The sequence below is a fragment of the Oncorhynchus clarkii genome, chromosome 13 (assembly GCF_045791955.1).
Source record: "Oncorhynchus clarkii lewisi isolate Uvic-CL-2024 chromosome 13, UVic_Ocla_1.0, whole genome shotgun sequence".
NCBI lineage: Eukaryota > Metazoa > Chordata > Actinopteri > Salmoniformes > Salmonidae > Oncorhynchus > Oncorhynchus clarkii.
Genome location: NC_092159.1, coordinates 37,175,113 through 37,319,291, shown reverse-complemented (window position 1 = coordinate 37,319,291; position 144,179 = coordinate 37,175,113). Strand labels below are relative to the sequence as shown.

General features: G+C 42.5%; 2 protein-coding genes across 3 annotated transcripts; one reads left to right on the top strand and one right to left on the bottom strand.

The window, feature by feature from the left end:
- Window positions 1–54,161: 54,161 nt before the first annotated feature.
- LOC139423926 (G protein-activated inward rectifier potassium channel 1-like) lies at window positions 54,162–97,099 on the bottom strand. The gene is made up of 3 exons (XM_071175572.1): window positions 96,094–97,099; window positions 63,267–63,483; window positions 54,162–55,288 (listed from the first exon to the last, which is right to left on the bottom strand). The coding sequence occupies exons 1-3, from the start codon at window positions 96,760–96,762 to the stop codon at window positions 54,642–54,644; spliced, it is 1,533 nt and encodes a 510-aa protein (XP_071031673.1). The 5' UTR covers window positions 96,763–97,099; the 3' UTR covers window positions 54,162–54,641.
- A 14,519-nt stretch (window positions 97,100–111,618) lies between these two features.
- On the top strand, window positions 111,619–124,232 carry LOC139364622 (zinc finger protein 281-like). 2 transcript variants are annotated; one of them, XM_071101512.1, is made up of 7 exons: window positions 111,619–111,734; window positions 113,921–114,380; window positions 118,364–118,459; window positions 118,674–118,800; window positions 119,239–119,322; window positions 119,494–119,612; window positions 119,884–124,232. In XM_071101512.1, exons 2-7 carry the CDS (start codon window positions 113,973–113,975, stop codon window positions 121,483–121,485), a joined length of 2,436 nt encoding a protein of 811 aa, XP_070957613.1. In that variant the 5' UTR covers window positions 111,619–111,734; window positions 113,921–113,972; the 3' UTR covers window positions 121,486–124,232. The 2 variants fall into 2 exon arrangements, with proteins under 2 accessions (XP_070957613.1, XP_070957614.1); XM_071101513.1 differs by having other exon boundaries at window positions 111,620–111,691.
- Window positions 124,233–144,179: the final 19,947 nt, after the last annotated feature.

Sequence of the window (144,179 nt, the reverse complement as noted above, 5' to 3'; positions counted from 1 at the left end):
ACTTACACTGCCATAAATGCAAGGACATAAAAGTTATGTTTCATGTCACACGATTTTGGACAAATCCGTCAAAACACCAACCATGATAAAGGGTTAAACATAGGCTTTAAATAAACTTGTGGATTTTATTGCATATAGCTATGACCCCCCCCCCTTATATCTTAATGTAATGATGTGAAAAACTTGGCAGGTTATTATCAATGACTTACCAACAGCTATAACAAGTTGTCGAGTGTGGGAAATTCTCACTGATACCCTAGTTCATAGAAAGACCCTTATACTTTGGTTGAAGTTTTCAAATCGTCACACTATTTGTGAAGCAAGTTCAAAATCATCTGGACGTCATATACTGTAGGATATCAGAGATTTCTCTCCCTCTCTCTCGCTCTCTCTCTCTCGCTCTCTCTCGGCCCAGTGAAGCACAGAGGCATTTGTTTGAGCCGTACAGTAATTGAACATGGCAGATAGTGGAGTTTCACACTTCAAAAGCTCTGTGTGGAGATTGGCTGTCGTACGGTCGGGTGGCCAGCAGTTTCCAGATAAACAGCATTGGGACTCGTACATGACAGACTCCCCAGGCTCTGCCCCAAATGGCACCCTATTCCCTATCTAGTGCACTACATTTGACAAGGGCCCTGGTCAAAAGTAGTACACTACATAGGCAATAGAGTGCCATTTGGATCACATCCTGAGGAACAGATTCTAAAGCTCAGCTTGGATTTCACACAAATTATCCAAAACATGCAGAGTCAAAGCAGAGCACTATGTTATTCGCTTACACACAATCTATTCTACAGAATGCATTTGCCAGCAAAAAAAACCTGTTGAGTTCTGATGTTGAAACAGGTACAGTTGAAGTGACAGGTTGGAGTCATTAAAACTCGTTTTTCAACCACTCCACAAATTTCTTGTTGACTAACTATAGTTTTGGCAAGTCAGTTAGGACATCTACTTTGTGTAAGACACAAGTCATTTTCCCAACAATTGTTAAAATTCCATAAAATGATGTCATGCCTATAGAAGCTTCTAATTTACGTAATTTGAGTCAATTGGAGGTGTACCTGTGGATTTATTTCAAGGCCTACCTTCAAACATAGTGCCTCTTTGCTTGACATCATGGGAAAATCAAAAGAAATCAGCCAAGACCTTCAAGTCTGGTTCATCCTTGGGAGAAATTTCCAAAACGCCTGAAGGTACCACATTCATCTGTACAAACAATAGTACGCAAGTATAAACACCATGGGACCATGCAGCCGTCATACCACTCAGGAAGGAGACGCGTTCTGTCTCCTAGAACGTACTTTGGTGCGAAAAGTTTAAATCAATCCCAGAACAACATCAAAGGACCTTGTGAAGATGCTGGAGGAAACAAGTACAAAAGTATCTATATACACAGTAAAACAAGTCCTATATCGACATAACCTGAAAGGCAGCTCAGCAAGGAAGAATTCACTGCTCCAAAACTGTCATAAAAAAGCCAGACTACGGTTTGGAACTGCACTTGGGGACAAAGATTGTACTTTTTGGAGAAATGTCCTCTGGTCTGATGAATCAAAAATAGAACGGTTTGGCCATAATGACCATCGTTATGTTTGGAGGAAAAAGGGGGGGCTTGCAAGCCGAAGAACACCATCCCAACCGTGAAGCACAGGGGTGGCAGCATCATGTTGTGGGGGTGCTTTGCTGCAGGAAGGACTGGTGCACTTCACAAAATAGATGGCATCATGAGGTAAGAGAATTATGTGGATATATTGAAGCAACTTCTTGCCTCTATTTTGGTTTGGTCAGGGCGTGAGTTGGGGTGGGCATTCTATGTTTTGTGTTTCTATGATTTTCTATTTCTATGTTTTGGCCAGGTATGGTTCTCAATCAGGGACAGCTGTCTATCGTTGTCTCTGTTTGGGAACCATACGTAGGTACCCTTTTCGTCACCTGTGGTTATGGGAAGTTAACTTTGTTTGATGGCACATAGCCTTAAGCTTCACGGTTTGTATTGTTTATTGTTTTGTCGGCGTGATTTCTTAAATAAAGTAAAATGTTCACTCACCACACTGCACCTTGGGCCTCATCCTTCAATAGCCGTGACAGTACTTGGCTAAGGTGTATGTTAACTTCCGACTTCAACAGTATATGTGGAAGTTGACTACAGTGGTGGTTTGAAAGTATTTCATACAAGAGCTTAATTTATTTTCCAATCGGTTGCAAATGCTGAGGTATTCAGAAAATTGTGTTGCATGTAATTGTTAGGCTACAGTGATATAAAAACAATCTCTGGCCTGTATTGTGTTACGTGTTCAAAAATCACAAAAGTAGGGTTATTGTTCACCCGATAATCAAGCTGATCTAATAATCTTGACAGGGTTCTGTGTAATTATAACAGGGTTCTATGTAATCTAGTTAATTACTACGGTATTCTCCTCTGTTCACCAGCTTCCCACACACATAAAGAGGGCTAGGGGTCACACACCCACTCACAGAGGCAGCAGCACACATGCTTCTATAGAGCCCTGTGACTAAACATTCATTGGTGGTTTTTAAATTAAACGGAACACTAATACCTTTCTCCACTCCTGTATTATTTACTCTTATCATATACTACGTGACCAAAAGTATGTGGACATAGTGTATATAGAGTGTATTTATTATCATATGTATTATAACTACTTCTTTCTAATTGGCATGATCATATTTATTACACTGTATGTATTTATATTTTAATATGATACTGTGCATGCTTCCCCCCTCACTCACAGATGGAGAGGGATACAGAGGTGCATTACGGTTCACTAAGCAGAAAAACTATTGGAATGTTTGTGGCTTTCAAATTCCCAGGATGTTGCCTGCCTCATTATCCATAGATTTTGGAGACATACAAGCTACACTGTAAAACATTGTGTTGAATCTACTTTTAAAAAAAATGAAAGCAACAAGAAGACACTTAATATTATTAGTAGATTCACTTCCTATGTTTTAGTAAAACATTTTGAGTAAATAGTTTGGATTTACACAAATGAAGAATGCCCAGGGAATTACTAATAGCCATAGAAAAAAATGGGATTCACTGATAATATGATTAAATATGAATTGATGTCACACAAATATTCAGTACCCAACATATTAGGGTATTTGATCTTTTGCCAATTTAACCCGCTTTGGCAGGAATTGTTTCGAACAGTGCTCCACCAGCAGTAGCCTACCTGGAGATAGAACTGCAAGCAACGCATAATGATGAATTAGCCTCTGTCGTTAAGAATGGTGACGGTGGTTGGTAAGAATGATCATTGAAAGTGCATTTGCCGGACAATTTTGATATCCGTTCATCATGATCCATTACACCTCATGGCACAGCAAGCTGCTTAATAGTAATAAAGAAATATAGTTTTCTTTCTTCAAACATAAAAGTCAAAAAAATGTTGAGTTGTCCACAATCCTTGCAAGAACTTAAATGGATTAATTTGAAGAAATATTATTATTATTGTTATTAATATTATCACCTCATAAAATATATATTTTTTGAAATTAATAAATCATTGAAACAACTTAAACTGATTGTTATTAAGTATAGTTTTTTTTTGTTGTCAATTTCAATTCATCCCAGAATAATGTTTTACAGTGTATGATTTGTTATGTATGTGGATAACAGGTTATTAGCCTGATCTCCTCCTCTCAATTCAAATAAATTCAATTCAATGGGATTTATTGTCATGGGAAACATGTTTACATGACCAAAGCAAGTGAAATAGATAAACAAATTGAAATAAACAATAAGAAATGTACAGTTTAACGTTACACTCACAAAAGTTCCAACGTAATATAGACATTACAACTTTTATATTATGGTTGTGTACAGTGTTATAACAATGTTCAAATAGTTCAAGTAGAAAAGGGAAAATAAATAAAAATATGGGTTGTATTTACATTGGTGTTTGTTCTTCACTGGTCGCCCTTTTCCTGTGGCAACAGGTTACACATATTGCTGCTCTGATGGCACACTGCTATTTCACCCAATAGATATGGGAGTCTATCAAAATTGAATTTGTTTTCAATTGTTTTGTGGATCTATGTAATCTGAGAGAAATATGAGTCTCTAATATGGTCATACATTTGGCAGGAGGTTAGGAAGTGCAGCTCAATTTCCTCCTAATTTTGTGGGCAGTGTGCTGCACATAGCCTGTCTTCTCTTGAAAGCCTAGTCTGCCATCTCTCAATAGTAAGGCCATGCTCACTGAGTCTGTATATAGTCAAAGCTTTCCCCCCTCTCTCTCTTTCTCTCTCTCCAATGCTCTCTCTCTGTCCCTCACTAGGTTTCTGAATTGGATTATAATTTACAGCTGGACTGGGAGACTGTAGATGCGGTAGACTCCATCAGATAGTGAGACAATGGTCCTTTATGATGGCTCCTGAGGTAATGAAATGCCAGTGTCTGTAATAAGATCAGTGAAAAGTGATCTTTTGACCCTCAGAAAGGCTGGCTTCATGTGGATAATTTCTAGTGAGTGTAGTAGTTCTGAAACCAAGTGCAGAGTAGTTCTGAAACCAAGTACATAGTAGTTCTGAATCAAAGTGCAGAGTGTGGCTTCTCACTGTTCTGTTCTGAATTATTGGTGATTATTCCTGTGATGTTGGGTTAGTGAATAGTAACAAAATACCACACAATCACTGCAACACTAATGCACATGATGCCACAGTATGCACACATTGTGACGCACACAGGAACACAAAGGCACAAACTGTTGAAATGCCAAAATGCTAATGGCAACATTTACCAATGGCTGGGAGGCAGGGCTGTTCAAACAAGAAGAGATGTTGTAAGGTCGAGGAGGGGATTACACATTCACACAGCAGCAGCGCCTGCCCGCCTTCCTTCCAGGCAGCTCTGCCCAGATCCCAAACACAGAACCACTGTAGGAAATACCCAACTACTGGCCCCATCCTTGTATAGCCACATATATGTTTGTGTGGAATCTTCACATGTTGGCATTTTGGAAGTCCTGAAAAACAGTCATATATATATACATTTCAAAAAAGCTTATACTCTAGGTAAGCTATACATTTGAGCTCATTTTAAATGGTAAATTATAACTACATCACCAAAACACAACTCAGTTAGCCACCTGACGAATCATCAAGCTAATTTGTTAGACATTACATTGTGGCTGGTAATTGCTGTGTACATATTATTCAGGTGAACCTCTAATAGCATGATCAAAGAGATGAATTATGCCGTTCCCTCCACACAGCAAATTGTTTTCTCTAAGATGTATTAGTAGCTACGGTACAGTACAAGGCGGTGGCAAAGCTGTTCAAGGTTTATATCTTACGCAAATGTAGTTGTATGCATATATGGATGTAGATTCCAGAGGAAAAAAATGATTGGTAGTGAGGGAGGATGGATTTCTTCTGAAATATCGTCCTGTTCCACTTTTTCCCTCTTGGTCAAATGAAATCTAATTGTATTTGTTACAGGCGTGGTAAACAACAGGTGTAGACTAACAGTGAAATGCTTACTTACGGGCCCTTCCCAACAATGCAGAGAGAAAAATAATAGATCAAATAAATAATGGCTTTAGATGTCACGCCCCCGACCTTAGAGAGCTTTTTATGTCTCTACTTTGGTTTGGTCAGGGTGTGATTTGGGGTGGGCATTCTATGTTCTTTTTTCTATGTTTTGTTTTTCTTTGTTTTGGTCGGGTATGGTTCTCAATCAGGGACAGCTGACGATCGTTGTCTCTGATTGGGAACCATACTTAGGTAGCTTTTTCCCACCTGTGTTTTGTGGGTAGTTGTTTTCTGTTTAGTGTTCTGCACCTGACAGGGCTGTTTCGGTTTCGTTTTGCACTTTGATATTTTGTTTCAGTGTTCAGTTTAATAAAAGTCATGAACACTTACCACGCTGCGCTTTGGTCCGATTCTTCCTCATCAGACGACGACGACCGTTACATTAGGAATACATACACAATGAGTAAGTATGACTTGGCTATATATTATCATATGTATTATAACTACTTCTTTCTAATTGACATGATCATATTTATTACACTGTATGTATTTATATTTTAATATGATACTGTGCATGCTTCCCCCCTCACTCACAGATGGAGGGGGTGATACTGAGGTGCATTACGGTTCACTAAGCAGAAAAACTATTGGAATGTTTGAGGCTTTCAAATTCCCAGGATGTTGCCCTGGGCTACACTGTAAAACATTAAGTGTTGAATCTACTTTTTTTTTATGAAAGCAAGAAGACACTTAATATTATTAGTAGATTCACTTCCTATGTTTTAGTAAAACATTTTGAATAAATACTTTGGATTTACACAAATGAAGTATGTCCAGGGAATTACTAATAGCCATAAACACATGTAATACCGGTGCAGAGTCGATGTGCAGGGGTAGATAGGTAGATATGTACATATAGGTAGGGGTAAAGTGACTAGGCTACAGAATAGATAATAAAAAAGTAGCAGCAGCGTATGTGATGAGTTAGAGCAAAAAGGGTCAATGCAGATAGTCTTGATAGCTATTATTTGGTTGACTATTTTGACTCTGTAGTGGGGGAATCCATTCTGGACAGTGACAATGAACTGAACCACAGACCTTTCCTCCTGTTCCTCCACATAGTCAACCTCCATGGGCTCCTCCTCATCTAGAGGTCGACGTAGAATTATAGATTGAGGGATGTTAAAGGGACATTCTTTCATTTGTTTCGATGGAGCTATGGATGTAAGATCTTACATTTTCATCAGGAAATGAAAAGCTTTTAGCTCATTTGAGGTTTAAAAATTTTCTGAAGTTTGTACTTTCCGCTTTGACATTTCAGACATTATTATTTAAAAAAATCTATGGGCATTGAACAGCTGAAAAAATAGCAGATTATACTTTGCAGGATCTTGGGCCCTTCAGTCTACTACTCCATAAAATCGTCTTCATCGTGACAGTCTGGGCTGGCATTTACAACCTTGAACTGCCCAGTGCCACTTGTAGAGTGTATCAATGGTCCTGGTTGACTTTGTCCCTGTAGTTCAAGTCCTTCACAGAGATTCACATGCTGTGGGGTGTTTGGTGGAAGTAGCAGGCTGAATAGGTTATAACCATGACTAATGGTGGCCTCAATTTGTAGGGAAGCAAGTTCAGGGAGTGAGCGTTTTAATAAATATGAGAAACAATGAACATGAAACACAAACAACGCCCTGACATGAAAACAGTGTCATTAACACCTGAGGAAAGAACCAAGGGGAGTGACAGATATAGGGAAGATAATCAAGGAGGTGATGGAGCCCTGGTGAGTGTCATGAAGAGCAGGTGCGCCAGACGATGGCGACAGGTGTGCGGAATAATCAGCAGCCTGATGACCTAGTGGCCGGAGAGGGAGTATGCGTGACAATAAGGCACATGCTGGGATAATAATGACCTAAGAAACGTCTCTACTAATAGGCTACTATAGCGCTCTCTCTCTCCCCCTTCAAACTTTCCTTGTTAATTAATTTCATATGCTACATTATTTATGATACATTAGTTTAGCATTATACTATAGGCCTAATACAGTGGTGGTCAGTGCCTTTTAAAGATGAGGGAGGATGATTATTTTTTCATGAGCATGGCCTTGTTTGTATTACAGCATGTCATTCATATTCCATTCACCCAGCTCAATGTAACAAACTCAATGTTAACAAACTATAGTTTCGGCGAGTCGGTTAGGACATCTACTTTGTCATTTTCCAAACAATTGTTTACAGACAGATTATTTCATTTACAATTCACTGTATCACAATTCCAGTGGGTCAGACGTTTACATACACTAAGTGTCACACCCTAACCTTAGATATCTCTGTTTTCTATATATTTTGGTTAGGTCAGGGTGTGACTAGGGTGGGTACTATAGTTTTTTGTATGTCTAGGGTTTTTTGGATGTTTAGGGTTTGTATGTCTAGGGGTTTTGTATGTCTATGTTGGCCTGATATGGTTCCCAATCAGAGACAGCTGTTTATCATTGTCTCTGATTGGGGATCATATTTAGGCAGCCCTTTTCCCACTTTCTGGTGTGGGATCTTGTCTACAGTTAGGTGCCTGTGTGCACACTAGTAGCTTCACGTTTTGTTTGTTTGGTTGTTTGTTGTTTTGTTTTAGTGAGTTTCAATTTATTAATAAATATGTGGAACTCTATTCACGCTGCACCTTGGTCTCACTCATACGACGATCGTGACAGAAGATCCCAACAAAAATGGACCAAGCAGCATGTTCAGGAAGATTGGACTTGGGAGGAGATCCTGGATGGAGCAGGACCCTGGACACAGGCTGGGGAGTATTGGCAGCGAAAGCGGAACGGCGACGTTACAAGGAGTTATACCAACGAGGTAGGCCACAGAAACCCCAATAATTATTTTGGGCGGGGCACATGGAGCAGTCGGCGGAGCCGAGGAGTAAACCAGAGCCAGTCTGGGAGACAAAGGGCGATTCGGAGGAGAGAGAAATGGGGGAGTTGTTGAGTTGATGGTGGAGGACGCACGAATTTGGAATAAAGGAACGTGTTGTCAGTTTGGTGCCACCTGAGTCAGCTCTCCGTACTCGTCCTGAAATGTGTGCTAAAGTTCCGGAACAATTGATGCCGGCTATACACACCAGGTCTCCAGTGTACCTTCAAAACCCAGTGTGTCCTGTGCCAGCTCCTCGCACTCTCCCTCAAGAGCATGTCCCCAGTCAGGTCCATCCTGTTCCTCTCCTCTGCACTCGCCCTGAGGTGCGTGTCATCATCATGCCACCTGTACCGGTCCCACGCATCAGGCCTCCAGTGTGCCTCCACAGTCCAGTACGTCCTGTTCCTGCTCCTCGCACTCGCACTGAGGTGTGTGTCATCAGCCAGGTACCACCAGTGCCGACACCATGCACCAGGCCTCCAGTGCGCCTCCACAGTCCAGAGCTTCTGGCGACAGTTCCCAGTCCAGAGCTTCCGGCGACGTTTCACAGTCCAGAACATCCAACGACAGTCCGGAACCTCCAGCGACGGTCCCCATTCCGGGGTATCCAGCGACGGTCCCCATTCCGGGGTCTCCAGCGACGGTCCCCATTCCGGGGTCTCCAGCGACGGTCCCCAGTCCGGGGTCTCCAGCGATGGTCCCCAGTCCGGGGCCTCCAGCGAAGAGCTGCAGTCCAGAGTCCTCAGCGACGAGCTGCAGTCCAGATCCTCCAGCAGTGGTTCCCAGTTCTGAGCCTCCGGCGATGATTCACAGTCCGGTTCCTCTGACAACGATCCATGGTCCAATTCCACAGAAGCGGAGGGATCAGTGTAGGGAGCGGGGACTGTGTCCAGAACCGGAGCCGCCACCGAGGGTAGATTCCCACCAGGACCCTCCCCTATAGGTTCAGGTTTGTCCGCGCCTTTGGGGTGGGGGTACTGTCACGCCCTGACCTTATATATCTCTGTTTTCTATATATTTTGGTTAGGTCAGGGTGTGACTAGGGTGTTTACTCTAGTTTTTTGTATGTCTAGGGTTTTTTCTATGACTAGGGGTTTTGTATGTCTATGTTGGCCTGATATTGTTCCCAATCAGAGACAGCTGATTGTCCTTGTTTGGTGGGTTATTCTGTCACGTTCATTGAATGGAGGAGACCAAGGCGCAGCGTGATGTGAATACATTCTTCTACTTATTAACGAAGAAACAGTAAACAAACTATATAAAACAACAAAAGGAACGTGACGCTATATATAAACTAGTGCAGACACAGGCAACTAACCATAGACAATAACCCACAAAATACCCAAGGAATATGGCTGCCTAAATATGGTTCCCAATCAGAGACAACGATAAACAGCTGCCTCTAATCTAGGCAACCATAGACATACATAACACCTAGACTAGTAAACACCCATAGACATACAAAACCCCTAGACAGGTGCAAAAACACATACATCACCCATGTCACACCCTGACCTAACCAAAATAATAAAGAAAACAAAGAATACTAAGGTCAGGGCGTGACAATTATTCTGATATTTCACATTCTTAAAATAAAATGGTGATCCTAACTGACCTAAGACAGGGGACTTTTACTAGGATTAAATGTCAGGAATTGTTAACTGAGTTTAAAGGTCTTTGGCTAAGTTGTAACTTCCGACTTCCACTGTATATTTAATATTATATGGTCAATGTGGGACTCAAACCCTCATCTGAACCAGTGAAGAAGAGTAGCTATTTAGTGAGAGGCTACTTTCACAGATGCACAATTCAGAAGAGAACCATCTTACAGAAATAAGTGGATACTCACTGTGCTTGATTGGTCGTATTTTGTGAGGTTTGATACTTCGGACCCCTCACACACCACCTTGCTGCTCGGAAGGTGCTCGGGCGAACAGAAAAAGGCCTATTGTGGAAAAACACAACTCCTTTCATCTGTTGTACATGCATAACAATGTAAAATAGATGCAGAAGAATGAAAGGTAACTTTTAATTATATTTTCACAAGCAGTTTTATAAAAATATATTTTCACATGATATACAGTAAGCCCAAAGTATTGGGACAGTGACATATTTTGGCTCTGTACTCCAGCACTTTGGATTTTAAATGATACAATTACTGTGAGGTTAAAGTACAGAGTGTCAGCTTTAATTTGATGGTATTTTCATCCGTATCGGGGGAACCGTTCAGAAATTACAGCACTTTTTGTACATAGTCCCCCCATTTTAGAAGGCCAAAAATATTGGGGCAAATTCACTTATGTGTATTAAAATATTAAAAAGTTCAGTATTTGGTCCCATATTTATAGCACGCAATGACTACATCAAGCTTGTGACTCTACACCTTTGTTGGATGCATTTGCTGAATGTTTTGTTTGTGTTTCAAAGTATTTTGTTCCCAATAAAAATGTATTCTAAATAATGTATTGTGACATTTTGGAGTCACTTTTATTGTAAATAGGAATATTATATGTTTCCTGCTAGTTGTGGCATATCAAAAAGTTGATAAAACAGCATGATCATTACACAGGTGCACCTTGTGCTGGGGACAATAAAAGGCCTCTCTAATATGTGATTTTGTTTTGCCACACAACACAATGTCACAGATGTCTCAAGTTTTGAGGGAGCGTACAATTAGCATGCTGACTGCAGGAATGTCCACCAGAGCTGTTGCCAAATAATGGTATGTTCATTTCTCTACCATAAGCTGCCTCCAATGTAGTTTTAGATAATTTGCCAGTACATCCAACTGGCCTCACAACCGCAGACCACGTGTAACCATTCCAGCCATGGACCTCCATATTCTACTTTTTCACCTGCGGGATCATCTGAGACCAGCCACCCAGACAGCTGATAAAACTGAGTATTTCTGTCTGCCCTTTTGTGGGGAAAAACTAATTCTGATTGTCTGGGCCTATGCCCTCCCAGGCCCACCCATCGCTGCCCTCCTGCTCAGTCATGTGAAATCCATAGATTAGGGCCTAATGAATTTATTTAATTCGACTGATTTCCTTATGTGAACTGTAACTCAGTAAAATCATTAGAATTGTTGCATGTTGCATTTATATTTTTGTTCAGTAATTGGTGTGTTGACTGTGATTAAAGCACTGGATTGTAAACTGGCTTGTTTGCTAAATTAACAAATTAAATAGGCAGGGGCATGGTGCATATCCATAGCACAGTGACGTAATTGCCTCAATGTTTAATAAATCTGTAATAAATACATTTAATACACCATGACAAAATGTTTTTGATAATTTATCTTAGGCAGGTCGAATGTTTTATTTATTTAAATTGAACAGAATAGCACATTTGGAGTTTACTCTTCTAAAGATGAGAATATGGAAGCCAATCAGATTTATTTGCTTTAGATTAGGCCTACATGCTCTTATACCAAATAAATGTAATGTAAATAATAACAGTAGGCTACAATGTACACTACAGTAAAGCAGTAAAATATACAGTTCAGTGAAAGCAAAAGGAAAACAATAATATAGACCCACCATTGTTGTCAGACTCACAGCACAAGACAACAGTGTTGAACATTTGAAAAGATATCATCATAATCCAATGACTCGGTCAGTTCTCTTTCAAAGGGGAGCAGGGAAGAAATTGTTCAGGCGGCCTGTGAGCTTGAATGATTGACAGTAGAAAATAGACCTTTTCCGGTGCAGCTGGTGATAGGCAGAGTGGTGATGGCTCGAAGGAGCCTGTTCATGTTCTGAAAAAATGTATTTGGGACAGGTGTCAAGCACCTCGATGAGTGATGGATTGGACCCGACCCTCTTGTACCTTTTGTTTTAAACTGATTTACAAAAACAATTAGTTCTGCGTCCTCCACAGAAATGCCATAATGGATGCTGGGTGGATGTATTGCTGTCATTTGACCAAATTATTCTGATCAGGGCAGGCAGGCGGCTGCGGCCTTCGTTATCCTATATGAACCGTTCTGAAAACGACTGTTGCGTTCCATAAGTTGTCTGTCCCCGTATCTCTTTCCATTAACGTCTGTAAATCCGAGTTGCTCCTAAAGCGGGGCTGCTTTTTCCCACTGTAGATGAAACATGCGATTCCCCAAAACTTCCTGTCAGTTTTCTGTTTCGGGAACTGGTAGTTGATATCCGATTTGTAGATTTCCTTTTTGACCCATCAAATCATCTGTAACTAAGCTTAATGTTTTTTTTAATCAAAATTACCTTTAGAATTGTCTCTGAATGTACTAAGACTGTCTTTAACGCCTTTGATTAGATCAATGCAAAATATTAATATTCGGATATCCGAACGGACGTAGTTTTCAAACACTTGTGAGAGCATTCATTTCTGTATCTTTTTTTAGATTCAATTGAAAGTCCTTGTCCAAATGTAATTGTCCATGTCACATTGTTCCACACAAGGATACACACCATGACATTTGAAATGCTTCATTTACTAAAACAACTAACTTTAGAGTGGAGAGTGTTTATGTAGCCTATTGCTATATTGCCCTACTGCTAAAGATGTCACGTGGCTTTGACATTGTTTACAGTTGTACACTGTAAATGTAGCCTACAGTTCTTGACCGCGCACAAAGCGATTGTCTTATCTTCAAGCTCATGTTCTCTCTTATAGGTTTCAGGTTGTGTTTTACTATCATAGCGCATTCAGCCCTCAGGTCAGCACTGATAAAATAATTATATTTTCCCCACATAAAATAGTGATTAGCCTACAGGAGCACACCAACGGTGTGTCCACAAGACCTGACACAGATCAATATGAAACACTCACCAGAGAACTTTTTAAAAATGTATTCAGTTCTCTTTCACTGTTAGCCTAGTTTACTGTCAGCCAAAAGCTACTGGAAAAGCAACTTTAAAACAACTGCACACTGTCGGCTTCTCTGGTATTTTGCATCATTCTGATCGGCCAAGAGAGTAGAGCAATTTTTTTATATATATATATACAGTGCCTTGCGAAAGTATTCGGCCCCCTTGAACTTTGCGACCTTTTGCCACATTTCAGGCTACAAACATAAAGATATAAAACTGTATTTTTTTGTGAAGAATCAACAACAAGTGGGACACAATCATGAAGTGGAACGACATTTATTGGATATTTCAAACTTTTTTAACAAATCAAAAACTGAAAAATTGGGCGTGCAAAATTATTCAGCCCCTTTACTTTCAGTGCAGCAAACTCTCTCCAGAAGTTCAGTGAGGATCTCTGAATGATCCAATGTTGACCTAAATGACTAATGATGATAAATACAATCCACCTGTGTGTAATCAAGTCTCCGTATAAATGTACCTGCTCTGTGATAGTCTCAGAGGTCCGTTAAAAGCGCAGAGAGCATCATGAAGAACAAGGAACACACCAGGCAGGTCCGAGATACTGTTGTAAAGCCGGATTTGGATACAAAAAGATTTCCCAAGCTTTAAACATCCCATAGAACACTGTGCAAGCGATAATATTGAAATGGAAGGAGAAAATGACCACTGCAAATCTACCAAGACCTGGCCGTCCCTCTAAACTTTCAGCTCATACAAGGAGAAGACTGATCAGAGATGCAGCCAAGAGGCCCGTGATCACTCTGGATGAACTGCAGAGATCTACAGCTGAGGTGGGAGACTCTGTCCATAGGACAACAATCAGTCGTATATTGCACAAATCTGGCCTTTATGGAAGAGTGGCAAGAAGAAAGCCATTTCTTAAAGATATCCATAAAAAGTGTCGTTTAAAGTTTGCCACAGGCCACCTGGGAGACACACCAAACATGTGGAAGAAGGTGCTCTGGTCAGATGAAACCAAAATTGAACTTTTTGGCAACAATGCAAAACGTTATGTTTGGCGTAAAAGCAACACAGCTGAACACACCATCCCCACTGTCAAACATGGTGGTGGCAGCATCATGGTTTGGGCCTGCTTTTCTTCAGCAGGGACAGGGAAGATGGTTAAAATTGATGGGAAGATGGATGGAGCCAAATACAGGACCATTCTGGAAGAAAACCTGATGGAGTCTGCAAAAGACCTGAGACTGGGACGGAGATTTGTCTTCCAACAAGACAATGATCCAAAACATAAAGCAAAATCTACAATGGAATGGTTCAAAAATAAACATATCCAGGTGTTAGAATGGCCAAGTCAAAGTCCAGACCTGAATCCAATCGAGAATCTGTGGAAAGAACTGAAAACTGCTGTTCACAAACGCTCTCCATCCAACCTCACTGAGCTCGAGCTGTTTTGCAAGGAGGAATGGGAAAAAATGTCAGTCTCTCGATGTGCAAAACTGATAGAGACATACCCCAAGCGACTTACAGCTGTAATCGCAGCAAAAGGTGGCGCTACAAAGTATTAACTTAAGGGGGCTGAATAATTTTGCATGCCCAATTTTTCCGTTTTTGATTTGTTAAAAAAGTTTGAAATATCCAATAAATGTCGTTCCACTTCATGATTGTGTCCCACTTGTTGTTGATTCTTCACAAAAAAATACAGTTTTATATCTTTATGTTTGAAGCCTGAAATGTGGCAAAAGGTCGCAAAGTTCAAGGGGGCCGAATACTTTCACAAAGTATTCATATATATACAGAGCCTTGTGAAAGTATTCGGCCCCCTTGAACTTTGCGACCTTTTGCCACATTTCAGGCTTCAAACATAAAGATATAAAACTGTATTTTTTGTGAAGAATCAACAACAAGTGGGACACAATCATGAAGTGGAACGACATTTATTGGATATTTCAAACTTTTTTAACAAATCAAAAACTGAAGAAAAAAAAATATATATATATATATACACCTAATTGTTTTTGACTAATCGGGATATTATTCCAATAGTGAAATCATTTCAAATGTCCATCCCTAACAGTAATCAGCACAGATTTTCAAAATTATTCCTCCTTTCTTTCCCTCTACCCGTTCCCACCTGCCACTATCTCATTTCCCCCTCTTTCCTCATGTCCTCCTTACACCCCCCCCCCCCCCTTTTCACTCCCCTCGCCTTCATTTCAACCTTATTTTCCTCCTCTCCGTCTGCCAGTGAGTTGTGTGACAGTGTAATAGCTCAGAGGCTAACGTCTGTACTCTCTCATTACCTCTCACTGGGCTTTCTCTCACTGGTTCTCTGGGGAGGGGTCAGGGGTCACAGAGTAGTCTGGGGTATGCTGAGGAGATGGAGGAATCACAGGCCACTGACAGCCTTTCATTTGAACTTTTCTCTCTCTGCTCAGCTTTTCTATATTACTACTGTCTTCCCCAGAGGAAACTAGGGGCACAGTCTGATTTTCCTACTCCTCCGTCTTCTGAAATGGAAATTTTTCATCCTTGCAAATAAAGGGTTTAGAATTGTATAATTGTGTAATATTGTTGTTAAATACTTTGTCCCATGTTACATCTACATATGTTATAACAATTTAATAACAGTAAGTAACAGTACGTTTGGAGCACCACCTTTACATGGAGTATTGTGGTTAATTCATTGCACAGGATGGAGGATCACAGCAGCAACTACATCCATTGTACCTATCTGTCAAGAGCAGACAGCTGCCAGTCTGAGAGCAGGGCAAAAGGGGAAATGGTCAGCCTCTTTTTTTCTTGCGATTTTTAATACATTTCCATTATTCCTCAGAGAAAAGTCATTTCCGTGGCTAATCTCTTTTTGAAATGGATGGAAAAAATTCACAGAGCAATATACTTTGTGAGTCTTTTTTTAATTGAGGGGTCATGACTGGGGGAATTTAATTCATTTTGGTTCGGGGGAGTTCGGCACTAGGCAGTCAGGCAGTGGAGGAAATTGATTTTGCGGCCCTGATCCCCTCCTGCTTGGACTGTGACACGGTGCCCAGGGATTCTATGCCAGGCTAGGCCAGGCCAGGTTATGGTATTCTCCATGGCTTCATTTCTGATGTCTCCCTGAGAGTCAAAGATAGATAGTTCTGAAGGGAGACAGAGAGTGGGGAGAGAGGGGAAGGAAGAAAGAGTGCAGATTGAGAGAGAAATAGAAAGGGAGAGAGTGAACAGAGAGAGAGGGACCAAAGAGAGGGGAGAAAGGAGACAGGGGAAAGAAGAGAGAGGGGGACAGAGAGAGAAAGAAGGTGGAGGGTGGAAATGGATGTCACATTAATGGATTTATTAAAGTGTGGTGTTGTAGACTAATCCAGCGTGGCTGCCAGAGGTTGATCCCCTCTCACTCCATTCACTTTCAGAAATAAAGGTTTAGATTTGTTCTTAAAGGGGTACAAACGTTTGTCACTGTCGTGGTACCCTGTAAGCTACATTCTTTGTACCTTTAGTTATGGACACATAATTGTAGCCTTGCAGTTCATACCTTAAAAGAGAAAATAGTGTACCTTAGGGGACAAGATAGTACATGTACAAAGCATACCTTTGAAAAAGGTACAGATTTGTCTTTTTAGGGTGCCACCACGGTGACAAAGCCGTTTGTTCCTTTTCAGTTGCAAAAACATACCTCTGCATTTTTTGGGGAGTGTTGTTTTAACACTGCAGGGTGTAAAGCTTTATTTGCGTATTTCAAGTGAATTTTAGAGTTACCAATACCACCCATGACTGTGGTTGCTAGTGACAGAGACATGGTTGTCGCATTCAGTGTAGTGATGGGCATTAGGGCCCTTTTCAGTGAGCCGGCTCATTCGGCTCAGCTCACCAAAAAGAGCTCTTTTGGCTCCAAAAAATATGTGTTTGGTATTTTTTCAAGTCAAACAGTTTGTGATAGTTTGAGTATGATTGGTGTTAAAACAATTAAATGAAATCATACTCTACCTTAACCAGAATGTATTTAAAAGTGCATTGGTTTGTTATGAAAAAGAATGCTATTAAACATTTGCATTTAAATTATAACTTTTTAATGTATATAAACAAAGTGCATATAAATCTAACCATTCAAAACGAATACAATCTGAACAGCATAATAATAGAATATTGCACCATATCAAAGAAAAAATAAATAACAATGTGCAAAACTGCAGCATCCCACTTAAAACATTAAACTGGTCCATCTTTTCTCTCTCTTCTTTAATGCCATGTTATAACCAGCAGCACACAGCAATGCTGACCATATTTTGCTTTTATGAGAGATTTGCATTCAGAAATGCAAGCTGCCTCACCTTTGAGGGGCTGATGCGTTTTTTTCTCTCAGTAAGTATCTGTCCCATTTTCGAGAAGACCCTCTCAGAGGGAACGGATGTGGTCACTATGCAGAGTCTCCTTGTCATGACTTTAGTAAGCCGTGGGTAGACAGAGGCCTTGTTCTTCCACCAGCTCAGAGGATCTGCAGATCTTTGGAGGAGGGGCTCCTGGAGGGGCATCTGCTGAGGGATTCCTTCGTGCTGCATCCCCAGTTTCTCTCTTGTCAAACCGCATCCAAACAGCAGACGTTTGTGGCATTACTGCTGGTGCTTCTGCTCCATCTGATCCCTCTTCTTCCTGTTGCCCTGGTGCCTGAGCCAGCTGACTGCTGGGGCTGTCCCTCCCTGCTGCTGAGGTTATTCTTTGAAGAGCCTCATCAATCGCTCTGGCATCACTGAAGGCGAACTTCTTAAACCTGGGGTCAAGTGCAGCGGTTTCTGATAGCACGTGATTATATTCCATTCTGTGGAACTTTCTGTCCATTGATGAACATAGGGTGTCCATCAACTCTGTCACATGTCCTGTGGTTACATTTGCTTCTCTCTGGGTGCTGGCTGTGATTTGCTGCAGACCCTTACACAGGAGTATCATTTTTGAGGCTGTCACATAGCTGATAAGAGAGAACAGTAACTTATTAGTTCAGGTTCATGTTTTGTCTACTGATACTACATTCTCATCTACTGCTCATATACATATAATACAGCTGTGTACAGCTGCAGCGATCTGTAAGCTGCTGTGACAGCTGACGCTGAAAGTTAGAGAGGGAGATATGTCTCTAACTTCAGTGATTTTTTGCAATTCGTTCCAGTCATTGGCAGCAGAGAACTGAAAGGAAAGGCGGCCAAAGTAGGTGTTGGCTTTGGGGATGACCAGTGAAATATACCTGCTGGAGCGCGTGCTACGGGTTGGTGTTGCTATGGTGACCAGTGAGCTGAGATAAGGTGCAGCTATACCTAGCAAAGACTGGATGATCTGGAGCCAGTGCGTTTGGCGATGAATATGTAGCGAGGACCAGTCAACGAGAGCATAAAGGTCGCAGTGGTGGGTAGTATATGGGGCTTTGGTAACAAAACGGATGGCACTGTATCCAATTTGCTGAGTAGAGTGTTGGAGAATATTTTGTAAATGAGGCTATTTTGTAAATTCCACAGCTGCATTCACTTTGTCCACGGTGGGCTTCATCACCTTCAGAGCAACTTTTACAATCAGATTGATTGTGTGGGCAAGACATGGATGATGGGTCCATTTAAAAATGTTCATGGCTTTGGTTATGTTAGCTGCATTGCCGCTGACACAACAGACTACTTTTCCATCTACTTGCCATTCTCTGGCCACTCAACAGTTCCTCTGCCAAGTTCTCTGAGGTGTGTCTGTGGCTGAACTCAAAGCAGTCCAGAAGACAGCTACACATCGAATAATCTTCAATGAAGTGGCATGTATCCGACATGGTGGTTACCCTTGATGTCCAGCAGTCAGTGGTAAGGCAACCAGCAGTAGCTTTTTGGACTCTTTCCCTCATTGAAGCCTGTGTGATCTCGTACAGTTGTGGAATACGTGATTTTGAAAGAGTTTTCCTGCTTGGAATTGTGTACATTGGATTTAGACTATTGCTATAATTTCTAAAACTTCTGTCCTCCACGATTGAAAATGGCTGGAAATCCGTGGCAATCATTTTAGCCTATGCAATATCAATTTGGCCTTGTTTTGTTACAGACATAGACTTTGGCATAAACTGGTCCATAGAAGACTGCGTTGCTGTGGGTCGCGGAGTAGGCCTACTTGACTGAGTGGATACATCTCCACGTGTGGCAGTGCTGGCTCCACCACTATCACTAGCAGGCCTACTTGACTGAGTGGATACATCTCCACGTGTGGAGGTGCTGACTCCACCACTATCACTAGCAGGCCGCTAGTTTCTCGAAGCTCTGCTACAGCTAGCTTCACAGTTGGGTGCACAGTGCACATATGGTTGTGTGTAGAACCGCTTTATATGAGATTTTGTTTTGGCAAATTCTACACTGTGCTCTAACATTGTCTACATTATTAAAATGCATTAAAATGCTACTGTGCTTCCGACTCATTTTCCAGCTGTTGTTTTCATAGGTGTCCTTCCTCTCTCTCTCCTCGGCTGCTAAGTGTGTGACTGTGAGTGAGTTGGCTCGGCCCTCCCTCAAGCATCTTTGCTTAATTGGTTTGACACTGTGTGTCTGATTGACAGGAACAACAGTTGAGGCTGTTATTCTGAGCAGATAGTCAGAACGAATGTGTGTGTGCTTGAGCATTTAGGCCTATATATATTATTTTATTTATTTTTTCATTCTTTGAATTAGTTAATTCTATTCATTTAAATTTTTTGTTTATTCATATCTTTAAAAAATATGTATTTTTATAAATTGATTCGCCCCTCTGATATGCGAGCCAGCTCCCAACGTACACTTACAAGAGCCGGCTCTTAGAGACATCACTTATTCAGTGGCTTTCAGTCCTGTAGCCTTCACCAAGTGAGTGCCTAATTGAATATTTTATCGTTGAAATTAAACTCTTAATGACAATACATTGCATATATCATAAGGCCATACTTTGACAGTGTGGCTATACCCCCACACAGTGGTCTGAACAATGATGTGTATAAATCCTGGATGACTGAACGGGGGGGCACTGTTTTGTAGCCACCACAAAGCCATTTTGGATATCAGTACATTTATTACAGGGATACTTGGGGATTTGGGGAATTAAGCCTTTTGTCCTACTTACCCAGATGAACTCATGGATACCATTTTTATGTCTCTGCTTGCAGTTGAAAGGAAGTTGAAGGTAGCAAGCACATCGTTAGCTTAGTGCAGTTGCTAGCCAGCTCCTCTCAAAAGCAGGGGAAAAGACCTAACTACCCCAAAGCTAGGTGGTTGGTCATTTATGGTCTTACAAAGCTATACATAGTAATCAATATTTGATAAATTATTTAATTGAAACAAGATTCTATCCACTTCCTCATTCTTTCCTGTTGTTACATAGAGATTAATGGAGATCTCTATGTGACAAAACATTTTAGCGGCCTCCCCACCTACAGTTAATTTCCCTCTATTTTACACATTTGCCATGGGGCGCATAGAAAATGTTGCAGCTTTGAAAATTTTGCAGTTTAAAGCAAGTTTGCTGCAATTCTACACATTTTGCCATGGGGTGGACAGAAGACATTGCAATTATATAACACATTTCATGCAATTCTACACATTTTCCCATGGGGCGGAGAGAAATGTTTACAGTTTTTAATGTGATATCTGAGTGAGAGTGACTAACAAAATAAATGGGGGTCAACCGGAGAGTAATTAGACCATGATTACTTCAACTTTTGAGAGCTGGCCACAACACTAACTTACCAATCAAAACTATTTTAGCTGGCATGGGCTAATTGAGTGACTGTCAGTAACTGACATAGCAAAAACTGCTGATGCACAACCAAACTAACAGTAAGCCCAGACTCAGTTCCAAAATTATTATTAGGTGGGACTTGCGAAGTAAAAGTCCTGAATTTAAAACGATACAACTTTTACATCGTTTAAGCTAGAAACTCCATTCAAACTTTAAAATGTGCAGACTGGTCTGGAAAAGTGTGCTTGCATTCAACATTTTAATATTATTTATACTTTTAAACAATTAACATTCTAAAGCTCCCCATTGTGATGAGTCGGACGAGAGGGATTTACTCCAGACACCTGAACAGGCCTTCATCCCCGTCATCCGCCGTTGAAAGAGACGGAAAACCTATCGCCGAAAGAGATCGGGGTGCCTTGTGATAATCTGCCGACGAGTGGCTAATCTGCCCTTGCCATCCGTACTACTGGCCAATGTACAATCACTGTAAAAAAAAAAGTGGATGTGCTAACAGCACTTATATCCTACCAACGGAATATTAAAAACTGTAATATTTGATGTTGTTTCACCGAGTCGTGGCTGAATGACGGCATGAATAACATCAGCTGGCGGGTTATACACTGCATCTGGATATAACAGAAGCCTCTGGTAAGACAAAGGGTGGCAGTCTATGTATATTTGTAAACAACAGCTGGTGCACGATATCTAAGGAAGTCTCGAGATTTTGCTCACCTGAGGTAGAGTATCTCATGATAAGCTGTAGACCACACTATCTACTTAGAGTTTATCTGTATTTTTCGTAGCTGTCTACATACCATCACAGCCCGATGCTGGCACTGACACCGCACACAATGAACTGCATACCACCATAAGCAAACAGGAAAATGTTCATCCAGAGGCGGCGCTACTTGTGGCCAGGGACTTTAATGCAGGGAAACTTAAATCCGTTTTACCAAATTTTTATCAGCATCTTAAATGTGCAACCAGAGGGAAAAAACTCCAGACCACCTTTACTCCAAACACAGAGACGCATACAAATCTCTCCCTTGCCCTCCATTTGACAAATCTGACCATAATTCTATCCTCCTGCCTAGAAACAAAAATTAAAGCAGGAAGCACCAGGGACTCGGTCAATAAAAAAGTGGTCAGATGAAGCAAATGCTAAGCTGCAGGACTACGCCACATCAGTCACAACGATGACGTCGTCCCCACAGTGACTGTACGTACATACCCCAACCAGAAGCCATGGATTACAGGCAACATCCGCACTGAGCTAAAGGGTAGAGCTCCCACTTTCAAGGAGTGGGACTCTAACCCGGAAGCTAATAAGAAATCCCGCTATGCCCTCCGACGAACCATCAAACAGGTAAAGCACCAATACAGGACTAAGATCGAATCATACTGCACTGGCTCCGAAACTTGTTGGATGTGGCAGGGCTTGCAAACTGTTACAGACTCCAAAGGGAAGCACAGCCAAGAGCTGTCCAGTGACACAAGCCTACCAGATGAGCTAAATTAATTCTATACTCGCTTCGAGGTAAGTAACACTGAAACGTGCATGAGAGCACCAGCTGTTCTGGATGACTGTGTGATCACGCTCTCCGCAGCCGAGTAAGACCTTTAAACAAGTCAACATTCACAAGGCCGCAGGGCGAGACGGATTGCCAGAATGTGTACTATGAATATGCACTGACCAACTGGCAAGTGTCTTCACTGACATTTTCAACCTCTCCCTGTCTGAGTCTGTAATACCAACCTGTTTCAAGAAGACCACCATAGTCCCTGTGCCCAAGAACACTAAGGTAACCTGCCTAAATGACTACTGATCTGTAGCACTCATGTCTGTAGCCATGAAGTACTTTGAAAGGCTAGTCATGGCTCACATCAACACCATTATCCCAGAAACCCTAGACCCACTGAAATTTGCATACCCCCCAACAGATCCACAGATGAAGCAATCTCTATTGCACTCCACACTGCCCTTTTACACCTGGACAAAATGAACACCTATGAACACCTATGTGAGAATGCTATTCATTGACAAAATCTGTAACATACCTCCTTCACCCTCCTCAGAACTTTAAATGGCCCCACAAACCACGGACCCTGCCATGAATTCAAAATAAATCGCAAACAGTGTCACCATGCTTCACAGTGGGAACCACACATGCAGAGATCATGTGTTCACATACTCAGCGTCTCATAAAGACCAGGCGGTTGGAACCAACATTTTCTAATTTGGACTCATCAGACCAAAGGACAAATTTCCACTGGTCTAATGTCCATTGCTCGTGTTTCTTGGCCAAAGCAAGTCTCCTCTTCTTATTGGTGTCCTTTAGTAGTGGTTTCTTTGCAGCAATTCGACCACAAAAGCCTGATTCACGTAATCTCCTCTAAACAGTTGATGTTGAGCTGTGTCTGTTACTTGAACTCTGTGAAGCATTTATTTGTGCTGTAATTTCTGAGGCTGGTAACTCTAAGTAACTCTGGATCTTTATTTCCTGTGGCGGTCCTCATGAGAGACAGTTTCATCATAGTTCTTTATGGGTTTTGATACTGCACTTGAAGAAACTTTGAAAGTTCTTTAAATGTTCCGCATTGACTGACCTTCATGTCTTAAAGTAATGATGGACTGTTGTTTCTCTTTGCTTATTTGAATGAGTAGGTGTGTCCAAACATTTGACTGGAACTGTCATGAAATAGTACCCTAAAACACCAGTCTCAACGTCAACAGTGAAGTGGCGACATCGGGATGCAGACCTTCTAGGCAGAGTTGCAAAGAAAAAGCCATATCTCAGACTGGCCAATAAAAAGAAAAGATTAAGATGGGCAAAAGAAAACAGACACTGCACAGAGGAACTCTGCCTAGAAGGCCAGCATCCTGGAGTCACCTTTTCACTGTTGATGTTGTGACTGGTGTTTTGCGGGTACTATTTAATGAAGCTGTCAGTTGAGGACTCTGTTTCTTAAACTAGACACTCTAATGACTAGTCCTCATGCTCAGTTGTGCACCGGGGCTTCCCACTCCTCTTTCTATTCTGGTTAGTGCCAGTTTGCGCTGTTCTGTGAGAGGGAGTAGTACACAGCCTTGTACGAGATCTTCAGTTTCTTGGCAATTTCTCGCATGGAATAGCCTTCATTTCTCAGAACAAGAATAGACTGACGAGTTTCAGAAGAGATTTCTTTGTTTCTGCGCATTTTGAGTCTGTAATTGAATCCACAAATGCTGATGCTCCAGATACACAACTAGTCTAAAGAAGGCCAGTTTTATTGCTTCTTAACCAGGACAACAGTTTTCAGCTGTGCTAACATAATTGCAAAAGGGTTTTCTAATGATCAATTAGCCTTTTAAATGAAAAACTTTGATTGGATAACAGAACGTGCCATTGGAACACAGGAGTGATGGTTGCTGATAATGGGCTTCTGCCATTTCCAGCTACAATTTACAACATTAACAATGTCTACACTGTATTTCGGATCAATTTTATGTTATTTCATGGACCAAAAAATTTGGTTTTCTTTCAAAAACAGGGACATTTCTAAATGACCCCAAACCTCTGAACAGAAGTTTACACTTAGTATTACTTTCTTAGCTACAGTATACATATCTCCCTGGCATATTACATAATTTATGAAGCAAAGTACAATACATTTTTGGACTCACCTTGTCGTGCTGTGCTCACTTGAATAGGAAGGTGGCGTTGCAGTCCTTCGGGGCAAATTTTGTCATCAATGTCTGGCATTCTCTAGATTTATGGTGCTTTCAAAACAGCTGGGACACGGTTGAATCATGATGACGTCATTTATCTTCAGGCCGTAGCTCTAGAAAGAGGCCGTATTTACAATTCCGAGTTGGATGACCGTTCAAAACGTATTTTCCCAGTCGGAATTTGTTTATTCCCGATTTCCCAGTTGCCTTGAACTCACTGAAGTCAGGTTTTCACAGTTCCCGAGTTAACAGTTGTTTTGAGCACAGCACAAATCATGCTTCATTGACAGCATGGCCAATGTTGAATGTTTATCATTTTAAACTTGGAAAAGAGCTCCTTAATCCCAGATTTGGGACCACACAGCCACTCCACTTAATAGCAGTCCAGTGATTGCTTTGAATTTGTTGAATTTGCGATTTACAACTTGATGTGTAATGTTTATGTCCAATGGCTGATGAGCACCGATACGTTTTATCTATAATTTATCTTCATATGACAAGGATTAAAAAGGATTTGCCAGTAGATTGTCAACTTGATTCATGATGATGACTGCTAGCTAAGATTTTGAAAGTATGATGTTAACATGATCAGTTCAATCAAAGCTACTGTACATATAACGTGATATCACGTACTTTTATCTGTGGCCAATGACCTTGAAACACTCACGGTGCCCATCCAAGAAGCCAATCACGGTGCAATGCTCCGTATTTTCTGCTGGCTTGCCCCACCACCACAGAAAGCATGGAACTAGGCTGAAACACCTGCATTTTAGAGCTGCCTTACTCAAGAAAACAAAAAAGAGACCATGTTTGTATGCGGCTTTATTACACTCAATGATATATAGATTTTTTACATGGTTTGCAAACTGATATGTGACACGTATTAATGCCAAAATAACATGCAAAACAGGCAAGCCCCCCAAAAAAGAAAAAATAGCAGGAAGAAAACATGGTGACATTTTACACGCTTTGCATTATCTCTTCCCCATAATCCCTTGGAGATGTGGAGTTTTCCACTGGTCAGATGGGTTGAATATTGCCATGCATGGCTTTGAATATTAACTGTTATTGTTCTAATGAGCAGCTCCTTAGTGTTCCCAAGCCAACTTGGCACTGTCTTAATATCATGGACCATGGTCTCTCAGGGTGACCCACAGCTTGCCTGACTGAAATGTGCGAAAGTGACCTTTAACTGCTAATTAAGGACAGTGCAGACTTTGTAGCCAGCTGCAGCCAGACCATCCTTAACCAGCCTAAGTAGTCTAACCCGGGCCTTCCCAGCCCAGGCCAGCCTAGCCAGGCCCAATCCAGCCCAATCCAGCCCAACCCTGACCAGCCCAGGCCAGTCTAGCCCAAACCAGCCCAGCCCAGCTCAGTCCAATTCAGCCCGGTCCAGCCCAATCCGGCCCTAACCAGCCCAATCCAGCCCAGCCCAGGCCAGTCTAGCCCATCCAAACACAGCCCAGCTCAGCTGAGTCCAATGCATCCCAGTCCTGCTCAGCTCAGCCCAATCCAGCCTGTGGACTGAAAGCCCAAAACTGTGGCACCTCTGTAGCCAGGCACAATGACAGTGTCAGTTCCTCCGGCTCAGTGTCACCTCCTACAGAACAGTGTCACCTCCTTCACAGACGAGTGAAGCCCCTGAGGTTCCAGGGTGTGCTGGGCATGTTGGTGTTGCATTGGCGTGGACAAACACCTTGTGCGCTTCATCCTCCCAATGATGGCACCTTGGACACACACACACACAGGCACAGATGGACACACGAATGCACCCACACACCACACACCTGGGATTGTCATGTGGAGGTCTGCTGGCTTGTATTTCCATTAACTTTCTGTCTCACCAGTCTGAAGAGTGAATTGGAAAGCTAAAAGCCCTAACCTTAGCTGGGCTTAAATTTAACTCTTAGAATAGTTCTCTGTGGGTAAGATGGTCAGCTCAAAAGTACATTATCTTTCTAGTTATTTCTTTGCAATTGAACAATTTGTACAAGGTAATATACAAGCGTGGAGATTTGGAAGTCAATAGACTACCTTCAGTTTAATATGCTCATTATTTTCAGACAAATGTCCAAAACACTCATCAATATGAGACATAAAAAGATCATGGATTATATAAAGTAATTTATTCTGTGTTACAAATGACAACACTTAGTCCTTAGAACATTATGGAAATGTTCCTGTTGTGAAAAGTTAATTATCTGATATGGAAAGTATTTTTCTATGATTTTTCATATACACTGTCACATTTCCTGTGTCCTTTTTGTGGCCTTGAGATGTGTTGGCTGCCATGTTGTGTGTGTCTAGACTCTGGAGGACATTTTGTGTCCCTTTTAAGTAGGAATCGTACACCAATATTACATTTTAAAAGCCTGTTATATTAATACCCTTTAATGTAGACCACATGGAAAACTCGATAAATCTGATTTTGTTTTTTAATTATAAACTTGCTAAATTGCCCACAATCTGCATTTTGAAATGTCCCTCGTCATGTTTTTCTGACTCATAGGAAGATTTTAACCAACTTAACCCCAAGTTTTCACCATCAATGTAAAGCCCTAGTGACAGGTGAGAATTGTCTGTTATTTGAATGATTCAAATATTCCGCCCTGAAACATATAATTGTATGGAATTGATTAGAATGTATAAAATCATAATCAATAAATATGTAGTCCTAGTCAGAATTAGGGTAAAACAATGTCTTTATGGTATTTTAAACACAGACTGCCTGAGCTTGGTGCCGACCTGACGAGAGATTGGGAGAGAACAGGGAGTATGTGTCAAGAACAAGGTCACAAAGCTCTGGCGGCTGGGTAGCAGGACATGTGTGTGCGTCTGTTTTGTGTGTGTGTGTGTGTGTGTGTGTGTGTGTGTGTGTGTGTGTGTGTGTGTGTGTGTGTGTGTGTGTGTGTGTGTGTGTGTGCGTGTGCGTGCGTGTGGCTGTGTGAATGTGTGGGCGTGAGAAGTCAGTATAAAATTAATTGTTTTGTATTCTTGACTTTAGTACGTTCCGTGAATAAACCTTTTTGACTATTTAGCTGGGCCTCCGTCTGTTTCATTCGACCAGGATATTACACATTTTGGTTTGCAGACTGAGTAATATAATTAAATTGGGTGAGGTACCTGGAGAACATACTTCTCTTATCACCTCTTATGTTCTTGCTTTGACAAAGTCATATCTGATTATTATTATTTATTCCATGTGATTAGTGATTAACTCAATCTAACTAACCTTATATCGACGTTCTTTGCTGTTGGTTTGCCATGTGCTGATGGTCTCGAGTTTGTGAAGTTATTATGTTGGTAAGTCCTACACTTCTTACGATTTCAGCGATATGATTCGCTGACACGAGCTCTCAATACCTTTTCATTGGATCTGCAAACTGTCCATTTGTGTCCGCAAATCAAATAGTTGAAATTTCAAGGACAGTTTGGAGATCCAATGAAATGTTATTGAGAGCTCTTGTGCCAGCGAATCATACAGATGAAAACGGAAGAAGGATGGGATTAACATAAAATGGGAGAAGAGATATATCTTCTTTTTTTCCCCAGAGTTATAGAAGTTTCTGCTTGGCTACAGCTATAGGCCTATTGTCTTTGCAGGAGAGGAGACAACTGAGCGAAGGTGCTGAAAAAAACAGCATAGACCAGCCTAAATTTCAAGCTGGTCCATGCAGCATAGACCAGCATGGACCAGCATAGACCAGCATGGACCAGCTTGAAATTTAGGCTGGTCAATGCTGTTGTTTTTCTGCAGGGTATTAACCAGCATCAATGCTCAGCTGTCTCCTCTCGTGCAAGGTCTTGCTGGTTAGGCTGGCCAACCAGCTATTCAAGCTGGTGATGCTGGTGACAAGATAATGCTGGTATGCTGGTGATGCTGCTATACTATGCTGGTGACCAGTTTATGCTGGTATGCTGGTGATGCTGGTGAGCTGGTATGCTGGTGATCAGATTATGTTGGTACAGTATGTTGTTGATGATGGTATGATGGGGACCAAGCTGGTCCGTGCTAGTCTATTCTGGTCCAGCATGGTCTAGTTGGTCAAGCTGGTCTAGCAAAACCATGGCCTTCATTATATATAGAGTAAATATATATCAAATCAAATTGTATACATGCGCCTAATACAACAGGTGTAGACCTTACAGTGAAATGCGTACTTACCAACAATGCAGTCTAATGAAAATACAAAAAAAGTAAGAGATAAGAAAAACAAATAATAAATGGGCAGCAGTAAATCACAATACCAGGGCTATATACAGGGGGTACAGAGTCAATGTATATACAGAGTCAGGAAGTCTAGGATCCAGTTGCAGGGGGAGGAATTTAGTCCCAGGGTCCTTAGCTTAGTGATGAGCTTTGAGGGCACTATGGTGTTGAACGCTGAGCTGTAGTCAATGAATAACATTCTCACATAGGTGTTCCTTTTGTTCATGTGGAAAAGGGCAGTGTGGAGTGCAATAGAGATTGCATCATCAGTGGATCTGTTGGTGCGGGTTTGAAAATTTTAGTGGGTCTAGGGTTTCTGGGATAATGGTGTTGATGTGAGCCATGACCAGCCGTTCAAAGCCTTTCATGGCTACAGACGGGAGTGCTACGAGTCGGTAGTCATTTGGGCAGGTTAACTTAGTGTTCTTGGGCACAGGGACTATGGTGGTCTTCTTGAAACTTGTTGGTATTACAGGCAGACAGGGAGGGTTGAAAATGTCAGTGAAGACACTTGCCAGTTGGTCAGCGCATGCTCAAAATACACGTCCTTGTAATCCGTCTGGCCCTGCGGCCTTGTGAATGTTGACCTGTTTAAAGGTCTTACTCACATTGGATGTGGAGAGCATGATCACACCGTCATCCGGACCAGCTGGTGCTCTCATGCATGTTTCAGTGTTACTTGCCTCAAAGCGAGCATAGAAGTTATTTAGCTTGTCTTGTAGGCTCGTGTCACTGGGCAGCTCTCAGTTGTGCTTCCCTTTGGAGTCAGTAATAGTTTGCAAGCCCTGCCACATCCAACGATCATCAGAGCCGGTGTAGTTCGATTCCATCTTAGTCCTGTATTGACACTTTGCATGTTTGATGGTTCGTCAGAGAGCATAGCAGGATTTCTTATAAGTTTCCGGGTTAGAGTCCCACTCCTTAAAAGCGGCACCTTTACTCTTTAGCTTGGTGCGAAAGTTGCCTGTATTCCATGGCTTCTGGTTGGGGTATGTATGTACAGTCACTGTGGGGACGATGTCCTCGATGCACTTATTGATAAAGCGAGTGACTGATGTGGTGTACTCCTCTATATCATCGGAAGAATCCCGGAACATATTCCAGTCTGTGCTAGGAAAACAGTCATGTAGTTTAGCATGTGCTTCATCTGCTAATTTTTTTATAGACCGAGTCACTGGTGCTTCCTGCTTTATTTTTGCTTTTAAATGGGAATAAGGAGGATAGAGTTATGGTCATATTTGCCAAATGGAGAGCGACGGAGAGATTTGTATGCATCTCTGTGTGTGGAGTAAAAGTGGTCTAGAATTGTTTCTTCCCTGGTTGCTCATTTTACATGCTGATAGAAATTCGGTAAAACCGATTTAAGTTTCCCTGCATTAAAGGTCACCGGCCACCAGGGGTGCCGCCTCTGGGTGAGTGGTTTCCTGTTTGCTTATGGCGGAATACAGCTCATTGAGTGCAGTTTTAGTGCCAGCCTTGGTCTGTGGTGGTATGTAAGACAGCTAAAAAAAATACAGACGAAAACTAGTTTGTGTGATCTACAGCTTATCAAGAGATACTCTACCTCAGGCTAGCAAAACTTTGAGACTTCCATAGATACCGTGCACCAGCTGTTGTTTACATTAATGCATAGGCTGCTGTTCTGTCTTGCCGATAGAGTGTATAATCCGCCAACTGTGTGTTCTTAATGTCTTCATTCAGCCACGACTCTGTGAAACATAAGATATTACAGTTTTAATGTCCCGTTGGTAGGATATACTTGCATTCAGTTCGTCCCATTTATTTTCCAGCGATTGAACGATAGCTAGCAGAATGGAAGGCAAGGGCAGATTAGCCACTTGTCGCCTGATTCTCGCATCTTTTGCCTCGAAATCTCAGTTTCCTTCTCCAGCGAATCACGGGGATCGGGGCCTGGTCGTGTGTCTGCAATATATCCCTTGCGTCCGACTTATTGAAGAAGCACTCCTCGTCTAATTTGAGGTGAGTAATCCCAGTTCTGATGTCCAGAAAGTATTTTCGGTCATAAGAGACTGTAGCAGCAACATTATGAACGACGTGAAAAAACAAACAAAATAACATGATTGATGAGACGATAAGATGGCAGCCCTACCCTTCGGCGCCATCATGTTCCTTATATATATACACACATATATATTTCCCAGCATGCTCTGCTGCAGTTAGATTTTTTCAATTGTTTGTTTGATTTGTTGAGTGATTATTGCACATTCACTTAATGAAACCGTCTTTAACTTTATTTAGATCATCTATGGAGGATTACTGGAGTGTGAGTGAATGCGCTGAACATGCTCATCAGTTGATACATATTTGAATGTGAAGTACATAGCCTGTCAACTGTCCATCAAAGCTCAACTTGTGTTTCACTTTATTTGGTTAGTCCCAAAGCATATCTATAGATCGTTACTGGAATGACAACAAATATGCTGTTAAAGTGTTCCTAATATGCTGTTGAGATGCTGCTGATAGTCTACAGATCGTTTGTTGAACATATGTAGATGGACGACACACGTGTTCTTGTTAAAGTCAACAGACATGCAGTTGACATGTTACTGATAGCCTGTAGAGCATCTACAAATGGACTATCTAAATAAATAATATCTAAATAAAGTGTAACAATCTTTCCTACACACAAATAAATTACATATGTTTTTCTAAACAAATCCAATCTGTTAGTTAGACTTATTTCACCCATTGCTGAAGTGTTTGTTCCAGTTTAGAAGGTTACATTCATCTTGTTAATTCATCTTTCTTACTCTGGCAGCCATACAGAATGCAGATTGTGGGTGTATAAAATGTCCAATTGTTCGATATCCCCGCTCTGACTGGATTCCAATAGGAATTAAACATCACTTTTGCAAGCCAACATCATGTGACTTGCAGGCCTGATGTGGCCATTGTATTAGGGAAAAACTACGCCCTCAAAGTAAGGCCTCATAATATATGTAATGCCCTGTATGAAATAATCAAGCACTTTGATGGTGGTCACAAGCATACCAACAGCTGGTCACCCATATCCAGAACACAGCGAAGGCACCAATCTCACCCTAGAGCAGAACCTGCTCGCCATGTGCTCCGCTATCTCACTGCTCCTCAAAGAGCGAGAGGAAAGTGACTGCATGTATGTGCCCTGGCGTATATTTCCCTGCCATCACTAGGGGAGTGTTGACGCTTGATCAATCTGTGAGAGTGTGTGGTTCAGCCAAGCAGAGGATGGTGTGCTAGCTAGCACTTATCAAGGAGCTGAGTAGGTGTCCTGGAGAACTAACCGCACAATAAACTCACACATGCTGTACATGCACACTCAAGTTCACATGTTATCAGACACCCACAGCCCTGCAGATATCTACACACACAGGCACAGAGAGCCATGTGGCCATGGTGACTGTGGGGATCTGGAGTGCCTGGGGCTGTAGGCTATGACTCAGGGCACATTCTTCTGCAAGTCTGACTCACTGTGCTCACCCGCCCTCTCTCTTTGCCTTGTGATATGATCTCTCTATGCACTGGAAGGGAAGTTGGAGATGACAGAGGACAGAGGTGCCCTGCATGGCTGAGATTAGCACTGGGGTCAGTGTGTGCTCCAGGTTGTGTGTGTGTGTGTGTGTGTGTGTGTGTGTGTGTGTGTGTGTGTGTGTGTGTGTGTGTGTGTGTGTGTGTGTGTGTGTGTGTGTGTGTGTGTGTGTGTGTCTGTCTGTCTGTCTATCGGGTTGATTGGAGGATACGGACAGTAAATTAGCGGAGAGGAGAGAGAGTTCAGCATCACTGTCTGTCTGTCTGTCTCCCTCAAAGGGACATCAGAAGCAGACAGCACCAATGACCAGGTCTATTAGCATCCAGTCAGTTAGGAAATGACTGGTCATGATAGATGAACCAGCTGCTTTATTTACATCCACACTCTCATTGTTTAACGTAACTGGCTCCAGGCATAAGCGGTCACTTTTTTTTTTTTTTTACTCAGTCGGGGTCTCAACTTGCTTTTATTTTATTTTACTTAACCTTTAGCCATGTCAGTTAACAAGATTTTAGATTGGTAAGTTAGTCTAGCCGGTTATTTTGTGCCCAGGGGTCCTGATCTCCAGGGGGCCCCCATTGATTTTGTTAGTCACTTTCACTCAGATATCATTAGCATGGCATACGTCATTGCAAGTTATGTAGAATTGCAGGAAATTCGCTTTAAAACTGCAACGAATTCTCTCCACCCCATGGCAAAATGTGTAGAATTGCAGGAAATTAACTGTAAAATGTACATTTCTCCTCTCTGCCGTCAAGAGGGGGGGTCACTAACAAAATTTGCCACGTGGTGGGCAAATCGCTAAGGGCCCCCAAAAAGCTAGAACCGGCCCTTGACGCCATTTTGAAAGTATCTTTAAAAGTGGCGTTCAAATCAGTGGCAAACAGGGACTGAGACGGTTAGGTTGTGTGAATATGTATCTGTTGGGTGAAGTGTATTTGAATATGCCGCCCACTTTGAGAGCAGGCCAGTGGAGATGTACTAATTGGCAGATCCGTGAGACACACTCTGCTTTGTGTCCGAATCTTCCAGGCTGGTATTGCTCCATGTTGGGGTTTGTTAATGTCGCATTACTGGCCAGACATGGAAGGGCGTCTGATTTAATCATAAAGGGAGGGTGAGAGAGACACAGATCAGGCTTGACTTAGCACTGAGGCTGCTGGCCTTTAGCCCAAATAAGTCATATTCCACTGGCCTGCCACACTGTGGGATGTCCATCTTGTATATTTACATCATTTCCCATCAATCCCATTATTAAAGTGGCTGGAGTTGAGTCAGTGTCAGTGTGTTGGCAGCATAGCCGCATGTCACCTTGTTTGAGTTAGTTGCAGTGCTTCACTAATGCATGATACAATGGGTCAACAGAGAAATGGTGAATACTCTCGTCGTTGTTGGTAATCAAGCCTACCACTGTTGTGTCGTCCGCAAACTTGATGATTGAGTTGGAGGCGTGCGTGGCCACGCAGTCGTGGGTGAACAGGGAGTACAGGAGAGGGCTCAGAACGCACCCTTGTGGGGCCCCAGTGTTGAGGATCAGCGGGCAGGAGATGTTGTTGCCTACCCTCACCACCTGGGGGCGGCCCGTCAGGAAGTCCAGTACCCAGTTGCACAGGGCGGGGTCGAGACCCAGGGTCTCGAGCTTGATGACGAGCTTGGAGGGTACTATGGTGTTGAATGCTGTGCAGTGTGGTTGAGATTGCATCGTCTGTGGACCTTGGAGTGGGTCTAGGGTGTCAGGTACCAGTGGTGGTCGGTGTCGTTTTCGTTGCAGGCCGTGTCAGTGGCACTGTATTGTCCTCAATACACTTGGGAGGATGATTATTTTTCATGAGCATGGCCTTATTTCTATTACAGCATATTGGATGACTGTCGTTCATATTCCATTGACCTGGCTCAATGTAACATCGATAGGTTTAGGCTACTACATGATACTCAAATTTTCTCTACACCCATCATGAGGTTGCTACAACCTAGCCTATGATTGATTATTTACAACGTAAGTGCACACATGTCAAGAGAGAGATTTGAGGTGACAGACAGTGGCACATGGACAGTATAGCCTTGCACACTATTGTCTGCATCTAGTTGATCTATGGTGTAATCATTAGTCCAACAGTTTCAAACAAGGACACATTCGGGTATGTTTATCCTTGTTTTGATCCATTTGCTTCGGTTTAAGAAACATTTTTCAACAGAATTGGAGCAATCAATACACCCCTGGTCACACGCAAACAGTTCACCATTTCATGAAGCTCCCGACAAACAGTTTGTTGCATTCCTTCTCGCATCTACGCACTCTCCTCCTCTCACCTTCCTATTATAACCACTACCCACAGCCTACATCGTTGTCACCATATTAGCTAAAGTAACATCATAGTCAACATAGCTAATAAACCTAACGCATTGGGAAACCCGCTACAATCATGCAGTACAGTGTAATGTTACAGTCAATTAGCAGTTAACCAGTTACACTGGCGGCCCCGGGGGTAAAAAAATAGTGAAACCAAAAGTTTATTTTGACCTCTAAGATTTCCAGTGTTGGATAGTCATATCCAGCTAGCTAACATAGCATCCCTCTGTTTGAGCCGGGTGTTGGAGTAGGCCCAACTAGCTAGCTACATTTCCTAGGTAAGTAAGTGTAAAAAAAAAAATCTCTCTCTTTCTCTCTCACTCTCTTGCGCCTTCATTTTTGAAGAAATTAATTTGTTCAAAACTGTTCAGTTATTGTCTTTCTCTCTCTTTGAGTGAACTACTCACCACATTTTATGCACTGTAGTGCTAGCTACACTACATGACCAAAAGTATGTGGACACCTGCTAGTCGAACATCTCATTCCAAAATCATGGAAATTAATATGGAGTTGGTCCCCCCTTTGCTGCTATAACAGCCTCCACTCTTCTGGGAAGGCTTTCCACTAGATGTTGAAGCAATGCTGCAGGAATTTGCTTCCATTCAGCCACAAGAGCATTAGTGAGTTCGGGCACAGATGTTTGGCGATTATGCCTGGCTACTAGTCAGTGTTCCAATTCATCCCAAAGGTGTTCGATGGGGTTGAGGTCAGGGCTCTGTGCAAGCCAATCAAGTTCTTTCCACACCAATCTCCACAAACCATTTCTATATAGACCTTGCTTTGTGCACGGGGGAATTGTCATGCTGAAACAGGAAAGGGCCTTCCCCAAACTGTTGACACACAGTTGGAAGCACAGAATCGTCTAGAATGGAACTGGAACTAAGGAGCCCGAACCATGAAAAACAGCCCCAAACCATTATTCCTCCTCCACCAAACTTTACAGTTGGCACTATGCATTGGAGCAGGTAGCGTTCGCTTGGCATCCGCTAAACCCATATCCGTTGGACTGCCAGATGGTGAATCCAGAGAACACGTTTCCACTACTCCAGAGTCTAATGGCAGCGAGCTTTACACCACTCCAGCCAATGCTTGGCTTTGCGCATGGTGATCTTAGGCTTGTGTGCAGCTTCTCGGCCATGGAAACACATTTCATGAAGCTCCCGACAAACAGTTTTTGTGCTGACTTTGCTTCTCGAGGCAGATTGGAAATCAGTAGTGAGTGCTGCAACCGAGGACAGACGATTTTTACATGCTACGCACTTCAGCACTCGGCGGTCCCGTTCTGTGGGCTTCTGTGGCCTACCACTTCGCGGCTAAGCCACTGTTGCTCCGAGACGTTTCCACTTCACAATAACAGCACTTACAGTTGAGCTCTTCAGTAAGGTCATTCTACTGCCAATGCTTGTCTATGGAGATTGCATGTCTGTGTGTCAGCAACAGGTGTGTCTGAAATAGCCAAATCCACTAATTCAAAAGGGTGTCCACATACATTACCAAACAATGTGTTTTAATCAATTATAAGGTAACGTGAAAATATTTTGTATAGTTTTATCACAACTTTTTTTATGATGTTCACTGAGGATGATGGTCCTCCCCTTCCTCCGCTGAGGAGCCTCCACTGCTGTTGACATGTTGTCACGACTTCCACCGAAGTCGGTTCCTCTCCTTGTTCGGGCGGCGGTCAACGTCACCGGTCTTCTAGCCATCGCCGATCCACCTTTCATTTTCCATTTGTTTTGTCTTGTTTTCCCACACACCTGGTTTACATTCCCTCATCACTTGTCATGTATTTAACCCTCTGTTCAGCTCATGTCTGTGTGTGAAATTGTTTGTTGTAAAGTGTTTGTGCACTCTGACTGGTTCTCTGTGGGGTTATTTTGTACCCATATTTTGATGTTTCTGGGTGCCGTTGGTTTTTGCATATTAAACTGCTCCGGTTATTACCCAGTTCTGCTCTCCTGCGCCTGACTTCCCTGCAGCCAGTCACGCATCTCTTACACATGTCGTGTAAATGTGAGTTATTGACTATTTATGCTCAGGTATGACCTTAAAATACCATACCTAGGTTTGTTACCTAAAATATGACGATCCATACCGTAATTGTCCAACTCCTGCATAAACTTTTAATAACAATTCATGCTTGGGTCATCTCTAAACATCCCTAAACAGAGAGACTAGTAATACTTTTGGAACTTGATAGTATTTTACCCTTCACTGCACTCACTGCTGCAGTAGCAGCAAATATTCTGATTCCTGTCAGCCCTGATACAATGCTCCCTGGTTGGGAGACAAACTCAAAGACACCAGTGGGTGTATGCGTCTGTAGAGTCACCACAGAGTAGAGTTAGATTGTGTTTGACATCCCTAATGGTGCTGGGACTCTGTCTCTGTCTCTGTCTGCACAGACCTGCCACCACCATTTTACAAGAGCCTCTCTCTCTCAGTTGCCTCTGACGAGAGGTGCTGTCAGTAATACAGCAGCTACATTTGACTAATATCCCCAAAAGGAGGGCTTCGGGATCGCTAAATTGCATTCCTCTGTAAAAGAGATAAATAAATAAATGTTGTTTACCATAATCTGTTCCTTGCCAGTGTGGTGAATATCGAGTGTGTTTATGCATAGAGAGGGAGACAGAGCTTGTTATTGGAGTCGGTGTTGCCCTCACCGTGTTAAATGGATCTGACTAAACCTGTCCCCCCCTCTGCCGTGTCCCAGATGGCACCTTATTCCCTAAGGGCCCTCGTCAAAAGTAATGCACTACATAGAGAATAGGATGCCATTTGGGCACCCTCTAGGCACATAACGTACCTAAATGAATTCCTGTTTAACTCCCTTTCAGAATATGAATTAGCATCCAACAAATATGAAGCTGAATGAAAACAACAAATGCTTTATTTGCTAATGCATCTTCAATATTTAGAGCACTTACATGTATTTGACGTATAAGTGATGGGTCTATCACTGTAATAGCTGTTTTTTCTTTGTTCAGCAGGCGAGTGTAAAGGAAACAGTCTGTGGTTGAGTCGTGACAACCTGAGCTCTCAGTGCATTAGGACCCTGGCTGTGTCCTAAATGGCTCCCGATATCCTATGGGCCCTGGTCAGAAGTAGTGCACTATATGGGTTATAGGGTGTCATTTGGGATGCAACTCCTATCCCCTATTCCCGAAAGACCCATTTCCCCTGAAATCTCTGTACTGTAATATTGAAGTCTGACTGCCTGAAGGGACAATGAGCCCACAATCTTTTTTTCAAGCCTCTTCAAAAAGGAGAGAGTCTAGAAGAAATGAGTGTGGCACTGTGCTACCTCGGCATCCGAACAAAGCATCTTGTCAAGTTCTCTAGTTCAAAAAAAAGACACCGTGGTTCTCCCATATTCTGTTACAACACCTTTCCCTCGGAAGTTAAAAGTCTTGTTGGTAACCTTCGGTTTCAGATACAGCTTTTATCCTCCCTCAAGGAGAATTTCAACTGGCCCATTGCACGCTTGTTTGAAAGTCTGTTTATTGCAACAATCAAAGTCCAATTCTATTCTTTGGTGTTGTGCCATGTGGTGGGGAATAGATCAGTACATCTCAGCTCTTTTGCACATGTTCTAAAACATACTTTTTCCCCTTTTGGGATTAGGCAGACAAAACACTATTTGGCATTAGGGAGTGCTAGAATATACTTGACTCTGATGGAATAGAGTATGAGTATGAGAAATTCCAAACCTTTAGGAAAAAAAATTGTTACGAGGTAGAATAATCCTATTGCAGTATCACTTCCTGTCCGCTCAGAAGGGAAAAAGGACGTCACTGCAGTATGCAGAACAACTTGTACTAACTTCTATATGGCCTGAGAAGTGTCATTTTTCCTAGCTAAAATAATGAGATTTCTCTAGAGGAAACCTCACAGTGAACAGCTTGAGGGATGTGATGTGCTTTGATAAGGCTTTTTTTTTTCTTCAGTCTATGGGGTATTATAGACGTGAATGGCAGTCTAAACTGAGTTTATCTCAGTGCATCCTCTCTGGGCTCATTGTAACCCAGGACAGGTGTGTTTCTCTGTCCCCCCCCCCCCCCACCAGAGACTCTGGGTTCGCGCCCAGGCTCTGTCGCGACCGGGAGGTCCGTGGGGCAACGCACAATTGGCCTAGCGTCGTCCGGGTTAGGGAGGGTTTGGCCGGTAGGGATATACTTGTCTCATCGCGCACCAGCGAATCCTGTGGCGGGCCGGGCGCAGTGCGCGGTGCACGGTGTTTCCTCCGACACATTGGTGCGGCTGACTTCCGGGTTGGATGCGCGCTGTGTTAATAAGCAGTGCGGCTTGTTTGGGTTGTGTATCGGAGGACGCATGACTTTCAACCTTCATCTCTTCCGAGCCCGTACGGGAGTTGTAGCGATGAGACAAGATAGTAGCTACTAAAACAATTGGATACCACGAAATTGGGGAGAAAACAGGGTAAAATTCAAAACAAAAAACAAAACAAAAAAAAGTAAATAATAATAATTTTGCACGCCCAATTTTTCAGTTTTTGATTTGTTAAAAAAGTTTGAAATATCCAATAAATGTTGTTCCACTTCATGATTGTGTCCCACTTGTTGTTGATTCTTCACAAAAAATACAGTTTTATATCTTTATGTTTGAAGCCTGAAATGTGGCAAAAGGTCGCAAAGTTCAAGGGGGCCGAATACTTTCGCAATGCACTGTATTTCTCTCTTTCTTTCTCTCTCTATCGGGAGGACCTGAGCCCTAGGACCATGCCTCAGGACTACCTGACATGATGACTCCTTGCTGTCCCCAGTCCACCTGGCCATATAATTAATATAATGTCAGTGTAGTTTTCCAATTCCCAGTCTCATTCACAGCATCTTTCATGGTTTTCTGGTAATATGAGAAAACATATCAGGGTGATAGGGAGTGAGGGACACAGAAGACACATGGATAAAAAGTATGAGATGTAAAAGTGAGAATGTAAGACAAAAAGGGCACATACATAGAGGTTTGTTAATGACTGTTTTAGTTGTATCACCGTAGAGGTCACATAGATACATCTTAACTATTTAGTTACAAACATTGCTGCTCATTTAGTGGATTTCCTGTTGTTTATTATGAGAGAGAGAGAGAGAGAGAGAGAGAGAGAGAGAATATCCCAGTATTACCAGAGACAACTACAGCTTCTGTTTGTTCTGGGTGGGCAGATTTGTGTAGAAGAAAAGTTAAGACACGTTTCTCTCTCTTTCTCGCTCACTCTCTCGCTCTCTTTCTACTTGTGTGATCTGGCTGTAGGGATTCAAAGCCTGATCTACCAGTCTGGCACTACCATCTCAGATCACATAGACCCACATCACACAATGGGTCAGACCTGGTCTGCTGTATGTTTCATATCTTATCTGTTAGGAGTAAACACAGACCTAGCTGTGGTGTTTGAGCAGCAACACTCTCCTGTATGACTCAGCTATTGAACAGAAAGCCAATCAATACTGGTTGTTCAATGGCAAGCCAAGCTCTCCAATTGTTACCTGCTGAGACACACTACCCAGCTAGCACATAATGTTCTGAGAATGTGTTTCTTAGAGCTTGCTGAGAGTGTGGTTGTCCTATCTTTCTTTTACATAAAACCTTCCCCCAATGTTCTGGGAATGGTGCAAAGTATTGTTATCAAATTGTTCAGAGAACATTAAGGAAAATACATTCTATCTGTGGGAATTTCAGTACTTCAGCATAACGTTTCCTACAGGTTTCCTTGAGATTCTATTTAAAGTCATGTTCTCAGGCCATTAAGAGAACTTTCCATAAAAACCACAAGAAAACATTAGCAACGTTCAAAGAACTTTATAAGAATGTTATTTAAAAACACATATGTTTCGTTCTCAGCATAAACAAAACTCTCTATCCTCTATCTTGTTAAGTGTGTTCAGGTGAGTTACGCCCACTAACTGGCCACACCTGATATTAATGAAATGGGGTCTTTTTGAATAGACTATAATGAACAGCTTTGTATGAGTTTAAAAAACATGGCATGTTAGCTCCATCGTGGTGCCGCAGTGGACTAGTTCCATGGATAGAAAACAGTAGATTATAGGTTCAAATCTCACTGATTCCATGCCACAATAAAGCAAGTTATATGTTTGCATGATTAATGCCCAAGCAAATTAATTTGCATGTGTCCTATCTGTGCTTGGAGTTCAAAACAGTTAACCCAAACTATTGCAAGCAGTGTTAATAAAAGTTTTATTGAAACATGTTGTCCTCTATTTTACTACCTTCAAATAACCTATAATTTCTGTTCTCGGAACATTAAATAAACCTCCCAGGAAAACCTTCAGGGAACCATAGTAAAAGGTTTTCAGAACCACCCTGCAACTTAAAAATGTACTTTCCAAGGACAGGCTACATTTTCACTTCCATTATCAGAACGTTTAAAGTTAAGTTTTACCGATTAGGAAACTTATGGCTTTGTTCCCAGAACACTTTCAAGGACCACATGTGCGTGCTGGGTAGTATGTTTACCCAGCATCCCCTTTAGCAAACCCTGAAACCCACCTGCTAAGCAGTCCTTTTCACACGGCTCCATCCCAAATTACACCCTTGTCCATTTGTAGTGCACTACTTTTGACCAGTTTCAAAAGTAGTGCACTATATAGGGAATAGGGTACCATTTGGAATGCAACCGAGGTGTCTGTGATTTCATCCACTTTTGGTAAATGTCTGAATGGGATGGGGCTGTTTGAAGACGTGAGCTGGCAGCCAGACAGTATTGGCAGATGTTTAAACAGTCGACCAGAGACTGAGGCTCCTCTCCCCTGTGAGAGTGGCTGGAGTGTTTGGACGTTTTTAAAAACAAAAGCTGCGTTGGAGATTAGGAGCTGTGTGTGTGTGTGTGTTATACACACAGAGAACAGGTCTCTCTGCTCCTTGCTGCATGACAAGAGAGAGAGAACAGAAGGAAGAGGATGGGAACAGTTCTCCCTTAAGTAAGATGAATATTTGGGTAAAATGAAAGGGATGACATATGGCTCAAGCAGGGAGGAGAGTGAGATGACGGGGGATGTTTGAGGAGGACAGATTGATTGAGCGTTAGGAACAGAGTGGTGGTGAGAGTGAGAAGAGTGCTGTTATCAGCACCATGGCCTGCTGGCTGGTGTTAGTTATCACATCCTCTCATAAAGCCTTGCTATGCTGATTGATACAGGTTTATCTCTGTGTTACCAGTAGGGCTAAACAGAGAGACTGCTGTAGGGCTAACAGACAAGATGCTACTGTAACTGGGTGTGGTTGGTGTCAGTGGCAGTCAGTGTCGTGAGGTAGGACGATTATTATTTTTCATGAGCATGGCCTTATTTCAATTACAGGATATTGGATGACAGTTATTCATATTCCATTCACCCAGTGCAATGTAACAGTGATAGGTTTAGGCTACTACATGATACAAACATTTTCCCTATACCCATCATGAGGTTGCTACAACCTAGCCAATGATTGAAAGTTTACAATGTAGGTGCACACAGATCGAGAGACAAATTTGAGGTTACAGATAGACACATAGACAGACAGTGACACATTCAATACAGCATTGCACACTCTTGCTTGCATCTAGCTGATATAGGGTGTAATCATTAGTCCAACAGTTGCAAACAAAAGTTTATATTGGACAAATTCAGGTATGTTCATTCCTGTTTTGTTCCGCTTGCTTTCGTTTAAGAAACGTTTTTCAACAGAATCGACGGAATGAATACACCCCCGATCAAGCATAAACACAGTTCACTTTCATAGCAGCTACGTTGTATTCCTTCTCTCATCTAGGTGCTCTCCTCCTCTCACCTTTTCCCTTCACTTGTGTACTTCAATGCAAAACACATCAGCTGTATGTGACCAGGCAAAAAATGGACAACATGCTGCAAGTCTCTTATAGGTAGGAGGACGTCCTCTGGAAGTTGTCATAATTACTGTGAGAACCATGAGAACCATGAGGAGCCTCCACTGTTTGGTGTGGATTGGGCTGCATTTTGATGACTTTGTTATCCCACTCTTAAGATGTTACAAAATGAAGAAGGGAGAGCATGTCACCTTAATGGTGTCCATATCTACTGTATGTGAGGTAAAGTTGCATATCCCCTTATACACAATCTGTTTGGAGCACTGTGTGGTCTGAGGGGAAGAAGATTAACAGACATTGATTGTCAAAAACAATACAATAATACTCTTCCCCTCTGAGTAATACATTTATTTTATTTAACATTTATTTAGGCAAGTCAGTTAAGAACAAATTCTTATTTACAATGATGGCCTACCCCGGCCAAACCCTAACCCGGACGATGCTGGGCCAATTGTGCGCCGCCCTACGGGACTCCCAATCACGGCCGGTTGTGATACACCCTGGAATTGAACCAGGGTATGTGGTGACGCCTCTAGCACTGAGATGCAGTGACTTAGACCTTTGCGTCACTCGGGAGCCCCATATATCCTCATATCCTCTAGGAGAGAATACGATCCTGTTAATTGACCACACGTGAAATGAGCTCTCACCACAGCACACGACATCACATAAGCAAGTGGTAGAATAATACAGTACATACAGTAACTGAGCTGGCATGGCTATTAGTGTGTGACGTAAATAGTGATTAATTCCCATGATGCCCTTCATGTTAAACAGAGGAACCTGATTGAGCATTTGGATGGGCAGAGCAGGGCAGTGAAGGGGGGGGGAAGGATGTAGTTTACAGGTTCCCCTGGAAACCCAATTAAGCTTTTGAAGAGAAGACAGGATGATTAAAGGTCATTTTGTTCTGTTTGACCTTATGGCACTCTGCAATGAAGAGGGCCCTCCCTCCTTTTCCCTGTCTTGATCTCCTGAACACCCCTCATCCTTTGTTCTCCCTTTGTCTCTCTCTCTATGTATCTCTCACAGACTAACAAATACATTTGAGATAAAGCTTCAAAAAGTTTGCTGCTAAAGGCCAGTTGTGATGTGAAGGAGCGATGGTAATCCATACATTCTCACTCTATTAGATGTGTGTGTGCATGCATTTGTGTGTGTGTGTGTGTACTTTGCCTGCCACGTGTATGTGTTTGGGTGTGTGAAAAGTATAATTTCACCGAAGAGGTACTGTCAGACAAATGATGTGGCCGGGGAAAAAGCGCTTATCAGGCACAATATAGCACTGGAGCAGGAGGCCACAAAGCAAGGGAGGGCTATGAAACAGAAATAAATAAGGAGGAAGGAAGAGAGTGGGAGTAAATAGATAAATGGACCATGGAGAGTAGCCATTACTCATGTTTACAGGTTGGTGGCACCAGGGTTTTATTTATCTCTTAACCACAGGGAAGGGCTCAATGGTAATGGTGTGTTAGTGAATCGAATCAGACTTGGCTGGCACTGTAAGGCCTTTTAACACACACTTACACACAAATGCACACGCACATGTACAGTATACTTACACACACACCTACACATCATACAAATGTAACATTTCAGACACACACACACACACACACACACACACACACACACACACACACACACACACACACACACACACACACCAACACAAAGAACACACACACCAGTGCGTGCACACACATACATGCACACACACTAACATGAATCATTGTCTCACTCAGTCTAGTGGGGCAGGGTTAAACAAGATCAACGTTAAATTGTGTGTGTTTGCGTGTGCTTGCATGTCTCTTCTGAAAATGAATGTGCTTGCACCTGCATGTGTTAATGTGTGTAAATAAATGGGGGAGTTCTTAACTGCTCTGTTTTTGCTTTCATTGTGTTTAGCCTAATTGTGTTTCATGGCAGACTTATGCAGCTAGCGCCCGCAGCTTAATTTATTAGCATGGTTTCTCTAATCCTCTGGATATTCAAATTTGACACCCATAAATATAGACCTATAAATACAGATTTCTCCCTTTTAGTGGCTCCAAAGTCCATGACGAGGGCTTTGTTAGCCTGCACAGTATGTCTCACAGTGCCTTAACCACAATCCACTTGTAGTAGCCTGGGCAAATATATATATCTGCAGATTGTTATCATTGGTCATCAAACAGTATCTGCTAGTATCTGCTCAATTACTGTAACAGTATGGCCCTGACTTAACTCCATCTTCTCCAGTGGTGGAAAAAGTACCCATTTGTCATACTTGAGTAAAAGCAAAGATGCCTTAATAGAAATTGACTAAAGTAAAAGAGAGTCATCCAGTAAAATACTACTTGAGTAAAAGTCTAAAAGTATTTGGTTTCAAATATATTTAAGTATCAAAAGTGAATGTAATTGCTAAAATATACTTAAGTATCAAAAGTAAAAGGCATTTCAAATTCCTTATATAAAGCAAATCATTTTCTTGCTTGTTTTTTATTTTACGGATAGCCAGGGGCATGCTCCAACACTCAGACATAATTTAGGAACAAAGCATGTGTTTAGTGAGTCTGCCAGATCAGAGGCAGTAGGGATGACCAGGGAGGTTATCTTGATCTTGAGTGTATGAAGTAGGCAATTTTCCTGTCCTGCTAAGCAGCCAACACGTAAAGAGTACTGGGTGTCAGTGAAAATGTATGGAGTAAAAAAAATACATAGTTCTCTTAAAGGAATGTAGTGAAGTAAAAATAAAAGTTGTCAAAAATAGTAAAGTAAAGTGCAAAAAAACAACTTTCAAGTATTTTTACTGAAGTACTTTGCACCACTGATCTTCTCTCTAAAACAACATGGTTTCGGCGTTATTATGTTACCCTTATGGAGATGCTCCCAATCAAATCCTCTACCTTTCTCTTCTCTTCCCTAGCTTTAATCCTTTCACCTGTTCCAGAGACTGAATAGCAAAGCTCACATCAAATCAATGCGGTTGTCTCACTGTGCCTAATTACTGGGGCCTGGATAAGCCCATGTACGTGCAGAGGGTGCTTGTTGTTGTGTTGCATAGCTTATACCCAGGCAATATCCCAATGGCAGGAATAGTTAGAGGATTTTCAAATGGTATTCCCTTACAACAACAAAAAAACATGTAAGATTTGCAATTTCAAATGTGAAAATGATATTTTCACATGCAAAATTGCTTTTTTACATGAGAAATGGCTGTTTTCACATGTTAAGCTGAAATTTCACATTTGAAACTATATTTTCACATGTATTACATCTTAACACCACCTTTTCACCTGTGAGGAGAATAACATGTTTCCACCTCACATGTGAATTGCAGTTTCACATGTGAAATTTGCGGCTTCACATGTTAAAAAAAGGTTCATATGTGAGAATGGTATCACATATGAGTTCACATGTTAAGGGCTCTATTCAATGAGATCCGCTTTAGCCGACATCTACATAGCAGTTGTTTTGACGGTGTCTGAGGTGGAACTGCGTTATAGCTGTCAAATCCACGAGTGGCTCCCGGCATTACACCTGAAGCGGACATTGTCACTAACCGAAATTCTATGCAGCCTTGTCTACAAGTTCGAACCCTGGAATGTGAGACCTCGATTAGGATTATTATTTTGTTGAATGATTTTTCAATTTGAGCATAACTATTTCTACACAGCCCACACTTTCTCGTTCCGAACTTCTAACGCGAGGGCGGTGGATGTGGCTTCGTGACAACGATGGCAAGAGAAGCTGCTCACTGATATGAAGGCTCCAACACAGTTCCACGTCCAACACCTGCAAAACATCTGCTATGCTGCTTGATGCTATCGCCAGTTAACGCCTCATCTGATTGAATCTAGGCCTAAAACTAAATCACACCGGATTGTCATTTCGCCAGTCCCCACAAGGAAAAAGGCAATTTTATGCTTAAGGGTTATGTTTAGGGCAGTGAAGGCTCCTCAGAGCAGGAAGGTAGGACTATCCTCCTCAGTGAATTTCAAGCGTTAAAAATCTACTTTCTCTCCACCTCTGGGTACATTGACTTGAAAACCAAACCTAGGAGGCTTGTGGCTCTCATCTGCTTCCATAGACTTACACAGTAATTATGACAACTTGAATGGGAATTGTTTGGTCCCCACAAGGATAGTGTGTTTTTGGTTTTTACTATCATTGTTGGGACCAAACAATTCCCTTTCAAGTTGTCAAGGAAAATGTCACTGTTCCCACAAGGAAAAACACAATTTTAGGCTTAGGGGTTAGGTTTAGTTTTAGGGAGACAATTAGGGTTAGGTTAGAATTAGGGTTAAGGTTAAGGGTTAGGGGTTAGGGTTAGGAGGTAGGGTTAGGTTCAGGTATAGTTTTGGGGTTAGGTTAAGGGTTAGAGTTAGGCTTAGAGGTAAAGGTTACGGAAAATAGGATTTTGAATGGGAATCAATTGTTTGGTCCCAACAAGGATAGTAAAACAAATGTGTGTGTGCGCGTGCATGTGTGTGTGTGAGGCAGGAAGGATTGTGAGTGTGTGTGAGGCAGGAAGGATTGTGTGCGTGAGAGTGTGTGAGGCAGGAAGGATTGTGTGCGTGAGTGTGTGTGAGGCAGGAAGGATTGTGTGCGTGAGAGTGTGTGAGGCAGGAAGGATTGTGTGCGTGAGTGTGCGTGAGGCAGGAAGGATTGTGTGCGTGAGTGTGTGTGAGGCAGGAAGGATTGTGTGCGTGAGTGTGTGTGATGCAGGAAGAATTGTGTGAGTGTGAGTCATGTCATCTCTGTTCTATCCCTGGTGTTGTTTTCCTTTTCCTTAACACATCCCCAGTCAGCCATACGTCCGTGTGGAAATTTCAAGTGGGGCTACCTGCAGGCTTGTTGAATTTCCTGTCATTTCATTGGCCACAGAGTCCGTCCACAGCATTGGTCGAGGATGCTCTGCAGGATGTTATGTAACTCAGAAAAAGAAAAGAATATGCCCAGAGATCTCTCCAATAGATAACAGGTATAAAGCTGCTGTGTTTTGAGATAGTAGTTTTATTGGTTTGTAGGATTTTGAGACTGATTTGTACCGTAATGGGACTAGAGTTCATTTTGATGTCAAAAGTCAAATGTAACATTTGTCTTGCTGGGAGTCTGTAGTGATGTGTTTATGTGTTGTGTTTATCTGTGTGTGTGTGTGTGTGTGTGTGTGTGGTTGTGTGTGTGTGCATGCGTGTGCATGTGCATGTGCATGTGCGTGTGCTTATGCATGTGTAATAATCAAAGACAGTGTGTCCTGCAATCGATGTGAGGTGATCTGAGGCCATGGTCAACTCTACCTGACTCACATAAACATTTTGCCAGAATCACATACCCTTCTTCGGTGGTGTTTCGTGCCGGTCAGGGTTTGAGGTGCGTCAGTAAGACAGGTATTGATTGGCCAGTTCGATCTGTGGTCTGGTTACACTGAGTGGATCTGTACATCCCCGGAGACCTGTGTGATATACACAGATTGCATCCCAAATGGCACCCTATTCCCTATATAGTGCACTACTTTTGACCAGATATATCAGTCTGGACTCAGGAGTAAATCCGGGACACTCACGTTAGTGACATATATCATGTTTGGTATGGTATGTATTGTATTGTATAATTTGTGGATGTCCATCATACATTTCGTATGATATGTTACGAATTACAATTCACATGTTATGTTACTAATTGTAATAAGCACAATTTTGTTACGATTTTGCAATATGAATTATATGTTACGATCTACGATCTGTTGTGGCTAACGTTGGCTAGGTGGCAAACACTAACGTTAGCTAAGTGGGGTTAAGGTTAGGGTTAAGGTTAGGGTTAGAAGTCAGTTTAAAGGGTTAAAGTTAGGGTTAGGGGAAGGGATAGCTAACATGCTAAGTAGTTGCAAAGTAGCTAAAAGTAATATGTAGAGCAGTTGCAAAGTTGCTAATTAGCTAAAATGCCAAAGTTGTCCGTGGTAAGACTCAAACACGCAACCTTTGGGTTTCTAGACGTTAGCGTTAAACAGCTACCCATTCACCTCGATCAACCTCCCTCCTTTCATTTTTGCCTTAAGTAACCTTCTGTCTTATGTAATCATACCAAACGTAACATATCATACTAATTAGAGTCTCCCAGATTTTCATTGACTATGTTACGTCTAATCAATGAGACCAGTAATGCAGTACTACTTTCTCTGTAAGAGTAGATTTGCATTGATCTGCTTTATATGGGTTTTTTTACTGATCATTTCTTGGCTGTTTCCATTTTAGCTTTAGCTTTAGGTTCTTCATCTAGCACTAATCAGAGTATGGGAGGTTCAGTCAAGTTCAAGCTCCAATTTAGAGGAGCAAGGGAAAGAAAGTGTATCTTTACAATCATTCAGTCAATATGTTTGACCATGACAGTTTGCAATCGAAGGTAATACCAAGTAATTTAGTCACCTCAACTTGTTCAACAGCCACACATTCATTACCGGATTCAGCTGAGGTCTAGAACTTAAGGAATTATTTGTACCAAATATGATGCTCTTAGTTTTAGAGATGTTCAGGACAAGTTTATTACTGGCCACCCATTCTAAAACTGACTGCAAATTTAGGGATAAGCCTCCATCACTGCAGGGCAGACAGGCTCCCAGATTGCCTTGGTGACTGTCGTGTTGTTGGAGGGAAGCTGTCGTTTCGTTTGTGTCCGCTTGAGGAATGTTGCAGCTTGAATTGTTGCGGTGAAGGTTGACATAATTGGCCCTATGTGTGCCTGCGTTTGTGTGTGTGTGAGAGAGAGAGAGAGAGAGAGAGAGAGAGAGAGAGAGAGAGAGAGAGAGAGAGAGAGAGAGAGAGAGAGAGAGAGAGAGAGAGAGAGAGAGAGAGAGAGAGAGAGAGAGAGAGAGAGAGAGAGAGAGAGAGAGAGAGAGAGAGAGAGAGAGAGAGAGAGAGAGAGAGAGAGAGAGAGAGAGAGAGAGAGAGACTCAAAGAGAGAGCTCTTTTCCTTCCTCCCCCCATATGGTGTGTGTGAAGTACTGGAGGTCGGTGCCATTTATGTGGGAGGATGATACATCTTATTTCTATTACAGCATGTTGGATGACTGCCATTCATATTCCATTGACCCAGCTCAATGTAACGTTGATAGGTTTAGGCTACTACATGATACTCACATTTTTGTGTATCCATCATGAGGTTACTACAACCTAGCCTATGAATGAGAGTTTACAACGTATGTGAACGGGGCGAGAGAATTTTGAGTAATCAAGGTGACAGACTGACACATTCAATACCGCCTTGCACAGTCTTGCCTGCATCTGGCTGATCTAGCGTGTAATCATTAGTCCAACAGTTGCAAATGTGAGTTTCTATTGGACAAATTCAGGTATCTTTATCCCTGTTCCTTTACGTTTGCTTCAGTTTAAGAAACGTTTTTAATAGAATCGGAGGAATTAATACACCCCTCATAAAACACAAACACGGTTCTCTTTCAAAGCAGCCACATAAAAACAGCAGGATCACTTTCATCATTGCATATATAATTCCTTCATGCAACTATCTACACGCTCTCCTCCCCTCACATTTTCCCTTCGCTGGTGGACTTCAGTGCACAACACATCAGCTGTCTGTGACCAAACCTTCATATCATGACCACTAACCGCTACACACAGCCTATATCGTAGTAGAGCTAATGCGTTAGTAAACCCGCTACAATCATGTAGTACAGTCTACAATCAGCAAGCAGTTTAGCAGTTGGCCCAGGTGGCAATAAATTAATAAAGCCTTGACATGGGAGAGTTCCAGTGTTGGATAGCCATAGCCAGCTAACTAACCTTGCATCCCTCTCAGTTTGAGCCGAGTGTTTGAGTAGGCGAAACTAGCGAGCTACATTCATTAGCTAAGTGAAAATGAAAGTTTTAAAAAATTACAACCAACTATAGCTATCTCTCTCCTTCTTCTCCTTAATTTTGGATTAAATTAATTTGTTAAAAAAGTTTAAACTATTGTCTTTCTCTCTCTTTGAGTCAACTACTCACCACATGTTATGCACTGCAGTGCTAGAGAGCTGTAGCTTATGCTTTCAGTACTAGATTCATTCTCTGAATGGGTGAACTCTGATAATTTGGAGTATGTCCTCTGGAAGTCTATGGAAGGGGGAGAACCATGAGCCTCCTAGGTTTTGTATTGAAGTCACTGTACCCAGAGGAAGACAGAAGTTAGCTGTACTCTGGCTACACCATGGTGCTACCCTACAGAGTGCAAGCTGAGGCTACTGCAGACCTTCATAGCAAAACAGTGTGTTTTTAATCAATGATTTGGTGACATTAATATATTTTGTATAGTTGTATCTTAGTATAGTTTTATCTGAACTTTTTTTACACCGAGGAGGATGGTCCTCCCCTTCCTCCTCTGAGGAGCCTCCACTAGTGTGAAGTGCATGTTTATGAGTGACATCTCTCCCTTCCTCCCACTTCTTTACACTCGTGATTCATTCAGACTCACACAGACAGGCTGTACACTTCAGAAAGCAATTGTTTAAAAAGGAACTAAACCGGAAATCCAAAAACCTGGATGAAAACAGCCTTTGTGGCATTGGTAGAAGTCAATTCTATTATAGTCCCAACATTTACTGAAAAGTGTAAATAGGATAACTTTGGTCATAAAGTCAGTATTTTACAATATGAGAATGTCTGAGATTTAGGGGATCGATGATGTCTCTGCTTTCCATGGCATATTTGAGGGTTGGGTTTGATTTCAAGTAATTCCCACTAACACGTGGGTGTTAGTTCGTAAATTCTCTCGGAACGCACACTGACCGTGGTAAAGGTAGTTCGATGTTGGATATCTCTATGTGGCTAATTAGTGACCATCAATAAATTATACAATGTACATACAGTACCAGTCAGAAGTTTGGACACACCTATTCATTCAAGTAATAAAAAAATATATATATTTCCTACATTCTAGAATAATAGTGAAGACATCAAAACTATGAAATAACACATGTGTTATAATAATGCAGTAACCAAAAAGTGTTGAACAAAATATTCTATATTTGAGATTCTTGCTTCCACCCAGTATTAACTCTGGGGTGTGAAGATATTCGCATCCAATACATCATTATTTTATATTTCTTAGTATTTTGGAACATTTTCTAGAATTTTTCTTTCCCTGAAAATGTGGAGTAGGTTGTGGAAATCAGTAGGAAATAAATCAAAATGTCATCTCTTTTTAGAATACATTTTAAGGCAGCAAAATGTGAAGACTGTTCAAAGGGGTGTGTAGACTTTCACTAGGCACTGTATTCTCTCCGTGATCAAAGCCAAGGACTGAAGCTGTGGGAGGAAGACGGTGATATCGACAGTGAGCCAGACAAACAGACTCGGGGGCAGAACAGAACAGACAGTCTAAAGGGAGACTGTTCTTTAATCTCACTGCGCTGTACTTCACCATGCCAAATAAGTGTCCCAAATGGCACCCTATTCCCTATGGGCCCTGGTCAAAAGTAGATATTTTTACCCAGTGGAGATGTTATCTCTGAGACAGATCTTTACCTAAATAACCTCTGACACTCCTGAATAAGACATTGAAATATGGAGCAGGAAATGATGGAGCACAGGAAAGGTCTTCAATATCCTTATTTTTAGCATGTAGCGAGTTCCCGACAGACCTTTAAATCGGTCTTTTGAGAACTGATAAGAAGGAGTAATGTCCATAGGTCCAGCGTATCTTCTAGCCTGATTTCCAGTCTGCTCACGCTATTACTGCCAACTCCATGTCACTCATTGTCATGCCAACCATGTATCTTCAGCCAGAGCGTTTACATCAGTCTCTAATAGTGACATTGACTAAGTGATGTACAGATGAAGGATCTTAATTTGAGCCAGTTGTCTACATCAACAGGAAATGTGAATCACAGTATTATGTGGATTATAATTAATCAACATTTTTGTAGGGGTTGATAATTTTTTCATAATGGAAAATTAAGTCTGAAACTTCAAAGTGAGAATTATTTCAGAATCCTTTTAAATCTCAAATGCACTACAAGTTAAATGTTTTCTTCATTGCAGGAAAGTTCTCCTGCAACAAATGAAGAGACTACATCTGTATATGACAGTAATACGCTCTTATGTGGTGCATCTATTCGTTCACACAGTATGACATCTTTGTTAAGAGCATACGGTCTGTGACCATGATATTAGTGTATTGTAATCATCTTCTGAAGAGGTGTAGATTGAGCTCAGTCCCGGTCACTCGTCCCTTTCCTCTTATTGTAATGAGGCTATTTATATTCATTGTTGTAGTGTGATTGGGTGACTTATCCTCTGCTGAGCCAGTGGAAGGAGTGTAGTGTTTAATACACACACACACACACTTACGGACTCTTTATGCTGCTAAATGAAAAGGTTGGACTGTTTGGATCAGGTTAGGCTCTATCCTAAACTCTGAGTGGGCGAACGCAGTGAGGAATTCATTACCAGAGGCTAGAGATCGCTCCACGCAGGTCGGCGTGCACCTCAAGTAGGGAAAATCCAATTCCCCAGATCGATTCTCCTCCCTTTGTGGCATTGGTGGAGAAATTAGAGCTTGGTGGGTGGGTGGGTGTAACTATCATACATCCGTTGGTTCTGAACCCTCTACTCATAGGAGTGCTAAATCCCACTGAGGCCTGTGTTGGCTGCGTGCCAAATAGCACCCCATTCCACTTTATAGTGCAATGTTTTTAAACAGAGCCCTACGGTCCATTTGGGATGCAATCATGGACAAATCATCCCAAAGCCTACTTCGCTCTCTGTCCCTGAGCTCAGGTGACCCTCTCCACTCTTTCTTTTCTCTCAGTCCTCCATTGCTCTCTCCCTCTCCACATTTTCCTCTCCATTTGTTCGGGTGAGTAAAAGGTTGTGTCCATTTCAAAGCTTATGTCCTTAAAGTCTGCCGTTGGACCTTATCATGGAGACTTCATTGTGAGAGAAAAGTCTTGTGACTAATGTGTGTCCTATTCTATATAATAATCATAATCCATTTCAGCTACAATGGGCTACAAGTCAATTGAAAGAGTGTGTGTGTTTGTGTGTCTGTATGTCTGTTTGTCTGTTTAGCCATGCTGCTTGTCTCTGCCCGTCTGAAGGGGCTGGACACTTCCTCCATTGTTTCACTCCCCATCCTCCACTCCCAAACACCAGCCAATCACCACCAAGGACAAGCCTCTCTCGGGGTCTCAAATGAGAGCCTGTCCCTTACGGGCCCTGGTAAGAGAGTAGTGCACTCCACTATCGAGGGAATAGGGTGCCATTTGGGACGAACTCTGTGTTTTCTCTCTGGTATCAGCAGAGTCCATTATCCACTCATTCTGTTCAAAGGAGTAATGGAACTGTTATGGAAAGTGTTCCTCGCCAGGAGCTAAGATTAGGCCATCAACAGCCCGTTGAATGTAAAAACCAAAGGTATTATGTAAACTAATGAGTAACAGATTACTTACTATAACATACTGCCCCAATTATGAATAATAACAAAATAGTGTGATTGCATTTGAACTGTATTCTTAGCTAAGTAGATGATCCCTTTGATGGAAACTAGAATATAGACAAAGGAAGTTGCAGGTACACCACATATTATCATCTTAAATATATTTTATTTGTTTAAAACTAAGAGAGGGGGTATGTAGTGCATTCAGATGGATCGATTGTATACATGCACAATTCTTTAGAGTGTGTGTGTGATGAGGGAAAGATGAAGAACGTGTATGTGTTTGACCAGTATGAACACTGTTGCTATAAAACACCCAAAAATCACAGTAATTCCAGTAAAGATTGTGTTTGAAAAAACAGAGATAGTGACACACCATCCATCATAGTTTTTTTCCCCTTCCATATCATTGTCTTCCAGTATATTCAGTCACATTTTATTTTCTGTCTCCGTAGTTTGATGTGTGGTCAAAAAGAAGTTAGACTCTGGGGATGCATCCCAAATGACACCCTCTTCCCTACATAGTGCATTACTTTTGACCAGAGCCCCCTGGGCCCTGGTCTAGTGTGGTGCACTATATAGGGAATAGGGTTCCATTGGGATGCATGCAAAGTCTGGTCATGATGACCTCAGCGGTCAGCATTCATCCTGCGTAATTTGGCCGGCAGGTTGTCCTCTGGTCGGCCCCCTCCTGAGGGCAGAGGGGTGTGGATGCGTGCGGGGACGCGGGCTGGGGTGGGGGGCAGCTGCAGGTCTCCAGTGGACTGGGTCATGGGTTCAAAGCCCACCTTCAAGGCCTTGAGCTGCAGCCGATCTGCAGCCTCTGGCTCGGGGGAGGAGCTGAGACGCTGCAACTTGAGAGGCAGGTCTCCAGTACTGCAGGCCTTCTCAGAGTGCTGGGAGCTCAGCATCAGAACCTTCCTCTGTAGGTCCTCCTTCCCAGACGAGCTCATCCTCTGAAGCTTACTGGGCAGCCTGGACTGCCCCGCCCGCTCTTCCCGGTCCGTAGTGTTAATGCAGTCCACAGAGAAGACCCGGGCACGTCGGGCGGCACCGTGGCTCTCGCCCAGCGTGGGGGTGGAGAGGGGTGAAGGCAGGGAGGACTTCTCATCGTGCTCCTTGACACTGTACGGTGGGGTGTTGACCTCGAAAGTGCTGTGGAACTGGGAGTAGTCCACCCTGAAGAATCCCTCCTCCAGAGACATGACGGGCAGGAAGCGGTGGCCCCACAACACCTCATCCTCCGTGTACGACGTCCGCGCCTGACACGTCATACCTGAGAGAGCGGTAGAAAGAGAGAGAGAATTAAAAAGTCAAACTCAGCCTCTAGCATTGACTAGGTAGCACAAACACACGTGTTAAATAGCCCTGTAATAACTGTCATTTTTGATAGATATGCTGAAAATACCGAGTTCAGTTACCATCAAACAAAAAGACGTAAAAGAAAGGAGAAAATGAAGCAGCAAACAATCGCCCCTGCTTATCTAATCCTCTGCTTCCATCCCACTTGTTCTTTCTCTTCCGCTCTCATCATGTGTGGAAACAATTCAGTCTTTGAATTGTTGTCTGACAGCATGAGAAAAGAGCAATTTTCCTGACACAGACCTGCTTTGGCACAGACCTCCCTCACTCCAGCCATAAAGGGGAGATTTAAATACTGATGCGCCCGTAAATCTAGCCGGAAGACCTTTGCCGTTCCTCTGACGGCGTGTAGAAATGGCCATGGCACTGTTACTCATCGAACCATTTCCACTAATAGGTTTGGCTGAGGCTGTCCCTGAGACAAAACAGCAGAGATATTTCATTCACTGTTTACCTCCCTCTGCCTCTGCAGAGTGTGGGGCCATTGGCTCAAACAAGCTTGATGGAAACAGCTGACTAAAGGACATATTGGCTGCAAGTCTTTCTAGGCTTAGAGTCATAGCTAGATACTTTTCCTTTCTATTTTTATATCTAGCTCTGTCTCAATGACATCTCATCCTACCAGATTCTACAGCTGTTCTTTTGTATCCATGGCAATCACTAGAGGCCAAAGGTGACTCATCCCTTTGATCAGTGTTGTAATGCATTTCATGATAATTACCTGTTGTTTATTTCTGCTCAGGCTAATAAGGAATCTCCTAACATCACCTTTACCAGATCCATACCTTGATGCTGCAGGAGCCTTGGGTCCTCGCCTAACATCACTCCTATCAATGGTACTAATAGCCTTATTCATATACATTTGTTGAATCTAATCTACCATAAACAAAACATGATAATCCTAAGTAAATAGCAGTAACATTGGAGCAGAAATTGCAGCATCCAAGCAACAATAAAAAAGAAAACATGTAGCACCTGTAGCCGAGGAAAGGTAAGTCTGGTGTTTCTGTTTGCATGATTTCCTATATGAAAAGGTCCCTATACCAGTGGTTGGTTACATTACATCCTGGTCCTATTTAAAAAGGTCTCTAGGAGTCAGATAATGACCGGAGCATCATCCTGAGCACAGCCTTCTCTGGGTGCCTCATTAATAATTGTATTGGCGACGTTGTCCCAAAAGTGACCGTACATATCCCAACCAGAAGCCATGGATTACAGGCAACATCCGCACTGAGCTATAGAGCTTCCGCATTCAAGGAGGAATGCGGACATTCCTCCAGGACATTAACCCAGACTCTAATAACAAAATCCCATTACGCCCTCCGACGAACCATTCAACAGGCAAATTGTCAATACAAGACTAAAATCGCATCTTATTACATCGGCTCTGACGCTTGTCGGATGTGACAGGGCTTGCAAACTATCACAGACTATGAAGGGAAACTCAGCCACGAGCCTACCAGACGCGCTAAATGTCTTCTATGCTCGCTTCGAGGCAAGCAACACTGAACCATGCGTGAGAGAACCAGCTGTTCTGGAGGACTGTGTGATCAAACTCTCCTTAGCCGATGTGAGAAAGACCTTTAAAGAGGTTAACATTCACAGGGCCAGATGGATTACCAGGAGGCATACTCCGAGAATGCGCTGACCAGCTGGCAAGTGTCTTCACTGACATTTTCTTTTCTTTTTTTTTTTTTTTTGAATTTTACCCCTTTTTCTCCCCAATTTCGTAGTATCCAATTGTTGTAGTAGCTACTATCTTGTCTCATCGCTACAACTCCCGTACGGGCTCGGGAGAGACGAAGGTTGAAAGTCATGCGTCCTCCGATACACAACCAACCAAGCCGCTGCTTCTTTAACACAGCGCACATCCAACCCGGAAGCCAGCCGCACCAATGCGCCGGAGGAAACACCGTGCACCTGGCCACCTTGGTTAGCGTACACTGCGCCCAGCCCGCCACAGGAGTCGCTGGTGCGCGATGAGACAAGGACACCCCTACCGACCAAGCCCTCCCTAACCTGGGCAACGCTAGGCCAATTGTGCGTCGCCCCACGGACCTCCCGGTCGCGGCCGGTTACGACAGAGCCTGGGCGCGAACCCAGGACTCTGATGGCACAGCTGGCGCTGCAGTACAGCACCCTTAACCACTGCGCAACCCGGGAGGCCCCTCACTGACATTTTCAACCTCTCCCTGACTCAGTCTGGAATAACTACATGTTTCAAGTAGATAACCATAGTCCCTGTGCCCAACAATACCCAGGTAAACTTTAGAAATGACTATCGCGCCATAGCACTCACATCTGTAGCCATGAAATGCTTTGAAAGGCTGGTCATCATCCCAGACACCCTGAACCCACTCCAATTCACATACTGTTCCAACAGATCCCTGTTAAATCCCAATCTCTATTAACCTCCACACTGCCCTTTCCCACTTGGACAAAAGGAACACCTACAGTTGAAGTCGAAAGTTTACATACATTAAGGTTGGAGTTATTAAAACTCATTTTTCAACCACTCCACAAATTTCTTGTAAACAAACTATAGTTGTGGCAAGTCGGTTAGGACATCTACTGTGTGCATGACACAAGTAATTTTCCTACAATTGTTTACAGACTGATTATTACACTAAATTGACTGTGGCTTTAAACAGCTTGGCAAATTCCAGAAAATTATGTCATGGCTTTAGAAGCTCCTGATAGGCTAATTGACATTATTTGAGTCAATTGAAGGTGTACCTGTGGATGTATTTCAAGGCCTACCTTCAAACTCAGTGCTTCTTTGCTTGACATCATGGGGAAATCTAAAAATCAGCCAAGACCTCAGAAATTAAATTGTAGACCTCCACAAGTCTGGTTCATTCTTGGGAGCAATTTCCAAACACCTGAAGGTACCACGTTCATCTGTACAAACAATAGTACGCAAGTATAAACACCATGGGACCAAGCAGCCTTCATACCGCTCAGGAATGAGATGCGTTCTGTCTCCTAGAGATGAATGTACTTTGGTGCGAAAAGTGCAAATCAATCACAGAACAACAGCAAAGGACCTTGTGAAGATGCTTGAGGAAACAGGTACCAACACTATCTATATCCACAGTAAAACGAGTCCTATATCAACATAACCTGAAAGGCCGCTCAGCAAGGTATATGCCACTGCTCCAAAACCGCCATAAAAAAGCCAGACCACGATTTGCAACTGCACATGGGGACAAAGATCGTACTTTTTGGAGAAATGTCCTCTGGTCTGATGAAATAAAAATAGAACTGTTTGGCCATAATGACAATCGTTATGTTTGGAGGAAAACGGGGGAGGCCTGCAAGCCAAAGAACACCATCCCAACTGTGAAGCATGGGGGGGCAGCATCATGTTGTGGGGGTGCTTTGCTGCAGGAGGGGCTGGTGCACTTCACAAAATAGATGGCATCATAAGGGAGGAAAATTATGTGGATATATTGAAGCAAAATCTCAACACATCAGTCAGGAAGTTAAAGCTTGGTCGCAAATGGGTCTTCCAATTGGACAATGACCCCAAGCATACTTCTAAAGTTGTGATATTGGAGTGGCCATCACAAAGCCCTGACCTCAATCCTATAGAAAATGTGTGGGCAGAACTGAAAAAGCGTGTGCGAGCAAGGAGGCCTACAAACCTGACTCAGTTACACTAGCTCTGTCAGGAGGAATGGGCCAAAATTCACCCAACTTAATGTGGGAAGCTTGTGGAGGGCTACCCGAATCGTTTGGCCCAAGTTAAACAATTGAAAGGCAATGCTACCAAATACTAATTGAGTGTATGTAAACTTCTGACCCACTGGGAATGTGATGAAAGAAAGAAATAGGAGAAACTCCCCAAATTCAGGTGTGCCAAGCTTGCTTCAACAAAGTGCTGAGTAAAGTGTCTGAATACTTATGTAAATGTGATATTAATAAATTAGAAAACATTTCTCCCTGTATATTGCCATGTCATTTTTACTATTTTTTCCCCGTTATCCACTGTGTATTATTTTGATCTTATCTTTAACTCTGCATTGTTGGAAAATCTATCTACGAAGCATGTGACAAATACAATTGTAGTAAATTTTTTTATTTGATTTGACAGGTCAGGTTTGTATTTGACCTCAGCTCTTGTAAAATGATTTCCTTTACAATTATATCTGTATCGAGGGCCCTCACTTATCAATAAGCACTTATGAGCCCTGTATTACTCTATTAAACAGAGCTGGCTGACTGCAGAAAGAGAAACTGATCCTTTCCCTGACATTTGACTGACACTGTCACGCCCTGACCATAGAGAGCCCTCGGTTCTCTATGGTGTTTAGGTCAGAGCGTGACTAAGGGGGTTATCTAGTTTCTAGGTTTCTAGGTTGGTGGTTTGTGTGGTTCCCAATTAGAAGCAGCTGGTAATCGTTGCCTCTAATTGGGGATCATATTTAGGTAGGCTTTTTCCCTACCTGCATTTGTGGGATATTGTTTTGTGTTTGTGCATCACGTAGTCACGTTTAGTTGTTTGTTTATTGATATATTTTGTTTTGGTTAAGTTTCTCTTTGAATTAAATATGTGGAACTCAACATCCAGCCTTGGTTCACTCATTTCCAAGATCGTGACAGACACAGTAATATCACTACCAAGGGGTTATCACAACCTAAGCCTAAGCTTATACCCACACCGTTGCCTATTCTCAACCCAAAGCTGAAATGAATTAAAGTTTTTTTTTATATTCCTGCATATAGAATTTGGTGATAATTCGCTCTAATTTTCCCATTGATGGCGGTGCAACAGGAAATGATGTGGCGTCAGGGCCCAGCGTTCCTGCCAGTTCGCCCCATCATCATCCAAGTGTCCTGAGTTACACTGACAGTCAGTTCTGTGGGTCTTGAATGAAAATCAAAGCGGCTGAGCAAGTGAGCAAACAGCTGGTGGACAGAGAGAGAGACGTGTCCCTGGAGAGAGCTTTATGTAAAGCCTCCACTGGCACTCCTCAAGTGGAGCATTTCCATAATACAATGCCTCTTCTTCTCCTAGCCTCTTTTTAATTATACTACTGGCTCTCTTCATCTAACACACACACACACACACACACACACACACACACACACACACACACACACACACACACACACACACACACACACGCACACACACACCTGTCAGAAAGCTGTGACAACTAGGCCTACGTAACATACATCTCTATTGGAACAGGAGCTGATGCACAATCGTAGTGGTAGTAGAGAGACCTCATAACCATCCAGTCAAACACCAGAAGGATGCAAAGGCTGTCCGTTGTTGACAGTAGGTTTCTCAAATTGCAGGACAATGTGCTGTCTGTCTCTCAGTGGATGATATGGATTTATTTCTCTGGGGAGTAAGGGATGTACACTGTGCACGGAACCACACAGGTGACTCCAAGGCCAACTCATTCATACAGAACAGACCCCCCACTCATCTGCCCCCTGCTTTGCTCCTCAGCTCAGTGAACCACAGTCCTGCTGATAGAGAGAGAGAGACACAGAGAGAGAGAGAGACACAGAGAGAGAGACACAGAGAGAGAGACACAGAGAGAGACACAGAGAGACAGAGAGACAAGGGGCTAAAAGGGGCTAAACGGTTGGCTGCAGCCTGCCTTAATGACATTATCAACAGAGCACAGACCGTGCTCCCTGCCTGCTCATCCCACCCTCCTCCTCTAAGCCTATTCAGCTTCATGCTTCTGCCCAGGACAATGAGAAGGGAGGAGGGGAGAAGAACAGAGGAGAGATGAAAGGAAAAAGAAAAGGGAGCAGAGAAATAAATAAATGATGCCAGAGAAGACAGACTTTGTTATTTATGTATGAGTATTAGGATGAGGCATCGTATTGTTCGATGTAGAAGACAGAAAAACACATTTGTTGCCGTAGGCGACCCAGCACACCTGCAGCCTGCCTGTAGTTCAGTACAGCTGTTGTGTTCAGCGTCTCTTACTGTTTCAGAATGATCCCAGAATTAACCCTGCATTCTGCCCAGTGAGAAATATAGTAAAGCTTCAGCTGAACCCCCCATCTTATTTATCTAAGTGACATTCGCATCTATTATACATGGGGTAGGGATGAAAACCATCCCTCATGTAAAAAAACGTCCTTCATAGTTAAATCAAGGAAGCCATTCCCTGGTGCTGTCCTCAATACCCAACGTCCACCTCTCCACTGCTCGCTCTGTTTACCACTGAACGCCTCCTAAAATCTGCTACATTCTTACAGGGCTTTGGAGATTCAGAGATATGTGTCAGTCTGACTCTATCTCCAGAATCTGGATGGAGATATTGCATGGGGATATGTGGCAGGTTGACATGAAGAGGTAAGACTGATGAGCATATAAGAATACAGTTTAATTCGAGTTCAGATAAATGGAGGAGAGAGAGAGGAATAACAGAATTGCAAGCTAAAGGGTGGAGATAGGGAAAGAGCAACCCACCGAATGGAAAGAGATTACAGTCGGGGTGAAGGAAGAAAAGGACTAATTAAAGGCCCAGTGTCGTCAAAATTCTGTTTTTTTTCCTGTGTTTTGTATCATATTGTACAACAGCTGATGAAACTACCACTGTAAATACGTGATATTTTTTTTATCAGTGTTATTTCCTGATAGTTGTTGTTTAACCCTCCTGTTGTGTTTGTTTCATGTTAATTAATTCTGTGTTCCCGGTCCAAAATGACCACCATTATAGCTGATTATAAATCCATAATAATACATATATTATCACCTAATGTTGTGTTAGATCTTTTTATCAACTTAAGTTCTTGTGAACATTACAAGTTTGGAACTTCTATTTGCTATTTATGGCCTGTAGGCCTCATTAACCTGAGCTCGTACAACTTGTTTTTGAGTTTTAAAAAAGCGTAATGTATCAATTATTTTGACTATAACAAATACTCAGATTAAATATATTGTGCTATTTATCACAGACTACTTTGTGTCAAAGTTTAACAGACTCTCTCCTCCTCACCAGTGTCATGATCAAAGATATGATCAAGAGCCTCACATACAGTATATTGTTTGGTCATTGTGCTGCCACAGAACGAATTGTGAGAAAGGGCTCAAAAAAGATTCATATACCAGAGGTATATATTATTGAAACAATGTTGAGATTATTTGTGAGAAGGCCAACAGGTGTGGTTCCCGTGGGGGAAAGATTCTATTGGGGAAAGGTTCCCGTGGGGGTTGCCATGGAAGCCAAGAAAGGGAGTGAGGTGTGCGTGTGTGTGCTCAAACCTACACGCATGTGGGGGTCTGGGAGAGGAAGTGTGTCCATCTGATGAATGGGCATGTGTCTGAACTCAATATTATACACTAATTGTAGTCTCACCCATTCATTTCTAATGACTGCTCATTTTTGACCAGGAACACCACAGGTACATAAGTTAAATAGCATTTTATGGAAATCATCCAAGAGTATTTAGTGTGTTCAGATGCCCTGTGTGGACAAAGTCATGGAACCTTATGACAATCAGATTAAATGAACTACATTTTTTAGAGAGAAAACTTGTAAATCGGTCCAATTCGACCAAAACACAGCAGGTGGGTTAAAATACAATCTACACAGGACCTTCTAATCAGCAGGTTTGAATGGGTGGGAGTTTTGGTTTTCCATTGTGAAACTTGCTTGTGAAACAGTTTTTTGCCCCAAAAATATTTATGGCAATTTGAATGGAAATCTATTACAGTAAGGTACTTAATTGTTACCCAGAAATAAAATGGCTGCATTGGGCCTTTGAAAAGGAGCAGCTTCTTTAGGAAGAAGAGAGTAAGGGGTTAAAAGGAGGAGAAAGGGTAGTGAAAGAATAATCAATTAATAATGAGGAGAGAATAGTAGGAAGAAGAGAGTAAAGGGTTAACAGGAGGAGAGAGGATTGTGGATCTTCACCTGTGGTCTCAACAATGCCCTCCAGGATGACAACAATCTCAAACTGCTCGTTCATGAGGGAGCGCTGGGACAGGTCAAAGAAAGGACTCTTAGGATTGATCTCGTGGCAGATGGTGAGAGGTGACACTAGGAAGAGCTGGTCCGCACCCGTCCCAAAACCCACATCCAGCTCACACTGGTCCAGGGGTAGGAACTCTCCCTCCGGGGTCTGACGAGACTGGGAGAGAGGGAGGGCGAGAGAGGGAGGGGGAGGAGAGAAAGGAGAAATAGGGGGGAGGGAGAGAGAGAGAGAGAGAAAGATTTTTTTTAAATTACTTTAAACTGTAGACTTACATTTTTCCACTCTACCATGGCTTCTGTTGGAGTCACTTTGCAGTGCTACCAAGATGATTGTAGATAACAGTGTGACTGGAGCAGAGAAGCCTGGAGCTTATCAATCTTCTCTACACCACCACATGCTGTTTGTCTTGTTGTTAATTTCCTATTTTCTTCCCTTCCGGAGGTGGGTGAGTGGACAGCACATAAACCAGAACAAAGTAGGCAGGCAAAAGTAATATAGGAACATTTCAGGACATGGGGGTCCATACATGTTTCAGGTGCCATGGCCTTCAGAACAATGTACCTATTTTCTCTTATCGCCCAGCACACCATCCCATCCCCCTCGCCTTATCTACAACCCATGGAAGCACTACACATCTGTGCAAGGAAACAACCACCAAACTCTGCTAGTTTCACCGCTCTCCAAGGTGAGACACACACACACACACACATAAATGCACACTCTGTCTTTCTCTCCTGCCCCGTACCATGTGGGAGCGCCGGACGGCATTCCTTCGTCTGAATATTCAAGGCTGAAGGTCGAGCCATGCATCCTCCGAAACATGACCCGCCAAACTCCGCTTCTTAACACCCGCCCACTTAACCCGCAGGCCAGCTGCACCAATGTGTCAGAGGAAACACCGTTCAACTGACAACCATCCTCAGCCTGCAGGCACCCAGCCCGCCACAAGGAATCGCTAGAGCACGATGAGACAAGTAAAACCCCCCGACCAAACCCTCACCTAACCCGGACGACGCTTGGCCAGTTGTGCACCGCCCTATGGGACTCCCAGTCATGGCTGGTTGTGACACAGCCTGAGATAGAACCCGGGTCGGTAGCAATCCTAGCCCTTCATATTCATTTGCAGTGGGCCTGTCGAGGATTAGATGAGGAGGTGGTGAGAAAACCCTGTTTAGACAGACCCAACCTATGGCTTGTTAACTGGTGCGGAAGCATTTCATTGCCCAGCTGGGCTCTCAGCTGTCTAAGCTAAGCTGAACTGGGCTCTTCTCTTTAACTCTCTCTGTCTCTTTCGTTCTCTCTCACTCGTTCTGAAGCCCTCTCTAATAGTTCTCTCTCTGTGTCTCCCTCCGCTCCCCTCTCTTTTCCTTACACCCCTCTCTGTATCTCGCTGTAAGTCTGTGCACAATGCACCTGCTGGGATTTTCCGTGAGGCAAATAAGAGGGTTAATGAACGTGAATGGGCCAATCAGCAAGCCGGCTCCCCACCACTGTTTCTGTAAAAACTGAGGGATTGGGCTGGATTCACTCTCAAATTCATAGACAGAGCAATTGATGCAGGAACTGGCCATCGATGATGATATTACAATTATAGTTTTAACCCATTTTTGAGGCTATACAGTGTTCGTTTACATTTATTTGGTTGGCAAACATTGGAGTAAAACAAGCTTATATTTTAGGTTCTGATGGGGTAAGGCAGTTAAACTAAGCTCATAAGTTATATTCTTCAAGAATCAAGGGGAATATATAATTAATTTAGGTCCACAAATGGATGTAGCCACGGCTGATTGGCCATTTGAGACATGCTTTTTGTCAGAAATGGAGGTTTTGTGGTTCAAATTGAAGGACAACTGAGTGTGGAGAGTCGCAGAATTGTTTCTATTCCCACTGTTTTGGAGGGTTGTTATTCACATTGAAGAACACAATCTTAATTTTCTTTTATGTTTTTCATTTTTCTTCAACTTTCTTTCTCTCTCTGTACAGTAAGTCTCCAAAACGGAGGGAATGATTCTTACTGCAGTTTTCTCATCTCTGTTTCTTATCTCAGCCTTCCTGATAATTGGGATGGTGTGTCAGCCTCACCGCCTACACACACCTCACCTCTAACTCTTTTCTACCGCACACACACGCACACACACACACGCTCACGCACACACACACACACGCACACGCACACACACACACACACACGAGTCCCACTCCTCCACTCAACACATCAACACACTGCTGTTGCTGTTTTAGGATCCTCTTATCCTGCCTCCAACCCCTGCTATATGAATCTCAAGAGCATTTCCAGTACTTCCAGACCAAACCATAGAACCTGTAATGGGCAGTAATATTTGACGTGTATGTACAGTATATTATATATACCTCACTTCTAGTCCTTGGGCCCATGACATCAGGAGTTTCTTACATGGGAGCATTGTCAATGTGCTTTTGACATGCCAATGTCCCTAAGTACAAATTCCTTCAACTAAGTTCAATAAAACATCATTTTTTGTTAACGGCAGAAAGATTACATCAGTTATTATATTTTTATTTAACCTTTATTTAACTAGGCAAGTCAGTTAAGAACAAATTCTTATTTACAATGACAGCCTACCCCGGCCAAACCCTAACCCGGACGACGCTGGACCAATTGTGCGCCTGCCTATGGGACTCCCAATCACGGCCGGTTATGATACAGCCTGGAAACAAACCAGGATCTGAAGTGACGCCTCTAGCACTGAGATGCAGTGCCTTAGACCGCTGTGCCACTCGGGAGCCCCATTTCAACATTTGATGAAGCATTAATACAGTCAAGAGTTACTAGTCACTGTTTGACTTTGTATGTTGTCAGATTGGTTGGTCTGGTCAATGGTATCCTTAAAGTTTATCAAGAATGAATCAGATGGATATACAAGGAAATGAAAGGCCATTAAATGCATACAGTGCATTCGGAAAGTATTCAGACCCCTTGACCTTTTCCCCATTTTGTTATGTTACAGCCTTATTTTAAAATGCATTAAATAACATTTTTCCTCATGAATCTCCAACAATAACCCACAATGACAAAGCAAAAACTGTTTTTTAGAATTCCCCAAGAACAGTGGCCTCCATCATTCTTAAATGGAAGAAGTTTGGAACCACCAAGCCTTTTCATAGAGCTGGCCGCCCATCCAAACTCAGTAATCGGGGGAGAAGGGCCTTGATCAGGGAGGTGACCAAGAGACAGATGGTCACTCTAACAGAGCTCCAGAGTTCCTCTATGAAGATGGGAGACACTTCCAGAAGGACATCCATCTCTGCAGCATTCCAACAATCAGGCCTTTATGCTAGAGTGGCCAGATGGAAGCCACTCCTTAGTAAAAGGCACATGACATCCCACTTGGAGTTTGCCAAAGGGCACCTAAAGGACTCTCAGACCATGAGAAAAAAGATTCTTTGATCTGATGAAACCAAGATTGAACTTTTTGGCCTGAATGCCAAGTGTCACGTCTGTAGGAAACCTGGCACCATTCCTACGGTGGAGCATGGTGGTGGCAGCATCATGCTGTGGGGATGTTTTTTAGCGGCAGGGACAGGGAGACTAGTCAGGATCGAGGGGAAAGATGAATGGAGCGAAGTACAGAGAGATCCTTGATGAGAACCTTCTCTAGAGCGCTCAGGACCTCAAATTTGGGCTAAGGTTTACCTTCCAACAGACCCTAAGCACACAGCCAAGACAATGCAGGAGTGGCTTCAGGACAAGTCTCTGAATGTCCTTGAGTGGCCAAGCCAGAGCCCGGACTTGAACCCGATCCAGACGTGACTCTCAGTGTTTTATTTTTTATACATTTGCAACATTTCTAAAAACCTGTTTTTGCTTTGTCATTATTGGGTATTGTGTGTAGATTGATGAAGGGGGAAAGTATTTAATCCTTTAGAATATGGCTGTAACGTAACAAAATGTGGAAAAGGTCAAGGGGTCTGAATACTTTCCGAATGCACTGTAATTAAAGTTACACTATTACAAGTGTCAAATTGTACTTTTCTTTGAGAAAGACAGAACAATCAATTGAAAAAGCCTCTCCACCAGGCCTCCCGAGGGGCGCTGCAGTCTTGAGGCGTCACTACCGACCCGGGTTCTATCCCATGCTGTGACACAAAACGGCCGTAACTGGGAGTCCCATAGGGCGGTGCGTAATTGGCCCAGTGTCGTCCGGGTTAAGGGAGGGTTTGGCAGGGGGGGCTTTACTTGGCTCATCGCGCTCTAGCGACTCCTTGTGGTGGGCTGGGCGCCTGCAGGCTGACTTCAGTTGTCAGTTGAATGGTGTTTCCTCCAACATATTGGTGAAGCTGGCTTGTGGGTTAAGTGGGCGGGTGTTAAGAAGCGGAGTTTGGTGGGTCATGTTTCGGAGGACGCATGACTCGACCTTTGCCTCTCCCGAGCCCGTTGGGGAATTGCAGCGATGAGACAAGTAATTGGATCGCAATTGGATATCATGAAATTGGGGAGAAAAAGGGGTTTTAAAATAAATTAAAAACTCTCCCCTATAGGAGGAAGTTTGCCTTAAAAATATGAAAACCATATTCATGAAAACAAATCACCCCAAGATCAATAAAGAAGCATGTCAAAAACAAAAAGCAATAAAATGATCTGTAAAACAGTTGGATAACAGCAAAGGAATTAACACAAGCCTATGTCTAGTAAGATTTAGCATCAATCAATATTCGAATTTAAAAAACAAATGTATTTGGTTGCTGAATTATCTCAATGTTCTCTGCCGACAGGTCATAAAAGCAACTGGTTTCTCAACCACCAGAGGGTCTTCAAAGTAAATGTGTTGAAATGTTTTTTTCTCCCAATCAGGAAGTAGAGATTTACCTGCATCTTTAAACATTTAATAATTGGTATGTGACTAACTCTGTGTTCTGTCTCTGGAGACAGAGCTGTCGTATGTAACAAAATGACAACCTGACAAAATCACATTCAAATATTAATTTTAAAACCTATGCTATCTTTAGCAAGTCACCTATCAAAATTCAAAATACAACTTGGGAGTGAGATCCAAAGCTCACCCACTGCTTGTGCAAATCAAATATGAATCATTTGATTTGTAAACCCAATCTGAGCCCCCTCTTGAAAACACACACATCCATAGAGGTGGGTGTGGTCAACAGGAAGATTTGACCATGCGCCCACATTAACATTCATCTGATCCCTTGCAAACCAACATAAGCCATTTTGTCTTGCATTGTGTGTGACAACAAAGGGAGAACAGTTACATGTAATGTGGTCACCACACAAGGTTCAAATTGTTTCGGGATAACCTAAAACAAGACAAGTTAGCTGTGTGTTAGTAAGCCTGTCAGTATAATTGTTGAGCAAAACATTGGGTTATTCTCCAGACAGGACAGAAACAGTAAGACATAGAACATACAGTTGAAGTCGGAAGTTTACATACACTGAGGTTGGAGTCATTAAAACTCGTTGTTCAACCACTCCACAGATTTCTTGTGAACAAATTATAGTTTTGACAAGTCGGTTAGGACATCTACTGTGTGCATGACAACAAGTAATTTTCAAACAATTGTTTACAGACAGATTATTTCACTTATAATTCAGTGTATCACAATTCCAGTGGGTCAGAAGTTTACATATACTAAGTTGACTGTGCCTTTCAACAGCTTGGAAAATTCCAGAAAATTATGTCATGGCTTTAGAAGATTCTGAAAGGCTAATTGACATCATTTGAGTCAATTGGAGGTGTACCTGTTGATGTATTTCAAGGCATACCTTCAAACTCAGTGCCTCTTCACTTGACATACTGGGAAAATCAAAAGAATTCAGCCAATACCTCATAAAAAAATGTTTAGGCCTCCACTGGTCTGGTTCATCCTTGGGAGAAATATCCAAACTCCAGAAGGTACTACTTTCATCTGTACAAACAATAGTACGCAAATAGAAAGCCATCATCACGTAGCCATCATACCGCTCAGGACGGCGATGCATTATGTCTCCTAGATATGAACGTACTTTGGTGAGAAAAGTGCAAATCAATCCCAGAACAGCAGCAAAGACCTTGTGAAGATGCTGGAGGAAACATGTACAAAGTATCTATATCCACAGTAAAACGAGTCCTATATCGACATAACCTGGAAGGCCGCTCAGCAAGGAAGAAGCCACTGCTCCAAAACAACCATAAAAAATCCAGACTACGGTTTGCAACTGCACATGGGGACAAAGATCATACTTTTTGGAGAAATGTCCTCTGGTCTGATGAAACAAAACTAAAACTGTTTGGCCATAATGACCATCTTTATGTTTGGAGGAAAAAGGGGGAGGACTGCAAGCTGAAGAACACAATCCCAACCGTGAAGCACAAGGGTGGCAGCATCATGTTGTGAGGGTGCTTTGCTGCAGGAGTGACTGATGCACTTCACAAAATATATGGCATCATGAGGAAGGAAAATTAAGTGGATATATTGAAGCAAAATCTCAAGATATCAGTCAGGCAGGAAGTTAAAGCTTGGTCGCAAATAGGTCTTCCAAATGGACAATGACCCCAAGCATACTTCCAAAGCTGTGGCAAAATGACTTAAGGACAACAAAGTCAAGGTATTGGAGTGGCCATCACAAAGCCCTGACCTCAATCCTATAGAACATTTGTGGGCAGAACTGAAAAAGTGTGTGCGAGCAAGGAGGCCTACAAACCTGACTCAGTTACATCAGCTCTGTCAGGAGTAATGGGCCAAAATTCACCCAACTTATTGTGGGAAGCTTGTGGAAGGCTACCCGAAACGTTTGACCCAAGTTAAACAATTTAAAGGCAATGCTACCAAAAACTAATTGAGTGTATGTAAATTTCTGACCTACTGGGAATATGATGAAAGAAATAAAAGCTGAAATAAATCATTCTCTCTACTATTATTCTGACATTTAACATTCTTAAAATAAAGTGATGATCCTAACTGACCTAAAAGAGGGAATTTTTTACTAGGATTAAATGTCAGGAATTGTGAAAAACTGAGTTTGAATGTATTTGGCTAAGGTGTATGTAAACTTCCGAATTCAACTGTATAATGTAGACAAACGTATGTCTATATGGAACAAAGTGAAAGAGTTGCCTGAGCCAAGGTCTTCTATCAGAGTCTGTTCAAATGTGGGATAATCATAATCTGCCATTAAAAATGCAATAAAATCCACTGTTTCACATTGAGAGCTGAGTATGTTATGGAAAACCAACCAGCCGAACGCGATTCCCTTTTATCATGCACATAAAAGGGACGTCGAGCCGAAGCTGAGAAATGTATCCAAGTAATCAGCTTTCCATTGTGTCAGTGATTAGCTAAAATGATAGAAAAAGAATCAACATCCACAGGTTGAATCATAAAAAGTTCAAATCTGAAATCTAATCAGTCGGACATGTCATATTTACTGTGTAAGGGGAAAGAGTCAATCATCATTGTAACACGCAGACAAATGTAAACATAGGAAACTCCTATCAATACCTTAGACCATCCTGTGTAGCCTATTAACAAACAGCCACCCAGCCAACCACTGGCTATCGGAGGGGTGGGACAAACTCATAACTCTCACACCATTGTCACATATCAGATGGACTTGGCCAGATGCACAATACGCATATGAATAGAAATCCCCCTCAGAAATCTAACACAACTGACTACCATACCAGATTATAAGGGTTAAATATTTTAAACATATGTTTGAGACTACATTGTAGCAGTCTCCCGGCTATGTTAGAATGACAGTTAGTCTGAGCATCTGAGCTCCAGGCAACTGCATTTTGAGTTTAAAGCGTTGGGGTAGAGTCAGCAGCCGTTTCACAAACAAGTCAGGATATTTATAAAAGAGGGTTTGCTGAATAATTTGCTCTATAATTACATGCTCACACCATACATTGAGAGAATGTCTATACCTTGTAATTGACTAAAGTTGAAACCTGTCCTATGCGCAACCAAGACAAACGCACCATAATAAACTCCCACGTATTACAAAAAAACCCTGCGGTCTGTCCAATGATCACGTTGTTGGTTAAAACGCACTATTCATGTTCTAAAACAAGGAACGCTTAACAAATTAGAGTTTCAGTGAATAGGAAAAATGTCTGAGCTCTGTAGCTTGACCTGTCTGGTTGATGAGGAGAGGACGGGATTTGGGCAACACCAGGGAGGCTACAGAGAAGTGCTATTCAAGTCTGAAACATTTGCTCTGTGTCTAGTTTAAAACGCATAAAGAAAGGGGGATTCCCAATTCCAAGGTTCCAACACTTCGATGCTAGATGACCCATCCTATACTTTGGTTGAAATGCCTGGGGGGGATCCCTCCCCAGATCCCAACAAATTTTCACTACATGTCCTGTTTGTTTGCAGTGAGTACACTGTTTAGTATGCTGTTTATATATAACATAGTTAGATGCAACAGAACATGCCTGGTTAGGACATGCTGTCCTAGATTAAATATTAGTGGCCCATGTAATAATTCCTTGGAATCTACAGGACCCCCCACCCCCAATCTAATGCTTTACTCAGGTGAGTTGCATGTTAGCATTGTCCGTAGTGTGCGATTTCACGTGAGGGGGTTTCATGGCCAGAATATTTTGTAACATTTTTTAATTTCACCTTTATTTAACCAGGTATGCTAGTTGAGAACAAGTTTTAATTTGCAATTGCGACCTGGCCAAGATAAAGCAAAGCAGTTCGACACATACAACAACACAGAGTTGCACATGGAATAAACAAACATACAATCAACAATACAGTAGAAGAATCTATATACAGCATGTGCAAATGAGGTAGGATAAGAGAGGTAAGGCAATAAATAGGCCGTGGTGGCAAAGTAATTACAATATTGCAATTAAACACTGGAATGGAAGAATGTGCAGAAGATGAATGTGCAAGTAGAGATACTGGGGTGCAAAGGAGCAAGATAAATAAATAAATACAGTATGGGGATGAGGTAGATTGGATGGGCTATTTACAGATGAGCTATGTACAGGTGCAGTGATCTGTGAGATGCTCTGACAGCTGGTGCTTAAAGCTAGTGAGGGAGGTAAGAGTTTCCAGCTTTAGTGATTTTTGCAGTTTGTTCCAGTCATTGGCAGCAGAGAACTGGAAGGAGAGGCGGCCGAAGGAAGAATTGGCTTTGAGGGTGACCAGAGAGATATACCTGCTGGAGCGTGTGCTATGGGTGGGTGCTGCTATGGTGACCAGTGAGCTGAGATAAGGCGGGGCTTTACCTAGCAGAGACTTGTAGATGATCTGGTGCCAGTGGGTTTGGCGACGAGTATGATGCGAGGGCCAGCCAACGAGAGCATACAGGTCGCAGTGGTGGGTAGTATATGGGGCTTTGGTGACAAAACGGATGGCACTGTGGTAGACTGCATCCAATTTGTTGAGTAGAGTGTTGGAGGCTATTTTGTCAATGACATCGCCGAAGTCGAGGATCGGTAGGATAGTCAGTTTTACGAGGGTATGTTTGGCAGCATGAGTGAATGGATGCTTTGTTTCGGAATAGGAAGCCGATTCTAGATTTAACTTTGGATTGGAGATGTTTGATGTCTGGAAGGAGAGTTTACAGTCTAACCAGACACCTAGGTATTTGTAGTGTAGTCCACATATTCTAAGTCAGAACCGTCCAGAGTAGTGATGCTGGACGGGTGGGCAGGTGCGGGCAGCAATCGGTTGAAGAGCATGCATTTAGTTTTACTTGCATTTAAGAGCAGTTGGAGACCACGGAAGGAGAGTTGTATGGCATTGAAGCTCATCTGGAGGTTAGTTAACACAGTGTCCAAGGAAGGGCCAGAGGTACACAGAATGGTGTCTATATGAATAGAAAAGTTTCCACAGTCGTGCTGTACGCCGTTCAAAAGGTTATGTTGTGCCCTGCCTACAAGCCATGAACCTAGTCCAGTTTGCAAGAGATGGACCCCGAAGAGCGAGCAAGTTTGCTTTTCACTTGGAGTTGAGAGCAAAAGTAATTGCCATACATCTCGCATTTCAAGAATGTGTTTTACTGAGTCTTCACCCGTTCTCGCCATGGTGGGAATGGTCGAATATCGTTTAAGTGAGAGATGGCCTCACTGCATGTTAACCTGCGCAAAATGAGACTATGCGTCTGCATTATTTGTAAATGTCCCAATGACTGAAATATGAGCTGCTACTGCCTTAAATGGACTTGCTCGTCTATGAGGAGTGCGACATCAGCTAGGAGTTTGAATATGCCGGCAGTATAACGGGCGTTTTGGAGTGTGGCTGCACTCTTTAGCAGCTATCTATAAAGCCAACACCACTATCAGTATCTGAAACGTCACAAGTGCCTGAATGCTCCAGTGTCTTGACACTCTTTTTCTAGCACTTTACATTGCGGCTTCAAATGCGTCAGCTCTCACTCTAAGTAGTTTTTTATTCATCTCGTCGAAAAATAATTCCAAAATGCCTATATTTCACTTCAATTTCCTATTTTGGAGTTTGCTAAGCAAATGCTCACTAACTTCTAGAATTAGGCTGCTTTTTTATGCATGCCAATTGCTTGCCAGTAATCAAGTATTTAGTCGCTTGTCAAAATAATATTAAGATGATTCTTATCTTTCTTGATCAGCTTTCGAGCCAACTCATGAACACGAGATTCCCTTAACTCAAAAAGGCCTATGGCTTGCACCTTATCCAGTGCATAGGCTACGTTTTCATAATATACTGAACAAAAATAGAAACTCAACATGTAAAGGGTTGGTCCCATGCTGAAATAAAATATGTAATAAAATGTTCCGGTGTCTCATGTCTCATGTTTTGAGGGAGCTTCCAATTGGCATGCTGACTGCAGGAATGTCCAACAGCTGTTGTCAGAGAATTCAATGTTAATTGCTCTACTATAAGCAACATCATTTTAGAGAATTTGGCAGTACATCCAACCGGCCTCACAACCAAAAACCACATGTAACCACGCCATGTCACGCCATGACCTTAGAGATAATTTTCTCTATTTGGTAGGTCAGGGTGTGACTAGGGTGGGAAATCTATGTTTATATTTCTTTGTTGGCCGAGTATGGTTCCCAATAGGAGGCAGCTGTCTATCATACTATCATACTTAGGCAGCCCTTTTTCCCACCTTCAGTTGTGGGATCTTGTCTTTTGTGTTGCACTCCTAGCTTTACGTTCGTTGAGTTGTTTATTGTTTATGGTGGAACATTTAAAAAATTCAAGAAAATCTACGCCTACCAAGCTGCACATTGGTCTTAATTTAACGACGGGCGTAACAGAAGATCCCAACTCCAACGGACCAAGCAGCGTGGTCATGAGGACTGGACCTGGGAGGAAATCCTGGAGGGAGCAGGACCCTGGATAAGGGCCGGGAAGTATCGCCGTCCGAAGGAAGAGATCGAGGCAGCGAAAGAGGAACGGCAACGATACGCGGAGATAGCTCAACGAAGCAAGCACGAGAGGCAGGGGGGGTGCACACAGGGAGATTGGCGGAGTTAGGATTCAGACTGAGTCTGAAGTCTCCAGCAACGATCCGCAGTCCAGAGCCTCCAGCAACAATCTGCAGTCCAGAGCCTCCAGCGACAGTCTGTAGTCCAGAGGCTCCAGCGATTATCTGCAGTCCAGAGCCTCCAGCGACGATCTGCAGTCCAGAGCCTCCAGCGACGATCTGCAGTCCGGAGCCTCCAGCGGTGGTTCCCAGTTCAGATCCTCCGGCGATGATCCACGGTCCGGTTCCTCCGGCAACGATTCACGGTCCGGAGTCTCCAGCGACGATCCACAGTCCGGTTCCACAGAAGCGGAGGGATCAGCATAGGGAGCGGGGGCTACGTCCCCAAACCGGAGCCGCCACCGACGGTAGATGCCCACCCGGACACTCCCCTATAGGTTCAGGTTTGCGGCCGGGAGTCCGCACCTTTGGGGGGGGGGTACTGTCACGCCCTGACCTTAGAGATCATTTTATTCTCTATTTGGTAGGTCAGGGTCTGACTAGGGTGGGAAATCTATGTTTATATTTCTTTGTTGGCCGAGTATGGTTCCCAATCAGAGGCAGCTGTCTATCGTTGTCTCTGATTAGGGATCATACTTAGGCAGCCCTTTTCCCACCATCAGTTGTGGGATCTTGTCTTTTGTGTTGCATGTGTCGCACTCCTAGCTTTACGTTCGTTGAGTTGTTTATTGTTTTTGGTGGAACATGAAAACATTTTGAGAAAATGAATGCCTACCACGCTGCACCTTGGTCTTCATTTAATGACGGGCGTAACATGCCAGCCCAGGACCTACACATCAGGCTTCTTCACCTGCAGGATCGTCTGAGGAAGGTGATGAGGGGTGCTGAGGAGTATTTCTGTCTGTAATAAATCCGTTTTGTGGGGAAAATCTGATTCCGATTTGTTGGGCCTGGCTCACCCGAACCGGACCGTCAAAGTAATCAATATATCTCCAAATGATCCAGTCGCCATTTACCGAAGTTCCAAAGTTATGAATATAATCCACAAGTTGGGACAAACCTACTCATTCAATGGTTTTTCTTTATTTTTACAATTTTCTACGTTGTAGCATAATAGTGAAGACATCAGAACTATAAAGTAACACATATGGACTCATGCTGTAACCAAAAAAGTATTAAACAAATAAAAATATATTTATATTTTAGATTATTCAAAGTAGCCACCCTTTGCCATGGTGACAACTTTGCACACTCTAGCCATTATCTCAACCAGCTTCAAGACGTAGTCACCTGGAATGCATTTGAATTAACAGGTGTGCCTTGTTAGAAGTACATTTGTGGAATTTCTTTCCTTCTTAATGCGTTTGAGACAATCAGTTGTGTTGTGACAAGGTAGGGGTGGTATACAGAAGATAGCCCTATTTGGTAAAAGATCAAGTCCATCTTATGGCAAGAACAGCTCAAATAAATCAAGAGTAATGACAGTCCATCATTACTTTCTATCATTACAGTCCATCATTACTTTAAGACAAGTGCTCAGTCAATCCGGGACAATTTCAAGAACTTTGAAAGTTTCTTCAAGTGCTGTCGCAAAAAAATCATCAGGCGCTATGATGAAACTGTCTCTCATGAGGACTGCCACAGGAAAGGAAAACCCAGAGTGACATCTGCTGCAGATGATAAGTTCATTAGAGTTACCATCCTCAGAAATTGCAGCCCAAATAAATGCTTCAGAGTTCAAGTAACAGACACATCTCAACATCAACTGTTCAGAGGACACTGTGTGAATCAGGCCTTCGTGGTCAAATTTCTGCAAAGAAACCACTACTGAAAGACAGCAATAAGAAGAAGAGACTTGCTTTGGCCAAGAAACACGAGCAATGGTAATTAGACTGGTGGAAATCTGTCCCTTTGTCTGATGAGTGCAAATTTGTGATTTTTGGTTCCAACCGCTGTGTCTTTGTGAGACGCAGAGTAGGTGAACAGAGCTCTGCAAGTCAAATCAAATCAAATTTTATTTGTCGCATTCACATGGTTAGCAGATGTTAATGCGAGTGTAGCGAAATGCTTGTGCTTCTAGTTCCGACAATGCAGTAATAACCAACGAGTAATCTAGCTAACAATTCCAAAACTACTACCTTATACACACAAGTGTAAAGGGATAAAGAATATGTACATAAAGATATATGAATGAGTGATGGTACAGAGCGGCATAGGCAAGATGCAGTAGATGGTATCGAGTACAGTATATACATATGAGATGAGTATGTAAACAAAGTGGCATAGTTTAAAGTGGCTAGTGATACATGTATTACATAAAGATGCAGTAGATGATATAAATAGTGTAGGGTATGTAAACATTATATTAAGTAGCATTGTTTAAAGTGGCTGGTGATATATTTTACATCAATTCCCATCAATTCCCATTATTAAAGTGGTTGGAGTTGAGTCAGTGTGTTGGCAGCAGCCACTCAATGTTAGTGGTGGCTGTTTAACAGTCTGATGGCCTTGAGATAGAAGCTGTTTTTCAGTCTCTCGGTCCCAGCTTTGATGCACCTGTACTGACCTCGCCTTCTGGATGATAGTGGGGTGAACAGGCAGTGGCTCGTGGTTGTTGTCCTTGATGATCTTTATGGCCTTCCTGTGACATCGGGTGGTGTAGGTGTCCTGGAGGGCAGGTAGTTTGCCCCCGGTGATGCGTTGTGCAGACCTCACTACCCTCTGGAGAGCCTTACGGTTGTGGGCGGAGCAGTTGCCGTACCAGGCGGTGATACAGCCCGACAGGATGCTCTCGATTGTGCATCTGTAGAAGTTTGTGAGTGCTTTTGGTGACAAGCCTAATTTCTTCAGCCTCCAGAGGTTGAAGAGGCGCTGCTGCGCCTTCTTCACGATGCTGTCTGTGTGGGTGGACCAATTCAGTTTGTCTGTGATGTGTACGCCGAGGAACTTAAAACTTACTACCCTTTCCACTACTGTTCCATCGATGAGGATAGGGGGGTGTTCCCTCTGCTGTTTCCTGAAATCCACAATAATCTCCTTAGTTTTGTTTACGTTGAGTGTGAGGTTATTTTCCTGACACCACACTCCGAGGGCCCTCACCTCCTCCCTGTAGGCCGTCTCGTCGTTGTTGGTAATCAAGCCTACCACTGTTGTGTCGTCCGCAAACTTGATGATTGAGTTGGAGGCGTGCGCGGCCACACAGTCGTGGGTGAACAGGGAGTACAGGAGAGGGCTCAGAACGCACCCTTGTGGGGCCCCAGTGTTGAGGATCAGCGGGGTGGAGATGTTGTTACCTACCCTCACCACCTGGGGGCGGCCCGTCAGGAAGTCCAGTACCCAGTTGCACAGGGCGGGGTCGAGACCCAGGGTCTCGAAGCTTGATGACGAGTTTGGAGGGTACTATGGTGTTAAATGCTGAGCTGTAGTCGATGAACAGCATTCTCACATAGGTATTCCTCTTGTCCAGATGGGTTAGGGCAGTGTGTAGTGTAGTTGAGATTGCATCGTCTGTGGACCTATTTGGGCGGTAAGAAAATTGGAGTGGAATGTGCGAGAGGCACACTTAACCAGCATGGCTACCACAGCATTCTGCAGCGATACGCTATCCCATCTGATTTGAGCTTAGTGGGACTATCATTTGTTTTTCAACAGGACAATGACCCACACACCTCCAGACTGTGTAAGGGCTATTTGACCAAGAATGAGAGTGATGGAGTGCTGCATCAGATGACCTGGCACCCACATCATCCGTCCTCAACTGAATTGAAATGGTTTGGGATGAGTTGGAAAATCTGTTAGAAAATCATTCCAGGTGAAGCTGGTTGAGAGAATGCCAAGAGTGTTCAAAGCTGTCATCAAGGCAAAGGGTGGCTACTTTGAAGAATCTCATATGAAATATATTTTAGATTTGTTTAACCATTTTTTGGTTATTACATGATGTGTTATTTCTTTATTTTGATGTCTTCACTATTATTCTACAATGTAGAATAATAGTAAAAATAAAGAAAAACCCTTGAATGAGTAGGTGTGTACAAACTTTTGACTGGTACTGCATGAACAAAGAGATGCCCATTAGGCCAGATACCTAAAAATCTAGGGAATGAGAATTGATCATACAATCCTTCCTCCATGGACGGGATAGAGGATAAGAGAGAGAAGAAAGGCATTTAATTCCATTTATAACATCTGAAGATGTAACCTTCTCAACCCAAAAGCAAGCACCATTGGCCAATGAAACGATACCAAGTTAACCATGTAATCTGACCACTAAATCCCAATCTCCACAGGATGTCACAGCATCAAAGAGCTTCTGTGTGGGATGAGACCAATGTAAATAAATTCCCTTTGCATAAGAGTAATTCAGAGTTCACCCTGTACAGATACAAGGATCCACAAAGATCATACATCCATATAGATAGAGGAGGCTTCTCAATCCTGTGTGTAAAGGTAGCCTAGCGATTAAGGGCGTTTGATCAGTAACCAAGAGGTCGTTGGCTCGAAACCCAGAGCCGATTAGATAAAAAATCAGTTGATGTGCCCTTTAGCAAGGCACTTAACCCTAATTTCTCCTGTAAAATTGCTCTGTGTAAGACCGTCTGGTCTGATACTGACCTCCCCATGACATTGGCCCGTGGTCTAGTCCTCTGAGGTGCCAAACAGGGAATGATGCATCAGTAAACAACCTCTGGGATGCTAGGAAATATCACCACTGTCTTACCACACACTGAATCTCAATGAGCGGCACGGTGGGGTTTGTGTTATGATAAACCCATCTCTCTCTGTGTTCAGAGGGGATATTGTTCATGTCTACTATCAGGTGTTTACAGCCCAGTGAATACTGGACATGTGTTGGCTATTGTTCTTCTGTGTGTGGTTTAGCACCAAATTGGTTCTGGGCACTACTGCTTTTTACTGTCTGTGTCAGTTAAGATTAAAAAGACGGATGACTGTATCGCAAACGCTGACAAGCAAATCTTCCTGTGCCTGTGGCACTCTCCTCCACTCTCTTAGTGAAGCGGAAGAATCAGAGATAGCTGTTGGTGCACAGTCTTTCGCTCTACATCTCTGTCTCTATTCAAACAAACATGCTAACCTTCCCACTGACATAACCAGACAGACAGGACGTTTTAACTTATCAATTCTAGATGCTTTTGGGAAGGCAGCACCAAACTGCTGGTCTGATACATAACGTTCTGAGAACCAGATGTTTCTTAGAGATTGGTGAGGGCCTGGTTGTCCTACAGTGTATGGTTATTTTGCATACAACTTTCCCACAACTTTCTGGGAATGGTGCACGAAAGTTGTTTGGCTTGGAACATTTATAGAACATTTATAGAACATTATTTTCTTGGCATTTCATGACTTTAATAGAACGTTTCCTAAAAAGTTCAAACATGGTTACATTTCATTTCAATTTTTAAATGTTATAGCAATGTTCTTCAACTGGTTTAACATGGGAAATGTACTCAAATAGTTCAGATAACGTTAAAGAAAAACTTTTTTTTTGTGGGAATTTCAGTACTTCAGTTTCCTACATGTTTCCTCGTGGTTCTATTTAAAGTCATGTTCTCAAATTGTTTCGAGAATGTTAAGGAAAATTCTCATAAAAACCACAAGAAAACTTGAGAAAAATTCAGAGAATGTTCTAAGAATGTTATTTAAAAACATATACAGTGCCTTGCGAATGTATTCGGCCCCCTTGAACTTTGCGACCTTTTGCCACATTTCAGGCTTCAAACATAAAGATATAAAACTGTATTTTTTTGTGAAGAATCAACAACAAGTGGGACACAATCATGAAGTGGAACAACATTTATTGGATATTTCAAACTTTTTTAACAAATCAAAAACTGAAAAATTGGGCGTGCAAAATTATTCAGCCCCTTGTTGTTGATTCTTCACAAAAAAATACAGTTTTATATCTTTATGTTTGAAGCCTGAAATGTGGCAAAAGGTCGCAAAGTTCAAGGGGGCCGAATACTTTCGCAAGGCACTGTATGTGCTTTTAGTTCATCCCATTTATTTTTTGTACATTGTAAATTCTTTGTACATTGTACATTGGCAAACAGTACCACCTGATCCTCACAAGGCACTCCGATCACCTTCCTCGAAATCTCTGTATTTTTCTCCTACGAATGACGGGGATGAGGGCCTGTTCACGTGTCTGGAGTAAATCCCTCTCATCTGACTCATTAAAGAAAGATGATTTATTCAATTCAAGGTGAGTAATCGCTGTTCTGATGTCCAGAAGCTCTTTTCGGTCATAAGAGACGGTAGCAGCAACATTATGTACAAAACAAGTTACAAACTATGCGAAAAAACAAACAAAATAGCACGGTTGGTTAAGAGAGATAAAACGGCAGCCATCCTCTCCGGCACCATTACTACACAAATGTGCCCAATTTTCCTTGTTTTACTATCCTTAAGAGGACTTCTGGTCCCCACAAGGATAGTAAAACAAAAAACAGACACACACACAGAAAAAAACAGACACAAAAAACACACAAGTTAGCGTCTTTTTCATCATGAATCTTGTTCTGGAGGCTAGCTGCCACAAGCACAAAGTCATAACATCATATTTTAAACCTAACCGTAAATCTAACATTAACCACATTGTTTACCCTTATTCCTAACCTTAAATTATGACCAAAAAGCAAATGTTTGTTTTCATTCATTTTTACAATATAGCCAATTGTGTCTTTGCAGCTGGCCTATCTAAGGGGAAATAGCTCTGTTCTGCCTCCAGGACAAGACTCAAGACAATAAATGTTAACCTGCCAGACACATGCACATCCCAGTTAGCACATTTGGTTCCTCAGAAGTTGTAGGAACAAACATTTTTGGTTTCCCATTGGTTCTGGGAATAAAGCCATACGTTTCACATTTTAAATTTTTTTTCTGAACATGGGAGTGAAAATGTTGCCATTTATGGAAACGGCATTTTTTGGTTGCAGGGAGGTTCTGAGAATGGTTTACTATGGCTCCCTGAAGGTTTTCCTCTGAGGTTTTATAGCGCTGTTCATTACATAAATAATCTCAAAGTGCTTATTAATGCTCTGAGAATGGAAATTCTAGGTTATTGGGAGCTTTTTGAATAACTTCCTTAAAACTTTCAATGAATGTTTCAGTAAGACTTGTAATAAGACTGCTAGTTTATTTTTGTTTAACTACGTTAAACTCAAAGCACAGATAGGACACATGTAAATGATTTTCCTTGGGCATTAAACATGCAAACATGTTTTTTATTGTGACTCAGAATGGGTGAGATTCAAACCTAGAATCTTATCTTTTCAATCCATGGAATCAGTCCACTGCACCACCAGGATGGCACTAGCATGCCATGTTATTTTACTCATAAAAGCTGTACTTTTTAGTCTATTCAAACAGACCACATTTCAAAGGAAACAAGCTCTCATTGAGATCAGGTGTGGCCAATTGGCAGGCACGGCCAACACACCTGTAAACACTTAACAAGGTAGAGGACATAAGAGAGTTTTGTTGATGCTGAGAACGGAATGTACAGTGCCTTGCGAAAGTATTCGGCCCCCTTGAACTTTGCGACCTTTTGCCACATTTCAGGCTTCAAACATAAAGATATAAAACTGTATTTTTTTGTGAAGAATCAACAACAAGTGGGACACAATCATGAAGTGGAACGACATTTATTGGATATTTCAAACTTTTTTAACAAATCAAAAACTGAAAAATTGGGAGTGCAAAATTATTCAGCCCCCTTAAGTTAATACTTTGTAGCGCCACCTTTTGCTGCAATTACATCTGTAAGTCGCTTGGGGTATGTCTCTATCAGTTTTGCACATCGAGAGACTGACATTTTTTCCCATTCCTCCTTGCAAAACAGCTCGAGCTCAGTGAGGTTGGATGGAGAGCATTTGTGAACAGCAGTTTTCAGTTCTTTCCACAGATTCTCGATTGGATTCAGGTCTGGACTTTGACTTGGCCATTCTAACACCTGGATATGTTTATTTTTGAACCATTCCATTGTAGATTTTGCTTTATGTTTTGGATCATTGTCTTGTTGGAAGACAAATCTCCGTCCCAGTCTCAGGTCTTTTGCAGACTCCATCAGGTTTTCTTCCAGAATGGTCCTGTATTTGGCTCCATCCATCTTCCCATCAATTTTAACCATCTTCCCTGTCCCTGCTGAAGAAAAGCAGCATGATGCTGCCACCACCATGTTTGACAGTGGGGATGGTGTGTTCAGGGTGATGAGATGTTTTGCTTTTACGCCAAACATAACGTTTTGCATTGTTGCCAAAAAGTTCAATTTTGGTTTCATCTGACCAGAGCACCTTCTTCCACATGTTTGGTGTGTCTCCCAGGTGGCTTGTGGCAAACTTTAAACAACACTTTTTATGGATATCTTTAAGAAATGGCTTTCTTCTTGCCACTCTTCCATAAAGGTCAGATTTGTGCAATATACGACTGATTGTTGTCCTATGGACAGAGTCTCCCACCTCAGCTGTAGATCTCTGCAGTTCATCCAGAGTGATCATGGGCCTCTTGGCTGCATCTCTGATCAGTCTTCTCCTTGTATGAGCTGAAAGTTTAGAGGGACGGCCAGGTCTTGGTAGATTTGCAGTGGTCTGATACTCCTTCCATTTCAATATTATCGCTTGCACAGTGCTCCTTGGGATGTTTAAAGCTTGGGAAATCTTTTTGTATCCAAATCCGGCTTTAAACTTCTTCACAACAGTATCTCGGACCTGCCTGGTGTTCCTTGTTCTTCATGATGCTCTCTGCGCTTTTAACGGACCTCTGAGACTATCACAGTGCAGGTGCATTTATACGGAGACTTGATTACACACAGGTGGATTGTATTTATCATCATTAGTCATTTAGGTTAACATTGGATCATTCAGAGATCCTCACTGAACTTCTGGAGAGAGTTTGCTGCACTGAAAGTAAAGGGGCTGAATAATTTTGCACGCCCAATTTTTCAGTTTCTGATTTGTTAAAAAAGTTTGAAATATCCAATAAATGTCGTTCCACTTCATGATTGTGTCCCACTTGTTGTTGATTCTTCACAAAAAAATACAGTTTTATATCTTTATGTTTGAAGCCTGAAATGTGGCAAAAGGTCGCAAAGTTCAAGGGGGCCGAATACTTTTGCAAGGCACTGTATATCCTACCAGCGGGACATTAAAAACGAATATCTTATGTTTCACTGAGTCGTGGCTGAACGACAACATTAATAACATACAGCTGCCGGGTTATACACTCTACCGGCAGTATAAGATAAGATAAGATAAGGGGTGGTGGTCTATGTATATTTGTAAACAACAGCTGGTGCACGATATCTAAGGAAGTCTTGAGGTTTTGCTTGCCTGAGGTAGAGTATCAAATGCCGACCGCATTATCTACCAAGAGAATTCTCTTCGATTATAATCACAGCCGTCTATACCCCCCCCAAGCAGACACCTCGAAGGCCATGAAAGAACTTCATTGGACTCTATGTAAACTGGAAACCATATATCCTGAGGCTGCATTTATTGTAGCTGGGGATTTAAACAAAGCTAATCTGAAAACAAGGCTCCCTAAATTTTATCAGCATATCAAATGCGCGACCCGGGCTGGAAGCATTCTGGATCATTGCTACTCTAACTTCCGCGACGCATACAAAGCCCTCCCTTGCCTTCCTTTTGGCAAATCTCACCACGACTCAATTTTGTTGCTCCCAGCCTATAGACAGAAACTAAAAAAGGAAACGCCCGTGCTCAGGTCTATCCAACCCTGGTCTGACCAATCGGATTCCACGCTTCAAGATTGCTTCGATCACATGGACTGGGATATGTTCCGGGTAGCATCAGACAATAACATTGATGTATACGCTGACTCGGTGAGCGAGTTTATTAGCAAGGTGATGTTGTACCCACGGTGACTATTAAAACCTTCCCCAACCAGAAACTGTGGATTGATGGCAGCATTCGCGCAAAACTGAAAGTGTGATCCACTGCTTTAAATCATGGCAAGGCGACCGGAAACATGACCGAATACAAACAGTGTAGCTATTCCCTCCGCAAGGCAATCAAACAGGCTAAGCGTCAGTATAGAAACAAAGTAGAGTACCAATTCAACGGCTCAGATGTGGCAGGGTCTACAGTCAATCACAGATTATAAAAAGAAAACCAGCCCTGTCGCGGACACCGACGTCTTGCTCCCAGACAAACTAAACAACTTCTTTGCTCACTTTGTGGAAAATACAGTGCCACTGACACGGCCCTCTACCAAAACCTGTGGGCACTCCTTCACCGCAGCCAACGTGAGGAAAACATTTAAACGTGTTAACCCTCGCAAGGCTGCCAGCCCAGACGGCATCCCTAGCCGCGTCCTCAGAGCATGCGCAGACCAGCTGGCTGGTGTGTTTAGGAACATATTCAATCCATCCCTATCCCAGTCTGCTGTTACCACATGCTTCAAGAGAGCCACCATTGTTCCTGTTCCCAAGAAAGCTAAGGTAACTGAGCTAAACTACTATCGCCATAGCCCCGTAGCACTCACTTCCGTCATCATGAAGTGCTTTGAGAGACTATTCAAGGATCATATCACCTCCACCCTTCCTGACACCCTATACCCACTCCAAGTTGCTTACCGCCACAATAGGTCCACAGACGACGCAATCGCAATCACACTGCACACAGCCCTAACCCATCTGGACAAGGGGAATACCTATATAAGAAGGCTGTTCATTGACTAGAGCTCAGCATTCAACACCATAGTACCGTCCAAACTCGTCATTAAGCTCAAGACCATGGGTCTCGACCCCGCCCTGTGCAACTGGGTCCTGGACTTTCTGATGGGCCGGCCCCAGGTGGTGAGGGTAGGAAACTACATCACCACCCCGCTGATCCTCAACACTGGAGCCCCACAAGGGTGCATTCTCATCCCTCTCCTGTACTCCCTGTTCACCAATGACTGTGTGGCCATGCACGCCTCCAACTCAATCGTCAAGTTTGCAGATGACACTACAGTGGTAGGCTTGATTACCAACAATGATGAGATGGCCTACAGGGAGGAGGTGAGGGCCCTCGGAGTGTGGTGTCAGGAAAATAACCTCACACTCAACGTCAACAAAACAAAGGAGATGATCGTGGACTTCAGGAAACAGCAGAGGGAGCACCCCCCTATCCACATCAACGAAACAGTAGTGGAGAACATGGAAAGTTTTAAGTTCCTCTGCGTACACATCATGGACAAACTGAAATGGTCCACCCACACAGACAGCGTGGTGAAGAATGCGCAACAGTGCCTCTTCAACCTCAGGAGGCTGAAGAAATTTGGCATTTCACCGGAAACACTCACAAACCTTTACAGATACACAATCGAGAGCATCCTGTCGGGCTGTATCACCGCCTGGTACGGCAACTGCTCCGCCCACAGCTGTTAGGCTCTCCAGAGGGTAGTGAGGTCTGCACAATGCATCACTGGGGGCAAACTACCTGCCCTCCAGGACAGCTACAACACCCGATGTCACAGGAAGGCCAAATTGATCATCAAGGACAACAACCACCTGAGCCACTGCCTGTTCACCCTGTTATCGTCCAGAAGGCGAGGTCAGTACAGGTACATCAAAGCTGAGACCGAGAGACTGAAAAACAGCTTCTATCTCTTGGCCATCAGACTGTTAAACAGCCACCACTAACATTGACTCAAATTTCTAGCCACTTTAATAATTAAAAAAAAATATTAATATGGAGGTAATAAATGTATAACTAGTCACTTTAAACAATGCCACTTTATATAATGTTTACATACCCTACATTACTCTTCTCACATGTATATACTGTACTCTATACCATCTACTGCATCTTGCCTATGCCGCACGGCCATCGCTCATCCATATATTTATGTGTACATATTCTTATTAATTCCTTTACACTTGTGTGTATAAGCTAGGTCTTGGGAAATTGTTTGATTACTTGTTAGATATTACTGCACGGTCGGAACTAGAATCGCAAGCATTTCGCTACACTCGCATTAGCATCTGCTAACCATGTGTATGTGACCAATACAATTTGATTTGATTTAGAGAGTTTTCATCTGTATTTTTCGTAGCTGTCTTACATACCACCACAGACCGATTCTGGCACTAAGACAGCACTCAATGAGCTGTATAAAGCCGTAAGCAAACAGGAAAACGCTTATCCAGAGGCGATGCTGCTAGTGGCCGGGGACTCCAATGCAGGGAAACTTAAATCAGTTATAACTCATTTCTATCAGCATGATAAACGTGCAACCAGAGGCAAAAAAATCTATAGACCACCTTTACTCCACACACAGAGACGTGTACAAAGCTCTCCCTTGCCCTCCATTTGGAAAATCTGACCATAATTCTATCCTCCTGATTCCTGCTTACAAGCTAAACATGAAAGCAGGAAGCACCAGGCGGTGTCAGAGGAAGGCCCTGAAAATTGTCAATGACTCCAGCCACCCTAGTCATAGACTGTTCTCTCTGCTACCGCAGCAAGCGATACCAGAGCGCCAAGTCTAGGACCAAGAGGCTTATAAACAGCTTCTACCCCCAAGCCATAAGATTCCTGAACATCTATTCAAATGGCTACCCAGACTATTTACTTTGCCCCCATCTTCTACGCTGCTGCTACTCTCAGTTATTATCTATGCGTATTCACTCTAATAATACTAGCTACATGTACATATTACCTCAATTACCTCGACTAATCAGTGCCCCCACACATTGACTCTGTACCGGCACCCCCTGTACATAGCCTCGCTATTGTTATTTTACTGCTGCTCTTTCATTATTTGTTACTTTTATTTCTCACTTTTTTAGGTATTTTCTTAAAACTGCATTGTTGGTTAAGGGCTGGTAAGTAAGCATTTCACTGTACCTGTTGTATTCGGCACATGTGACAAATACAATTTAGTTTAGTTTGATTTGATTTTGCCGGTCCGCACAAGGAACAAGGCTATTTTAGGCTTAGTGTTTAGGTTTAGGGTTTGGGTAACAATTAGGCTTACAATTAGGGTTAGAGGTTAGGTTTAGCATTAGGGTTAGGAGTTAGGGTTAGGTTAAGGGGTTAAGGTTAGTGTCAGGTTAAGAGTAAGAGTTCGGGAAAATAGGATTTTGAATGGGAATCAATTGTTTGGTTCCGAAAAGGATAGTAAAAACAAACGTGTGTGTGTGTGTGTGTGTGTGTGTGTGTGTGCGTGTGCGTGTGTGTGTTTTTCCAGTAACTACTCTTAAACAATCACCCGTTTATAAACATTTCAAACAGCCTTTCAGTCCTTTTTTTGTCCGCCCAGAGAATTTTCCTCTTTGGAGCCATGTCTTCTGAGTCGTATCTCAGCAGTGAGTGACTCGTGGCTGAGGACAGGCACTACATGACATTTATTGGGCCTAAAGAGGCCTGGTCATCCGAGTCATCTCCACACTCCATGCCTGGGTCTCTCCAAAGCTCTCATTAATCAGGGGGCAGGCCGAGCGGCAGGCAGGCGACGGTGCATGTGTTGATTAGGTACTGGAGTGGTCTCTAGTTCACTGGCTGCTGAGGAAATGAAAGAGGCTGGTTGGAAGCGCTTCACACAAGGAGGAGACGCCGGTTGAAACGGAAATCACTGTTTTCTTGGAAATAATATAATCCACTCTGAAATTCAAATAGGCTGTTCTGTCATGCTAAACTGGAGGTTTAGTTAGCTCTCTCTGTCTCTTGTCTTGAACCGTGTTTTAATGTGCAGTGTAATGCTCATAGACTGTCACAGGAGCGGTTGAAAACGACTCCGGTTCCAACTGCCATGGCCAAAATAGGGCTTAATGTGACAGTGCTGCCAGTGCCCACCCACAAGTTCAATTTAAAACCTGAGAGGGATTCATATTGGAGCAGCAGGAATAAGAGCCTAGTCTAATGTGGCTCTGTGAATACACTGTACTGTAACCGACAGTTGTTGAGTAACATCATGGTTTACGGTCAAATGCTCTTGCTTTATTTTTGTCTCCGGTGTATCTCCGCCGACACACCGTGTCCATCTGCGTTCCGTGTTCCACATTCCACTTCTATATCACTCACGGGTCACATGGTCTCTGGCAGTGATATAAGGAATAAAACACACTCCGCCACACACCTCAAACATACACTTCACGCGTGGCTTCCTTTATTGCCTCGGATAACAATGTGGGATGAGAGGCCAGGTGATAGTGTTAACCCTTCCACTGCCTTGGATCGGATGATATAGTTGTATGTATCTGTGTGTGTGTGTGTGCGCGCACCCACATAAATATGTACTCTTCAGAGCCCCAGCAACCCTGAAGAAGCTAACAAGTATTATTAGATGGCGCTGGAGAAGAAGGCTGATTTTTTAGTGTTCCTATCCAATTGTGTTTTTTTGTTCATTTCTTTGCGTTATTTGTAACTTATTTTGTACATATGTTGCTGCTACCGTCTCTTCTGACCAAAAATAACTTCTGGACATCAGAACTGCGATTACTCACCACGAACTGGCAGAATCCTTTTTTTGCTTTAACGAGTCCGACGAGCCCGACGTGAAAGACAAACTGCTTTCCCGGGAACAGGCCCAGATCCCCGTCATTTGCATGAAGAGAAAGCAGAGAAAAAGGGTCTGGAGGGTGGGCTGCCTTCTGAGAATTAGTAGGCGATCAAATAAACCCCCACTGCCTTCCATTCTGCTAGCAAACATACAATCTTTGGAAAATAAAATTACCAGCGGGGCATTCAAAACTGTAATATCTTATGCTTCAAGGAGTCGTGGCTGAACGATAACATTACCTACCAACATACAGCTGGCTGGTTATATGCTTTATCGCCAGGATAGAACAGCGGCGTCTGGTAAGACAAGGGGAGGCGGACTATGTATTTTTGTAAATAACAGCTGGTGCACGATATCTAAGGAAGTCTCAAGGTTTCGCTCGCCTGAGGTAGAGTATCTCATGATAAGCTGTAGACCACACTACCTACCTAGAGAGTTTTCATCTGTATTTTTTGTAGCTGTCTACATACCACCACAGACTGATGCTGGCATTAAGACCACACTCAATGAGCTGTATTTCGCCATAAGCAAACAGGAAAACGCTCAACAAAGGCGGCGCTCCTAGTGGCTGGAGACTTTAATGCAGGGAAACATAAATCGGTCTTACCAAACTTCTATCAGCATGTTAAATGTACAACCATAGGGGGGAAAAACTCTGAACCACCTTTACTTCACACACAGAGACGCATACAAAGCCCTCGCCCTTCATTTGGCAATCCTGACCATAATTCTATCCTCCTGATTCCTACTTAAAAGCACAAATTAAAGCAGGAAGCACCAGTGACTCAATTTATAAAAAAGTGGTCAGATGAAACAGATACTAAGCTACAGGACTGTTTTGCTAGCACAGACTGGAATATGTTCTGGGATTCCTCTGATGGCATTGAGGAGTACACCATATCAGTCACTGGCTTCATCAACAAGTGCATCGATGACGTCGTCCCCACAGTGACTGTACATACATGTACATACATACCCCAACCAGAAGCTATGGATTACAGGCAACATCCGCACTTAGCTAAAGGCTAGAGCTGCCGCTTTCAAGGAGCGGGACTCTAACCCGGACGCTTATAAGAAATCCCGCTATGCTTTCCGACGAACCGTCAAACAGGCAAAGTGCCAATACAGGACTAAGATCGAATCATACTACACCGGCTCTGACGCTCGTCAGATGTGGCAGGGCTTGCAAACCATTACAGACTACAAAGGGAATTACAGCTGAGAGCTGCCCAGTGACACAAGCCTACCAGTCGATCTAAACTACTTCTATGCTCGCTTTGAGGTAAATAACACTGAAACATGCATGAGAGCACCAGCTGTTCCAGAAGACTGTCTGATCACGCTCTCCACAGCCGATGTGAGTAAGACCTTTAAACAGGTCAACATTCACAAAGCCACAGGGCCAGACGGTTTACCAGAACGTGTACTGGCAAGTGTCCTGGCAAGAGTCTTCACTGACATTTTCAACCTCTCCTTGTCTGAGTCTGTAATACCAACATGTTTCAAGCAGACCACCATAGTCCCTGTGCCCAAGAACACTAAGGTAACCTGCCTAAATGACTACCGACCCGTAGCACCAACACGTCTGTAGCCATGCAGTGCTTTGAAAGGCTGTTTATGGCTTACCATTATCCCAGAAACCCTAGACCCACTCAAATTTGGAAACCGCACCAACAGATCCACAGATGATGCAAGCTCTATTGCACTCCACAATGCCCTTTCCCACCTGGACAAAAGCGTTCAACACCATAGTGCCCTCAAAGCTCATCACTAGGCTAAGGACCCTGGGACTAAATACATGCCTCTGCAACTGAATCCTGGACTTCCTGACGGCCGCCCCCAGGTGGTAAGGGTAGGTAACAACACATCCGCCACCTGATCCTGAACACAGGGACCCCTCAGGGGTGCGTGCTCAGTCCCCTCCTGTACCCCCTGTTTACTCATGACTGCACGGCCAGGCACGACTCCAACACCATCATTACATTTGCCGATGAAACAACAGTGGTAGGCCTGATCACCTACAACGACGAGGCAGCCTATAGGGAGGAGGTCAGAGACCTGGCCGTGTTGTGCCAGGACAATAACCTTTCCCTCAACGTGATCAAGACAAAAGAGATGATTGCGGACTACAGGAAAAAGAAGACTGAGCACGTCCCCATTCTCATCGACGGGCCTGTAGTGGAGCAGGTTCAGAGCTTCAAGCTCCTTGGTGTCCACATCACCAACAAACTAACATGGTCCAAGCACACCAAGACAGTTGTGAAGAGGGCGCGACAAAACCTATTCCCCCTCAGGAGACAGGAGAAAATAGGAGAAAACATTTGGCATGGGCCCTCAGATCCTCAAAAGGTTCTACAGCTGCACCATCGAGCGCATCCTGACTGGTTGCATCACTGCCTGGTATGGCAATTTCTCAGCCTCCGATCACAAGGCACTACAGTGAGTAGTGCGTACGGCCCAGTACATCACTGGGGCAAAGCTTCCTGCTATCCAGGACCTCTATACTAGGCGGTGTCAGAGGAAGGCCTTAAAAATTGTCAAAGACTCCACCCACCCTAATCATAGACTGTTCTCTCTGCTACCGCGGCAAGTGGTACCGGAGTGCCAAGTCTTGGTCCAAGAGGCTTCTGAACAGCTTCTACCCCCAAGCCATAAGACTCCTGAACATCTAATCAAATGGCTACCCAGGCTATTTGCATTGCACCCCCTCCCCCCTCTTTTTCACCACTTTTACTCTCTGTTGTTATCATCTGTGCATAGTCACTTTAATAACTCTGCCTACATATACATATTACCTCAATTACCTCGACTAACCGGTGCCCCAGCATGTTAACTCTGTACCGGTACCCCATTGTATGTAGTCTCGCTATTGTTATTTTACTGCTGCTCTTTAATTACTTGTTACTTTGTTTCTTATTCTGATTTGGGTTTTTAATTTTTGTATTTTACTGCGTTGTTGGTTAGGGGCTCGTAAGTCAAATGGAAATCAATCCCAGTGCTAGTAGCTGCCTGCCTGTCTAGCCTATACCACATCTCCCACCTTGAAACAGTTTGCTACAACAGAAACATTATGCTGCAGCAACAACAAAAATGTGGATTATAATTCATGGACATTTTTGTATGGGTTGACAATTTCTTTGTAAGGGAAAATAAATTCTGAAACATCAGAGTGGAAATTTCAAAAGCCTATTTAAACCTCAAATACACTACAAATGAAGATCCTTCATCTGTATACCTGTCACCCATTCTCTCTCTCTCTCTCTCGCTCTCTCTGTATTTTCTACTACAGCCTCTTCTCTTCTCTTTCTCCATTCAGCTGTGCCTCTCTCATATTTTGGTGTGAGAGTGAGGAGCGTTCCAGCAAGATGCACTCGGAGGCTTACTGAGTCTGCCTGGCCCTGCCAACACCAGCTCTGGGTTTGGATGGCTGTCGGCTCTGATTAGTCTGTTTCTGTGCCCTGTGAGATGGAGCTGGGCCCTTCTGCTGTCTGCTCCCCCCTAGTAATCAGCCACGCCACATCAGCGGTGCTGCATTACGCGAGGCTACACCCAGCTAGCCAACACAACACTTCCCCCCCAAACAACAAACAAGCAGCCTAGCTACCAGCAATCAGGCCGGAATTCGACAAGGACTGGACTGTCGCTCGGCTCAGCCAGCTCACAGTGCCAGTCAAATCATCCAGCAAATGTCTTATGAAAGAAATCTTTGCATAGGCCTATATTCACGGTTACTGCCTGCAGAATTGGCGCCGCTGCTTTTTGGATGTGGGTTCTGTGGTTGGCTGTGCGATTGGTGGGTTTGATTGAAGTGAGCCGTCCTGGCTAGAATGAGATGTGGACTGTGACTGACAGACATGGTCACAAGGAGCAGATGCCTTAACTACACCATGTTGTAAACCCAAACAGGTGTCATGCCAATACTGCCTGACCATCCTCTCCTCTGTCTTTTATGAGCCTCTGAATGGGCAACTGTCACTGCCACACACACGCACACACACACCTATGTACACACATTCTGTACAGTCATACAGTATGTATGTATGTATGAATGATGGGACTTAACTGAAGAATGACTACAGGAGTTCATCAGGACTTTGCTTTTCTCCAACCGATATGTGCTCTTTTTGTTTGATTGGTGTTAAGTGGTTCTAACACATGCCAGGTCATGTTACAGTGTATATTTATGAACATATGGCAAGTCAATACCTAAATGGAAGGTGGAGAGGACTATTGAAAAGCCTGTACAGATTTGTGAGTAGTAGTGGGGATTGGGGGGAACAGGTGGAAGAGGGGCATGATTCAACAGCACCACCATCATCCTTCTACTAGTACTGCACTGACATAATACAAACATTCATTTCAAAAATGGCATGATTCAACAGCACCACCATCATCCCTCTACTAGTACTGCACTGACAAAATACAAACATTCATTTCCAAAATGGCATGATTCCTGTGAAGTAATGATTTATTTTGCATGACTATAATTCATGTTAACATTTACAACTGTTTTAACACGATTCATCTCTGAGTAATTTGATTTCAGATGTGTTTTTTCCCAAAACTAGGAGGCTTATTTGTACATTTTCTGTGCTGGCCAAAGGGTCTTAGTAGCACAGGGCTGTGCTGTGAAGCCTGACAGCAGAGCAACAATTACTAAAGACCCCAGAGCACAGTGTGGGTTGTATGGGTGGTACCTCAAAGAGAGAATGAGAGAGCAGGAGAGGAGGAGGGGGATGATATTTATTATTTCCTTTTGTAGTCAGAGAGAAAAGGTGAGTGTGAGTTTCTTACTTGTGCTCAAAGTGCCTACCTGCGCTTCACATATTTCATGACGCAATCTCTGTGAGTGCCACTCGTAGCCTACCCACTGGGCACACACTAGGCACACACTGGTTGAATCAAAGTTGTTTCCACGTCACTCCACTGGGCACAGACGCTGAATGGACGTCTGTGCCCAGTGGTTATTTTCTTTCTCTCCCGTCCTCCTTTTTCCTCTCAAAATACACCCACGGTAGGGGAGCTTTATATTGTGAAGGCGCCTGGGTCTGTGCTTGAGCCTTATTCAATTATTGCACAGGATAAATCAATCAACTGACTAGCCCTCTAGTAAATGACCAGCCATTTAGAGCACCGGGCACTCTGTCAACGGTGTGATGCAACCCTCAAGCTGCTGTAAATGGTCTGCCTGGGAGGCTGAGCGAGAGAAACACCCTGCTTGGGGCTATCGATTGTGGCTGTTCTGACTGTGTGCCTAGGAGGCTGTTTTCTTTGGGGACTGCCTGGCTATGACTGAGGGGTGGGGTTCTCCCTTCCTCTCTCTCTCTCTCAGCCACACTGGATGTACAGTATGTGTTGTTAAGTTGACGCACACTATGTTCAATGTGCTGTGCCGATGTGTTCACGGTGGTGGAACACATACTTAAACAAGCTCAAAGCGCCTCACTGGGAGTGTGTGTGTGTGTGTGTGTGTGAGAGTGAGTGAGTGAGTGAGTGAGTGAGTGAGTGAGTGAGTGAGTGAGTGAGTGAGTGAGTGAGTGAGTGAGTGAGTGAGTGAGTGAGTGAGTGAGTGAGTGAGTGAGTGAGTGAGTGAGTGAGTGAGTGAGTGAGTGAGTGAGTGTGTGTGTGTGTGTGTGTGTGTGTGCGTGTGTATTCTCAGAAACCAATGTTTTTGCCTCTCTTTGGTTTCATATCGGAGTGTCTCTGACAAAAGTCCTACTCAAACATCACATTGTGATGTGAACCAGACCTTACAACATGAGAGTGAAGATGAAAAATGTATCCACGTGCACTATAAATATGATTTATTCCATTACTCCAGGGTCTTAAGTCCAGGGCCACTTCTGACCTGACATCATGCTTGATACTACTCCATGGTATACTGCTCCATGGCTGATGATGATTTGATTCTGTGTGTTTCATTGCTGGAGTTGTAACTGTTAAACCCCAGCCTGAGAGCCCAGGTCTCTGTCAGAGCAGCTCACTGATACACTACCGTGCCCCGCAGTTAAACCACCTGCTCTTCTAAATGTCAGTGGTTGAAGGGTGACTGATTTTGGACACGCCGTGGCTGCGCCACCAAAGAACTCTCTCTCTCAGCTCCACCTCTCTCTCTCTCTCTCTCTTTCTCGGGCCCCTCTGTCTCGCTCTCTCTCTCTCTCAACCCCTCTCGGTCTCTCTCGCTCTCTCTCAACTCCTCTCTGTTGCTCTCTGCTCCTCCAAGCTGCCCTCTATCTCAGCCCCCCTCTGTCTTTCTCTCTCAGCCCCTCTGTCTCTCTCTCTCTCCCTCTCTTATCAGACCCTGTCTTGGAAACATCTGCCACTCAGCCAAAATACAATCTCACTACTAAGGATTATGCTAATATAATTTTAAGCCTTTTTTGTCTAACAAGGCACACACTGTGGACTAAGACCTGCTTATAATTAAGCTTAGAAAATATATCTGATATGCAACTGCTATCATAGTGCAGCTAGACTCCTATAGGTTTATTCTATTCAATTTGATTACATTTATTACATTTTCTTGTGTTGTCTGTTCGCCCCTTTCAGGTTTAATTGATTGTTTGCCACAGCATTTTAGGACCCCAAATGCAGACAGGGTGACAGAGAAGCACATACTTTTTATGTGAAATAATGAATGCGAATATAATACATGACAATTAGATTAGATTAAATATGACATTAGCACACAACATCTTGGCATTTTATGCTCGAGAGTTTCATTTTCCACTATCCCTGAAGGCTTTTAGTAGAGAATTGTCACCGTGGGTCCTTTTATGATTAGTTGCCTAAATACCCCTGTGGTGCAGAGCGCATTTGATGCTTGTTTACCTTACCTTTATGAGTTTGCACCTGATCTGCGCGGACACCATATGGCTGTTTCGCAGGTTGCCCACGCGGAACATGAGACACAGTTTGCCGTCGCGCTGTGAGATCACCGAGTCCTGGCTAAACATAAGCGTCTCTGCGCGCTTCTTAGGCTGGGACATTTTAATGAACATGCAGCCGATCAGAAAGGCGTCCACGATTGACCCCAGCAGCGACTGGAACAAGAAGAGAATAATGCCCTCTGGACATTTCTCCGTTATGTAGCGGTAGCCGTAGCCGATGGTGGCCTCGGTCTCTATGAAGAATAGGAAAGCAGAGGGGAAGTTGTAAACGTTGGCAACGCAGGGGGTGTAGGACGAGTCGTGGCCATGATTTATGTCCCCTCTGATGTAGGCGATGATCCACCACATAGAAGCCATGACCAGCCATGCTACTGTATAGGTCAGAACAAAGATAAGTAAGTTCCATCGCCACTTGAGGTCCACCAAGGTGGTGAAGAGGTCGGAGATGTATCGGCTGGTCTCCCCGCCGAGATTCCCGTGCTGCACGTTGCAACGACCGTTCTTCTCCACGAACCGCTGGCGTTTCTTTTTAACAGGTGCTGAAAAGGCGGTGTTGTCACGGTTTGTATTCACTACCTGATAGTCCTCCCCAAATTTCCTCCGTAGCGCGGCCATAACTTTACCAGAGTGTGTGAGATAAAATCACTTGCAGTTTTGATCCATTACTTTGTTTTCTTTGTTTTCAAAGACTTGTTATCTGCAGTGCGTAAAGGACTCCATGGCCAATAACGCGCTGCGCAAGGATCTGTGTATACTCCCCAAAACAGTGCACTCTTTACAAAAGCTGTTATCCTACTCTCACCGGCTTTAGTTGAACATTTTCCACACAAAAAAATATATATATGATGGGTTGATGTGCCATAAGGAGGTGATGGTTGTTCACTCGCTGTCCCTCCGCTCAAGTGAGAGTGCGCTCCGAGTAGACAGTCTCCTGAAGAGACATGCCCACACTGAGAGACTGTGTGTGTGTGTGTGTGTGTGTGTGTGTGTGTGTGCAAGAGAGAGAGGTGGGGTTATTCAATATAATTTATCAGCAGATTTTTTTTTAAATATTAAAATAAATACAAAATATGTAATTCAAAAACAGTATTCCTTGAGGAGAGGTAGGCCTGCGGATAGGATCATTACAAAAAAGAACCACTTGACAAGGCTACTGTCGCCTAATGAAACTCGGGACGGTTGTACCCCATGCAGCCCTCCGCTAAGCGCTCTCAACCGTCAGACAATGCCACCTTGCGGACAGAAAACGCACGTACAGTCGTATGAGAGTAGCGCAGCTGTCAGTGATTTAGTGAGCCTATACTTTTCTTTGATATCCTCTATTAAAACAGTCAAATAAAAACAGTGTTTATTAATTTACTCCAATTTTCTTTGCAGCAATTTTCCTGTGCATTCTATTTCTACACAGCTCCAAATCCAACCCCCTTGCTAATGGAGTAGCTCTCCTCCAGTTTCCTGTCGAGAGGCTGTTATTGATTCAAACATACTCCACGCCGTTTTCAGATCTGTCCCAGAGGACATCTTCAAAACGGTGGGTAGGTTCAACCTTGGCACTTGCTGCTAATCAGCCCAGCACAAAATAGTGTATTGTAAAGCTGTAGAAGATGGCTGAATCCCCTGCATAGGTATGCTCTAATGTTAATTCCCGTTAGTTCGATTCTGCATTGATTGAACTTCATAACCATCTGTCGGTTATGGTTATGTCATTTTATCTACACTGAGTGTACAAAACACCCATGACATAAACCAGGTATTCACAAACTGGGGTACGCAATGCCGTCAGGCTACATCAGAATAAAATGTGATTCACATGTTTGTTTGTTTTTATTTAAAAAAAACGCAGACATTTAGAAACAAAAACATGGCAATTTTTTAAATATGCCGCAGGAGTTTTTTGAGCAACAATTAAGACGACTGTCAAGTAGTAAGACATGTATAAGATCAACAGATACCATTAATAAGAAGGGTCTAGTGGAGTCTTATATGGTGAGCTACCGAGTGGCTAGGACAGGCAAGCCCCATACTATTGTGGAGGACTTAATTCTTCCTGCTGCCGCGGATGTGGCTGGGACAATGCTGGGGGGAAAGGCCCAAAAACTATACAGACAATGTCTTCATCAAACAACACTGTTTCACGACACATCAGCGACATGGCAAGAGATGTTTTAAAACAATTACTGCTTCGCGTACAAGCAAGTGAATTCTATGCGTTACAGCTGGATGAGTCAACAGACGTGGCAGGCCTAGCACAGCTCCTGGTATATGTCCGTTACGTTTATGGGGGGTCAATGAAGGAAGACATCCTCTTCTGCAAACCGCTGGAAACCAGGACAACAGGATATTTTTAAAGTACTGGACAGCTTTGTGACAACAAATGGATTTTGGTGGTCAAGATGTGTTGGTATCTGTACTGATGGTGCAAGGCCAAGAAAGGGAGACATAGTGGAATGGTAACGTGCGTGCAAGCAGTTGCTCCCAACGCCACCTGGGTACACTGCAGCCTCCACCGAGAGGCTCTTGCTGCCAAGGGAATGCCTGAGAGCTTGAAATATGTTTTGGACACTACAGTGAAGACTTTGTTAAGGCAAAGCCCCTGTGAACTCTTGTGTATTTTCTGCACTATGCAATGATATGGGCAGTGACCATGTAACGCTTTTACAACATACAAAAGTGTGCTGGTCATCAATGGGGTAAAGTATTGACATGTTTTTTTTAATTGACTGACCTTTACTGACCATAATTTTCACGAGTCTGACCGCTTGCATGACGAGTTTCTCACACGACTGGCCTATCTGGGTGATGTTTTTTCTCGCCTGAATGATCTGAATCTAGGATTACAGGGACTCTCCGCGACTATGTTCAATGTGTGGGACCAAATTGAGGAGATGATTCAGAAGTTGGAGCTCCTCTCTCTCTGCATTAACAAGGACTTCACACAGGTCTTTCCATCATTGTATGATTTTTTTGTGTCTAAATGAACGAAGAACCTGAGTGAGTTGGTTGCGCAAATACAGGTACTTCCCAGAAATGGATGACACAAACAACTGGATTCGTTATCCCTTTCATGCCCTGCCTCCAGTCCGCTTACCGATATCTGAACAAGACAGCCTCATTGAAATTGCAACAAGCGGTTCTGTGAAAATGGAATTTAATAAATTTTCTGGATTGAGCTGCGCTCAGAGTATCCTGCTTTGGAAAATTGCGCTGTTAATTGCGCTGCAACCACGTACCTATGTGAGAGTGGATTCTCGGCCCTCACTAGCATGAAAACTAAATACAGGCACAGACTGTATGTGGAAAATGATATAAGACTGAGACTCTCTCCAATACAACCCAACATTACAGAGTTATGTGTATCCTTTCAAGCACACCCTTCTCATTAACCTGTGGTGAGTTATTCACAATTTTCGATGAACAAATAAAGTTTTATATGTAAGACGGCTAAATAAAGAGCAAAATTATTGATTATTATTATTTGTTCCCTGGTCCTATAAGAGTTCTTTGTCACTTCCCACGAGCTGGGTTGTGACAGAAACTCACACTCATTCCTAAGTTTAATAAATGTATCGTATAGTGTGTGTGCGGCAGGCTTACAAGGGTGGCAAAAAAACAACATTTGACAGAACACTGCCCCTGGTGCTAGAGGGGGTACGCAGCTGGAGGTTGAAAGTTTGAAGGGGTACAGGACTATAAAAAGATTTGGAACCACTGACATAGACGGACCAGGTGAATCCAGGTGAAAGTTATGACCGCTTAAATCCACTTCAGCCAGTGTAGATGAAGGGGAGGAGACGGGTTCAAGAAGGATTTTTACGCCGTGAGACATGTATTGTGTATGTGTGCCATTCAGAAGGTGAATGGGCAAGACAAAAGATTGACGGTAAGTGCCTTTGAATTGGGTGTGATAATAGGTGCCAGGCGCACCAGTTTGTGTGAACTGCAACACTACCGGGTTATTCACACTCAACAATTTCCCCTGTATATCAAAAATGGTCCACGACCCAAAGGACATTCAGCCAATTTGACACAACTGTGGGAAGAATTGGAGTCAACATGAGACAGCATCCCTGTGGAATGCTTTCGACAGCCTGTAGCGTCCATGCCTTGACAAATTAAAGCTGTTCTGAGGGGCAAAAGGGTGGGAGGGGTCTTAATGTTTTGTACAATCAGTGTGTATCAAAACAATTCTTCACTGTATCACACATGGGGTTTGTCATAGTTGTGTTTAGGCTAATTCTAGGCGCAACTTATTCTGGCAGTACCTTGTGTTTATAGAGAGAGAAAAAGACTAGTGTGGTGTGGCTGATGACATACAGTAGGTCCGTTCAGCAGAGCAGTCGTGATCAAATACATTTTCTGTTGCAATAGTACGATTGTCTGTTACTGCCATTAACAGGCCCACAAGGAGATAACCAGCTGTTTCACTGTGATTAGTCATTTAGTGATAGATAGATTCCCAGTAATCTAACAGACAGACAATGAATGGGTGTGCTGTTGTGTTCAAATGAAATGAGAATGGGTCCCCAGAGGCTAGACACTCAACTGTCACGACTTCCGCCGAAGTCGGTCCCTCTCCGGGCGGCGTTCGGCGGTCGGGTTAATGGTGTTGATGTGAGCCATTACCAACCTTTCAAAGCACTTTAAGGCTACGGACGTGAGTGCTACGGGTCTGTAGTCATTTAGGCAGGGTGCCTTTCTGTTCTTGGGCACAGGGACTACGGTGGTCTGCTTGAAACATGTTGGTATTACAGACTCAATCAGGGACATGTTGACAATGTCAGTGAAGTCAACCGCGAGTTGGTCAGCACATGCCCGGAGCACACGTCCTGGTAATCCGTCTGGCCCTGTGGCCTTGTGTATGTTGACGTGTTTAAAGGTCTTACTCACGTCGGCTATGGAGAGCGTGATCACACAGTTGTCCGGAACAGCTGATGCTCTCATGCATGCCTCAGTGTTGCTTGACTCGAAGCGGGCATATAAGTGATTTAGCTCATCTGGTAGGCTCGTGTCACTGGGCAGCTCTCTTATCAGCTTCCCTTTGTAGTCTGTAATAGTTTGCAAGCCCTGCCACATAAGACGAGTGTCAGAGCCAGTGTAGTATGATTCAATCTTAGCCCTGTATTGACGCTTTGCCTGTTTGATGGTTCGTCCCAGGCATAGCAGGATTTCTTGTAAGCTTCCGGATAGAGTCCCGCACCTTGAAAGCGGGAGCTCTACCCTTTAGCTCAGTGCGAATGTTGCGTGTAATCCAAGGCTTCTGGTTGGGGTATGTACGTACAGTCACGTTACAGGGACGACGTACAGGGACGACGTCCTCGATGCACTTATTGATAAAGGCAGTGACTGATGTGGTGTACTCCTCAATGCCATCGGAAGAATCCCGGAACATGTTCCAGTCAGTGATAGCAAAACAGTCCTGTAGTTTTAGCATTTGCTTCATCTGATCATCTGATCACTTTTTTATAGTAATGTGTAGTGTGACCTGCAATTTATCACAATATACTCACTTCAGGCGAGCAAAATCTAAAAATCCAGCTGTTGTTTACAAATATGCACAGGACCCCCCCCCCCCCCTCGTGGCTTCTTTGAAGAATCTAAAATATATTTAGATTTGTTGACCACTTTTTTGGTTACTACATGATTCCATATGTGTGATTTCATAGTTTCGATCTCTTCACTATTATTCTACATTGTAGAAAATAGTAAAACAAAGACAAAACCCTTGAATGAGTAGCTGTGTCCAAACTTTTGACTGGTACTGTATGTTGAAATAAGAGTATTGAGTCATTGTCAAATATACTCTATCAGCAACTGGCAGGAAATACAGTTTAAAAGTAACGAGTTGGACCTTATTAGATTCAATGTTTATTGCTTTCCTCTGGAACAGAGTATCACAAGATTGACTGGTGTAATTTTCTCTCTTGCTCTAAATTATAGTGAGGGAGGTATCAAATAAAGAAATTATATGGATTCTCTGCAGATGTATTGTTTTTATTGATAGGCCTGTTGAAAACTGTATTAAAAGCATCCATCAGAAATTATACAGCAGATGAATATAATGGGAAGTTTTGCTTCCACCAGCTCCGTGTGTGTGTGTCATGAATATTGAACTGAACTGAACCAGCCTTTATAGCCCCCTAGAGTGACGTCATTTTTGAATATTGTATACAGTGTCAAGACAAAGTATGTGAACCCTTTGGAATTACCTGGATGTCTGCATAAATTGGTCATCGAATTTGATCTGATCTTCATCTAAGTCACAACAATAGACAAACACAGTCTGCTTATACTAATAACACACAAACGATTATACATGTTCATGTCTCTTGAACACACTGTGTAAACATTCACAGTGTAGGGTGGGAAAAGTATGTGAACCCTTGGATTTAATAACTGGTTGACCCTCCTTTGGCAGCAATAACCTCAACCAAATGCTTTCTGTAGTTGCGGATCAGACCTGCACAACTATCAGGAAGGATTTTGGACCATTCCTCTTTACAAAACTGTTTCAGTTCAGCAATATTCTTGGGATGTCTGGTGTGAACCGCTCTCTTGAGATGCCACAGCATCTCAATTGGGTTGAGGTCAGGACTCTGACTGGGCCACTCCAGAAGGTGTATTTACCTCTGTTGAAGGCATTCTGTTGTTGATTTACTTGTGTGTTTTGGGTCGTTGTCCTGTTGCATATCCCAACTTCTGTTGAGCTTCAATTGGCAGACAGATAGCCTTACATTCACCTGAAAAATGTCTTGATAAACTTGAAATTCGTTTTTCTGTCAATGATAGCAAGTTGTCCAGGCCCTGAGGCAGCAAAGCACCCCAAAACCATGATGCTCCCTCCACCATACTTTACAGTTGGCATACGTTTTTGGTGGTGGTGTGCTGTGCCTTTTTTTCTCCACACATAGTGTTGTGTGTTCCTTGCAAACAACTCAACTGTAGTTGTGTCCACAGAATAAATCCAGGTGCACTTTTGCAAACTTCAGACGTGCAACAATGTTTTTTTGGGACAACAGTGGCTTCTTCCGTGGTGTCCTCCCATGAACACCATTCTTGTTTAGTGTTTTATGTATTGTAGACACGTCAACTGAGATGTTAACATGTTCCAGAGATTTCTGGAAGTCTTCAACTTACACACTAGGATTCTTCTTAACCTCATTGAACATTCTGCTCTGTGCTCTTGCAGTCTTCTTTCCCTTTTGGCAACTCCTAGGGAGAGTAGCAATAGTGCTGAACTTTCTCCATTTATAGACAATTTGTCTTATCGTGGACTGATGAACATTGAGGATTTTAGAAATACTTTTGTAACCCTTTCCAGCTTTATGTAAGTCAACAATTCATAATCTTAAGTCTTCTGAGATCTATTTTGTTCAAGGCATGGTTCACATCAGGCAATGCTTCTTGTGAATAGCAAACTCAAACTTTGTGAGTGTTTTTTATAGGGCTAGGCAGCTCTAACCAACATCTCCAATCTCGTCTCAAGCTCGTCTCCTGACTCCAATTAGCTTTTGGAGATTAGCCTAGAGGTGCACATACTTTTTCTGACCTACACTGTGAATGTTTAAATTATGTATTCAATATAGGCAAGAAAAATACAAGAATGTGTGTGTTATTAGTTTAAGCACACTGTGTTTTTGTCTGTTGTTGTGACTTAGATGAAGATCAGATCAAATTTTATGACAAATTTATGCAGAAATCCTGGTAATTCCAAAGGGTTCACAAACATTTTCTTGCCATTGTAGCTAACAGTGTGTTTATGCTAGATAGAAACGTACCATCTTGTAGTGGCTACAGTGCATTTCCCTCTTTCCGCTGTCAGCCGAGATGTAAAGTTTGCGCCCATTCCATAACATGGGGCTTGTGAAAGCAGCCTTCTTTTTTTTTACACATGAAAGGATCCGGACAAGAAAATCATAATGAAATCGACTGTAAAACCCAAACCGTGAGAGCTACAAATCAATATTTCGAAGAGGTCTTCTCACAAAACAGATTGTCCAGACCAAACTTTTGGAGCTACAAACATATGTCACCAATATCAAAAGGAGACTCTCGTGAACACGAAGGTGTCAGTTGTTTTGCTCTACTACACACACAATCTTCAGGGGAGTCATCTGAAGTTAACCCAGTACTGGGCTGTAGAAATTACAAAAAGTGCATAGGGTGCAATGTGCCAAAAATAACGGGACCAAACATTCCATTTTTTTCTTATATCTCTCAGATATAGGACAGACACTTCAAAACCTTGTTGCTTATTATTTTATTTTAATTTTTGGGGCCTTTTATGAATGTGTTATTCAATGTGTTTATATGGGAGAGAGAGAGAGAGAGAGAATCAGTCATAGAGCCCATTGCCCTTTATGGTTGTGAGGTCTGGGGTCCGCTCACCAACCAAGACTTCACAAAATGGGACAAACACCAAATTGAGACTCTGCACGCAGAATTCTGCAAAAATATCCTCTGTGTACAACGTAGAACACCAAATAATGCACGCAGAAAAAAGCCGTTAAATTCTATAACCACCTAAAAGGAAGCGATTCCCAAACCTTCCATAACAAAGCCATCACCTACAGAGAGATTAACAAGGAGAAGAGTCCCCTAAGCAAGCTGGTCCTGGGGCTCTGTTCACAAACACAAACACACCCGACAGAGCCCCAGGACAGCAGCACAATTAGACCCAACCAAATCATGAGAAAACAAAAGAGAGAGAGAGAGAGAGAGAGAGAGAGAGAGAGAGAGAGAGAGAGAGAGAGAAAAAAAAAGAGAGAGAGAGAGAGAGAGAGAGAGAGAGAGAGAGAGAGAGAGAGAGAGAGAGAGAGAGAGAGAGAGAGAGAGAGAGAGAGAGAGAAAAAAAAACATTAGCCAGAAGTAGTCAGCCAGAGAGCAGGAGACAGTCCACCGGGCTGCCAGCCAAGATCTTCTGTCTGGAGGGAGAGAGGCTAAATTCAATACAATATAATTAGAATCAAGTAGAACAAAATGCACCAACACAGAGATGGAATTAGTAGACGCATTTGGAATATTTGAAATGGTGTATAGGTGTCCAAGTAACATCCTCCTCTCAGAGATTTAGTGTTAAAATATTAGGTGGGTGAAATCTGAAAAGTAAAGCTTCCTATATCTTTCAATATCGTATATCTTCCTATATCTTTCAATGCAATCTTTCTTCCGCAAAGGTTGGGTAAACTGTTGAGCATAAAAAAGGTGGGTAAACTGCATCTATATGTGGTTATCCTCCACTAGACCACTGGTCTTAATCCCAATATAATATTATATTGTAGAAGAAGAGCTACCGCAGTAATGTAGACATACAACTAAAATGATTAATGATGAAATACTTGAACATACTATTTTTTAAATCGTCAACGCAATCATAATTTCTGAAATATCAAGACAAAAATATCAAAGCCTTTCAAAATGTCTTAACAGCCATGTTGAGATTTCCTATCTTGTTGTTTGACTGGCAGGGCTTTCCCTCAATGAGGAGCTTAGTTTTGCAAATCAAGGCCAGCCACTCAGCCTGGCCTGTCAATCATCCCTCTCTCCTTGGCTTCCAATAATAGACAAAGAATGTAATGTGATATTCAGAAATTCTATTTTGTGCGGATGGTCTCTCGTGTTGGGTGGATCTGGGGGGAGGAGAGACAAAGGAACAGAGGAAGGGAGACAGAGGAAAGACATAGTAATGCAATGCCCTGAATTATAGATGAGTAAAGAGAATTGATAACCATCTATGAGCAGTTTGTCAAGTGACCCAGCAAGTTGCCTTAAATACCAGTTGAGGTAATGATGTCTGAGTCCCAAAATGGCACCCTATTCCATATTTAGTGCACTAGTGCTCTGGTCAGAAGTAATGTACTATAAAGGGAATAGGGTGTCATTTGGGACTTAGATTGTGTGAGATTTGTTTTCCTGCTGTCCTAGTCGAACCTATAGCGGGGTAATACTTATCATATGATATTACAGTTGAAGTCGGAAGTTTACATACACTTAGGTTGGAGTCATTAAAACTATTTTCAACCACCCCAAAAATGTATTGTTAATTAACAAACTATAGTTTTGGCAAGTTGGTTAGGACATCTACTTTGTGCATGACACAAGTAATTTTTCCAACAATTGTTTGCAGACAGATTATTTCACTTATAATTCACTGTATCACAATTCCAGTGGGTCAGAAGTTTACATACATTAAGTTGACTGTGCCTTTAAACAGCTTGGAAAATTCCAGAAAATGATGTCATGGCTTTAGAAGTTTCTAATAGGCTAATTGTCATAATTTGAGTCAATTGGAGGTGTACCTGTGGATGTATTTCAAGGCCTACCTTCAAACTCAGTGCCTCTTTGCTTGACATCATGGGAAAATTAAAAGAAATCTGCCAAGATCTCAGAAAAAAAATTGTAGACCTCCACAAGTCTGGTTCATCCTTGGGAGCAAATTCCAAACGCCTGAAGGTACCACGTTCATCTGTACAAACAATAGTACGCAAGTATAAATACCATGGGACCACGCAGCCGTCATACCGCTCAGAAAGGAGACGCGTTCTGTCTCCTAGAGATGAACGTACTTTGGTGCGAAAAGTGCAAATCAATCCCAGAACAACAGCAAAGGACCTTGTGAAGATGCTGGAGGAAACAGGTTCAAAAGTATCTATATCCACAGTAAAACGAATCCTATATTAACATAACCTGAAAGGCCGCTCAGCAAGGAAGAAGCCACTGCTCCAAAACCGCCATAAAAAAGCCAGACCACGGTTTGCAACTGCACATGGGGACAAAGATCGTACTTTTTGGAGAAATGTCCTCTGGTCTGATGAAACAAAAATAGAACTGTTTGGCCATAATGACCATTGTTATGTTTGGAGGAAAAAGGGGGATGCCTGCAAGCCAAAGAACACCATCCCAACCGTGAAGCACGGAGGTGGCAGCATCACATTGTGGGGGTGCTTTGCTGCAGGTGGAACTGGTGCACTTCACAAAATAGATGGCATCATGAAGGAGGAAAATGATGTGGATATAATGAAGTAACATCTCAAGACATCAGTCAGGAAGTTAAAGCTTGGTCGCAAATAAATCTTCCAAATGGACAATGACCCCAAGCATACTTCCAAAGTTGTGGGGAAATGGCTTAAGGACAACAAAGGCAAGGTATTGGGGTGGCCATCACAAAGCCCTTGTAGTCAGGCGCAGGAAGCAGAGAGTTAAGGGTAGCACTACTTTTTAATGCACCACAACGGTGAACAGACCCCAACCCAAACAAATGCCCCAAACACAGGGGACTTAAACAGTCCAGCAAAAATCCAAACACACGGACAACCGTGACATACAGCCATGTACACTGAAATAATCCCGCACAACCAGCAGGCGGGACGGCTGGTAAATAAAGCCCAACCAATTAGCCTAAACTAAACACAGGTGCAACCAATAAACAGAAAAGGGGGAAAAGGGATCAGTGGCAGCTAGTAAGCCGGTGACGACGACCGCCGAACGCCACCCGAACAGGAAGGGGAGCCACCTTCGATAGGAGTCGTGACAGCCCTGAACTCAATCCTATAGAAAAATGTATGTGCAGAACGGAAAAAGCGCGTGAGAGCAAGGAGGCCTTACAAACCTGACTCAGTTACACCAGCTCTGTCAGGAGGAATGGGCCAAAATTGACCCAACTTATTGTGGGAAGTTTGTGGAAGGCTACCCGAAACATTTGACCCAAGTTAAACAATTGAAAGGCAATGCTACCAAATACTAAAATTGAGTGTATGTATATTTCTGACCCACTGGGAATGTGATGAAAGAAATAAAAGCTGAAATAAAGCATTCTCTCTACTATTATTCTGACATTTCGCATTCTTAAAATAAAGTGGTGATCCTAACTGCCCTAAAACAGGGATTTTTTTTTAGGATTAAATGTCCCGAGCTGACAAGGTACAAATCTGTCGTTCTGCCTCTGAACAAGGCAGTTAAGCCACTGTTCCTAGGCCGTCATTTAAAATAAGAATTTGTTCTTAACTGACTTGCCTAGTTAAATAAAGGAAAAATCTAAAAAATAATAATAATTTTAAAAATTCAAAAATTAAATGTCAGGAATTGTGAAAAACTGAGTTTAAATGTATTTGGCTAAGGTGTATGTAAACTTCCGACTTCAACTGTGTATATATAAGTGATAGAACTACGTTATTTGTATGTTAACAAAGTCTATTAAACTGAATATCTGACTCCATTAAGATGATTTAGCAATGTGCAAGAGACTATTGATGAGTTACAGTAATAGAAAGGTCTGAGAATGTAATTCTAAAGGCAAATAGATTAAATATCATTGTAAAATGAACGATACATTTTACAATACATAAAGCTTAATTAGGTTACAAAGCATTAACAACCATTACAAGGCATTATTCTAGGCATGATCAGAGAGGGGGAGCGAGAGAGAGAGAAGTCATTGCCTGAAAGGCCATGAGTCCTTGGGAAGGAAAGAGAGAAGAGTGTATCTCAAAAGCGTAGATCAGGAACAAAGAAAAGGAGACAATGAATCCAAGACCCCTTTATAACATCTGAGTTGTTTGGATTCAAAATCTGAGTTGTTGACCAATAGTATTACTGTAAAGTTAACCTCCAATCAGCTATTAGATCTACAGAATGTAAAGACAACTGAACCTCTGCTTCATAGAGGTGTGACAGAATGGGGGATGTCAAGAGCAACACAAAGAAGGAAATCTAAGACAACACAAAGGAAATCCTTGCATACAGTGTAAAGAGTCACTTGGGGGGACTAGGCCTCCCTACAGACCTGTTCATCTTTGGTAGTCAAGAACAGCTTGCAGTGTACAGACTAGCTCTCTTCACAGTCTCCTCTGCACAGAGAGAGGATTGGTTTACCTGAGGGTGCAGTGGTGGGGAAGCCTCTGATGCCTTTCTGCCCCATCCACAACCTTAACTTAACCGCTGGGCTGGAAGGAGACAGTGATGGAAAGCTGATCTTTATCTACACTCGAACTGACAATACAATGATAAAATCCCTGCAACTAAACTATTCGAAAAGAAGGTGCTAGAACCTGAAAGGGTTCTTTGCCTGTCCCCATAAAATAACCCTTTGAAGAACCCTTTTTGGTTCTAGGTATGACCTTCAGTGGTGAAAAAAGTACAGAATTGTCATACTTGAGTAAAAGAAAAGCTACCTCATTAGAACATTGAAAAAATTCTACCTGAGTTTAAGTCTAAAAGAGTTTGGTTTAAAATATACTTTAGAATCAAAAGTAAATGTAATTACTAAAAATATCAAAAGTAAAAGTATAAATAATTTCAAATTCCTTATATTAAGCAAACCAGACAGCAAAATGTTCTTGTTTTTTAAATGTAAGGATAGCCAGAGTAACACTCCAACATTCAGACATCTTTTACAAATGAAATGTGTGTTTAGTGAGCCCACCAGATCAGAGGCAGTAGGGATGACCAGGGATGTTCTGTTGATAAGTGCGTGAAATGGACCATATTTCTGTCCTGCTAAGCATTCAAAATGTAACGAGTACTTTTGGGTGTAAAGGAAAATGTATGGAGTACAAGATAAAAGTAGTCAAAAACATGAATAGTAAGGTAAGGAACACCCAAAATAGTAAGGTATCGCCAAAAAAAGATGTATGTAGTAGTTTAAAGTATTTTTACTTAAATACTTTACACCACTGATAACCCTTTTGGGTTCCATGTAGGACCCTCTCCACAGAGGGTTCTACCTGGAGCCAAAAAGGGTTCCCATATGGGGACAGCCAAAGGACCCTTTTGGAACCCTTTTTTCAAAGATTGTGGTCCTGTGTGTGTGTGTGTGTGTGTGTGTGTGTGTGTGTGTGTGTGTGTGTGTGTGTGTGAGAGAGAGTATGTCTATCAGTATGTGGTCGTAGCATATGTTAATACTGTTAAAGAGGTGTCTTGCTATGCATGAATGATGCATTTTCTGTTTAATGGAGAGGAATGTTTAATCTATGGCTTATAAATGTACATTCTCACCATCTATTCTCTGATCATCCCATAGATCTCTGCACAGCAGCCATATGCACCCCCGCCTAGCATTGTGTCACACTGCTGAATTTGATGATTAGAGAAGTCCTAATGCATATTTAAACGCTTTGAGATGAGAAGTGATTTGACATATACAGCTGCTGTCAGCATTATGGGTTGTTATTAGGAATATATTAAGAAGACGGGGGAGGGCAGTGGGGCACACATGAAAAGGCAGCCCACTGTCCCTCTGCATTAACTCATACCGTCTCCATTTCAATGATGCTCTCCTCTGAATTAATTGGGTTGTTAACACAGGCAATTAGGAGTGCAGCTGAGACCAGAGGAAACGGGGGATAAAGTCTGATGAGTGGTGGTTAGATATATACACATTCATTCACACATGTGAATGAATGTGGCTCTTATTCATATCCAATTCAGAGATTCTGCATCACTTCAGAGAATATCTCCCTTGGCTCGTTCGACGTTTGTTGTTAGTAGGCTATTCTTGTTCCCTCTCTCATTCTCTTTTCTTATTTTATTTTACTTGTTTTTAAGGGTCGCTCTCTTCACAGGAGACTTGACCATTGTGACTAATTAGTCCGAAGCTATTTCAGGAATGTATTTACTTTGTGCTATATATGCCACAATATTCATGCAGCACAGTATCATTGAATAGCATAGCTCTGTCAATGTACACTTTTAAGAGCTGGTGAGGTGTCCTATTTCTTCAGTAATTGGGACCCAGGGGGACAGTCACAGTTTTGAAACGTGTACACAATGAGGGAGGCAAAATATCCTCAAGGCTGGAACATAGTTTTAAGAAACCATTATTCACACTGACAGACTTCTTTTTACCTAGATTTCAGGAAATAACTCATTAGATATTGTGGATGCATAGTCTACCCTAAATGTTACATTCTCAATCTGTAATTTCAAAAGCCTGACCCTACCATTTTGTTTGGTAGAACATAGGATAAACAACGAATGGAGTAATGCAACCTAAGATTTTGGTTTATGATAGACAGTTGTACTAAATTCCCAAGGCATGTAATATTCTACAATAATCAATGGGTATCCTGGAACATTGCACATTATTATTTCAGTGTCTTGCATATTTGATTTACACATAGGCAACTACAACCAATCACACACCCTTTTATAAACTGATAATAGCGTTTTCATAACATTCCATTTTTGTATTCTAAATTTAATCTGAATATTAGTCTGGTTTAGGTAGTTAAAAGGCATTAGGCCTATCAATTATGCTAACACACATAACATTTATGAAATGGCACAGCACCTTCAGTTATGCAAATTACACTTATATTTCTGTTGAATTTGGTGTACGTAGGCAACAGTGTCGTTCAAAATGTTAACGCATATGTCCCCGCACTGCGTGTTAATTCCCGGTCCAGTGCTCCCGGATCAAGAGTCTGTCTGTGACTCTTCGCAGGACCCGTCCGCTATACCCATAATTCACCGCGCTGAGACAAAATGAAGGAATACAGCCACTGCGGGAGAACAATGTTTGGGCTCTAAAGATTGAAACGGAAGACCAAGGGTGAATTAAACCAGCCGAAAGAGCTATTGGTGGTCATGTACTGGTAAGACAAAAGGAAATATATATTTTGGGCGAGTTTAAATATGTGAAACTCAGGCAAGAGTGTGGGACAGACAACAAAGCGCAAAGCTAGATAGCATACCGTTGCTGGAGCGGAGCATCATCAATTGTTCGCTTGAGTTGCATGGGCCATTTGTTATGGGTACGTCGCACGTATGCTCAGTTATAGTTTATTTCAGTCCTCACCCAATGCCTGTTAAAGGTTCAAGTAGTTTATATCAACTGGTTTAATTAGTTAGCCAGGTATTATGTATTTCAGAACCGGAAAATGAAAACGAAGCGCTCACAATATGTTGACGAATGACGACACACCGTGTTGTCTAAAATCTCTTGCGCGTGCATACGCCGACTCGCAAGTTTGTCAATCAAAATGATTTTAGAATTAATTCCATACCTTGGAATCGATGTAGGACTACGTCAGGCGAGAACGGCAGATCCTCACATGTTTGGTGTAATATTAAATTCATTCTATGGTCTTAATGTAATTTTTACAGAGTATTACTGTTCTCTGCTGATGGCCATATTAGCTAATTATTGCATGATCCTGCATCACAAAGGGCCTGGCAGGCTGGTTAGCCAAATGGCTAATTGCTTGGTGGCTAGCCAGACGTTAGCAGTAGCTAGCTAGCAGTCTTTCTAGCCCAAGTGAGTGACACTCGATGAATAAATCACAGTTTAGCACTGGGAACCGATTTGGCGCCTACGTCATTATTTTTTTATTTATTTTTACCACTGAATTCGTTTTAATTTTCAACTAACGCTTTCTTACAATACATACCATTTTACTGTAGCATGTTACATATGCATCTGTTAGCTAGCTGTTAGCTTTATTTGGTATCAGCATGCTAGCAAGTTTCATCCAATGCAATTGCAATCGAGCTAGGCTAGGTATGCTGGTGGAGACAATGAAGTTCAGAGACACGATTAAGTTACACGTGAAATCTGAAGCTATTCAAATTAACTGTGTTTTGTGAATGAAAGCACACTATTGTAAAGTAATTCAATTGAATACAAGAAACTGGCTAGGTAATGGTAGTCTGGACAATGTTAAATCATGAAATTGTTGCTTATATTTTGTTATCGCTATTTCACCGAGTTAAGCTATCAGTGTCACTGATATCTTCCTCAGGGTGATGCACTGGTTTGGATGATGTTGTTCTTCTTATTCCAAAAACTCCATTTTGATTTTGCCTTTTGGAATCCTCTGTCATTCCTCGTTACATTTGTAAAATAGCACAGCAGCTGAGACAGTGTTAGAAAAGTGTTAATTTTGTGAGATCAACCTAATCTTCCTGTAGCTATAGACAAGTATATTAAACAGCCAACGTTTTGCAGTATACCCATGTTATCAGTTTTATTTTGTTTCTTGATAGTATTTAAGTGGCTAGTACTGGCTACTCTTGCTTGGTTCTTTAACTTTAAAGCCCATGTTTGATGGGTGTCCTATGATGATGACGACCTGTAGTCACAGATTAAAATACAGAAATGGACCTTCCCTTTACCTGTATAACCTAACTGGGCTGTTGCCTTTTTTAGTTAATTAGCCTAGTCCTCAAATAGGATGACAGATTAACACGCCGCTTCAGGTTTATTCCGCTCTCTCATAGGACGTCAGGGTTTAACATATTATAGGCTATACCTTTTACCCAGGTTAATTTAGCTACATCTGAGGTTGACTGAAGACTTTCTAAAAAATAGCCTGTTTTTAGGGTACCATAATTCACACAAGTCAGACTCCAGACCGTGGCTGTTTGTTGTTGACCCACAAACCCTTATTATTAATCTGGCTAAGCACTTGATGGGGAGATCAGAGTGCATGAAACTGATTCCTCAGGGACAGCCCATTGTAACAATGCTGCCCATCCAGTCAATGTCTGTCTTGACAGTTAATTTATTTCATGCGAGTTGGTGTCAGCAGCACATGTAAACCAAAAACAAACCATCATATATCACTGATGGAAAGGCCACCCAGATGTTAATGTTTCTTTTCCACTCATCCAGGAGTGCTGCACTGCAGCTTCACCCTGCTCTCCTCTCAGCTGTGTCTGTGCGACATATGCTATCTGAGGGGAGAAACACATTTTTAGAGCAGAATACACATTTCCGTTCGCTATAACTTATGGACAATAAAGTTGCATTGTACTTCAGCATCTGCTCTTTCTTTCCCAGGATGGTTCCGGTTGGCTCCCTTTAGTTGAACCTGCCCACCACCAAGTTCATCATGAGCATCATTCAAGACAAACTAGGTAATGACTTCCTGCGCTCCAATGGGAGCATGGACTCCAACTTCTCCCCTGGCATGATCATGTTCAGTCACCTGCCCCCAGTGACCAGCTTCACCCGGCTGGCCACCCAGTCTGTTATGCAGGACCTGCCAGGCCCTCACGAGATGATCCTGAAGAAGGAGCGGGACTCTCCAGACTGCAGCATGGCTGGGGTGGGCGGCCTGGTGGAGTATGGCGGGGTGGGGGACTATGTCCATGCCATGGACATCAAGCAGGAGAAGATGACAGAACATGACTACCGTCAGCCGCTGTACCCTGGAGGCCCGGGGAAGAGCACAGAGCTCCTGGAGGTGTCCATGGGCAACCACCAGAATCTGCTGGTGCATGACCTTAGCCTAGGCAACGTAAGGCCTTCTGACACATCAATACTTAGACGGCTGGTTTCCCACACACACAAAGCCTAGTTGTGGATTAAAAAGCCTTCTCAACAGAGATTCTCCATTGAAATAGCTTTTTATTCCAGGACTAAACTTAATCTGTGTCTGGGAAACCAGACTGTAATGTTCTTTAAACCAGAGAATTCAAGGCAAGGCACCACACCATAATAGGGATTTAAAAAATACATTAAAAAATCTTATTTGTATCACCATCAACCTTTACCGTTTGTATGTAGACAAATGACTTTTTGGTATTACACATTGTCATACATATTTTATTTAAATATGCAAATTGGGCAATATATCATTAAATATGCACATGATTGCATATCACGCAAATCCATTTTTCTGGACACTGGGTGAAGTCAGCCTAAATATTTTGGTTTCACTCCAACACTCCATGACCGGACTTGTCCAGAGCAAATTGTGGGTAAATACTTTTTTCATCTTTCTATCTGTAAAATACTAAAGACATAGATGTAGGTAAAAAGCTTTTTTGGCAAATGTTTCCCAACAAGATCTTACCCAGAAGAAAAAATTGACAAGATATCCTCAATTTCCTCTCGGCAAGTCTACCTAAGCATAACCATACAGAATTTGGTGAAGCCAGATGCTTCTGAAGCTGAGGAAAATGAGTTGGTTGGTGTGTGGGAAGGGTCTGACTTTCAGTAAATGGCAGTTGAAGAAAAGTACAGTGAAATTAGGCTGTCAAACGCCTATTTAGACCCAATCACCATCTCCAAAGTAAGTTACTAAATAGACCCGTTTGTAACATTCTCTATGAAATGTACTTTTAAATTGTGTAATTCAATGTAGTGAGCGTTGAAATGATTGTATGTGCATTTTAAAGTGGTTAAAATGAATTATGTTGATGACTAGTATGATAAACTAAAGAAAATATACATTTATCTAAATTCAGCAAAAAAGAAATGTCCTCTCACTGTCAACTGCGTTTATTTTCAGCAAACTTAACGTGTAAATATTTGTATGAACATAACAAGATTCAACAGCAGACAAAAGGGGGGGGGGTCAAAAGTAACAGTATCTAGTGTGGCCACCAGCTGCATTACGTACTGCAGTGCATCTCCTCGTGGACTGTACCAGATTTGCCAGTTCTTGCTGTGAGATGTTACCCCACTCTTCTACCAAGGCACCTGCAAGTTCCCGGACATTTCTGGAGGGAATGGCCCTAGCTCTCACCATCCGATCCAACAGGTCCCAGACGTGCTCCGTGGGATTGAGATCCGGGCTCTTCGCTGGCCATGGCAGAACACTGACATTTCTGTCTTGCAGGAAATCATGCACGGATCGAGCAGTATGGCTGGTGACATTGTCATGCTGGAGGGTCATATCAGGATGAGCCTGCAGGAAGGGTACCACATGAGGGAGGAGGATGTCTTCCCTGTAACACACAGCTTTGAGATTGCCTGCAATGACAACAAGCTCAGTCCGATGATGCTGTGACACACCGGCCCAGACCATGACGGACCCTCCGCCTCCAAATCGATCCCGCTCCAGAGTACAGGCCTCGGTGTAACGCGCATTCCTTCGACGATAAATGCGAATCCGACCATCACTTCTGGTGAGACAAAACCGCGACTCACTTTTTGCCAGTCCTGTTTGGTCCAGTGACGGTGGGTTTTTGCCCGTAGGCGATGTTGTTGCCGGTGATGTCTGGTGAGGACCTACCTTACAACAGGCCTACAAGCACCCAGTCCAGCCTCTCTCAGCCTATTGCGGACAGTCTGAGTGCTGATGGAGGGATTGTGCATTCCTGGTGTAACTCGGGCAGTTGTTGTTGCCATCCTGTACCTGTCCCGCAGGTGTGATGTTCGGATGAACCAATCCTGTTCAGGTGTTGTTTCACGTGGTCTGCCACTGCAAGGATGATCAGTGGCCGTCCTGTCTCCCTGTAGCTCTGTCTTAGGTGTCTCACTGTACGGACATTGCAATTTATTGCCCTGGCCACATCTGCAATCCTCATGCCTCCTTGCAGCATGCCCAAGGCACATTCACACAGTTTAGCAGGTACCCTGGGCATCTTTCTTTGGGTGTTTTTCAGAGTTCGTAGCAAGGCCTCTTTAGTGTCCTAAGTTTTCATAACTGTGACCTTAATTGCCTACCGTCTGTAAGCTGTTAGTGTTTTAACGACCGTTCCACAGGTGCATGTTCATTAATTGTCTATGGTTCATTGAACAAGCATGGGAAACAGTGTTTAAATCCTTTACAATGAATATCTGAAGTTAATTCATAAAAATCCTATCTTTGAAAGTCAGGATCCTGATAAAGGAACATTTCTTTTTTTGCTGAGTTTAGTTTGACATGTACATTTCTGGAAAAAATAATAATATTAAATGGCCCAAAATACCAACAAAATCTCAAAATTGATAGGTAAATGCAAAAATATAATTTCAGCCTATGGTGTCTGGCCTTGACCCACACCAAATTTCCCTCTTTTGTTGTGTTAAAAAATAAAGGAAAATGTTCTCTATTGAAATGTCTAATTTACTGCAGCATTACAATTAGTAAAAAAAAATATATATAATAATTACTCCGGAGGTTTGGTTGATCAGATATCCACCTGTCTTTTGGGGTGTGGGCTTGTAACATGGCCAATCTCACCAAAGACTGATGGATTGAGGGAATGTGTGAAAGGGTGGGGGCAGCGGAGAGGGAGTATTTAGTAATGGTGACCTAAATATAAGGCATCAAATGCAAAATATGTCCCTCCCAAAATGATTGAGATTGGGCCTCTCCGTGTGAATGGAAACGTCTTGGCAAGGACACAGTCGTCTTGTTTGAGCTTGCACTCACACATTGTCTTTACACACACATGCTCTCTCTCTGCCTAACAATAGCCAGACTCCAGAGGTTTACTAGGCAGCACTTGGCATGCTCATTGAAAAGCTAGACATATCATTTCCTGCTCACTAAATATGGTTTATTAGTTTATCCAAGGACATCTTAGAGAATACATTACATTAACTTTGAGATGTTTTTATTTAACCTTTTATTTAACTGCGTTATCTATACACATGTATGATTATATTACTGAGGAGACTATCATTTTTCTCCACTCAAAAAGCCGATTCCCTACTAAAGTTATGAGTAGTTTCATTTGGAGTGCAGTCGGAGCAGCCCAAATGGTGCTATTATTTTCAGGATAATGACATGCATGTGAGCTTGCAGACATTTTGAGCCCACTGATCCTGCGCTCGTTTGGTTGCGGAAATGAGACGGGTTTGTTTTGGCTAGCCTTTCCCCTGATCTAATACAATGATTGGTTGATATTTGAGAGCTCTGTCGTCTTTCACATGCACCCATCCACACTCATAGGCTGTGTCCGACTTTTGACCAGGGCCCATAGGCCGTTGGTCAAAATTAGTGCACTATATAGGAAATAGGATGCCATTTCAGACAGCCATGTTCTTAGTATCCATATGGTGTTGGGAAGTGTAATTGAAGTCCCAGTGTCCCTTTCCTAAACCACAGACCCTTTTGTTTGAAGATTGCTCTTCATAGTGGGTGAACATGCTGAATATTAATGAGTCTGTATTTACACTTGAGTTGCTAGTTAATAAGCATAGGCCTTTTCTATGGGATTCTAAGTGTGTCTCAAATGACACCCTATTCCCTTTATATAGGCCATTTTGATATGCATCCTAAATTAACAGCAGCTCTCCCATTTGAATGACTGCTTAACTGTCTGGAGAGATGCACAGGGGGAGCCATAAATGTGTGGTTTATTACTCTACCTTCTGGCACTTCCCCAAGGCAGCCTTCTGCAATGGCTGAAATGAGCTTTCACTAAATGCTGCATGAGTCTGTTTTTGTCTTGTGTACACATGCAATATGTCGGCTATGTGACTGAACTAGGCCCTTCCCATTCTCTCAAGTGCTCATTTAATTAAGTCTTCTTGCTCACTGTGCGCCTCCCTTTTGTCATCCAGCTGCCGAGTCGGTTAGGAAAGGAGTCCTCAGGAAAGAGAGGTCGAAGGTCAAATGGTGACGAGAGCAAGCCCCGGCGGAAACGTGGAGAGCCTAAGGTGTGTGAACTGTCCTTTCTATTGAAGTTGTATGTGTTTGATATGCATCCTAAGTTATCTTGACTTAGATATAATTCATTTTTCAATAGTTTAGGATCCATTACATCAAAGTATTTTTTTTCCTGAACTTCGTTTCAATCTTCAGTGAAACGATCATGCATTAAATAAATTAAATTGCATTTGTTAGTTGAATTGACCTTATTTTGTCCAAAAGCAATCAATGAATCTGGATGCAGATGGAGGCAGCCTGTGGCCCAACGGGAAGCTCCACATCTGTGAGCACTGCAGCGCATCCTTCAGGAGCTCATACCACCTGCGCAGACATGTCCTCATCCACACAGGTACCCAGGACCCTACTGACTGATCTATTAGGCTCATTTTTAATCTGTTTGTTTTTTAATGAAAAATTATATTTTGAGGGAACATTTTTCACTTTCATCAAATGAAAGAAGTTCAGTATTTGTGTTGAATTGAATAGACAGACAAGATGTTTGTTATGGGAGGTCCTCATTCACACGGGTACCTAGGCCACTGAACAAAATGTCAGTTCATTTCTAGCATTTAGTGTGGTCTCGGTTAGTTTCTCACTAGATTATAAAAGCAAAAATATCTCCAGAAATTTTTGGAATAGATTGTGTGGTTAGAAAAACTAGTTTTTCACAAAGTCACTGTAGGAAACCTTGAAATTAAACCAGTGCAGTATTAGTTTTGAATAGACTAGGCAGACACAGAGGATTTAACTTAGTAACCATAACTGTGTGTCTGTGGTGTTGCCTTAGGTGAGAGGCCGTTCAGGTGCAGCCAGTGTAACATGAGTTTCATCCAGAAGTACCTACTACAGCGGCACGAGAAGATCCACAGCGGTGAGTGGCATATCATACATCCCACACACACATGTCAAGCACACTAATGACGCGTGAGAGGCAAACAGTCAATTACCTTTGTGCACCAATAGTTGGATGACACAATGAGCAAACCTATGTTTTGTAGATGGTTATTTTTCTTTAGATCTTCTGTGATGTTTCCCATGACAGGAGAGAAGCCTTTTTGCTGTGACCAGTGTAACATGCGCTTCATTCAGAAATACCACATGGAGAGACACAAGAGGACCCACAGTGGAGAAAAGCCATATAGATGTGAGACCTGCCAACAGGTAGTGACCTCCACATGAAAAATCTACTGAAATAGGTTGACGTGTGTTGGGAGGGGAGTGGTTATGATGCATGTCTGTTTTTAACCTGTGGAAGCAGCAGCACTTTTGAATGGCCAAAACAAATGTCCCCTCGGGGACAATGCATCCTAATATGCCCACTTCCATTATGGCATGACCTGACAAGTTATATTTCTCGGGATGGAAATGTCTTCGTGTCTATCCCGTTCTGCTGTTTACAATCTACCCTACTTGTGGTCTCTCTGTCCTGCAGTTTTTTTCTAGGACAGACCGATTACTCAAGCACAAGCGAACCTGTGGAGAAGCCATAAAGAAGGGTCTGGAGCCCGGGATGTTGGACCTGGGCTGTGATGACATGGGGCAGGGCAGCTACGGAATCACTCAGGGAAACACTGGGGCCTCGGGCCGGAAGAGGGGCAAGTCCAAAAACTCTGAGGGAGGGGAGCGCAAGAGGAAGAAAGCGGCGGGACCGGCTGAAGCAGGAGGGCTGGGCGGAGCACACATCCACGGGGCGCCGTCGGGAGGCTACAGTCTCCATGACTACAGTGTGGAGAATCACACTGTGTCCTCGTCCACTCCGCCAGGGCCCAGTATGCACCACGAGCATCAAGGCCGAGCCCCTAAGATGGCCTTCAAGAAGGCCAACCGTAAGGCCCTGGACCAGGGGGGCTTGGGGCAGGCCAAGCAGGGCACTATGGAGCAGGGTGAGGGTGTGGGGATGATCGGGATGGGCCTCATGCAGGGCTCTGAGGCCAAATCGGGTCCCACCAGCAGCAACTATGATGATGCCATGCAGTTCCTCAAGAAGAGACGCTACCTTAACGCGGCCAACAGTGCAGCATCAGGGGCCGGGGTGGCAGGGAGCAGCACCAACGATTATGAGGTCAACGTTGGTCACCTGTCGTCCCAGCAGTCGGTTATCCAGGGGGTGGTCTCAGGTGTGATGGACAGCGACTCGCCCCTGAGTCTGCTAGACTCCTCCCCCATGGGTGTGGACAAGCACGACAGGTCGGGGATCCCTGACGAGGTACTGCAGAGCCTGCTGGACCACTACACCCAGAAACCAGACAGCTCACACCACGACGTGCACTTTGACCTCAGTGACCAGCACGTGGCGCTGCACCCTGTCTCAGCAGATGGCTCTGACCTGAGCCACGATGCAGACTCTCCCAGCCCGTCTGGAGACAAGACGGTCATTATGCACGAGTACTCCCGCTTCTTGCTGCAGGCCCTGGAACGCACCAGCCACAACACAGGCTTCCCCCTGGGCCCCGGGCCCCCAGCTACAGGGCCCTTCACCAGCACCCACCAACGCAACCCACTCTTTACAGACAAGCACATGTACACTACGTCCCCTCTGGAGTGTGGCTTTGGCCAGCCGGTGGCCTCTCCCACCCTGCCCTCCTCCGTGCCAAAGTCCCACTTTGCGATGCTGTCAGACTCCTCTCCGCAGCACAGCTTCCACCTAAACAGCCTGGAGCCTGCCACCCACCAGCAGCTTACCCCTTCTCAGGAGCTCACCGACCAGATGGAGAAACAACACTCCTCCTCTTCCCCCTCCTCCTACCAGATCAACCCGTCTGACCTGGGCAGCCAGAAGGACTCGCAGAACCTGGCTTCTCTGGACCCCTCTAAGGGCTCCTACACGATCGAGAACTTTGCCCAGGCCTTTGGATCCCAGTTCAAGTCGGCCGGCCGTGGCGCCTTGTCGTACGGCGCTGACTCTTGCGGGGAGGTGGACCACAGGATAAGAACACCAGTCTCCGAATTCTCAGGGTATACTAGTTTGTTAGCCGACGTCAATGAGGCAGTAAGTACAGGTTCCAAAACCCCAACAAGCCAAAGCTACAGATAAGGGCCTGGGAGGGGACAGCATTCTGTTGGAGTTTCATGTTTTGTACATTTTTTTTATTTTCCCCACAAAAAATTGTGCTCCTATTTTATTCTTATTTTTATTAAGTGAAGTTTTAATTATTATTATTACACTGCCGCTATGTGTATGCCTCAACCCTCTCCCTAGGACTGGTCTTCAAGGACTATTCAAATGCAATTTTTTAAGATATATTTTTTAAGTAAATATCTATGTATTTAGTCTGTTTTTCTTGTGTCATTTTTGGTCTGCTCGTTAATCGTTAGAATGAAAAGTACCTTTTTTTGAAAAGCAAACAGAGTAGCAATGAACTTGTTTTTTTTCTCCCATGAGCTTAAGGGTTTTAGCAATCAACTTTACAATTGTAGCTAGCATAATAATGAGAATAACAATGATGGTGGCAGGAAATAGCCCAGAACTGAAATAGCAAAAAATAAATAATGATATTGTCTGTTACAAGGATAAGTATTACTCAGGAAAAAGTGTAAACGGAGATAAATTGTATAGTGCAGTGAGCACTCATTTTACAGGTGTAAATTTGCAACTACAAAGAGAATGCTTTGTGTGGTTATTTCTTGTGTTTTATACCTTGGTTGATGAGTGCAACAAATAATGGAGGCTGCTGCCAGCTCACTTACACTGAGAACACTTTCCACTTAGCTATATAGAGATTATGGTACTTTCTTGTTAATGTGAAACTCATGTTTTCTTTCAATAAGGGCCATATATATTTATAACAATATATACATGTATAATAACAGCTATAATCATTCTGGGGAACTGCCAGGTGAGGTAGAGGAATTGGGGTGGGGTGGGGGGGTATAAATTGTTTTCCTTGTTAGTTTGAGGAGAACATAGTGACTCTATTCCTTGGCCAATAGAGGTTGCTGTTGGACAGCTGTGGAATGGCCTTCCTCATATTTCTCCCCTCTTCTTCCTCTTCAATTAATTTCTTTCCTTAAAAGAGTCCGATTAGCACTTTGAGCCATTTAATTCATTGAATAAACTAAACTACCCCATAAGATCATGGAAGACATTTTGAAACAAACTGACTTGCTTTCTAAAGAGATGTTTATTTGATTGGGGTTACTACCGTATGCAGATGTGGGGTTGAATGCATTTTGAGCAATGGGTTTTTAGGGGAAGGGGGGGCTTTGGTTGGGATGCCCTAAGTTTGGATGACATGGTCTCTTATGGGAGGGGGGGTGGTTTGGGCCTGGGGAGTTTTTATTTTATTAGCATTATCTCCTGGATGTTATCATGTGTAGGTCATGGGGGGGGGGGGGGTTGTTTTAAGGAAATGTATTATGGTGAAATTGAGAGTGAACGTGTTAAGTAATTCACCACTCTGTTTAGCATCTTTGCTTTACTATTTAAATTTAAAGTTAAGTGTATAAAAGTGGCTGAATATTTCTTCCCCTGTTACTGAGACAGCCTGGAAACCATGTAAGGAAGTGATCATGTGATTAAATATAACCCATATACCTATAACAAACCCAAAGCATTAGACATTTCTGGTGTGCTGGCACTACCACAATGGTATTTTATGAGGAATGGGGGTGCCTAGTCCTGGAAAATGTTGTCTACAAATAAATTCTGTGCGTCCCAAATGGCACTCTATAAAGTGCACTACTTTTGACCAGGGCCCATAGAAGAATAGGGTGCCATTGTGGACGTACACAAATGTACATTTCTCTGTGCATGTGTCTAATGCATCGTTTGATTATGTAATTTCTTGTGGTCCTGCAATGAATCTTTAATTTATTTGATGTACTTTTGTAAATCAAACAATTGCATTTTCTTCCATAGCAACAACTGGCCTTTTGTGCTAGAAATTCTGTCACACTTTCTTTTTTTTTAAATATATATATATATATTCTATTTTTATTTATCCTTTTATTTCCTTATGCCCCTTTTTTGTCTTGCAGTCATTCAGCCATGTTTCATGATTCTGTAACGTTGCAATATCATAGGGAACAATGACTGACCACTACAACCATGCTCTGTTTTTATTGGATAGGTGGCTGAGAGGTGAACAATAAGGACATTGGCCTTTTTCTATACCTCGTTATCTCTAAACACACAAGCAGGGACAGGACAAAAGGTTGGATGTATGGAGCAGAGATGCTGTCGTATGTGGCTATTTTAAAACATTGTGTTAATGACATTTATTGGACAAGGAGGGTATATTATTGCTTTAGGGTTCTGTAAATGCCTAATCATGCCAGCCAGTGTTGCAGTCTACAGTTCAACTCATTGTCTCCAAGGTAACATTTGTTACTTCCTATATTGTATGCCTATTGTTTACAAAATAATTTACAAACACTACATCTAAATCTTGCCCCGGATTATTATTATTATTATTATTCGCATAACTTTTTTTGTACAGCTCTTTTCTTTCTTTTTTTTCTTTTTTTTTGTCAGCACACCAAATTTGTAGCTGAGATTATCTTCCCTCTTATTTTGTTCCAGATTCTTGTAATGATTTGCAGGGCTGTACCTGTCCAATGAATTTATAATTGATTAGGGAAAAACAATAAATGCTGTTATCACGATTTTGTTGATTTTGGTTTGACACTTAAACAAGTGGTTTGTTCTAATGGTGTTTTACACGAAGTCCATGAGGTGTGGGTCAACTGTTTGTTCACCCGCCGCAACTGCTAATAACCCATTGCTAAAATCTGATGCCCTAACGCTAACCTGCAAATATAGAAAATATATTGTAGGCTACAGTCAGACGGTGGAATTTTTTTTTTTTTTTGAGAGGGGGTGCAGGATTTTTTGGGGGTTTGTTGCCTAATGTAGATGTAAACTCGACAACAACAAAAAAAGGCCCTTTTTCAAGACCCTGTTTAATCAAAGATAATTTGTAAAAATCCAAATAACTTCACAGATCTTCATTGGAAAGGGTTTAAACACTGTTTCCCATGCTGGTTCAATTAACCATAAACAATTAATGAACATGCACCTGTGGAACGGTCGATAATAACATCTTATGGCTGGGGGCAGTATTGAGTAGCTTGGATGAATAAGGTGCCCAGAGTAAACTGCCTGCTCCTCAGTCCCAGTTGCTAGTATATGCATATTATTTGGATCGAAAACACTCTGAAGTTTCTAAAACTGTTTGAATGATGTCTGTGAGTAAAACAGAACTCATATAGCAGGCAAAAACCTGAGAGAAAAATCCAACCAGGAATTGGGAAATCTGAGGTTGGTCGATTTTCAACTCCGTCCCTATCGAAGATACAGTGGGATATTGGTCATTTTACACTTCCTAAGGCTTCCACTAATGTCAACTGTCTTTAGAAACTTGTTTGAGGCTTCTACTGTGAAAGGGGATTGAGTCAGAGGTCTGGCAGCAGTCACGCGCTGGTCACACGAGAGGTATCTCCTGTTCCTTTGCTTTTCTGAAGACAAAGGAATTCTCCTGTAGGAATATTGTTGAAGATTTATGTTAACATCCTATAGATGGGATTCCTGGGAGTGCATTCTGATCAAGACCATCAAAGGTAAGGGAATATTTGTTATTTCTGACATCTGACTCCAGCATGGCGGATTTGTTTGTCTGAGCGCTGTATTCAGATTATTGCATGGTTTGCTTTTTCCGTAAAGCTTTTTTTAAATCTGACAGCGGTTGCATTAAGGAGAAGTATATCTATATTTCCATGTATAACACTTGTATTTTCATCAACATTTATAATGAGTATTTCTGTAAATTGATGTGGCTCTCTGCAAAGTCACCGGATGTTTTTGGAACTACTGAACGTAACGCGCCAATGTATACTGAGATTTTTTGATATAAATATGAACTTTACCGAACAAAACATACATGTATTGTGTAACATGAAGTCCTATGAGTCATCTGATGAAGATCACCGAAGGTTAGTGATTAATTCTCTATTTCTGCTTTTTGTGACTCCTCTTTGGCTGAAAAAATGTATTTTTCTGTGGCTTGGCTCTGACCTAACAATCGTTTGTGGTGCTTTCGCTGGAAAAGCCTATTTGAAATCGGACACTGTGGTGGGATTAACAACAAGATTATCTTTAAAATGGTATAAAATACTTGTATGCTTGAGTCATTTTAATTGAGATTTCTGGGCACAAACCCACCGTCACTGGACCAGACAGGACTGGCAAAAGTTATCTTCACTGACGAGTCGCGGTTTTGTCTCACCAGGGGTGACGGTCGGATTCATGTTTTATCGTCGAAGGAATGAGCGTTACACCGAGGCCTGTACTCTGGAGCGGGATTGATTTGGAGGTGGAGGGCCCATCATGGTCTGGGGCGGTGAGTCACCACATTATCGGACTGAGCTTGTCATTGCAAGCAATCTCAACGCAGTGCGGGCTCATCCTGACATGACCCTCCAGCATGACAATGCCACTAGCCATACTGCTTGTTCTGTGCATGATTTCCTGCAAGACAGGAATGTCAGTGTTCTGCCATTGCCAGCAAAGAACCCGGATCAGAGGGTGAAGGCTAGGGCCATTCCCCCCCCCAGAAATGTCTGGGAAATTGCAGGTGCCTTTGTGGAAGAGTGGGGTAACATCTCACAGCAAGAACTGGCAAATCTGGTGCAGTCCATGAGGAGATGCACTGCAGTGCTTAACCAGATACGGTTACTTTTGAACCCCCCCCCGCCCCTTTTTGTTCAGGGACACATTCAATTTATGTTAGTCACATGTCTGTGGAACTTGTTCAATTTACGTCTCAGTTGTTGAATCTTGTTATGGTCATACAAATATTTACACATGTTAAGTTTGCTGAAAATAAACGCAGTTGACAGTGAGAGGACGTTTCATTTTTTACCAAGTTTATTTCTGACATTTTGGTAGGCTATTTTTTCTTTTACTTGGGACTAGAAGGTTCTATCAGCATTTTTGTTAAATGAGTTATTGACAGCCTTGTTCTGTGCAATGGTCTCTACCTAATATATATTTTTTTAATTTAAACTTTATACAGGTTTTTCTCATTGAGAACATCTCTTTTTCACAAAATACCTGGTCCAATAACAGCAGGGGGAACAAAGTTTCAGAACAACTTACATACACTAACAACATTAAACAAAACTATAGACACACATACAGTACAATTATATATTACGTTAAACACATGCCTTGACTAAAAAACAGCTGTCCTAAAGACAATTACACTATTCTATGATATTTACATCGATCAAGTGTTTAAACTCCACCAATGAGACTAGATCATCAAAGTTTTTAAATGTTCAAGAGAGAATTCCAGGACCACGGAGCTGAGTAACTAAAACTATTTCTGCCATGACTTGTTCTAATTCTTGGTACTGTTCAAAGCAAATGAGAATGGGACTGTAATTCATAGGTATTTACTGACCTGATTAAAAAGGAACAGATATAAAATGGCATTTTAAATCAGTATATACCCGTGTTGAAACCAACACAAGGTCAGTGACTACCAGCAAACAGCTCTGTAGAGATCAATCATGTTAAGACATTTTTTTAAATTCATAATGAACCTGAGGGCCACATGATATTCTGAATCAAGTGCTCTCTGTAGTGGGTGAGGCCTGCCTATATATATATATATATATATATACATACATACATACATACATACAGTGCCTTGCGAAAGTATTCGGCCCCCTTGAACTTTGCGACCTTTTGCCACATTTCAGGCTTCAAACATAAAGATATAAAACTGTATTTTTTTTGTGAAGAATCAACAACAAGTGGGACACAATCATGAAGTGGAATGACATTTATTGGATATTTCAAACTTTTTTAACAAATCAAAAACTGAAAAATTGGGTGTGCAAAATTATTCAGCCCCTTTACTTTCAGTGCAGCAAACTCTCTCCAGAAGTTCAGTGAGGATCTCTGAATGATCCAATGTTGACCTAAATGACTAATGATGATAAATACAATCCGCCTGTGTGTAATCAAGTCTCCGTATAAATGCACCTGCACTGTGATAGTCTCAGAGGTCTGTTAAAAGCGCAGAGAGCATCATGAAGAACAAGGAACACACCAGGCAGGTCCGAGATACTGTTGTGAAGAAGTTTTAAAGCCGGATTTGGATACAAAAATATTTCCCAAGCTTTAAACATCCCAAGGAGCACTGTGCAAGCGATAATATTGAAATGGAAGGAGTATCAGACCACTGCAAATCTACCAAGACCTGGCCGTCCCTCTAAACTTTCAGCTCATACAAGGAGAAGACTGATCAGAGATGCAGCCAAGAGGCCCATGATCACTCTGGATGAACTGCAGAGATCTACAGCTGAGGTGGGAGACTGTCCATAGGACAACAATCAGTCGTATATTGCACAAATCTGGCCTTTATGGAAAAGTGGCAAGAAGAAAGCCATTTCTTAAAGATATCCATAAAAAGTGTAGTTTAAAGTTTGCCACAAGCCACCTGGGAGACACACCAAACATGTGGAAGAAGGTGCTCTGGTCAGATGAAACCAAAATTGAACTTTTTGGCAACAATGCAAAATGTTATGTTTGGCGTGAAAGCAACACCCTGAACACACCATCCCCACTGTCAAACATGGTGGTGGCAGCATCATGGTTTGGGCCTGCTTTTCTTCAGCAGGGACAGGGAAGTTCAAATTGATGGGAAGATGGATGGAGCCAAATACAGGACCATTCTGGAAGAAAACCTGATGGAGTCTGCAAAAGACCTGAGACTGGGACGGAGATTTGTCTTCCAACAAGACAATGATCCAAAACATAAAGCAAAATCTACAATGGAATGGTTCAAAAATAAACATATCCAGGTGTTAGAATGGCCAAGTCAAAGTCCAGACCTGAATCCAATCGAGAATCTGTGGAAAGAACTGAAAACTGCTGTTCACAAATGCTCTCCATCCAACCTCACTGAGCTCGAGCTGTTTTGCAAGGAGGAATGGGAAAAAATTTCAGCCTCTCGATGTGCAAAACTGATAGAGACATACCCCAAGCGACTTACAGCTGTAATCGCAGCAAAAGGTGGCGCTACAAAGTATTAACTTAAGGGGGCTGAATAATTTTGCACGCCCAATATTTCAGTTTCTGATTTGTTAAAAAAGTTTGAAATATCCAATAAATGTCGTTCCACTTCATGATTGTGTCCCACTTGTTGTTGATTCTTCACAAAAAAATACAGTTTTATATCTTTATGTTTGAAGCCTGAAATGTGGCAAAAGGTCGCAAAGTTCAAGGGGGCCGAATACTTTCGCAAGGCACTGTATATATATATACTGCTCAAAAAAATAAAGGGAACACTAAAATAACACATCCTAGATCTGAATGAATGAATTCTTTACATAGTTGAATGTGCTGACAACAAAATCACACAAATTATCAATGGAAATCAAATTTATCAACCCATGGAGGTCTGGATTTGGAGTCACACTCAAAATTAAAGTGGAAAACCACACTACAGGTTGATCCAACTTTGATGTAATGTCCTTAAAACAAGTCAAAATGAGGCTCAGTAGTGTGTGTGGCCTCCACGTGCCTGTATGACCTCCCTACAACGCCTGGGCATGCTCCTGATGAGGTGGCGGATGGTCTCCTGAGGGATCTCCTCCCAGACCTGGACTAAAGCATCCTCCAACTCCTGGACAGTCTGTGGTTGGTGGATGGAGCGAGACATGATGTCCCAGATGTGCTCAATTGGATTCAGGTCTGGGGAACGGGCGGGCCAGTCCATAGCATCAATGCCTTCCTCTTGCAGGGACTGCTGACACACTCCAGCCACATGAGGTCTAGCATTGTCTTGCATTAGGAGGAACCCAGGGCCAACCGCATCAGCATATGGTCTCACAAGGGGTCTGAGGATCTCATCTCGGTACCTAATGGCAGTCAGGCTACCTCTGGCGAGCACATGGAGGGCTGTGCGGCCCCCCAAAGAAATGCCACCCCACACCATGACTGACCCACCGCCAAACCGGTCATGCTGGAGGATGTTGCAGGCAGCAGAACATTCTCCACGGCGTCTCCAGACTGTCACGTCTGTCACGTGCTCAGTGTGAACCTGCTTTCATCTGTGAAGAGCACAGAGGGCCAGTGGCGAATTTGACAATCTTGGTGTTCTCTGGCAAATGCCAAACGTCCTGCACGGTGTTGGGCTGTAAGCACAACCTCCACCTGTGGACGTCGGGCCCTCATACCACCCTCATGGAGTCTGTTTCTGACCGTTTGAGCAGACACATGCACATTTGTGGCCTGCTGGAGGTCATTTTGCAGGGCTCTGGCAGTGCTCCTCCTGCTCCTCCTTGCACAAAGGCGGAGGTAGCGGTCCTGCTGCTGGGTTGTTGCCCTCCTACGGCCTCCTCCACGTCTCCTGATGTACTGGCCTGTCTCCTGGTAGCGCCTCCATGCTCTGGACACTACGCTGACAGACACAGCAAACCTTCTTGCCACAGCTCGCATTGACGTGCCATCCTGGATGAGCTGCACTACCTGAGCCACTTGTGTGCGTTGTAGACTCCGTCTCATGCTAACGCTAGAGGGAAAGCACCGCCAGCATTCAAAAGTGACCAAAACATCAGCCAGGAAGCATAGGAACTGAGAAGTGGTCTGTGGTCACCACCTGCAGAACCACTCCTTTATTGGGGGTGTCTTGCTAATTGCCTATAATTTCCACCTGTTGTCTATTCCATTTGCACAACAGCATGTGGAATTTATTGTCAATCAGTGTTGCTTCCTAAGTGGACAGTTTGATTTCACAGAAGTGTGATTGACTTGGAGTTACATTGTGTTGTTTAAGTGTTCCCTTTATTTTTTTGAGCAGTGTGTATATAACATCACTAAAATCTAAAACTGCCAGTAATGTACATCGTACCAGCTCCTTCCTAGTCTCCAGAGAAAAAACAGCCTTATGCCGGTAATAACTTATTCTCAGTTTGAGCTTCCTTATCAAGTTCTCTACATGCACAGTGAAGCTCAGCTTATCAACTCACACACCCAAATATTTGTACACTTTGACTTGCTCTGTAGTATGTCCAGCCAATGTCGCAATGACATGATTAGTAACATGTCTGGCATTTGAAAATACCATGCATTTTGTTTTACCTGAATTCAGAACCAGCTTTAAATCATACATATTCTGTGGTATTATGTTATAAAAATGAACATTCGCCGTTTCAATATTTTCTCCAATGTTGTTGATATACAAAATGAACTACAGTGGATCCAAAATAGAACCTTGCGGAACACCTGAGCACAACTCTATGGACTCAGATTTATAACCATCCGCCATTACACATTGTGTACGATTTGATTGGTTTATAAATTACCTATCTAGAGCATGCCCAGTAATTCTACATTTTAGGCTTTGCACTAACACAGCATGGTTCACGGTGTCAAATGCCTTCGACAACTCAATGAAGACAGACACACAATGTAACTTCTTGTCAAGAGCACAGTGGATGTCATTTAAAACCTTCAATGTTGCTGAAACAGTGGTGGACAGACCTAAAACCTGATTGCATTCCAATTAAGATGTTTTCTTGGAGGTAGGCCTTCAGCTGCCTACAAACTAAGGACTCCAATACCTTAGACAGTACAGACAATTTTGATGTGGGTCGATAGTCAAGTAGCGAAGGACCTTTTCAAGAGAGGCAGTACATAAGCAGATTTCCATAACTTGGATTTCCTTAACATGAAGTGTGAGGTTAAAAATACATGTTAAGGGGGAGCAATGATGTCTGCAGCTAGGTGTAGGAAGCGGGGGTCTAGATCGCCAGGGGATTTTTTTTCTATCAATTTATTTCAAGGCTTTACACACGTCTGAAACAGAGAAGGATGAAAAGGAGAACCTGGCAAAGGGGTGTTAGGTAAATTTATAGGGAGCTCAATTATACCTTTTGACCTTTTTTAAAATAAACTGCCTGCATCTAGAAAATGCTGATTTAAGGCTTTCAGAATGGAGTTTCTGTCAGTTACAATCTGTGTGTCTACCAACAATTGTTTGGGAAGTGGTGTATCTTTTTTGCACTCCAAACCTTTCACTACTTGCCAAAATTATTTCAATTATCCGATGTAGATTTCAGGTAGTGGTCTGCTTTCAATTTACGGGTCATAGCCACACCCATATTTCGAAGACGTTTACAAGCCATCCAGTCATCTGCCGAACCAGTCCCTCTTGCTTTAGCCCACATAGCATTTCGTTCCCTTATGATTTTAGTAAATTCCTCAGTAAAGCAAGGGTTCTCTCTGCCCTTAATCCTGAATTTGGGGCATGCCTTTTGCATACATTTTGGAATGCATTGTGGAAGTAAGAAAAGGCTGGTTTAACATCAGGGATTAATTCAATGCTAGATACATCATGTATTAAAAAACTTGAATATCAAACCGCTTCCAGTTTCTTTTCGTAATGACACATGGAGATTGCTTAGGAATTTTACCATCTCTCACACAGGCAATAGCACAGTGATCACTTATGTCATTTGCAAAAATACCATAAGCATTAAAACGATGAGTATTGTATCAAATCAATCAGAGGATTTCGGAGGATATTTTATATTTGACATCGTTACACTGTTGACAATCTGAGTGAGATTATAGGTATTGCATAGAACTTTGAGTTGATCAGAGCTAGATGTTAACCAGTCCTGACATTCTGTGATAACAATTTGAAAATACAATCCAGAGAGCCAGCAGTAGCAGATGGTCGATAACAACAATATACAACAATAAGATGAGCCAAGGTTTAGGTTCAAAGACAGATAATTCAAATTGCTTAGGTTTAGTAACAGAAGTCAGAACGCCTGCAGAGAATTTGTCTTCTACGTTGACAGCAACACCACCACCCTTAGATTTACGATCTGTACGAAAAACATTGTAACTATTTCTGCCAATATTTTTGTCTGTAATAGATTTTTCGAGCCAGATTTCAGAAAGCATAAGTACGTCAGGGTCGGCAGTTTTTATCCAAATATTTAAAAAATCAAGCTTCGGCAGAAGACTTTTTACATTCAAATGCAGAAACTTTAGGCCTCTCTGACTACTTAATTCGGCAGGGGTAAGAATGTCAGGACCTGGGTTAGATTGCACATTTCCAGACAGTAGAAGCAACTAGATAATGGCCAGTCTAGATCAAGGGTTACGACTTTTGGATTTATAGATAGCATTTCAGTCATATATTTCCTAATTCACAGTGCAACGTGCTCTAAATATAGTACTCAATACCCCAATTCATGTTAAGTTCAAAAGAATACAAGAAAATTGCTGATGTCATTCAAACCGATCACAGTTCAGAACATTAAAGCCATTTCTCAGAATCTACCTTTTTGCAGATATAGCTTGGAGAATACAAGGTTCTATCGATTTCTTAGTCAACTGTCTATAATTGGATACATGCAGCTTCTCTTGTCATTATACACTGAGTGTACAAAACACTAAGTACTCTTTCCTAATATTGAGTTGCACCCCCCCCCCCTCCCCCCTTTGCCCTCAGAACAGCCTCAATTTGTCAGGGTGTGGACTCACAATGTGTCGAAAGTCTTCCACAGGGATACTGGCCCATGTCTCCAATGCTTCCCACAGTTGTGTCAAATTGGCTGGACGTCCTTCGGGTGGTGGATCATTCTTGATACACACAGGAAACTGTTGGGCGTGAAAAACCCAGCAGCGTTGCAGTTCTCGACACAAACCAGTGCGCCTGGCACTTACTACCGTACCCCATTCAAAGGCACTTAAATCTTTTGTCTTGCCTTCTTTAACCTGTCTCCTCCCCTTTATCTACACTGATTTGAAGTGGATTTAACAAGTGACATCAATAAGGGATCATAGCTTTCACCTGATCAGTCCGTCATGGAAAGGGCTTAATGTTTTGTTCACTCAGTGGAAGTTGCCCATGAAAACGAAATAAACCCTTGCTCACCAGAATGTCATAAATCGATAGAATGAATGCTTCAACCTAGTCGACTTCGATAAGGTTCTCTCTGTCATCTCTGCTTCTTTCATGAAGCAAAGACATTTAGGCACAGGGGAGAAAATGCTCCCCCAAAAAACAGGAAAGATTTTCTGTGAAATGTCCAAATTGCATCAGTTTGACCAAATACGATCAGCTTTTATGATACTGATATCCCCTGTGTATTTATACCTGTGTTCTCTGTCTGTTTGTTGCCAGTTCAAACTAACCAGCGGTTTTCCTGAAAGCTCCTATCGTTTCCCAGCCTCTTTCCTCTTCCTACTGGTTTTGACCGTTGACTGTCCTGACCCTGTACACGCCTGCCTGACTACTCTGCCCGTCCCCGACCCTGGATTTTTGACTCCTGCCTGTCTTTGCCTGCCTGGTTGCTACAATAAACATTGTTACTTCGACAGTCTGCATCTGGGTCTTACCTTGATTCCTGATAAAAAATGTACATTTGGTGTGTCGTTTTACTGCAATAAGTGCTTAATCTGAACAGTAGTCTACAGTAGGCCATATTTGAAGTCCCCGTCTTGTGACTGTGGAATTTGTATAGCGCCTCACAATCATCACACATAACAAAGCCAGTACTGCTATCATCTTTTACCACTTCACCAAATCTTTCTCAAACATTACTTTCCTGGCCCTCCTTTCTCTTTCTTTTCAACTCTCTGTTTCACAGCTTTTCTGTTATTGAATTCATCTCATTGTCCTTTTTGCCTCAGTGGATGTACCTTCATTTTTTTCCTGCCGTTCCTAGAAGCATTTGGCGATTGGTGTGTAGGCTATTTTGCTCATGTGAAGTTAATACCAATTTATGCTTGCTCTGGAAATGCATTCCGGAAGCTCCATACAGAGGGTATCACGCAGATGCGGAGCATCCGGAGGCTTTCGGAGGCCAAGGCGAGCTCCATACCACATCGCCATGCACTCCCAAATTTTGTAACAATGGGGAGGGCTCCGTATAGCTCTGCATTGACATGATTGGTTGACGGTAGGTCGGGGCGGGTGGTCCTGTATAAACACAAACTCCTTGTTTAAAGGCGCTGCATGGTCAATCCGACATCTGCATTGGCAGGGCATTCCTACTCCTTGTACTTCACAGAGCAGCGCAGAGCTGTTGTGAAGAAGGTTTTTACAGGACCTCCCACCCCCACCTACCGTCAGCCAATCATGTCAACGTGGAGTTATACAGAGCCCTCTGCGCTGTTGCAAAATTTGGGAGGCGCAGTGATGCGGTACGGAGCTCATTTTGGCCTCTGTATGCCTCTGGAGGATCTGCAATTGCATCCCTCCCTCCATACGGAGTCTCCGACCACATTTTCAGGTCAAGCTTAAATTGGTTCTTAATGCTCTGACTTCTGCATAGGCTGCATCACAGTAAATGCTGTACGGCCACTGCATATGTCAGATTGACCATGCAGAGTCTTTTTTTTATGACCCTAAAGACAGCCTAAAAATAATAAAATGAAAACAAATGTAGCCTATAGATATAAATCACACAATAATTAGGCTATACATTTAGGGATTTATATTACTTTATTGAACCCGCCACACACCCGCCCTTCATCCACACAATATTTAATGACCCTAAATAGCGGGTTATGAGTCAACCCACACTGTGTGCATCGTCCTCTACACAAAATAACAATCATGTTGCCGTTGTTAGTAGAGGTTCCCACAAGGAAGCCTACTTTCAAAAGCTCTGCACTCTCCCATGGTTATGCACTGGTGAGTTGACACCTCTGTCAGTTCCTCTTCGGGCACTGTTCGAGGAATTAAAGTGCTTCCCCAGATTAAAATCAGACATTGCCATGTATTTCATTTCTATGCATTTACATGTAAGAGTGTGTGTTGATTTCTATGCATTACATGTAGGAGTTTGTGTGGATTTCTGTTAATGTTGCCATTGTAGTGGTGATGTATTTGATAATTGACCTTTGATTAGCCTAAAGATGTAGAGTGTTTTTATGAATTTTTATGACCTGAGTGAATGACCTACTTCTGTCTATTGAATTGCTAGCCAAAACCAGCGTTTAGCAGTAATGTAATCAATTTCATATCTATTGATGTTGCCAGGCTGTATTGGCCTATGTGTTTGTCTTTCGTTACACCCTCGTGAAAGAATATGTAGCCAATTTTGATAAAAGGTTTCTGCTTTATATCTACATGAAGGAGTGCCTTGTTCATTGACAATGATTTATGGCCAGGAATCCAGGTTAGTCAATTCCTTTCCCCAATGTTACTGTATGTCTGTGTTAGTTGTATCAGGTGCGCGCATTTGGATGAGTAGTGTATAATACATCAGACATGATACGTGGTTTAGTCACTGGGCTTTGTCATCCTATCACACTCCCACTGATATGTGGAAGCAGTCGCGTTACCCATTTCCTGTCATAATGGAAACGTACAGGAAGAAAACCATATGCCCAATAGGGGTGCAGCAACAAGGGAAAATATAGTTTACACACGTGTTTGTATTAAAGCTCAAATCAATGGGGTTGACTCCCAGCTTGTGCCGAGTGGAATGTCAAGGAGGTGTTCTTGGCTGGTCATCAAGAGGACAAGCACTGACTTAACCTTGGCCTCTAAACACTGTTTTGCCAGTTTTCTTTCTCTCTTTTAGGCTTCATCAACTTGTTTCTCTCTTCTCATCAAAGCACTAGATAACTCAGCAGAGTTCTCCTACACATCCCTCAACATCTGGGATGTGTTGGAGAAAGGCTACATGTATAGGAGATATTGAGTAGTAAACAATAATGAGAGAGGGAGTTGATCTCCATTCACACTGACCAAGGCCAGAGCTGAGCTTGTCTGGAGCTGAATGCTCCTCAGCCAGGACTGGAACTGGTGTTGGTTTGGGGGTGGTACAGTACGTGAGATTCAAGGACATTTTGCCCAAATGTAGATTGAGAACTTCAACTCTGGTTGGACCCCATTTGTCGTCCTAAAACTGACTGACAGATATCCCAGATACATGATGGTCAGACTTGCTGAATCTTGGATCTTTTCAATGAGACGTTCACCTATAGATGCATGTGGGTGTGTCTAGCTCTCGTCTGGTCGCCAGATCTCGTTGTGCTTTAGACAACTCCTGAAGATGGTTTTCACACCATACGGCCGAGGAGTTGGCAAAAGCACAAACCGACCTGGAAACCAGACTACTCTAGCTCATTCTTATCCTCAACTAAGTATTGAGGGGTTGAGTTTTGTTGTTTAATGCATACCAGTCGGCTTTAAGACTTGGACGCAAAACTAATGGGTATTATTCAAATAGTCAGTGCATTATGGTATCTCAGTATCGGAAATTTAAAAAACAATTTAGCACTCCTTGGGAAAACACAATGATGTAATAGTACATTTGATTGACTCCATTTCTGAGTCTAATGACTTTGTTGGTAATTAGTTGTGAGTTATGGTAAATGCTGTAAACTGAGAGAGTAGTTCCTTGTGCTTTGTTATGAGCTATCAAGAGGGTGTCATTAAGTAGTCAATTTATCTAATTTAAAACAATATATATATATTTGGTCTGTTTTGTGACAGTTCTATATTAATTATGGCAGATGTCTGAAAAAGTTGGCAGCTTTTGTTTTGCATCATGGATTCTTCAGTATTGTAGCCTGGGTGCCAGGCAGCACATTTGTTTTTCCAACTTATTGTCTAGCCACAGATGGGTCTTTCCACATTACACTTACTTAAAGTGTAACAAAATGGTAACACTATCAGTCATTTACTGTGGAAAGACTTAGATACAGTATGGTTAGCTTGACCACCTTCAAATAGCTATCCTGTGGTCATCAACTCTATTTGCCTGATGGACCACACCGATCCTTTATCATCTCAATAACACACGTAGAGCAAACAATAACAGCCCTGCCAGCTATATTGACCATCTTTTTTATTTACCTTTACAGTTGCTTGGCTACACAACATTTTTGTATTGGGTCATTTCGAGGACTGTGTTTTCATTGTACATTCTATTCTTCAACTCAACGCAGCCAATTGATTCTAAAATCGGCACGCGAATTTGAAACTCCAAAGAGAACGTCAAAAGAAAATGGCCATTGTTCTGGAAGCTTTGTGCAATCAGTTTGAGACATCGTGCATGGATGTATTCTATATTACAGGCCTGACTTGTTCAGGGAAGGGGTCTCATCCAACCTGGATTCAGGAATAGATGTAAATCTGAAACACTCCATTTAGTATGATATGTTACATTTCGTATGGTATGTATTCATTTGTGGATGTCCGTCATCCATGCCGTGTGATACTGTGCATCCGAAAACAAGTACTATATGGCAAACATAGCCGCGTGAAGTAGAGTTGTCCAGCACCCCCTGATAAATCTAAATAATTTAGCCAGAATGATATTATAATTTTCCCCAAAATGATATTACTCCTGAATGAACCAACATAAATAAAATACGTCCAAATACTACACGAGAGAGCATAACTTCGCTACAGAGAATCAATAACTTTCAAAAAATAACTGTTTATTCAAGTTTTATCACAAGCACTTAGTCGGGACTCGGGAAGGCCGCAATTTGGGCAGCACACCTCCCAAATATAGAACAGTGAGACGTTCCCCTATAGTATAGATAGATCTGTGTCTAGCTCTAGTCTGGTCACCAGACCTCGTTGTGCTTTAGACAACTCCTGAAGATTGTTTTCACACCATACGGCGAGGAGTTGGCAAAAGCACAAACAGATCTGGAAACCAGGCTACTCGGGTAGCCTAGTGGTTAGAGTGTTGGGCCAGTAACCAAAAGGTTGCTAGATTGAATCCCCGAGCTGACAAGATAAAAAATCTGTTGTTCTGCCCCTGAACAAGGCAGTTAACCCGCTGTTCCTAGGCTGTTGTAAATAAGAATTTGTTCTTAACTGACTTGCCTAGTTAAATAAAAAGTAAATACTCTAGGTCATTCTTATCCTCAACTAAGTATTGAGGGGTTGAGTTTTGTTGTTTAATGCATACCAGTAAGCTTTAAGACTTGGATGCCAAACTAATGGGTATTCTTCAAATAGTCAGTGCATTATGGTATCTCAGTATGACAAATGTAAAAAAAACTATTGACCACTCCTTGGGAAAACACAATGACATAGTGGCACATTTTATTGACCCCATTTCTGAGTAATGACTTCCTTGATAATTAGTCATGAGTTACGTGAAATGTTTTGTAATCCGAGAGTTTACAGCAGTTTACTTTATAGTTTTTACGAACTTTATAGTTGGCTACACAAATAATTCATTTTGAGGTCTGTGCTTTCGTTGTACATTCTGTTCTTCAACTCAACATAGCCAATTTATTTTAAAACGGGCAAGCGTATTTGAAAATCCAAAGAAAATCGCCATTGTTCTGGAAGGTTTGCTCAATCAGTTTGAGACATCATATATGGATATATTAGAGGCCTCTCTTGTTTATGGAAAGGGACTCATCCAACCTGGACTCTGGGGTAGAAGTAACCTAGTAAATGTAAATCCGGGACACTGAAATTAGTATGATATGTTACATTTGTATGGACATGGGTGAAAATAGAGTTAATTTATTCCCAGTACAGGGACCTCCTACTGGATGTCTGCACACACTTTTTTTATGGGCCTAATCATATAATCATTTTATTTTTACATTTTAGTCATTTAACGGACACACTTATTCAGAGTGACTTAACAGTAGTGAGTGCATACATTTTAATATTGGTCCCCCTTGGGATTCAAAACCACAACCCTGGCACAACCCATGCTCGACCAACTGAGCCACACGGGAACCCACGTGAATCTCTATTCATTTAATAGGATCTCCATGGGCCTGATAGTAAAGGTTTGTCATTTAACTTTTAAAATGTATTAGTCTACCTTTTTAATGTGGCATAAACACAACTAGTGATTGTGTTTTCATGTAGGCTACCTGCGTACATTACTCAGGGACGGCGGAAAGACAGGTGGTGCAGGAAAAAAATAGTTTTAAAGCCTCATTTACATATTTTTCTGCTTAACTTTTTCAACAATTTGAAGGCTGTGTTAGTAAACCTGTCTATAATTAGATGCATGCAGCTTCTCTTCTGTCAGTGCTAGATGATTGTCTAGAATACTAAACAAAGCCTTGCTCACAAGAATGTCATACATTTATAGACGGACCAATGCATCATCAACAATCTATACTGTACAAAAATATAAACACAACATGTTAAGTGTTGGTCCCATGTGTCATGAGTTGAAATAAAAAAGATCCCAGAAATGTTCCACATGCCCAAAAAAATATATTTTTCTCAAATTTTGTACACAAATTTGTTTACATTCCTGTTAGTGAGCGTTTCTCCTTTCCCAAGATAATCCATCCACCTGACAGGTGTGGCATATCAAGAAGCTGATTAAACAGCATGATCATTGCTTACACATGTGCACCTTGCGATGAGGACAATAAAAGGCCACTCTACAATGTCCAGTTTGGTCACATAACACAATACCACTGATGTCTCATGTTTTGAGGGAGCATGCAAATGGAATGCTGACTGCAGGAATGCCCACCAGAGCTGTTGTCTGAGAATTCAATTTGAATTTCTCCATCATAAGCCGCCTCCAACATCCTTTTAGAACATTTTGCAGTAACAACCTCAGCCCAGGACCTCCACATCTGGCTTCTTCACCTGCGGGATCGTCTGAGGGGGGTGCTGAGGAGTATTTCTGTCTGTAATAATGCCCTTTTATGGGGAAAAAAATTATTCTGATTGGCTGGGCCTGGCTGGCTCCCCAGTGGGTGGCCCTATCCTCCCAGTGCCACCCATGGCTGCGCACTTTCCCAGTCATGTGAAATCCATAAATTAGGGCCTAATGAATTTATTTAAATTGACTGATTTCCTTATATGAAATATAACTCAGTAAAATGTATGAAACTGTTGCGCATATATATATATATATATATATATATATCAGTATAGTTGACATCAGTAATTTAGGATGTTCACGGACTAGGGAAGGTTTCCAAATGACCAATCAGTTTGACCGGTTTTAAGGAAATGAAAAGCTGTTAAAAAAGATCCAACAAATTCAATAGCATTATATAGTGGGAAAGGGCCGTGCGTTTTGGACAATGAATTAACAGTGCAGTAAATAAAATTGAATAAAAACATATGTCTTGTCCAGGACTGGCGCCATCGCCAGTCAGAGCTACGGTGGGCCTGTGTTCTACTGCCACACAGGCCTGTCCTCATTATCTTTGAACTGGACTGTGTGTTTACCGGCAGTAGCACAACTTTAGATCATTAAAACGCATTCGCCAAAAGACACAAAATACACCTGAATGGATTTATGTAAATACCATGGGAGTCCTCTTACATTTTGGAACTTCACAATTGTATTGATCAAACAACCATAAAAAGGTAGGCTCTCTCCCTCAGTTGAATGCATTTGATTGACAACTAAGATATGTGCTAACTCTGGATAACAGTCATTCAAGTTCAGCATAGCTAGCTAGCTGGCAAAGTGATTCACATTTCTTGCTAGCTAACCGAATGACACCTGCATCTCTAGTTGTAGCCACAGAAAAACGAAAGAGGGGGAAAACTCAGTCAGCGCAGGGGGCCATATTGAAAAAACAACGATTTCACAGGTCATTTTTTTACGCGCTACTGCGACCCAAAGTGACCATTGTTTTATTAGAAAAAAAGATGTCTCTTTATAATGTCCACTTAAGATGCTGTATATAGCATTCTCACATAATAAAACAGAAGAAGAGATAAATTATATTTATCCAGCCTTGCTGCTATGCTTGCAGATGTGCATAATATGGTGTGACCCTTTCATTGTTTTTGCACTGCATGGATCACCGGTGCTGTTGAACGCATCATTGCTGTATGGTGCACTCAAAATGTACGGTAGCTGATTAGCCAGCCTAGGCTACTGCCCAAACGTTGCTCTGATAGGCCAACATGTTTCTCCTTTGCATGTTTTTTTGTTGCAGGTTTTGTTCTTGGTTATTCATTGTCATGCTTTAAAATCCGAAGCAAGACTGGAACATTTTAGTAGCCTAGTCGCTAGGAATTTGGCATGTGTCTATACACTTCCCCTCCGCTGCACGCTGTAAACGGGCCACACGGAAGCAGCGCAATTGAAGTTGAATTCAGCGATGCGAGCGCATCAGGCTGTAATTTCATAAAGCCGTTGACTCAACTGTTGACTCATTTATACTCGCTTGTGTGTCCTATTTCAGCACGCAGGCCTTGTGTTTGACACGTGCGCAAGCCTTTTAGCCACGTTATGACTGACTTGTGATCATTGCCCCTTGCTAGTTTGATTGTATTGACATTTCCAGCCTTAGTTACAGACAGTCGTCTGTTTTTGTTCAAAATATTGAGTCATTGAAACCGAATGGGTGGAGGCAGCAAGCAATGTACCAGGCCAGCTGGGATTTACAACCTGAGAGTAATTTTTTTAGTCATGGAATTTTGAGTCAAATATAATCTATTTTTAAAACCTCTTATCAAGTTGGTTTTGAAGCATAAACTGGGAATTGTATATTTTTGACTGTCATAATTTTGTAATTTGTGTCATATCTGCAAAGTGGTTCAAATGCTGTCAGTTCCACTTGAAGTAACCTTCTGTCTTATGTAACCATACCAAATGTAACATATTGTAATGAAACAGGGCAGGGAGCAGGTCTCGAACCCTCGACCTTCTAGCCCCGAAGTCCAGCGCATGTGCCGCAAAAGCACGCTCGTGCGGCAGAGTCGATTTCCGCGCTCATAAACCCAGGGTCGTTACACTATCATACTAATTTCTGTATTTCGTATTTATGTTTAATATGTTACTTCTAGTCTATGAGACCAGGCTGACTCATCACAAAGAATATGCAACTTATGACTGGACCAATGCTTGCATAAGACCACCGATGAAAATAGAAGTGGAACATACATCCGAGAACAAGTCCTGTAGGCTATCACATGGAGAGAAAACACCATTATGCAACAGTCTGATGAGAAGACGACTGAAAACCGATGGCAACTGAGAGAACCCCAAAGAGACGCCAGCAGTCTAGCAATGTTGTACTCATACCAACCATGACCTCTGCCAGGTTACCCAAGAGACTGAATCTCATTGCTGCTTTACATGCCCGCGGTGATAATACCGGTGGTCACTGACTAAGGGAAAACACTGAAGAGTGTTGCACAATATTGCTTTATCTGTTTGAATATCTAAGCGTGTGTAAATACCCCAAGGCCCGCCAGTCAAGTGCACCGCGGCATGGCATGCCGTCTCTTGTTCTCTCTCGGATGGTGCCCACGATTTGAATCACTGTAAAGCCTAAGCCACATAAACACCGCTGACGTCTAGTCTATGAGACCAGGGTGCAACCCCTTATAAGACACAACCCAAGCTTTATGTTGAATTTGAGAGTTTTTTAAAAAACTGGTCGACTGGATATGATTTTTATGCAGGCTAGCCTAGGCCTGCACATAAATGGCCCAATTGGTGATTTTGATTGGAGATTAGGCAATGGATTGGAGATTATTTTGTCTTAACACTGCCGCAAACAATAAAATCCATACAATTCAATTAAATTGATTCAATTAATTCACCTGTAATAATCACATAACTCTAAGGAACGATTAAAATGGCATTGTCAGACAGATATACCTATCACGGAGTGACTTTCATGAATTAAGCAAGATGTCTCTGGTTGTCGTTAATATCTATTGGGGATACTGCATAGGCTAGCCTACAGGTGTGATGTGTGTTTTCCTTGGCACTCCTCAAATATCTGACGATAAGAGGCAAGCACTTGACGCATCTGAAAGTTTAGTGTTGAGATCAAATAAAGTTTTTGTGCTGACAAATGCCTGACGTCTTCAGATCAATAAAACCCGCAGAGCAAGAACACCTCAGGCTAATTTGATTCAATTATAGAAAAGGTTAGGTACACTCAGAAAAAAAGCGTTCCAAAACGGTTCTTCAGCTGTCCCCATAGGGGAACCCTTTTTGAATAATTATTTTTGGTCCCAGGTAGAGCCCTTATGGTTCCAGGTAGAACCCTTTCCACAGAGGGTTCTACATGGAACACAAACGGGTTATACCTGGCACCAAAAATAATTATTCAAATGGTTTCTCCTATGGGGACAGCCGAAGAACGGAAGTTTGAAGTTCTAGATAGCACCTTTTGTGTATTGTCCATCATTTGCCTTTGTCTATTCAGTAGACTATTACAATGCCTCTAAATTTTGCCTAAGCGAACCATTCACATACATTTGAATGCATAAAGTTATAAATGCCATGGTCCAGGAACCATATAAATGTTTACACATTGGGTTGATCTTGCCAGATGCAAACAAATGCCACGTGTTGTGATGGACATGCTATCTGATCAGATACAGCCCTCAAATCCTCCCAAGGGGAATATTATCCTACAGTAGGTTATAGCTCATGAAGACTCGCAAATGTGTATTTATTACAGCTTAATTGCCCGTTTGTATAAACAAGTCCTCTATGAAAAATGTAGCAGGCTTCAACTTATCAAAACGTTTCCTTCAGATGGGGACATTAGTGCAGGTCTTATAAAACGTTTTTATACTTGATTTGTCATCATATAAGTTTTACTTGCAAACAATGTCCAAAAGTGAGTGTTGGTTGAATAGTTCAAATACTGTAATATAAAAGCACATAAAATAATCGCCAATGCCAGACTATGCCAAAAATACCACAGGCCGAGGTCTTGTGCGCAACTCACCTTATCTACTTTCCCGGTATTGGCGAGCGGACACTCAGGACTGTCATTGACCGAGCTTGTTGGAGGGAGGCAGC

What these genes read in the sequence shown, in the direction of transcription:
- LOC139423926 (XM_071175572.1), bottom strand. Translation starts at nt 96,762, where the DNA reads ATGGCCGCGCTACGGAGGAAATTTGGGGAGGACTATCAGGTAGTGAAT. An exon ending in TCAGGTGCAAACTCATAAAG is followed by an intron (nt 63,484 to 96,093) that starts GTAAGGTAAACA and finishes CCTCTCTCCCAG; the next exon opens with TCTCGTCAGACCCCGGAGGG. An exon ending in GGGCATTGTTGAGACCACAG is followed by an intron (nt 55,289 to 63,266) that starts GTGAAGATCCAC and finishes CCGCTCTCTCAG; the next exon opens with GTATGACGTGTCAGGCGCGG.
- LOC139364622 (XM_071101512.1), top strand. Translation starts at nt 113,973, where the DNA reads ATGAGCATCATTCAAGACAAACTAGGTAATGACTTCCTGCGCTCCAAT. An exon ending in ATGACCTTAGCCTAGGCAAC is followed by an intron (nt 114,381 to 118,363) that starts GTAAGGCCTTCT and finishes TTTGTCATCCAG; the next exon opens with CTGCCGAGTCGGTTAGGAAA. An exon ending in GGAAACGTGGAGAGCCTAAG is followed by an intron (nt 118,460 to 118,673) that starts GTGTGTGAACTG and finishes TTTGTCCAAAAG; the next exon opens with CAATCAATGAATCTGGATGC.